Source organism: Platichthys flesus, chromosome 10 (assembly GCF_949316205.1).
Source record: "Platichthys flesus chromosome 10, fPlaFle2.1, whole genome shotgun sequence".
NCBI lineage: Eukaryota > Metazoa > Chordata > Actinopteri > Pleuronectiformes > Pleuronectidae > Platichthys > Platichthys flesus.
Window position 1 is genome coordinate 9,539,690 of NC_084954.1, and position 122,515 is coordinate 9,662,204.

General features: G+C 43.9%; 5 protein-coding genes across 9 annotated transcripts; 3 read left to right on the forward strand and 2 right to left on the reverse strand.

Annotated features, from left to right (window-relative positions):
- Positions 1–4,755: 4,755 nt before the first annotated feature.
- Positions 4,756–6,739, forward strand: id3 (inhibitor of DNA binding 3). The gene is made up of 3 exons (XM_062397372.1): positions 4,756–5,149; positions 5,494–5,567; positions 5,948–6,739. Exons 1-2 carry the CDS (start codon positions 4,850–4,852, stop codon positions 5,545–5,547), a joined length of 354 nt encoding a protein of 117 aa, XP_062253356.1. The 5' UTR covers positions 4,756–4,849; the 3' UTR covers positions 5,548–5,567; positions 5,948–6,739.
- Positions 6,740–10,883: 4,144 nt separating this feature from the next.
- On the forward strand, positions 10,884–23,664 carry e2f2 (E2F transcription factor 2). Its single transcript, XM_062396488.1, has 7 exons — positions 10,884–11,633; positions 18,746–18,845; positions 19,253–19,472; positions 19,994–20,155; positions 20,285–20,399; positions 20,985–21,183; positions 21,699–23,664. The coding sequence occupies exons 1-7, from the start codon at positions 11,352–11,354 to the stop codon at positions 21,974–21,976; spliced, it is 1,356 nt and encodes a 451-aa protein (XP_062252472.1). The 5' UTR covers positions 10,884–11,351; the 3' UTR covers positions 21,977–23,664.
- A 4,972-nt stretch (positions 23,665–28,636) lies between these two features.
- Positions 28,637–54,655, forward strand: asap3 (ArfGAP with SH3 domain, ankyrin repeat and PH domain 3). Of its 3 annotated transcripts, none has more exons than XM_062397165.1 (27): positions 28,637–29,556; positions 30,082–30,239; positions 33,710–33,782; positions 36,363–36,508; positions 37,884–37,958; positions 39,223–39,272; positions 40,138–40,261; positions 41,429–41,514; positions 41,872–41,947; positions 42,915–43,001; positions 43,587–43,696; positions 44,608–44,677; positions 44,793–44,880; positions 45,216–45,264; positions 46,460–46,626; positions 47,172–47,305; positions 47,460–47,551; positions 47,648–47,828; positions 49,077–49,162; positions 49,297–49,412; positions 49,971–50,038; positions 50,821–50,928; positions 51,524–51,728; positions 52,219–52,498; positions 52,613–52,841; positions 52,981–53,108; positions 53,258–54,655. In XM_062397165.1, exons 1-27 carry the CDS (start codon positions 29,493–29,495, stop codon positions 53,268–53,270), a joined length of 3,063 nt encoding a protein of 1,020 aa, XP_062253149.1. In that variant the 5' UTR covers positions 28,637–29,492; the 3' UTR covers positions 53,271–54,655. The 3 variants fall into 3 exon arrangements, with proteins under 3 accessions (XP_062253149.1, XP_062253148.1, XP_062253150.1); XM_062397164.1 differs by having other exon boundaries at positions 28,648–29,556; positions 52,981–53,112; XM_062397166.1 differs by lacking the exon at positions 28,637–29,556 and having other exon boundaries at positions 29,686–30,239; positions 52,981–53,112.
- Positions 54,656–57,529: 2,874 nt separating this feature from the next.
- LOC133961473 (TMF-regulated nuclear protein 1-like) lies at positions 57,530–62,046 on the reverse strand. The gene has a single exon (XM_062396589.1). The coding sequence runs from the start codon at positions 61,889–61,891 to the stop codon at positions 61,256–61,258; it is 636 nt and encodes a 211-aa protein (XP_062252573.1). The 5' UTR covers positions 61,892–62,046; the 3' UTR covers positions 57,530–61,255.
- A 5,285-nt stretch (positions 62,047–67,331) lies between these two features.
- On the reverse strand, positions 67,332–115,397 carry rps6ka1 (ribosomal protein S6 kinase a, polypeptide 1). Of its 3 annotated transcripts, XM_062398137.1 has the most exons (22): positions 114,696–115,397; positions 106,004–106,048; positions 78,917–79,033; positions 78,633–78,714; positions 77,182–77,262; positions 76,981–77,060; positions 76,721–76,827; positions 75,226–75,263; positions 73,875–74,017; positions 73,709–73,779; positions 73,502–73,590; positions 72,801–72,865; positions 72,588–72,690; positions 72,173–72,303; positions 71,680–71,805; positions 71,436–71,525; positions 71,179–71,337; positions 70,361–70,522; positions 70,148–70,224; positions 69,940–70,057; positions 69,702–69,839; positions 67,332–69,221 (listed from the first exon to the last, which is right to left on the reverse strand). In XM_062398137.1, the coding sequence occupies exons 1-22, from the start codon at positions 114,756–114,758 to the stop codon at positions 69,099–69,101; spliced, it is 2,208 nt and encodes a 735-aa protein (XP_062254121.1). In that variant the 5' UTR covers positions 114,759–115,397; the 3' UTR covers positions 67,332–69,098. The 3 variants fall into 3 exon arrangements, with proteins under 3 accessions (XP_062254121.1, XP_062254122.1, XP_062254119.1); XM_062398138.1 differs by lacking the exons at positions 106,004–106,048; positions 114,696–115,397 and adding an exon at positions 81,959–81,978; XM_062398135.1 differs by lacking the exons at positions 106,004–106,048; positions 114,696–115,397 and adding an exon at positions 80,254–80,764.
- Between the last annotated feature and the right edge of the window lie 7,118 nt (positions 115,398–122,515).

Here is a 122,515-nt window from a genome sequence, read left to right on the forward strand (position 1 = left end):
ACACGAGCGGGGCCACCAGACAACACGATAGTGACAGCAGCACAGTTCCCACAATGTGCAGCCTCGGTATTGTGAAACTATAACCTAACTGTTACTGACCTCTGCACAGTATTAATGAACATGACCATATACTTCCTTCAAAGTACGTTCGTGAAGTAATCTACTTTGCTGTTGTTTTTATTTTATATTCCTCCTTTTATCCAGAAATGAAGCGTAAATATCCCGGATGCACCGACCACCCTCTTGTGCATTTTGCACAGTCGCAATCGGGGGTGGGGCCGCTGCAGCGTGGTCCCATCAGTTCACACCTGACATAAGAAAACATTTTAAATGGACACTCCATTGCTTTTAAATGCAAATTGGAGTCCCGGGGCAATTTTATAAATAATTATCTTTAAAAATAATGCAGCAGAGATTCCCTCCCTCTTATAGGTCAGCTCCACTATTCGTCTTTTCCCATTATAAAACTTTGGTAAAAAGAAAATGTATGTACAGTACATTTTCCTCCTCGCGCCTTTCAAAGTCCTCACTCTCAGTTTGCAATAAAGACCAAAACTAAGCTCAAGTTCAAACTAGAAGAACTGTTGACATCATTATCATATCATCAGATATGTCCTCAGACTTGACAGAGCTCCCCCACAGCCACAGAAGACATTATGCAACATTTACCAACTCTGCAGCAGCAGGCTCTTTGGGATGAGTAACTCAGACTCGGTGTATCACTGTTGAGAACGTACCATGGGGATTTTTCTTTCTGCTGCAATGAATGTGCGTCTTTGCTCGAACTTACAGAGAAAGAGCACATGTGTATGGTTACTTTTTAAAAGACCACACAGCCGAAAACCATATCCAGATTGGTTCGCTTTGGCAGATTAACTGTACCCAGCAAAGGCCTCATCTACACTACACTGCAGATATTTTGTGTGTGGATATTTCCCCCTCCGTCCACACAACTATCTTGGTTGTGACAAGAACACAAAAGACAAACAAGCAGGCCGGCCCAGTAGTGTCAACCTTTCCCGACGGCCTTTAAACCTACACACAGATACAAAGAAACAGGAGAGAGAATCTGCACTTGGGTCATTTTTGTAACTTAAAACGTTGTCTGTTAGTTTTGCACAATATCCACTCTAGTGCGGACACATGACTGTAGCTAGGGAGGTACTGTGTGTTTTGCACCACCAGATCTTTCATAGCCTGATAAGTGTGTAACACCTGTGTTTAAAACTGTCTCCTTGTGATATGGTCGACCGCGGCACAGCATATTTTAGTATTTACACCCACAGCAGAGGTGAAGCAACAATCCTTATCCTGTCCTGTAGAGTTTACGTTTCCGCCCCCCACCATGCAACCATCATTTCTGAATCAGCTAATAGAGTATGTGGGCAGGTTTCTGCCTCGGATAAAGAGGCTCCTTTGACAACTCAAAATCCAGCAATACGTATGAATGAATGAACGATGCACGGTTTCGAACAACAGCCTCTACCATGAATGACGAGTGACCGGCACAAATGAACAATGTGCATAAAATGTCATGTCACAGCCTGGGTCACTGCAGGGACAGAGGCACGGGGATCTGTGGGCCGTTCAAAGCCCATGGAGAAGACTGAAGCGTCTTTGATGAAGAACAGAGTGAAAACAGGGAGCAGAGGAGGAGGAATCCTGCACGACACACACACACACACACACACGACTCAAAGGTTACGAGGAATTAAGTTTCACTGTTTATTGACACTTAAAGTCGTGCCTCAAAGATGGGCCTGCACTTGTGTACCCTTCTGTATTCAGCACATCCGCTCCACATGACAATATGGCAGTTCAGCTCCTCTGCGTCTGTCTCGTCTCACAGGACGACCCTCATGACTTCACACCCTGTGACACTTTGTTTATGTTGAGAGAAGGAGAAGAGGAGTGGAGGGGGGGGGGTGGAGATTCAGATCCATCAGGTACAGATACGGGAAAAACAGACTGAGTCGCAGGAGTGGAGCAGATGTTTACAAGCTGTTCTCTCTATTCTCTGGGAGTATTTAACTGCTAATAAAATATGGTGGGATTGAAATTTAATTGAGAGAGAGAGTGAGAGGGAGAGAAGGAAAGAGGAGGAGAAGAGGGGTGGGGGCGCTGCTAATTATGCATGGCGATTGTTGATGGCTTGATTGTCTGCGTCCAGCTGCACGGAGGAGCGGGGAGAGGGAGAGAGGGAGCGAGGGAAGGCGGGGAGAGAGGCAGACTCACTGACGCCAGGCTCGGAATTCTCCCATCCATTGAAAGAGAGACCCGATTGTGTCCGGGGCCTTTCCGACAAGCACCTGATCCCTGCCTGCCCAGCGCGTGTGCGTGTGCGTGTGTGTGTGTGTGTGTGTGTGTGTGTGTGCTTGCGTGTGTGCGTGTGTGTGCGTGTGTGTACGCGCCACAGTTTTACGCACCGGAAACTCTGGAATCTGCAGACAAGCACTGTCATGGACATCACGAAAAAAACATAGTTGGCAATTTTTTTATTTCCTAGAAATAGCTCCACGGCTCCTTAAAATGACAAGGGACTTCGGAGGCAGTTGGCGCTCTGTGTGGATCATCGCACTCAAGATGATGGTTTGGACGATTGTGTTTATTTTTATTTTCACAATCGCCTGATCTATTTTCAGCCGAGCGAACACAAACAGTTATTTTCCCACCAGACCTCGGGAATTCTGGGGGAATATTCGTCCTCCCATTCGACATATTCAAGACAGATATTTGAGGTCAAAGTCTTGTTTGGACACTCCGCGCCACTGACCCAATATATATATCTCTAAAATAGCACCTGGACCAAAGTCCCGTGTCACGGTTCAATAACGCGCTTTGCTCTGCAGTGAGGTCGCTGAGTGGCGTGTCACGCAGGGTCAACGGTTGTGGGGAGGATGAGGATGGCCTGTGATTGCCAGGAGGAAGATTTGAACATCTGTTAAACCTCTGCGTCATGGAGGGGATAACTGCAGCCTTGCCCTTTTACGCACAAATGTGTCCAGATTGAAGATAAGACTGCTCGTGCTTACGCATCATCTGGAAATGCTGTGTTATGTATTGCCCACTCTTCCTTTTATACACTGTCAAATTTCCCGACAGCCATAATTAATAAACAATGTAACCGTACATGGACAGTCCCACCCCTCAGTTCCTCTGCGTGAGACGCTCAATGACTGTGAACACCTACAGGCTGAATGTTGAGAAACCACTTTACTACTGTACGAAAATGAAATTACTTGACAGAATGGAGTCAGATTTGGTTTCCCCTTTGCTTCTACAATACTCCTTCTACCAGTGGATTGTCCTTTCTTGCCACATTTCATGAACATTTTCGTCCATGGGCCATTTTCAGCTTGTTCATCATTACACAAGTTATGGAGTATTTGGAAAAAGGTTCCTCTCTTTAATTTCTTTGGAGTTCAACTGCAGACTGGAGCAGGGAGGCGTTGCCAGGGAGGAGGAGGAGCGTTTAGAGCCACGTGCGCTGAGTGACAGCACCGGACAGCCAATCGGATCTCCGAGCGCCTCTGCTCCACTCTGCTCCGGCGGTGGACGGGGGAGGGCGGGCCGTCTGCCAAAGACGAGAGTGCGCGTCGGGGTGAATGGATGACGTCGGGAGGCTGGCGCCAGCATGTCTGGGACTGGCGCGTTAGATCAACACAGCTGGGCCGGGATAGGACACACAGCTGGCTCAGGCCTGCATTCCTCCACAAAACAGGATTGTGAGAAAAGGGGAAAATAAGACCCAAATAGGAGCAAGAACGGGACGTGCTTTGATGTAAAGTAAAAGACGGCAACATTTGGAAATGTTGGAATATATATGTCATTAAAGAGAACTATCCCCAACGAGTGGATGTTGGATTCTGGTCGAAAGCGACTTTACAGTTCTCCTCTGGAGATTTTGATTTTTTTTTCAATTCTTATAACGCACAAGTACTGAGGGCACAGAATCAGTGTAAAGGCACAAGCAACCAAAACATAAAGGATTAATCAGGTCCAATGCAGCTAGTGAATCTTCACTGAAAACATGTTTTTGGTAATAAGTTCACAGAGAAATAGAACAGAAATAACAACATCTTCAAATGACCTTTTACCCATATAATAGAATGATCATATTTTTAATATTGAATGTGTGTGTGATTAAGTGTTGGGGTTGTGTCGCCCCCAAAGAAGAACACACACTGTGGTGGAATATATCATTTAAAAACACACAAGTTAAATAGGTAAAATGATATACGTTGTATTTGTGTGCAAGAATTGTATTTTGTTGAAATGTTTTCAAAGGCTTGACAATGACAGATATATATGAGAGTAATCACATTTAATAATAGCATATTTTAACTGTAGATCTTTATCACAGTTATATATTTACTTTGTTATATCTATATGTAAATATACAAATCTGATGTTAAAGATGGTAAAAGTCATCATCTGCCAGTTTATCTTCTTGTAAACTTGAGTTATTCCCTTTTGAAGTTTACCTGAGATTCCCCATAGCTTCCCTTGAGCCTTGTTTTGAAGCTATTTATAAGAAACACTTGAACACTTACATTTATTTCCAAATAGCACCTGGAAAAGGTAACTGATTGACAATCCCCTCCAGGCATCCCCTCCTCATTTCCTCATTCTTTCCAGCCCGACCACAAGGTGATACCAGCCAATGGGAGCGCGCGTGCATCCCTAGACTGGCCAATCGGAGAGCGGTGCGAGGAAGGGGGCGTCGTCGGGCGCTTCGTGTATAAAAACCCTAACGTGCGGGTCGCTGTCACAGTACAGCGGTGTGACTCAGGACAGAGGCAGCGAGGAGATTAACAACGCGTCTCACCCATCCAGTTGTTTGTTGATTATGAAAGCTATCAGTCCCGTCCGCTCGGTGAGGAGCTGCTACAAGGCCGTGTGCTGCATCTCGGAGCAGAGTCTCGCCATCAGCCGGAATAAACACGCGTGCGCGGACGAGCCGGCGGGCGCCCTGTGCGACATGAACGACTGCTACTCCAAGCTGAAGGAGCTGGTGCCCAGCATCCCGCAGAACAAGTCGGTGAGCCAGGTGGAGATCCTGCAGCACGTCATCGACTACATCTTCGACCTGCAGATCGCGCTGGAGGCGGAGGACGCGGCCGCGCCGGAGATGGTGCTGTCAATACAGGTGAGCGGAGGAGAGGTGCGGGGCGGTGCGGTGCGGTGCGGACTCACGCTTGTGCCAACATCAGCTCTCAGCAGATGTCCTGTAGCTTTCGTGCGCAACACACCGTCACCCGCAGGGTGGGAAGTTAAACAGAGTTTTGAATTCCTGTAGAAGTTAATTCCACTCGCGAGTTTGCTTTTGGATCACCTTATGCTCGTGTTTGCATGCCGGTGATGTGGACTGTCGTGATGCAGCAGCAGCAGCAGATGTTCTCTCTCAGTGTGTGTGTTTGTAATCTTGCAGGGTAACATGCTTCAGCCCCTGTTGTTCTAAAACCGCTTCTGTCTTCTTCCCTCTCCGCTCAGACTGCCGATCTTACGCACAAATTCTCCAAAGACGAAGGACGGTTGTGCCACTAGGACGAGGATGACCAATAATGGTACATATAATTCTTTCTCTTCTCACTCCTCACGTCTATAAAGGGGTAATTGTGCTTGGAAACATCCTGTCTTCAGGCAGACTCTTACAGTAGCGTGTTGTTTAGACTTTCAAAATAAGACATTATATTTAAAAAAAAGATGAAGCTTTTAATACCAGTGAGAAAACTGTGAGTTGTGTGTCCACATTCAGCCTGGTTGCCAATTAAGACAGCCCAATGTGAATGTGTAGCGGATTCATTGCTATCTGCCTGGGGTTAATGAAAGTTCCATGCTAGGCGCCAGTCTGTCTGCTCGCCTCTGCAGCGAGGGAGGGGGGAGCAGGCGGGGGGAGAGTGGGGAGAGATCTGACTTCACTTTTCTTCCTTTTCTCTCCATGCAGGTGCGGGGAAACACATGTCTCCACTTCAGTCCCGGGCAAGAGGACAAGAGGGGCAGAGAGAGAGAGAAAGAGAGAGAGGGTGGGATAGGTATTTGGGAGAGAAGGAGAAAAAGAAGAAGGAGGAGGAGGAGGGAGGGGGGGCGAGTTGAAGAAAGAAAAGACAAGAAAAGAAGTGGACTGTTTCCTCGATGAGTGGGAATCAACAGTAGTGCATGAGCAAGAAAACAGAGCTTCATTCTTTGCTCCCCCCCCTCTCCCCTCCCATCGGACAGACAAATCAACACACCAAAGCAGAAGCCAGGATTGGAAAGTAAAAGCTTTGCCCAACTTTGTATGAACCTGGGATTCCCTATAGATAGACCTGGGTACATTGCGCTTTCGATTTCCTTTTTTGTAATTGTGTTGCATTCCAAACTTTTTTTTAATTATTTTTTTTAATCTTTCGGCCCAATCTCAAACCCAACCTGAACCCGTCATCATCTCACATAATTTCCCTTCTGTTGCCCCCCCCCCACGCCCCCACGCCCACCACCTCCTCTGTTTTCTTATGATGTGTGACAGCTTCATACGAATGTGTACATATCTGCTGTCGGGTATGAAAGAGGTGCGAGTCAGTTTGTATAATCAGAACTCTATACTAGAGTCAATTGTAAATGTTTGTAGGGATTGTGTTATTTCTACGGACAACGTGATGCGAGTTTCATAAACTCTTTATTCTAAAAGTTTTTGCTTTGTATGTGTGTATGTATGTTCTTATGTAATGAAATAAAAAGAAAACATGTGAAACATTGATTCCAGCGTGTGTGGGACCATTGATCTGAGCTCTTCGTCGTGAGAGACGAGTGATGCTTCTCTTCGGGCTCTGGATGACAATGACATGCTGATACAACAGGATGTTCTCAGATGAATTTTGAGGTCGAGTGGTTGGAAATCAAACGAAGGGAGTTTCCTCTGAGAGTTTCTATTTTTCCATAGAGTGACTTACCAGCAGTTTAAAGCACTTCAACTTCCTAAACGCTGTAGAGGAGCGGATGTTGGGTGTTCATAAACCGACACGTCAGCCCTTCTGGTCACTGATCGAGCTTGAGAACCCTCGATTATCTTGTTCATTCCAACATTCATGACACCAGATCTTTGCTCTGACCCTTGAAGCAGAAGAGAAACATCTGTTAAGCAGAATTCATGCAACTCTACCCTATTTATCAGACTGGTATTTGTGGCAGGGCACCTAACTGAATCATACATTAATATTGTAATTGTAAATTATCCGTTTTTGGAAATCCATGTTACTGTCCTGAGCTGGTCTCTAAACAAGTGCAAACTATCCCATCTTCTGGATTCATGAGGAATTTCAGGCATGCCACTGTTGCCTCAACTAGTTGATCAAGAACAATGAATAAATATTTTCTGGAATTTTCTTGAGTTTTTCTTGTCTTTTATTTACATACAACAAAGAATAAATCTCCAATGTGTTGAGGCCTTGAGCGGGTTGACCCAGTTCAACCATTCAGCGTACTGGTGATAATGATGTGCCTCCATCTAGTGGTTGATATGAGTTATTGCCTCTTGAAAGTTCTAGGTCGTGTTACATCTGAGATATACTGATGTTCAGAATCAGAATCAGAATGTATTTATTGACAAGTAGGTTTACACCTACCTGGAATTGTTTTGTTTAAAGGTGCATACAATAAACATGAAACATTAAAACACAATAAATACTACAAATAGAAAAAAAAAACAATATATAAAATAAAAATATATAAAAGATAAAAGATATAATAAGTAAACCATGAGGGCGGTGAATTAGGAGGTGAACTATAAGATATGATCATGATAAAGAATCATGATTGAAAAAATGCAAATCTTGTGGAATTCCTAATTTTATAATAATGAGCTATTTTTCAATTAATTCTATTAATATTAATATTAATAGAATTATATTAATATTCTATTATTTATTGTTAATACTTTTTAAGAGGCGTTAAACCTAATAAAAGATCCTGGACATAATTAAATCAATAATTTATGAACTGCTGTACTAAAGATTATCATGCTAATATTAAAATTATAAGTAAATACATTTTACTTTGTATAAATATTAGAAAAAGGGAGTAAATAAGAAGTAAAAAGTGAGTAAATATATATTGTTTATTTTTATTGCTTTTCTTATGTGTGTTGTATTTATTGTGTTTTTATGTTTTTATGTTCATTGTAAGCACCAATAAATAAGAGAAAATTCCTTGTAGGTGTAAGCCTACTTGGCAATAAATACTTTCTGATTCTGATCTGATCTGATTCTGATTCTGATTCTGATTGATTAATGAAATTTGGGGGGGCAATATATATTGTACATCCAAATGTTTAGCATAATACTAATTAAATACTCAAATAAATAATATTGTACCAGACCGCATTAAACATATGTTTAATGCATTTTATTTCATATCCACTTCGTTTTGAGTTTATTTGTAACTTCTTTGTCTTTTCATTAAAAGACACAAGTTTAATCAGTGGTTATGCTTGAGGCTGAACTAATGCAGGGGAGTTACCAGGTTATAACACAAGGTGGCAGTGTTGGATCATAATGCAACAGAGTCTTTCCCCCTGACATCCCAGGAATGTAAGCGCCCTAAAGACAAGATAGGCTTCATGTTGTGGAAGTCAGAGTGAACCTCTGTGGGTCAAGTGCTGCTCTCACATAGCAGAGCAGCACTTTGACCTTGCAGCAAATCCACATTGGTTTAATACCAGACAGTGATTAGTTAACTCAGAGTGAAGAGCAAAGCACCTCAGGCCTAAACCTAATCCAAGGACAGGAGCTTCATACAACCAGCTCGACAACAGTGCAGCGATGGCACCAACAAGTTTTGGCATGTGTCAAACTAGAGGATGTTATTATTATAAACATTAGATACATGCAATGCGACTGCGTGTTTTCTGTTTATGAGCTCACACTTGAGCCTATACTTATAATGAATGCAAACGCACAAGTCAAATTCTTTCCCCTCATTTAATTCCCATGTGAACTTTAGTTTAGAAAACAGAGTTCCACGAATAATAACAATATAAAAATGTGCTTTCACTTCATGATTTACTTTTAATGGGCCCCCGAACCATCATGATGATCAACTAGGGTACGTAATGGGAATTCTTTGAGAAATTATATTGTAACAGACAGAAACATGAAATATACTGTATTTAGATACTAACCCAGTGTATTAATTTAAATTTAAAAAATGATGAGGTTTATATGTACGATTTGGTTTCTTGTTTTTACAGGCGTGTAGGTTTATATAAGTTTATTCAAATGTTTTAAACAGTAAAGTTCTTTAAAATTAAAAACCACTGGCTTCAATTTCTACTGTCACAGGGAAAACAAAAATGGGACAAGTCTCAACTAATTGTGATGCAATGTGTGCAACATGCAGAGGCGTTGCAAAATAAATCTGAATTCCCACAACTGGTCGTGGATTGTGTCAGAGCACTAACTGCATTCTGTTGTGTCGTCTGAAAGAGGAAGAGACAGAAGGCGGAGATGAGCCCAGCTGCATAATGTGAAGATCACTGTGACACTTAACTAAGTGTGACAAGCAGCGCACTGTGTTAGCTTTGTCCCACTCACACTTTTCCCCGTTACACATAGAGTCAATACAGCCACTCGGTACAATCTGGAGCCCAAAAAGTTAAAGTTGTGATAAGTTAAATATCTTTTTAGAGTATGTGTGGACTTCATTTGAAATCGTTTGAGTTATAGCTCAAATTGAGGCGTGACATCAGCTGGCCTTGGCTGGCATTCTCCTCTGCCTTGGCCAATGGGGGTCAAGTCATATGGCTTGGGTCTGGTAGATGTGGATTGGGGGAGGGGTTGTTTTCTTTCAATATCTCCTCTGAGCCAATAAGCAAGAGTGCTACTGAATGAATCCAATTATCATCGACAAACTATCCCCACCAAATATCTCCCACCCACTTGCACCGGGCCACACTACACTTTCATTACAATAGACTATTGATTCTCATGTCAAGGACAAAGGAGCTAATTTCTTATAAAATAACATGGGGATGATCAGAAAGTTACCATAATCACACATTATTTATATTTACGCATATTTGCCCACTTGAATACCATTGTTCCTTACAATTTAACTTCAATTTCTAAGTGTCAAAAAGTTTTTGAAGTGCCTAATTTTTATGACACATTTCTCTCGTATTTCTATTACATGTATTTCTCTATTTACTATAACGAACAAGAGAATTTGATGCAATTCTTTTCTACTATTTATGTTATTCCACTTTTTCAATGACGTTGGATCTAACTTGTTATCAATACCTATTTAGTTAAATGTTCATTCAAGAGCAATTTTGTGCTCTTGCCATTGCATCAAAAAGCATATTCTACATGTAATAAGGTTCTTATGATACCAGGTAGATAGATATATAGATAGATAGATAGATAGATAGATAGATAGATAGATAGATAGATAGATAGATAGATAGATAGATAGATAGAAAGATAGATGGATAGATAGATTTTTACAAAAATGGTGTAAACAGTGCAAGAATACAACTTAAAATATAAAACTAGAGATATGAAATCAGATAAAGACATATAATGTGGGTCAACTCGTGGCTGTGTCCTAGTTATATTAAAGTTTCAACTCTGGAGAAGTCTCTTATTGTCTTATTGTCTCCATGATGCTTACAATAAAGAAACCCGGGCTACTGTCCCTTTAAGAGGACGAGCCTCGTGCCCCGAACAACTGTTTTATGCAAATGTGACAAGCCGAGCGTGCCAACAGCCAATCAGCGGCGAGCCCCAACCGCGGGAGATCTAAATTTCGCGGGACGAACTTTGGCGGTAAAAAAAAAAGCTGCTTGTCTCTCTCCACCTCTTGTCCTCTTGTATGGAGCGAGAGGAGCTGCGAGCCGGACGATCAGAGCTCACACACCGGGTCGGATTCTGCAGCAGAGGCGGGGGCGTCACACTCAGAACCAGAACCACCAGAACTCTCCGTGAGAACCCTCCGGTACCGGACTTTTAAAAGTACTGCCTCCTTAAAACAGGTTGTTTATTTATTGTGAGCACCGTTTTGATTGACTTGCACGGAGAGTTTCTTATGCACTTTGTTGCCGGACAAAGGAGAACAGCACCGAGCAGGTCATTACTGTAGATAGGGTCCGGATCGCATGTTTAAATCGTGCACTTCTGAATTTAACAGGCAGATTTCCGCTGTATGAGTGGCTCTGGGTTTATTTGTTGTTATAGCTGCAGGGGTGCGAGTACATCTCTGTAGAGAACCCACAGCTTGCCCGGAATAGAGAACGATTCCCCGCAGCATCGATCTCAGCCTACTTCTCCCTCAGCTCCACCGATCCGGTTATATTTTTACTTCACTCCGGGGCAAATATGATGCGAACGCCCAAAGGCGTTTCTCCGGCAGCGGCGGGTCGTCCCGCGGTGGGTCTGCCCTGCTCCCAGCACAAGATGAAGGTCTTCTCCAGCGGAGCAGCAGTGAAGGCCGAGTTCTTCAGCACCGGACTGTCCAGCCCGCCGATGAGCACGGTGCCGGTGGGATACTTCACCCAGATCTGCAACACGGCCCTGGCCGAACAAAGAGCCCACAGCCTGTACTCAACCCCCCACGGACCAGAGGCTAAACCCATCAGATCATCCTCCGGGCGGCTGCCGGTGAGGAATCAAACACACACTCCACCACAGCTGTGCATTTACACAAACGCACACTCCACCACTGCTGTGCATTTACACAAACACACACTTCACCACTGAGATGCATTTACACACACTTCACCACTGCGATGCATTTACACACACAAAAACACTCGTTACCACTGCGATGCATTTACACAAACACACAATCTACCACTGGGCTCCATTTACACACTCACACTCTTTATTATGGAATGATCGCTTCAGTGTCATGAGCGTGCGTGTGTGTGGGGGGGTGTTGGAATAATTCTTGATTTCCATTGGTATGCATGCTTTGGCAACATTCAACAATGTGCTGACGCGACAAGACACAGAGATGCCACTGTGGCTGCTGCTGAACGTGTATGATTGTGTCTCAGTGTGTGTGTGTCCCTAGTTCGCCTTTTGCCTGCCATTTAAAGTTGTGTGACATGTTCTCCCGCAGTCCAGCTGTAGCTGCACACAAGACCAGACGCTGTGAGATATGGGGCTTTTTTTGGGAGGGGGGGAGGAGGAGGTGGGGGGGGGGGGGGGGGGGGGTTGTGTAGTGTTTGGCGGCCCTTCTCTAGTGAAAAGGACAGGGCCCCCCTCCACAGCAGGAGAGGCAGCAGGGCCACACAATTAGACAATGCTGCGGTGGGTAGGGGGGGGGGGGGGGGGGGTGAACAAGCTGGTGACACTAATGTAAAGCACAGAACTTTACACTAATTTCTATTCTGTGACTCGTGTGGGCAGCTGGGAATCGCCTGATGTTCCCGAGTCGTCCCTCTCGCTCTTGTTGGGACGGCTTCTTTTTGTCCACTCTTCATGACAGCTGCTGCGACTGCACCTGTCGCTGAGGCAATGCAGCACCTGTGGAACCTGTTTATATTACTGTAGGAGGGAGGTGAAGGTCAGAGGTCACAACTGGACAACTGCCTCTCGAGCACTGATGTGTGTGTGTCTGCTCAGGTGGAAAGAACTCGGCCGCTTTTTAATCACGTCATTATCACTTGTGGCTTTTCCCGTCTCTCCTGTTGTTACTGGTGCAGTTATGACGTATGTGAAGAAAAACACGCTTCTAACCAGTGAGCCTGTTTGGTCACTGTAGGACGGAGGTTATTTACCCTGAGACAGGATGTGTGTGTATGCTCGGGGGGGGAAGAAGACTTAAATATATGTGAGCTGTTTATATTTATATATATATATATATATATATATATATATATATATATATATATTCAAACCTGTCTCTCCTGTTACCGGGGCAATTACGACCTAAGGCGGGGGTGAAATAAGCTGCTACCAATTGTCCTTCCTCATCCATGAGCATGCTTTGCATCTGAGTCACGACAAGTGGATCTTCATGGACCGGTGGGTCGAAGAGAACAGCTCCTAGCAACTGAAGTTATTGTTTGCAATAATTGCCTCATCCACGGTGAAGACAAATTCTACCGTAAAAGTGTGTCCCCCCCACCCCCGTGTTTTGACAGTATGCTTCCTCTTCCTGAGGGATTATTTGAAAAGCTTGATGATCTGAGATGATTGGATCACACCCGGCAAACGCGTTAGTGTCTCCACACCTGCTGTTGTTTGTTGTATCGGGTCTCTCTCTCCTTTCTGACCCGTCCCTGCTGTCTCTAAGATTTACAAGAATCGCAGTGAAGCCAAAGACGTCGGGGGTTAGAGTGGGTGCAGGGTCTCCAAATCTCGTGTTGTTAACCTCCGGCCCTCGGCCCAGCAAGAGGATTAGTTGGATGTAAGTAAAGTGAGAAATAGGCGGCCCCCTGGCTTATCGTGTGCCAAGGTGAACTGAATTACGATTCAGGGGCCTGCAGCCTGAGTATTCGTGGATTTATACGTGACATCCAAATTCTCCCCTTTTAATCCATGTGCTGTCCGACTAATGCAGAGCGTCATGGACGTGGCCTGAGCAGGGTTTATAATGCAGATGAAGATGTTGACAAGTTGCAGATAAGAAGCCAGAGTGCTGAGTGTGTTTTCATACTGATAACTGGGTTGGTCCATTCGTCCCCTCCACCGTGCGTTCAGTAGATACATGAGTGAGTTTGTGGGTTTGTCGTGATCCCTTTATCGGAGGCCTGGTTCAACTAGCGGGTCACTGAAATGAAAGTTTGACTGGGATGAGAACGAGGGAAATTACAAAGCTGGTTTCAAAAGTTTCATAGTTGTGAAACTTCCTCAGAAGATTTCAGTAAATGAGGTTATTTCACTAGTTTTTCAGAGGGAAAATAGTATAAACATTCAATATAGTTAAGACAAATTGTTATGAGTAGATAATCCACTTAAACTTTTTATTCTTCATCAAAATGCCAGCATACAACTAGACCTATGCTATATATTATGTTGACCTACATATATTTTTAAACAATGTTCAAACCAGAGAAATTCCCAGTTTTCTTAAAGCTATCTTTCTGTGTTTGATTATCTCATATCCTCTTTAACTGAGGCTTTAACAAAATTAAAACACACTGCTAGCCAGTTAGCCCTTCTGCTGTTGTTTCCTTCCACTGTTTGTATTGGTCACCCGTAATGGATCAAGATTAATAACTGTCATTTTCCTGCATTAAATTAATAAAACTCTAATACGTGACAACTCCAGTGATCCCATGCTTCTTAACTACTTCATCAACCTAGGTTGTTTTATTATATGATGGAAGAGAAAACAAACTGACTATTGACAGCTAACATGCTAAATAAATTAGATATATAGGATATACACTGATTAGCCAGAGTTGGTTTTAACTTGTGTGTGTGTGGTTGCTGACACAGCAGATTAAGCTCCTGCTCAATCACGGGTCTTATGTTTACAGGAAGTGTTGCCGCTTCATGTGCATCTCACTTCCTTCAGCTTAAACAACATAATAACCACTGTCTTTCAGTTTACACTTTACCACAGGATGCTCGGCTCAAACAAACAACACACGCCTATACAACAGTCATGTGTGTCCCCAGAAGTAATCCTTCCTCTTGCTAAAGGGCATGGGAGGATGTCCTTATGAGACAAATTGTGATTTTAGGACAATATGAATTTTTTTACTATAAAAGCTTCCTCATGGGACACGCTCTTTTGAAAACCCTCAAGAAAAATGTTGGACTTGGGCTGAAGAGATGAAACCTTTCCTTATAACCTTACCTAGCTGTAGTAAAAAAAAGCAATGTAACATTGGTCGCTATGTGAGTATTAACTAGCTTGTGTAAACAGTCGATAGTTGTGATTGTTACCCCTCACCTTGATAGTGATGTAAATGTGTTACAGGCCTCGGGTCTCCCTCCAAAGTCCAGGGAAGCTGCTTCTGTCTCCGATTGGTCCTCCTACATCAAACTATTCCTCAATGCTCGGTGGGACTCCAGCATTCCTATGTAGCGTTTTACGACGGTCAAATACCAGATTTGAAAGCAGATGTCGGCCATCGGCATAATGTCGGCTACCACAAAACAATGTCACACTTATTCCCTGCTCATGTCACATGCATGTTCCCAGATTTTCATGGAATGTCATGGAAACATTCTGCGAAACTGCATTAATATCAGCTTCATGAATTACTCCTTCTTCCCTTTGGTAGTGACACACAACTCTTCTGTGCTGTTTAGTTTACCTCTTTTAAACCAAGATTAGTGGGTAAATGCAGCTTTTTAAAACTCTTATAAAGCCGATTTTATTAATTCCCATTGCAGACAAAAGCCAGAGGTGAGTGGGTTTTTCCACCAGTGGAAAAGAGGCTTTATTCCTTCCAGTGGTCTCTTGAATCCTCATCAATCCAATCTTTTAAATTGTATTTGTATATTAAACATTCGGAAAGCACAATTTGTCTCATAGGGCTTAACAAGGTGTGACATCCTCTGTCCTTAACCCTCAACAAAAGTAAAGAGGAGTGCTTCTGGTTCCATTCCTCTTGGACCACATGTAGTGAGCCTCCATTCAGATTGATGCCACCTGCATGTGACATTGGCCACGTTGCCAACTGTATGCAATCAAACACAACTCTGTCTCTATTCCATGTCATTCCCCCTTTTTTTTCCCCCTGCCTCGGGCCAAAGCATAATGTCCACAGCAGTAGGAGTTTAACATTTCAAAGCAGCCCAACTACCCCCCACCCCACCTCTCTACCATCCACCCAAATGGGCAGATCCGCCCTTCAGTTGTCTCCTCTTGCGGGACACATTGACGATCTCATAGGCAATTCAGCCATTGTTTGTCTTTTGACTAGCCATGGGTGTGGTGGTGAAGGGATTTGTTCACGGAGGAGTGGATACTTGCAGGCGTACTGTAACTTGCCCTCGGCTGGGCTGGAATCTGAGTCCCACGCACCGGCAGCTCAACGGACGAGGTTTGTTGGGTTTGCAGATGGGGCCTGGCGGCAGAGGTCCTCCACGTGACTCGTTGACTTTGTGAAAACCTCCACAGTTGACTTTTCACCACGATGGCAGGAATCAGCCAAAGAATGTGCAACAGACAGGGTGTAGCTGGGAAGGCAGGCAGGGTGAGCTTGTAGCAAGCTCGAGGGGAGTAGCTGGGAGCTTTTGAGATAAAGTTCTGAGTTAGCAGCAGGGCAGTTGACTCTGGCCTTTCCGGTTTTCTTCTCACAGCAGCTGGCCTCAAGAGTGATTTCTGCAACATATCAACTAGGGTTCAGATTGAAATTGAGGAACATGCTACGATATCCAGTTTTCTGACAAAGGCTTCATCCACTACACTCTGCTATGAAGATTTACAGGTCCACACTACTACTACTACGCTTTTGAGCCACCAAAATGGTGAAATTCAGAAATGCTACATTGTTTTAGTCTGGACAGGCAAGTCCACTTGACCTGCGGGTAAAGTCTACATACTTTATACTAGGAGGCCAGGTGGAGATAGTTTCGCTGATAAACCGCAGCCTTGGACATTTGCGTTCAAACATGCACCTCTTCCTCCTCCGAAGGGGAGTTCAGTGCATACCTGAAAGCAGCTTAAGAGACGTGTTTTGTGTAATGAAACCTGCCTGTGTACTCAGCCACATACTACCGATTTTAACTAGGCCAACCCTGTCCCCTTGAATTCGATCATGCTGCATCAAATTTCACACACCATTAGAAATCAGGTCCCTTAATAAGCCAGATTTATTAATTTACCCCTGGGGAAATACTGAAAGTCAATCTCACAAAGTTGAAGAAAGTCCCCCCCCCCCCCCCCCCCCCCCAGCCGACCCAAGCCTTTTGTTAATCCGTCCAGTATTTTTTGCATAATCTTGAATTCAACCAAACAAACCAACAACACAAACTAGATAAAGCAGTGTTTGCCTAACACGGTTGACTCAACGGTGAAATCCCTCATGCAAAAAGGGAGCATCCAAGCCCCCGCCTGAGCCCATACAGCTGCAGGGTGAAACCGTTGGTTCCCTCTTATGACGTGTCAGCGTTGCCTGTGGCCCGTGACTTATAATGCGTAAGACCCAAACAGCCTGAAAACAAAGACACGGATCAGCTCGATCTCTACGTCTTGTGGTTATTTTATGTGAAGTTTGCAGAATTATCGTAAGGGAGGCTTTGAGACACCGAGCAGTGAAGAGAAAACCACACAGATCCTCTCTCTGTGTGTCAACGACAGCTGTCACTGCTTGCAGACCCTCCAACCAGTATCTGATTCCTCTGTTTTTTGACAGCCAAGACCCTGGCCAACAAAGACACAACTTTTTCTAATCCCACAAAAAACCTGAACAAGCGCTTACAGCTGCCATTTGGTTACAGGTAGGGGTCCATGTCCTTGAAGTGTCTGTGTATATGGCTGCCTGAATGCATTGGTCATTAAAAGCCTCCCCGCCAACAGCACGTGCTGTGTTGCTCCAGATGTCGCCAGTCAACAGGTGGACGTGTCAGCGAGCAAGCTGGGACAATGGCGGCCTTTCTTACCCCCCCACCCTCGCACAGGCACATCCACACATGTTGCGCTCAATTTGCCACTTTTCCCTTCTCTGTAGAATAGCCCTAAACCTGTTAGCCAAAGCGGCTCACTGGCGTCTTACGGCACGGCACAGTGACACAAAAAAAAAGGGATTAATGTTGTGTTTGCCAAGAGACACGGAGGAGAAGGTAAGGTCCCCGAGCCAGATGCTGCACATTACCCGAAATTAGGTTTTGTGTGGGCGCCCTGCATAAAGAGGGGAATGACCACTGATGAACCGAAACCTCTGTTACGCACACCGTGAGCCTGTGCTGCCATTACTTGGGTCTCTGGCAGGAATTCGGCACGTCAGGAGGTCGTGACTCTGCACAAGAAGTCACATTTCAGACAGTTGGTCATTTCGTCATTCTGTCAGGGGGCCTGTGTTCTTGTGACTTTCACTTTTGCCATGAAGAAGAATGGCCGCAGGAAGATATATAGTTTATTATGGGGCCCAAAGTTCATGTGGATATTTGTCAGATTGAAACTGAATGCATGATGCATTAAAGAATTTGTGTGGTTGTGTGTGTGCGGCTGCTTGTGTAGATGTGGAGAGCTTGTGTGTGTTTAGTCGTAGGAGAAAGGGGACGTGGGGAGGCTTTGAAGGGGGAGGAGAGGTCATTGAGTGATTCCAGGGATTTCCTGGCGTTTTGCAGGCAGTGAGTCGAGAGAGCGAGCTGATCCCCCCCACCCTCCTTCCCCGTCTACAACACACACGCACCCAACCACCCACACACACACACACACACACACAGGAGATCGGGCCCTCTTGAAGTGCTTGGGAAAGTGTGAGGGGGGGTGCTTTGTTTCTGCACTTGAGGGCCATTGTCACATTTACGACATAGCACTTTTCAGCAACCCCCCCCCCCCCCCCTATTTAGAATTTTTCACCAACATTGATGGCCTGGACTTGCCCTGCGCATTTTTTAGCAACTTAACTTTGATCTGCCATTGTGTAAAGTCTGTGACATTTGTTAAGTCGCTAGGACGACAGATCGTTCCAGTAAACCTCAGACCGGGAAGGAAGTCAAATGAGGAACATTATTCACACTTTGCATGTTTTGTTTTTGGGTTTACTAAATGGTAACATCTTAGTAAGAACATAAACCATCTTTGCTTTTAAATGCTCCAGTTCTTTATAATTAATAAAGTAAGTTTTTCTGCTCTCTAGGCTAAAAGGAAGCTGGATCTCGAGGACCCTCTTTACCTCCCAGAGTTCCGCACGCCAAAAGGCAAAGGCAGCATCACAGCCAGGATACCAAGTCCAAGAAGTGAGTACACAAGGGAGGAGTGGTGTCTCATTTGTGTCTCATTGGATCAGTTATACACAAAGAACTGTCCAACTTCTCTCGATCCACATATTGAAACAGTATCCAAATGCATAAAATATGGCATATTGCAAGTTACTAACTAGTATTGCTGACAATGGCCAACCTGGCTCTGGTTAATATATGTTTAACTTAGGGTATCTTAAAAAGTCTTTACTCCAAAATCCAATTTTTGGGACAAAAAAAGTCCGAAATGCATTTTGACAAGTCTTAAACATTAATTGGATTATTAATTAGGAAGTTATTAAGTTATTAGCCTGTAAATACCCTCTGAAAAACAGAGCACCTTCACTACAGGCTTAATATCTCTACTGGTTCGTCTCCTAATGTGCCTTTTGTTTGCGTCTCAGCTCCAAAGTCTCCAGGGGAGCGGACAAGGTACGACACCTCCCTGGGCCTGCTCACCAAGAAGTTTGTGGGTCTGATCGCGGAGTCTCCTGATGGAGTTCTTGACCTGAACTGGGCCACCGAGGTTCTGGAGGTCCAGAAGAGACGCATCTATGACATCACCAACGTCCTGGAGGGAGTGCAGCTGATCAGAAAGAAATCAAAGAATAACATCCAGTGGCTGTGAGTAGAAATAAATCAGCAGAGATTTAGTGTTCGCAGTCGGGTAAACATCTGGAGTTGAAGCTGATAAGAGACATGTAGAGATAATGGACAGAAATTAAAATGCATTTACTTTCTGTATTCTGATTGGTTCTATTAATATTTCAGTCAATGTCAACATTTTATAAATATTTTAAATAGTTGAATCAACAACTCTGAAAAATAAAACTACAGTTCACAGTTGTATGTATTCCTGCTCACACGTAGCTTACCAGCCCCCTGGTGGCTTTAACTAGACACTGCAACATAGAGTCTCCACCATGTGGAATACTTACTGCCCATTACACTGTCTGGCCCTTGTTTTCGAGATGATATGACAGCGACGTCACTTATTTTAATGCAATCACATCCTCACTGGTTTCAGTTTTTTTGTCTCTTTATATGCCGTATGCTGGGATTGACTCTGTCTCTCCCCCCCCCCCATGTTCCTACAAAGAATAAGCAGTATAGATAATGTGGATGTGAACTGTGTGATGTTTCAGGGTTGGAGACGTGTTTGAAGGCGGTGCAGGCGGAGGAGAGAAGGCGTGTGCCCTGAGGAAAGAGCTGGGCGACCTGGAGAGGGCGGAGCGGTCTCTGGACGAGCTCATCCAGTCCAGCACCACGCAGCTCAAACAGCTCACTGAATACAAAGAGAATCAAAGATATCCTTCACATGCATTTTTGTGTTTTACTATATTGATATTGCAACTCGTCTGTGTTTGCGTATACATGCAAATATCCACTTGATACCTGCTGCTGCTACTGTTGATACCCTTGACCCCACGCGGCACGCTAGGCTACGTGACGTACCAGGACATCCGCTCCATCGGCAGTCTCCGAGACCAGACGGTCATCGCTGTCAAGGCCCCGGCCGAGACCAAGCTGGAGGTGCCAGACGCAGCAGGGGTGAGAGAGCGTCTTTGTTTGAATTTGACACTGTGTTCCTGTTTCCTCCGTCTCGCCTGTTTAAGGCTACAGCCACACTTTTAAAGTCTTAGTCTTAATATAGAAACGATCTCTGTCAAGACAGGCGTTCTAGTCCAGTATCGGAATTAATCGCTGCCCATACTGAAACATGAAGACTCATGCATTCATGGCGTGTGCGTGCCGGTGTAAAACGGGAAGCAGTTGGTTGCTTATGTACAGATAATGCAACAAATAAGAAACATAAGCAGGGCAGGGTTTTCTATTTTTGGACCTACAGAAAGGTTAGTTTATGCCCGTCAGCACCACAGATAGAGAACAGCTTCATGTTCTCCAATCCTCTGGAGAAGTCTGGACACCAGTTGATGACGTAGCATCAGTGATTTAAAAATGAAATGTAGTTGTGTGAATGGAGCCTTTATAGACCACTGCTCTCCCATGTACATTTTTATCATGTGTCAATATTGCTTTCAGACGGAGGTTAAATCTTTCGACAAATTAGTTTGTCAAAGAAACAGTAACTAGTGACTGACAGTACTCTGTGTCTGTGTCCCTCTCTCCCCACAGCAGGAGTCATTACAGATCTACTTAAAGAGTAAAAACGGCCCCATCGAAGTCTACCTGTGTCCGGAGGAGGGTCTCGAAGATGCCAGCCCCGTTAAGAGCCTTGTCACGCCCAAGGAGGAGTTTCCCCCCCCGCTCGGTCCTCCAGCTGCCACACCGATGGCACAAACATGTTACAGCATCAAGGAGGAGCCTGTTGAATGTAAGATTACATTGATTGTTAGATACATGCTGTGCTGTGGATTCAGACTTAACAACAAACTGCTTTATTTTAGGTGTACATTTATAAGCGCGTGCTTTAAAGATTCAAATAAAATGTTATCATCTTGCCAAATGCACTTATTTAATTTATTGCAGAGGATATAAAGATCAATGTCAATGCATTAGCCAAAGTTCAAATATATACTGTGCAGAATCTTTAACACACTTTTTTTTATCTGTACATAAGCAGAAATAGCAAAGTTACTAAGAACTATTCCATTCAGTCAAACCCTTATTTATATAGCAAAATAAAAAATATTAAAAAAGATCAGGGTAAATCAACAAAATAAACGAAAAAAGATAAAAAGCTATAGTTAGAAATAAAAAATGAAATCGCAAGGGGGAAGTTTTGAAAAGTTTTGAACTAGTGGTGGAAGTTAAAGCAACAATCCGGAGGTTTATGTTGTGTTTCTTAAACTGGAATCTCTCCTCTTCTCTGCCCTCTCCTGAAAACAGCCCACCTGTCGACAGCTGCAGTTCCCGCCGCCCTCTCGGCTTCAGCCTCCACATCCGCTCTGCTGGACGTGGAGAGGCTGTTGGGTTTGCCCCCCAGCCTGCTGCAGATCACAGAGGACCAGCTCCCCGGCACCTCGTTCGCCCCAGATCCCAACACGCCCTTTGTCAGCTTCTCGCCCCCCTTGGACCACGACGATTACCTCTGGAGCCTGGACGATGGCGAGGGAGTGTCTGATTTCTTTGACACCTACGACCTCGGGGATCTGCTGAAGAGCTGAGGTATCACTGAAGGAAGGGGGTGAAAGTAATGTAGGCAGAGGAGGGGGGGGGGGGGGATATTTAATCGAAAATGCCTTCTCAAAGTAGGAAATATTACACTATGAAGCCATCTCTCTTTTTTGCCATGCCTGTTTTAATGTCAGTGATTCCAAAGGGTGATATAAACCCTATGTTAATGTTAATTAAGTAAAAATCCCAATTGTACATATTGTTGTAAAAAATCTCTCAGTCGGGGAGACTGAGATTGGCACTGATGTGTGTGCGTGTGTGCGTGAGTGTGGGTGTTTGTGTGTGTCATCTCCGACTTAAAGAAACACTGTTTAAAAAGCAGGGACTTTTTCACATTGTGCTGCAAAGATAAAACATTTGTAGTCTCACACAAATCTGTGAGTTACTATGCATCTTACCAGCAAAAGATCTGGTAGAGGTTTGGGTGCCAAGCCGGTGTTTACAGTGTGACAACTCAGGAAAATGTGCTTTTTCTTCCTTGTTTCCAAAGTCTAATGATTGTGCCACTCTTTGGCCCATAGGGGGCAGCCTTGTATAAAGTCAGCTTTAACCGCCGTGCAGCTTTTTCACAGGATTCAATCAAAGTGGATGAGAGTAAGCTAAAGCCACCAGGAAACCTCACACAGGGTCCTCGGTCAACGTGAATCACATAAAACTGTGAATGACATGATCCACCGGGCGTCTACAGCTCCAATGCACTGTCACGTGAAATCTGAGCGTAGATATTAGACGAGCAGCTGATTTGAAATGTAGGCTCTTCGACGGCCTCTAGGTTTTTGGCAGGCCTTGTTACCTGTTTGGTGTTCGCATCGTGTGCCAAACCACACAGGCTGTGGAGGCCAGCTCTGGACTCGGAGCCAGAGATTGTGAGCGATGAATCGGTGCTAATCACGCTCTCACATCGTAGGTTCGGCAGCATTGTTTAAAATCCAGTTGCTCCTGTGAAAATATTTTAACCGATGCGTGTTTTTTTATGAAGTGGTGTCAAACTACTGTTGTATTTCTGAGGAAATATCCCAAAAGAATGAAATGCAGCATCTGTGTTGCAGATGTGATGGAAAGTTCGTTAATTTATGTAATTAAGGTTGAATTAGATTCGTCTCCATTTGTTCTGAAATGGAGTTAGTTGATTGAATAGAAGCAGAGACCATGAGGAATTTAACTGTTTGGATTTCAGGCCTTCACCCCCCCCCCCCCCCCATGTGTTTTGGTGCAGCCCCCTTTTAAATAGCGCACCAGAACTCAAGAGCAGCTGTGACTTTTACCTGTTAAAGAAATTTGAATTGATGCATTTTTGGCTTTCCCTCTATGTCGCAGAGATAAGCTAACTGTCCTGTCCTAACGAAACTTGAAAAACGTGTGCGTGTGTATTTGATGGTTTGGGAAGCGGGTGTTTACAGTGTGTTTCGTGTGTGTGGTTTTACAAATGTAGCTTAGAGAATGTAAATTCAGAATTTGTAGGTTTCTTTTCAATGAAGATTATTTTTCTGGTATTTGTACATAAGTTCTTTTTGTATTTATACCTATTTTTTTCCTGAATTTGTATTTGGGTGTTGATACTGGCCTTTCTGCAGAGGCCACGACTGTTTTTGTGAGACATGCAGCACTTAATATTTTTGTAATATTGTGTGGTCTGTTTGAAATAATTAAAAATTGAAGCCATGGTTTACACCTTGAATTGTGCCCTGTTTTTATTTCGATCACTTCTTAAGTCAAGAACCAGTAAGTTTCTGTTGTAATTTAGCAAAAAACAAAACTGTAGTGGTTCTATCCTCACATCAATAAATGGCAGAAATATTTATCTTCCAATCCAGTTTGACCTTACCCTAAAAATCAATATTAATCAATATTAAGGCCTAAGTGAATCACACTGGCCCAGATGAAAATATGTTTCTGTGTAAAAGCAGCGAGGGAACGACCACTGAAGACACTGATCTAATAAGAATTGACTTTCCCTCAGGAGGGAGAATGCGTTGACACGAAGAGCGACAAGGACACGGAGAGAGTCATTAACTCGTTCGGACAAGTGGACAAAAGACCGCTATCATTCTTTGTGAGTCGGTTGCTTTGGAAGCAAGCTCACAAAGGGCAGCGGTCACACACAGGGTCAAGGTTCAGGGGGTCGCCGGGGGAGTGGGTGTCAACGGAGGACATGTTGAAGGAAATAAAGCACCGGTCAATATAAAGAAAATGTGTGAGTAGGTTTGCATGTCTGCTTTTAAATGATTTAAATCGGTTTCATGAAATACAAGGTGAAGGTGAAGGTGTCGGGTTTGATGACCTTTGGTAATAATAATAAAACATTTGATTTATATCGCCATTTGAACAATGCTCAAAGACATAGTTTAAAAAGAAAAGAAATGAAATGTAAATATCCTTAAAATATAAAATACACAAGTCACACAAAATTATAAAGTATGTCATAACACATTATATAAAATGTCAGAGATTAAATTATAAAAATTACAAATAGTATTCCATCTAAGAAATTCTACAACACACTTCATATTCACATATTCAAATATAAAATACACCTAGTAATATCCCATGCTTTCATAGTACTGCCATACAAGCCAGTAGCCAATCAGATTTGCCTTTAGCTTCCCCACACCCTCAAGATCGTCCTGTATCATTGATTACAAAAGACAGTACGGACGAGATGCATTTTTTCATAATTTCTTGGAGCTGATTTCTCTTTACTGTTTGGTAAGTCCTTCATTCAAATATTTTAAACGTTCAGCCCTGATTTCAAATATTGTCAATGGGCTGTTTAGTGAGAAAAAGAGACACTTCAGCTTTTTCTGGTGAAATAAACTCCTCCTGGTCCTCTGCACCAGTTCTACATGCAAACTCTGAACAACATCAGGTGTGTATTAGCCTTAAGTGTCTATAAACAGTTGTTGCGCACAACGGCTCATGTGTTGAACATGATGTTGTAAAACTGGAATACCAGACGTGCACACACACGCGGACACACACACACACGCAGCCTGTGACTGGGTGCTTTTTTAAGTCTGTCTAAACAACAGAGCACCTCAGTCCTGTTTCATCACACCTTCAGACCAACTGCTGTGACAACAACAAACTGAGGTCAGAACATTGCATGTCACCGCAGCACACAGAGAGCTCCTACAGCTTTTAATAAGGGTGGAAACGATTTGGTGACAATAGCTGGTGTGTTTAAGGCCACACGCAGACTCGTTAACAAGCACAGAATGTCTTAAGCTGATGAGCATAATATTTTCTTATTGATGTCTGAACAGACAGTGTTTGCACAAATCGATGCACTTCTTTTATTCGTCTAGGAGGTTCAGAAGCTTCTTTTATGTGCTGTCAGTAGATATTGATAGATTCAGCAAGAAGGAGGATTAGTTCCAGGAAAATATGACTTTAAACTGACTGTGACTCCTGAGTAATGTCGCATTTATTATGGACGATGAATCACAAACAAGTTTGACTGTCCCCAGTCTGGAAAAGGTTTAGTTGCTATACCAACCGTGTTGACGCGCTGTGGGAGATGTCTGTCTCGGGGTGGGGTTGATGGGCAGGTATGTTGTCAGCTCAGAACAAGCAAGCAGCCAAATGTGCTTACGCAGCAGTTTTGGGATGTAACAAAGTACATTCACTGAAATTACTGTACTCAAGAACATCTTTCATGTATTTGTACTTTACTCTTATAGACTTATTTGGGGTATTTTTTACTTTAACGCCTGGATTTACATGTAACATTCTGCTTTAACATTTACACTACTACATTAAATATAGGTTTTGAAATTGATAATAAATATTAAATTAAAAACGTTAACATTACAGACTACTTTTTAAAGTGTTTTGGAGCTTAATGTGGTTGCAGCTTTAACATAGACGCCTACATACGACACGTATCAGCGAATATCTGTACTTTCTGCTCCTCTTCTTTGCTTACTTTACAAGGTGTTGTGGCACAAGTTCACATTGTTTTTTTATGTCTGTTAATAACATATCAACAGGGGGAAGGGATTTGTTCCAATGAGAGCAGGTGGGTAACTTTAGAGCCCGCCTCCAGCAGCACAGGTGAAGAAGAAACATAAAAACATCATCTGCAGCATTATTTTATTATAATGTCAGAGTCTGGATTATTCCAGTATTAAACAGAACGTATAGTAGGTAAATATGATGTAGTAAGCAAATAGGCTAAACTCAGCAAGTACTTCTCTTTTAATAATTTAAATATATTTAAAGGCAGCAATTTACTTACTTTTACTCAATTTGAAAAGTTGATGTGGTACTTGTACCTTTACCTGAGTACATGCCTGACTGTCTATTTGTACTTGTATTAGAGTCAAAGTAGGATGTACCTCCTCGACCACTGCATGCAGGACACAGGTCTGACTCTGCTCTGTCAACGAGTCAGGGTTGAAGTATTTTTCTAAAGCACAAGCTGTCAATAAAATGTCATAGTTCCTTTTGACATCACAGGTGTTTCCCAGGAAGTATCCTTGGTGCAGTGGTGCAGGCTCCTGGGGTCACTGGTTTCCTATAGAGGCTCTAACCTGAGACACTTCATATGCCTATTCCAGTGGGAACAATAAATCAAACCCCCTCTCTCTATCTCTTCTTCTCCCTCCAGTCCTCCCATTTTCAGTCATCCATGTCGACCAGGAGAGGGGGGGGGGGGGGGGCTGTTACGGTAAGCCAGGGCCTCATGGCTTGACAAGGGTAGTAAATTGATAGGAGAACTAGTGGAGCTGAGTCAACATGCAGAGTGGCGAGGGAGAGGAGGGAAGCATTTTTTTTGAGAGCGGACCCCGTGCTACTGGTCTGTGCTGCTGGGAAGCAGCAAGGAAATCCTGGCAGCCTAATCTTTACTGGAAGCTGTCGGTGTGTGCGTCAGAAGAGAGACGGTGCATTCGGTGCAAACCTCATTTCTACCGAGAGCCAAAAAACTTCATAGGCCGAGCAGGGGCTCAGAGGCGAGAGAGAGAGCGTGTGTTGATGTAAGCGACGGTGAAAAGGTGCAGCGTGTGGTGCTTAGGAAGGAAAAGGGTGGAGGCGAGCAGGGAAGACATTAAGTGAGTCACTCCAGTGTGTTTGAGACAATAAAGTGTCTATCTCTTTCTCCTCTCTCTCTCTCTCTCTCTGTGTCCTTCCACCTTTGTCCTCTCCACCCTCCCACCCTCCCCTCCACCTTCCAAAACTATTTTCCTCTGTCAGGTCGCCCATTCCTCCCCACCCTCCCTCCCTCCTCTCCACCCACCCTCCCTCCCTCCCTCCCTCCCTCGGACGTGTGCTCTCCACTATATGTTTAGTTCACTGCTCGAGCAGACCGGTTTGCTCAGTTTTACAGCAGGGCCCGAGCCAGCAGGCTGGCAGACGCACAAAGGCTCTGCTTCTTTAACTAGGGGGCTGCAAAGGAAACTGAAGGAGGGTATTGTTGGGACATGGCGAGCTTCTGCATTACATCAGCTCTGACATGCAGGCCCACAAAAAAAAAAATAATGCATGTGTGCAAAATGAGTGCACATATGTTGCACAGACAAAACCTGTCTTCACTTTTCTCCTCCTCTCACTGACGTTCTTTTATATACAGGCGGACAACAGAAACAATAAGGAGTGAGGCCCTGGTAAACTGGGTCACCGAGCCTATTGACGTGGCTCTGCACTGTTTGGAGTTTGACGCGTGCTCCTCACTTCCTTAAGGCTGGAGAGAACTTTTCTTAATGATTAATAGGGGAGAGAGTTTGTTATCCTCTGCAGGGAGTTCTGCATTACATGCGGAATATTTGCAGTCGTGAGAGGCCTTTTGTTTCATCCCCAGGGAGTTTTACACTCTGTGCTTGCAGAGGGTCACATTTGGAGCCTTTTCAGTGGGTCTGGAGTTATTTGCTAAGTGTGGCACACAAAAAGGAGTTTGTCCGTCCCTGTGAACGTAAACACAGCAGCAGTGTGAGCCGTGCACAGAGTTCAGACGCGACGTCCATTCGGCTCTATTCACTGAGTGGCAGTAATAAGCAGTTTTCAGAGAACAGAAAAAAAAAACGTTCACCACAAAGTGCAGTTTTATGTTTTTGGGCTGAATGTGTTTGAAATGACCTCAAGTTGTCTGAAGAGCTGGGACTAATTTCTCCCTTTATGCAGCTAATGCAGCTTTGGTTTTGTGGTGCACGACCAAAGGGAGCCAGTGTATTTGATGCTGCTTGTGAAAACCACCCATCTGCACTTCATAGTGGATCGTATCGCCGCTCCCCCCCCCCCTGAGGCTAAGTTCAGTGATACTCTTCTCTCTGCATTGTCACAGCCTTGACAATGCTCGGCATGCAGGAGTTATGTCCTATATGCATTTCTCGTAGGTTTGTCCCCCCCCCCCCCTCTTTGCTTTCACTTTGTCAGATGATGTCTGGAGAAGGTCGGCGAGGAGGAGGGACCCGACGAAATCCTCGCTGAATGAAAAATTCCTTTTCATGAGATGAAAAGGAAGCAGAAGGAGCTTTTGGAGCCTCAGCCAAGAAGAGTTTACAAAACTAATGATACCTTAGGTTTACACTTGTGTTTTGTGCAAAAGCCCAATATCAGTCTTAGAAACGGGTGTTTTCATCTCTCACACAAGTTTTTGCTTATCGAGTGACGAGCCTCACAGCAGTTCTCAGCCTTGACAACATCACCTCATCCATTCAAATTCCTCTCCTTCAGTTCAGTCTGTGAATGAGGCTTTCTGCATTCCCATGGCGACCACACTGCAGATTCTCTGGAGTCTGCATAGAAATGAGTAGTGACAATGAAAGAGAGGAGGGCACAGACACACACACACAAACACACACACACACACACACATGCATTGTTGTACTTCTATCTTAGTGAGGACAGCTTTTGGCATAATGCATTCCCCAGCCCCTCATCCTAACTTTAACCATCGCAATGAAATGTCCAACCTGAACCCTTTCATTTTAATTTTTCACTTTTTAATTCCACATCCTAAATCATTGCCTTGTCCACTAACCAAAAACCCAGTGGTCTCTACGTAACAGGAGGTCAAATATAGATCTTTTCCTGGGCCTACTGAAGACCAGCGGGTATTTGGATGTATCGTCCCCAAACCTTAACCAATACTATTTGAACCCAAACAATAAAAGCAAGCCGTCAGCGTCTTAACCCTCAAACAGCCCGTTCCTCCTTCCTCAACGGATAAAATGTCTTCACATGCCAGAATGTCCACACAAACACGCACACACAGACCCATTCCCTAGCTCCTTATCCTTATCCTAACCTCAACCATCACAAATCAATGCCTGACCCTAGCCCTGCACACTGAACAAACCTAATTCTTACTCCAAAATCAAGTCTTCAAGCAGCCCATTGAAAGTCGGTCAGATAGTGAGGACCGACCAAGAATGTCCTCACTTTCCCAAAATGTGCAAAACTATTTGTATTAGAACTTTGCATCAACTTCCACATATTGTGGACGGTCTTACCCAAAGCTTATCCATAACCTTAACTTTTTACGTTTTTTTGCCTCATTAGGACCAGGCTATGGTCCTGACAAGGTGTCAGGCTATATCCTGGAGAAGGTCCTGCAGAAGTAATGAATACACAGGTTTGTGCAGCCATCATTATCAGGGCTTTGCATTGACGTCCATTCATTGAGGACAGCCTACACAAAACATTGTCCCTAACCTAAACCATGACCAATTCATAACTAACCGCAAACTTAATCTGATCCCTATTAACCCGAAGAGGAAACTAAAATGAGAACACACACACACACGCACACGCACACACACACAAACACAGACACACACACACACACACACACACACACACAGAGCACAAACATTCCCACGTGATGCTGGAGTTTGCTCCCTCCCTCCCTGGGCGCACAATAGCGCGCTGATTCACCTCCACGCTCTCAGATTGGCTGAGCTCTCTCACAACTCAGGTCTGTTCTTTAGGAAACTTTCCCCCTCGAATCCACTTTAGAGACGTCACCCACCGAGAGGACCGGACCCCAGCCTCTCTCCAGTGCCCGCTCCGTGCCCCATGGAGGATTAAACTGTCCCTGCTTCTTCAAATGGGGATTTACTGGCGCGCGTAAAACTTCGCCTCACTTTTTCTCGCAAAGGGATTCTCTGGATCCGTCCACGCACAGACAACATGCCGGAGCGGATCAGCATTTCCGACTTTGTGGTTCTGACGAACGAGGATCTGTCTTCACCGGGGACCTCGAGCTTCCAGTCGAAGATGAGCGACTGTCGCAGCACGGTGTCCACCGTGGAGGAGGTGAGGGGGGGTGCAGGCTCGTGCGCCTTTTTCTGTTGTTTACCTGTAGAGCTGCGCTATTTATTCTGCTTCTCACTGCCTCACCGGGCTTCTGTTAGTACACTGCAGAGGAACCTTCTGCTTTGTCCAACTATATGTACACATGCAATGGTGCACTGTCACACTGCTCCTGCAAAAACCTAATAATAATAATATGAACATACTGCTGCAGGACTATTTACAGTGGGAGGAAGTGCACATGCTGGAATGGGCTGCACGATATGGACACATTGACATTTATACAGAAATTAAGCAGTTGATATCGATAATTATCACGATAACTGCCATATTATTATTTATTTTAAGTTTGAAGAGATTTCGACATTTTGCATAGTAATGCATGTCTGTAGGGTTGAAATATAGTGTTATGTGGTTCCGAACAGTGTGTTTAGAACATTTAAAATAACATCTGGCACATAAAAACCCTTTCATGGCTTGTGTGCTGCTTGTCAGTAAAATAATAGGTGTTCTGTTTGTGGGGAGAGCTTCGTTTGTAGTCATTCCAATCATTCAGGCCTGGTTCAGCAGAGAAGTAAAGGTTGCTCAAGGTAATGTTGTAAAGAGTCAAGATGGGACACCCACACAGATCACACACACAACACAGAACACACACACACACAACACAGCCAACATCTTTTGACAGAGTAAGATATTGTTTTTGTGAGTACATACACACACATGTTTGACCATGCTTGCAGGGCCTGTCTGTGAAGGCCAGCTTGTGACTGCCTTGTTTGAAATTGTTCTTTGGCTCAAAGCTTGTTTGAGGTCTCTCCATACGTGTGTTGTGTGTGTGTGTGTGTGTGTGTGTGTGTGTGTGTTTGTGTGCGCACGTTGGCTTGTGTTTGTTTGAAATCTTCTCCCTCTAAGCTCGCACATTAGGAAATGGAGGGAGGCTGCACATGAACTCTGCCATAAAACAAATAATCGGAGTTTGCACACAGGGTTTATCTTCCTTGCACGTCGTCTTGTGACAATACATCACAGCTCGCTGATGTAGCGTGACCCAAGGTGGAGTTTTCCTGCTCTCAGACAGAGGTCACCTTAGTTTGAATCAACAAACCGTGGCTTATTTTTAATTTTATACTGAGATTTTTTTTTTATGTCATATGGTAAAGGGATACAGTTTCCTATGCAAGGGTTTTGACTGCAGTACCTTCAAACATGTGGAGCCTATGAAAGATGAAAGGTTCCTATTAAAAGTTTCCTGGCTTGAATCTGTGACAAGTGATGAGAGATGGACACAGCAGATTTCAGGGTTTACTCACAGACAGCTGTCTGATGTATTCATCTTGGACTAATGTCCCTTTTTTTATGGCTCTGACACACTGGAAAAAATAGCTTGAATAGCTGCCTTGGGGAGGGTCCTGCTGGAATCTTACACATGTACAGATAGACAGGCGGACGCACACACAGAGATGCAATAGCCCCTTTATAGATAGATCTATGGTTATAATGTTTAGGCAGCTCAGCGGGGATAGGCTTGATTAATGGCCAGGGTAATGTGTGGGCATGTGTGTGGGTTATGGCAGCGGCCAGGGAGACAGAGACCCCATTTACACGCACACACACTCAGCTGATTGTTACTTATTACTCCTGATTATAGATGAAGATAAACGAGGAAAGACGGGGGGGTGAGGAACGGTTTAAATTCCTACAGCTGGAAGCTTCAGGGTTTTTCTTCAGAACAGAGCAAACGTCTTCTCCTAGTTCAAGGGAATATGATGAAATCCAATATTGTTGCTTGTTCTGCAGCTGAGTCTGTCATCATGCCTTGTTAATGCGGTAAATGAGGCTCAGGAATCAGTTAGTCATTAAATATCATGCTCTGCTGCCTGCAGACGCACACACACACACACACAGACACACACAGACAGCAGGTGTATGCTGACCTGTTTTCAGTCACAATAACGTGGTGTAAAGACACAGTTGGTTCTCATTATCACTTCACTCAATGGGCGGAGCCACTGAGTGAAGGGATGTGTTCGAGTTCTTAGATGGTTTGGCTAAATATAAAGATGGCCGACATGCCAGCTCCCCAAAAGTGAAGCCACCTTTGTTCAAGTGTTCATGTTTTGATTGCCAGCTTAGACGGGCTCGTGATTGGTCGGGGGCGGGGGGGGGGGGCGTGGCGTATCGGTCGCACATGTACACAGCCGGTTCCATCCCCCGATCAGTAAAGCGCCAAGACATGAGCTGGATCCCGTGGCCCACGAAGGAGGCGGTCTTTGTGATGGCTTTCGAATCTGGATAGTGGCTGGAGGTGGAGACACATTGTCCCTCTTTATATACAGTCTATAATTCCGACTGATGGATGAATTGTTGATGTGCCCTGATGTGATGTGTTTACAAAATTGGATAAACACAACCTGTTTCCATTGACCTGCAGCAGCTTGTTTCCACTGAGAATCTAATTTACTGAGCCGAGGAAACTGCAGCAGCGACTCCCATCTCCAGCCTCCACTAAATCACTTTCCTGTTCACTGTCTGAAAAGCCACATTACACAACACCCACAGCGCCTCTTTAATTAGTGCACTAACACCCAGGGAGTAGACCGGACCAGGAAGGACTGTCAACATCCCAACAGGGCGGAGTGTCTGTTAAGTCTAGATCACTGGCTCATTAAAGCTATTTCTGGTGGCATGAAGGTGGAGTACCCACGTGATTTAACTTCATCAAACAACCGGGCCTGTGTAGGGAGAATAAATAGGATGTAGTTCAAACCTTGTTGGGATCGTCCAAATACAATGGAGCCTGTTGACGATGTGCGTCTGGTGTATATCATGTGTCGTGGAAAGACTTCATTTCCTGCAGAAGAACCCTGGACTGGTTTTGATGTGTCAGTGTTCAGATAGGTGAAGTTAGCGCGGTGACGTCATTCCGTGACGGTGCACGATGGATGATTGTTTTGTGGTGACTCACCTCTTCGTCTCAATCGCTCAGCGTGAGAAAAGCAAGCGTCATTTATCACACGAAAATAGTGACTGTCAAACCTCAAGCAGCTTTCTTTCATGAAATGTTGCAACCTTTAAACTACACATTGGGTAGAGAAGACAGGAGTAGAAATGGATGATAAGATGATGAAACAGCAACTGTCAAAGTTATTATCTCAAATCAATGTGTCAAATTCGGCTGTTTGGGGAAAATCAATCAATACTATATACTTTAGTATGGTAGTATTGGATCTACACGTTTTTTGCATCAATGTACCTTGCTCTAACTCAGTTATTTGGGTCACCAGCTAAAACAACACAAAAACACACAAGTAGAAAACCATAGAAAACTTACGCCACATGTCAATATCACAATATAGATGGAAACAGGATTTTATCTATTTTCCAGAAACATAGGATGTAGACATTGTCAAGTGTTATCAATTTATTTGTATATTTAATTTCACACATCTCTCTGTCTCATTGTCTTGTCGCAGTCTCTGGAGATGGACCACACGACTCTGCAGAAGATGAAGAAGATGATCAAAGCTATTCACACATCTGGACTCTGTAAGTGTCAAATGACGACAGCGCACGAAAAAACCTGCTGAAATTCTGTCTGCCAGCTCTTTTACAGACACATCCATCTTCATCAGTGGACTTGGTTTAAAATGTCAAGGTGATAAATCCGTCGACTTGCAAAGCTCAGTGGCTGTCTTTGAACTCCTGACATTTCCCTGCAATTTTCCTGAGGGTCTGGGTGTGACAAAGCAAATTTCCAAGTCCGGTGCTTCAGGCATTATTCGGAACGTTTCCTCCCCCCCCCCCCCCCCCAGTAAAATGTCCTGAGCATGTCTGAGCGGTGCCGGCCAGGGAACTTGTTGATGACGTTTCTAACACGTGATGAAGACACCGACGTAGATGTGCATTCAGTGCGCGATTCTTTTTCATGTCGAAGTTTGTCTCCTAAACTCAGCAATGAGTTTTTCCAGATTAAGGTCAGTTTCTCTGAGGACAGGATGAGGAGTTCAGTGCAAAGTGGAGCCTCCTGATACTTCACTGTACGAGCCTGGCCCAGATGACATCACCGGGCTCGTGCGTTGTTTATGAGGGAGGCCCCTTGTTGTGGGAATGGGTTCGTAGGATGATGAGTGATTGTGTTTACATCTATGCAGAGAGTAGGCCTTTGCGGTGTGTATCTGTATTAAGGTAAATGGCATGTGCGGTTTCGGCAACAACAGGCCGCTCAGCTCCCCGGTGACTGTGTGTGAGTGTGTGTTGCTGGTGCAATCTAACCATCTCCCAGGACTGGACGTGCAGAGGATGTGAGTGTTCACCTCAAAAAAAAATGCGCCGGAGAAAGCGAGAAACTGCGCGACACATCCTGAAGTTGTTTTTCCTGAGCTCGCTTTCAAGTCTGCTTCCCATTTCGAGGCTTCAACTCTTGGTTTTCAGTAACACGTGAGTCAGAGCCGCAGCTGCCCGGGATTAGGCAACCAGATCCCGTCAGCCGCCCAGAGACCTGCTCCATGATCACTCTGCTTTTCGCCCATTTCTTCCTTCGCTTCTAAGTAGAATCATGTGTGTCCGCTGCGGTTGTTGAACCTCTTAATCAGTCCTGATGGTAATCGCTGATTGACGGTCTGACTCAGCATACATATAAAGACACATCCCCCCATGCTGCGCTCACGGCCTCTCGCTGTGTCGCGCTTGTAAACACACACACACTCACACACACACAAGCACGCAAGATGTTCTCTTCTTCAGTTCTCTGTTCCCATAAACCGCCGAGCACCGTTCCTCTCTGCCAAGATGCCGAGGCCTGTGAGTCCCTGTGTGTTCTGGCAGAGGAGTCAAAGGGTTGAGTTGCTCGGCTGGTGTCTGGTAAAGGTCAGCGGTAAACTCATCCTCTGAGCTCCTCTGTGACTAAGCTGTTTATGGTTTGATAGATGCACGTGTGTTGTTTGTTAGACATGTGACGCTTTGCAGATTTTCTTTCCTCTAGCGTGTTGTGTAATTTTTCGTAAATGCAAAAAGTCTGGAAATCAAACAAAGTCTTTGGTAGAGGAAGCTCCTCTCCCGCAAAGAAAAAAACCCTGACGATCCTGAAACATCTCGTCATAAGAACCGATGCCGACATTTCTTTCACAAGCTGAAAGTGGTGGTCCAACCACAATAGAGCGGGGCCAGCTGGCCAATCAGAGCAGACAGGGCTTTAACCAGACCAATTAAAACCAAGCGTTTCAGACCTAGGCTGAATAGAGGAGCTGCAGCAGCAACGGACAGGATGAGGAAGCTGATGTGTTTTCTTAACATTAGATCATGTAAACCTTTTCAAGGAAGTCTCATTAAAGACCACGCAGCCTCAACGGCTCAGTTTCCCTGCTCCCCTTGATCCAGCCCCCTCCATCCTGCAGTGTCTCATTCTTTGCTTAAATAAATAATTTGGCCGTCCGTTGAATTGTTCCATTTTTGCTTTAAGGCCACTTAGTAAAACTGTGTCTGTCTATTTTATATTTTTCTGGAAAACTGGAGCATGAGCTCTTCTGCCTTGTTTCTGCTTTTGTGTGTTTAGTCTGCTATGGGCACTGATTGCATTTGTTCCTTGACTTCTTTGTTAAATTGTTAGTGTGAAACCGCCAGTGAAGGATTTCCTTTTCCTTGCGCCACATAAGGTATTTCTGTACGACTGCGTCAAACTCCCATTTGTTTATAACCGCTCGTCAGGTGGCCATCTTTGTTGATTGAATATGACGACCTCAGTGGCTTCAATTGTGCCCTGTGTTTATTTGAGGTCGTCGTCTAGGCCTCACGTCCAAATAGCTTTAGGCTAAAAGCTCGTCGAGCACAATGTAAACTGGAGCGGTGCCGGCCAGAGCTCAGATTCTCTTCCTTCAGCCTCTTTCCACAGGCTGAGGTCATGACACTAGGGAAAGTGACCTATAACATTAGACACTGACCTATAATCGGAAGAAAAGCATGTCTGTCTCTGTATATGTGCATCTGTCTCCTGTTCCAGGATGGGTGGAAACCAGGACTAATTTGTCCCACATGTTTGTCTTGTTCAAGAAACTCTCCCTTCTTCAGACTTTCTGCGCATGTCACTTTAGCTTTAACTCATTATGTGTGTGCATGCGTGTTGTTTTTCAGCCCACGTGGAGAACAAAGAGCAGTACACCGAGGTGCTGGAGAACCTGGGCAACAGCCACCTGACCCAGGACAACAACGAGGTCTCCACAGGCTTCCTCAACCTGGCTGTGTTCACCAGAGAGGTCACCGCCCTCTTCAAAAACCTGGTGAGGAAGGAGGAGGGGAAGAAAGAGGGTGGAAGAATGGGGAAATGGGGGATGTTCCTTCAAACAAGCTGTCTCTACCAGAGGGTTCAAGCAAAAGAGGAAAGAGGCGGAAAATGAAAAGAGGAAAGAGAAGCTGCTCTCACATGGGTCCAAATCCAAAGAATGATGAGATAAAATAAAGTAAATCAGCCAAATTTGTAAATTACTTCAATGTTAAGCAGCAATAAATGGCAGAATCCCAAATCTGAGACTAAAGATGCACAGTATGTTTGTGTTCATTGTGTGTGTGTGTGTTTATATGTGTGTAACTGAATGCATGGGACAAAACAGTTTTCACCAGCTGCCGGCTTCTTAACGCTCAAGACTTCTAAAATATGGGGCAGTCCGGAACCCTCCCACTGAGTTTCTATGACTCGGATAATTCATCCCAGACCTCCATGTGTGAGGGCACACACACACATACACACAAGCACACGCACACACGCACACACACATACACACACACCCTGTCTGACACAATCCCTCCCATGTGTCAATCAAACCCTCACAGGGGAAACTGGGCCTTACAGATGTTAAAAGTAAGTGGGTCCAAAAAACTAACAAGAGGATGATATACTACACAATCCACTCAGCGCGTCCCTTGATGCCTCGTGTGAGGGATCACTGCACGTCCCCCTGTCTGCGTGCACACGGGCGCGCGTGCATCGATCCATCCGTCACACGCTGATGCATGTGTTGACTCTGGGAGCTGGTATTTCCCTCTGTCAGGATGCCATTTATTACCTATTAGTTACCTCAGCCTCCTGGATGCCAACCAAAACAATCTGCAGCGCCTTGTGTCAATATGTGGAGGTCATCCCATGGAGGCGTTTCAGCTCGGGGAAGAGTTAGGACACTGTTTTGTCAGGAGAATGGTTGTAGTCCACCAGGAGCCATGAAAGAGCAGGAGGAACATTTATCCACCGGACTTGAAGAGTGGTGGACAGGAGCTGACATATAAATGTAGCCCTGTTGCATATTCATGGGGGAATTGTGTAGTTTAAACTGAGTTGTGCTGTAACATGCAACCTGTCGAGCTTTCACTGTTTGTTTTGTGACTCATTCTCACCAGGAACATGATGGAAGAGAGTTAAAAGTGTAATCTTGAATCAAATTAAACTCAGCTTCACCAAGTTGGAGATATGCGCTTCTAGTTTGTTAGCTTTTGATGAGTCACCAGTTCAAAATGACCAAAACACCATGTTTCCTTCTCACTCAGAAGTTAGTCCGTAGGGAGATAACGTAAGTGTGATTGCTCATATTGAAGGATACGTGATCCGTCTGTTTTGTATTTTGGACTTTCTTTACTCATTTCCTGTTCTCTTGTGTTTTTCAGGTTCAAAACCTCAACAACATCATGGCTTTTCCTCTGGAGAACGTTCTGAAGTCCGAGCTCCGCGACAGCAGAATAGTGAGTCCGAGAAGTTCTTTCAAATTCAATAATATATCATACTTGTGCCGGCTGAGCTGATGCACACACGCCATGACGATTTCCTTTCATTTCCTTGTTCTAACACAGAGAGATGATTCCTGATTCAATGGAAAACGTAACCCTCTAAAGTTTACTGAATTATTTTCAGAATATTGTCCAAATCTTAAACATTATACACTTCAGCTTTAACTTTTTAATTTACTCAGCCTGTAGTTGTGCTTGTTTCTAAAGAGAACTCAATTGGACGAGGTGATATTTTACTGTTAGTGTGAGACAATTGTTTATTTAGTGCCATCAAGCGTCACTAGTGCACGAGTGACCGACTTATTGCTGTGCACGAGAATAAGCGCGTTAGTTACACAAAGTTATATTATATTGTAACCCTGTGGGAAATATAAATCTTTTTATAAATATCTGTACTTAAATAAACAACAATTTGAACATACCAAGTCACAGATACATTTTTTAACCAGGCCCTTGTTGATGTGGTGGGAGCCAGCAAACAGAGCCCTGTGAGGACATGTGCTCAAGATGAAGTGATTTGCAGCTGAGGAGGACGGAGATCTGTGTTTATACGTGTTGGCTTTACACTGCAAAATTAATCAAATATTGGATCATATGGATTTCCTCTTGGAGCAGACAATACCGTCTGTCTGTCTGTGCTGCAGACGCTGAGTCTACTAATATGTTACGGTGGATGAGATAAGGCTGTTTATGCAGATTAATGAGTAAGACAGATCCACACTCCCCACCCTGAACCAGTCTGTCCCGGGCAGCGCTCGACCTTTTTTTTTTTTCACGATTTGCCAGTGCAGCCGACAGACGTGTGAGTAATAACAGGCGAATGCTTCTGTAAGCTGCCGTCACTGCCCTGTGTTGTCAAACAGCTGATTCCACAGCTGAGGAATAGAGTCACTGGGACTGTGAAGGAACGCCAGCGCGCTACTGAAATCCTGTTAGGTCAGATTGCAAACCAGTTCGCTTCGTGTGAGTAATCGTGTGTCTGTGGATCAACTGTCTAGGTCTATCCCCTCGGATTATCACCAGTAAACCCACACCTTCAAATATTGCACCGATTCTGTGTGTGCTGCCGGGGAATAATTTACGGGGGGGGGGGTGTTGCAAAACCGACATATAAGATGTTTAAGAGTATTTAATTGATCATTTAAACTTCATTCTATGGCTAACGGAACATATACAGTGACATAAACAGTGACAGCACTCTTCTTCTTCTCTTCTGCAGGAGCTCAAGAAGCAGATGGAGAAGAGCTGGAAGGACTACGACATCAAAATGTAAGAACCAGTGTTTGATCTCAGTGTCGCTCTTCATCTTCAAGCCTCTTCGCTTTCCAGAGAGAAGAGAAACTGAAGGGTAGACGTTATAGCCTGAGGAGAATCATGTCACACGTTAACATTTCTAGTTCTTTTTCTAGTGGTGGGTTAGAGAGGTACATGCAGCAGCAGAGGTAAATGTGATAAACACTTCATTCCCCCATGGTCATTCTCCATTACATTACCATGGGGGCTTAAATTGATTTATAATGTCGTTGAGAGATTCCACATCTCCGCTTTCATCCAATTTGCCGATATCTCTCTCACTAGAGCTGCTGTATTTGAGAACACAACTTGTCAGCTGCTCCAGAAATGTTCTGGAACACAGGTGAAAAGTAGGTGTCGATTCATGTTGAAGAAACTGACGAAGCAACAAACTAGAAAACACATATCGGATGAGGACAACCTCCTGCTGCGCTCTTTATATATGAAAGGGAAAATATCCAGACCCTGTTTCATCCTGTTCATCATGTCTGAAAATTACTCATGGGGAAAGTGAAGGCCACTCAACTGGTCCTAGACAGTTGCTCCAGATATTTTCTCAAAAACAAACATCTCAGGGTTAAAATGAGGTGTCAACTGGAAAAGACAACGAGATTCAATAGCTGTCAATCTGCTGCAAACCCCAAACTCTGAATTTTTGCCTCATGGGGAAAGTGAAGGCCACTCAGTTTGTGACGGAAAAAGAAGCAGTATAAAATGTTCCAATAGTTAATCATTACAGAGAGAGAATTGATTAGACTGTCAGTTAAAAACTGGGACACCCACTGTGGTTATAAATGGCACAGGGATAACATTCTTTCTTCCTTTCCCCTCACACTACCAGAGGGAAGTTGGAGAAGGAGCGCAAGGAGAAGACCAGGCAGCTGGGGCTGATCAGGACGGAGGGATCAGACGGCGGGGAGGACATGGAGAGAGAGAGGAGGTCCTTTCAGCTGCAAATGTGTGAGGTGGGGGGATGCGTGCCAGTCAAAACACCAGACACCTTTCACATACCTGGGGCCGGGCTTGATTTAGCACATACGGGTGGTCTGCCTCGTGGATTCCATATTCCGTGCATGGTCAACTGGATGGCCGCGGTTGATCCCCCGCCTGTGTCTCCTCAGTATATAAAATACGCTTCAGCAAGTAAAACAACAGCTTCAGTTGGTTGAGTTGCAGTAGAGCCGCGTCGTAAACATTAGAGGCTGCAGTTCAAAGAGAGATTAAACAGCTTTATGGCCCACACCTGAGAGCTAAATTGGGGGGAATTATTGTGAAAGAAACTGGCGGTGCTGCTACAGGCAGGAGGTGTGGTCCCGGCTCCTAGTGCACATGGAGCAGGAGAAAAACCCTGAGGAGAAAGAAAAGGTCCAACTCCTGACTGAGACCAGCTGTTGAGACAAAGAGGAGAGGCAGGGACAATGGAATTTCCACTTGTTGCAGCCTCTCCACCGCCCTGCGTCTCTCTGTCTGCTCTTCTTTCCCCTCCACGCAGACAAAGAGTCTTAAAAACCCTGTAGTTTAATGTGAATGCCCTTTTAAAACCAAGAATAGTCTAATAATATCAGTAATAAAGCCTAAACTAAAGTACGCCTGTGTTTTAAATGAAGAGTCTTTTTCCAGTTTCTGTCTACAAGGTTCAGTGATTGGCTGCAGTGTTTAAATACAGCGTGTGACCTCAGAGACAATGTGGAGCAAACTTTGTAAAAACCTTCTCAAAGTGGAATATGTGAAAAACATCAGAGGGACGATGCTCGGCCCGGCCACGCTGTACAGACCCCATCACATAATGTTAACTTTTCTATACTACTGCCATTTCTGATGATGTCATTGCGTGTTTTTCCATCCCTGCTTGGATGTTTATTTATTTGTTTTTCATTGGGAGGCATTTTTCCAAATTTTTCCAATTTTACAAGCGAATAATTCATGGATCTTGATGAAAATGAGCTTTTCAGACCATATTTTGTTGACCTGGATCTATCACAGATTAACCCCAAAAGTGAATCATCTTGAGATGCTCTCCCAAGCTCAACTATTATTCCCTCAAAGTTAAATGAGTGTACTTTTTGGAGCTTTTCCGTTGACAGCTGCTGTTTCTGGATCTGTTTTTGAACTTCCTGTGTTTGTGCTTCTAGTATCTTCTGAAGATCCAGGAGCTGAAGGTGCGTCAGGGTCCTGATCTGCTCCAGAGCCTCGTCAAATATTTCCAGGCGCAGCTCAGGTCGGTCCCGGCACTTCCCCACCCTTTTTTTGGGACTTGTCCATTTTGTTTCTAGGTGTGAAATAAGAACAAGATTATGTTTTTCTTCTTAAAAGAAGTTGGATTGAATTTCTGCCCCTGGGTGCAGGCAGGGCTTTTGAATAGCAGCGGAGGTTCTTTGGTCTTTCTCTTCCTTCTGCAAGCTATTATTACTGGTGTTAGCCATTTACCCATTTAAATCATACCAAGGGTTTCATGTGGGAACGGACTTGCTTATACAGCTTCAGCATGCAATGTTTTGGTTGGTATGAACCGGGATGTTTGGACTTCAGGACCATCATGACTCAGCGTTTGCTCTTCTTTTCTTTCTGATCTCAGTTTCTTTCAGGATGGCCTGAAAGCTGCCGAGAATCTCGCTCCCTTCATCGAGAAGCTCGCCGCCTCCGTGCACACGGTAATCACAGAAACTGCAGCCGGTTTGTCTGAGCCTGCAGCGCATCAGTCAGTGTTTATAGGGGTTAAAAAACCCGTTTTGATGTTATCATACCCCAAAACCACCCACACACACATTTGTCATCCATTGCTCATTGACAACGTCAGGCAAGACCGTGTCCGAGGAGACGCTCGCAGTAAACCGGTGGCTGTAAATCACTTGGTGCTTTTAGTGCCTCCTGCAGCACTATTTCATTCTCTCACAACGGCCAAAACTCTCCTCTGAAACCCCCCCCCGGCTGAACCCACAGGCAGCAGATTGTTATTGGCATAGATTCCCAGAAATCCCCCCCCCCTCCCCCCCCCCCCCCCCACGTTCCCACAGATGAAACCGAAAGCATCCCTTCATTTTCATTCTTTCCCCCGCTGCACACCTTTTCCTCCAACCACTCCGACTGGTTTCCAGGCTGCACAACGTTTGCCTTCTTTCCCCTTTTTATTCCCCCCCCCGCCTTCCTTTCGGAGCACTGGAAACAGGCTGTTAACTGTGGTGCTGGAACGTTAGAGGTTTTTCTGGTTCTTCAGGGGCAGATCGCGGACCCGCTCAGACATGCCAGACCTCGAGAAGGCTCTTCCAGATTGAATCATGCGTTTCGGTTCCCAGGAAGGAAATGCTTGAATATTTTATTTAAATTAAGTTGTGCTGGATACAAGACTGGTCACTCTGCTTATAGAAATAAAAACACAACTTCTTGGGAGTGCACACACCCCAGTACAGAGCTCTGTTCTGCATTATTCATACTATCGCACACAAAGCTCTCATGTGTTGTCATTCCGCACCCAACCATCGGAACAAATGACATGGAAAAAACATTGTAAATGAGCCGAGGGAAAACAAACATCAGCTGTTCTTCCAAATAGTTACATTTCATCACTTAAATAAACTGACTGTGTGTCTGTGTGTGTGTGTATATGTGTGTGTATTGTAGGTGCGTCTGGACCAGGACGAGGAAGTAAAACAACTCACACAGTTGAGGGATTCTCTCAGATTACTTCTCCAAGTGGAGGGGAAAGAGGTAAACTTCCTCATAATATATCATTCTCATTTCATATAGCCTAAGTACATTGAGCTGACGTTTTTTCTACAACTGCACTCTAGAGCTGTTTTCAGATATGAACTCTGGGAAATGTGGGTCAAGACTTTTTTCCAGACTTGGCCTCTCACATATAAACAAAGCAGCAGGAGTTTTTCCGGGTCAGACACGTTCACAACAACTGGAGAGTGTCCAGGAGATCCACAGCAGTGTTTTTGTTTTTAGCAGATCAACAGCAGCATCAGTTATTATCACCAAAAATCTCTAGAATCTTATCGTCTTTCCAGGTTGACGGCTACTCCTTCATCCTGAGATAGTTGTAATCTTTGTGATATGTTCGTTTTTGGGGTTTTGTGTCCGTGGCATTTTGGAATCGTCATCACTTGCTGTGAATTCTCAAAACCCCAAGATTTCCGTGCCCAATGTCTAAGAGCAGCTTTACCGTGTCGATGCCTCCAGCAATACTTGTGCTCTAAGTTTGATAAGACCTGATTTCTTGCGTTTCATATTGTTTTAAATGTCATTAAACGTTCGAAGTGAATTCTTAAATCCCTGCTTGTGTCGCAGGAGTATCTGAACAGGAAGAACTCTGGCAACGGATACAGCATCCACCAGCCACAGGGCAACAAAACCTACGGGACGGAGAAATCGGGTTTTCTGCTCAAGAAGAGTGACGGGTGTGTAAAAGCATTTGCTACTGTCTGTATCTCTGATTAGATTACAAGCATCCTGTCGTAGAAATTCAAAATACTGTGCATGTTTAAATGTTTTATATATATATATATATAATTATATAGATTTTGCCCTGGCTCATTGACAAACTTGTGCAGAACCTGTAAAGTATTTCAGCTGTTCATACATCCATTATCTATACCGCTTATCATTTGAGGTTCGCAGGGGGAGCTGGAGTGTCTCCAGTTAACCTAACCCTGTCTTTGGAGTGTGGGTGGAAGCCGGAGTAGCTGGAGAAAACTCATGCAGACACGGGGAGAGCATGCAAACTCCATGTAGAAAGACCCAGGCCACGTTTTTAGTGTTTCAAATTATAGTCAATTTTATTTTTAAAGTGAAAAACACAGCTTATTAAAACTCTCCACTGCGGTAAGAGGTCAGAGAGAGAAAGAGAGGGGGAACTCAAACTTTGTCGACCCCAGCTGGTCTTCATTATCCTGAGATGAAGATTCAGGCAGGGGCCCCTCATGTGGAACTTCTTGGCAGACTCGCTCAGTGAGCAGATCCAACTTTTGAGTCATGCACACACACACGCGCACACACACACTACTAGATCGCTGTGATAAGGACAGGGGATGTGGTTCAGTAGGGCGAATGTGAGACGGGAGTAAACTCTCCTCAGGCCACGGACACACAACGGAAGGTTCTCAGCCGTTTCACCTGATTCAATCCAGATAATGAAGATTCAAACGCCGTGAACAGGAGTAAGCTGAGCGGGCACAGCGTGTTCCATCATCACTATTCACACCCAGGGCTCGAGTTGATGACCTGCACTGAACCCGTCCCTGATTTAAATTAATAGTATCATGTGCACAAAGTGTAACTGGGCCTTTTGTGTTGACATTCGAACATGCAGGATCAGGAAGGTCTGGCAGAAGAGAAAGTGCGGCGTCAAATTCGGCTGCCTGACGATTTCCCACAGCACGGTGAGGACACACAACGAAGTGTCAGTTGAAATCTCTCCAATATTTTAACGCACACTGACATAAGTGTGTGTGTGTGTCTGTGTCTGTGTTTGTGTGTGTGTTTTTATGCCGTCAGATCAATCGCCCTCCCGCCAAGCTGAACCTCCTGACCTGTCAGGTGCGGCCCAACCCAGAGGACAGGAGGACCTTTGACCTGGTCACTCGTAGGTTCCCTCCTAAGCTTTGACCTTTACAGCTTTACCCTCGACATATTATCTCTGCAGCCGTCTGCCGTGCAGCTGTGTGAACATATTTCTATTCGCTCCCCCACGATATATAAATTGAGAACAGAGCTCATTTGACTCGGGGTAGAAACCAGAGGGACACAGTTGCGATGTGGAACAGATGATTTTGTGCATCGGGTTTTGTTTTATGCCAATTCTGGAAATGCAGACTTTGTTTCCACATTTGAACCCCCCCCCCCCCCCCCCGCACCTCAACTTATATTCAATATGTTTTCAAGAGCAGCTATCTAACTCTCATTTCCCCTTCTCTGCAGATAACCGCACGTACCATTTCCAGGCAGAAGACGAGCAGGAATGTCTAATGTAAGCATCGAAGCTGCATGTTAGCTTTAGGTTTTCGTTTTTGATTTGTCTGTCAGGATTACGCAAAAAAAAAAAGATCGGATTACCATGAAAATGATGCAGTATATATATACGCCAGGAAAGAAACATTTCGGTGAGCAGATCCAGGAATGTTGTTTCACTTTGTCTGGAAGAAAGTTTGGGTATTGAGCCAGGGCAAATTAAATTAAGGCCACAGTCTGGATAATTAATGTCGCTGCTTTGTCATGGCGAGAAAGGGCATTAACCTTGGCTGACATATGGGCTCTCAAGCCCCTTGTCCATTGTTTCAATAACACACTCACACCTGCTAACATCTGGCTTTTGTCAGCAATGGGAATGGATACGAGCAGCATTCACTCCCGGGTCAAAGGACTCTAGAATAGACACAGGTTTTTCTCGGCGCTGGCTCCAATCGGTAATGATGGAAACATGACACCTGGCTGAAAGCGCTAATTTGGTAAGACACTGAGGTCAGAAGGATTCGGTGGTCGAGACGTCGAAAAGAACACAAAGGCAAACTCCTGTGCTGAGTTTATCAGCGGTGTCAGAGTGCCCTTCTAGTTCGCTGTGTAAGTTTTGACATATCAAACGCCTTTTATGTGAGCTTAGGCCCGTAATGGAAAGATAATTCCACTTGAAAGAGAGCTGTACAAAGGTAGGAGTTAACTAGAAAGACAAAGGTTGTGTAGTGAGGTGGTGTAAAGCGTTCTGATCCCGACGGAGGTGAAGGAGCAAGCAGAGCAGATTAAGGACAAGAAAAGGGAGAGAAACTGAAGAAAAGCTGCCCTCCAGCAGACCCCAGCCCAGCTGCTGCGGGGTGGGACCGAGCGAGTGAACTCAGTGTGTTATTTTGTGTTGTGATGTGGTTGTGTGTGGAGGCTTTCTGTCCCCTGCCCTGCCCTTGGGTGTGTGGGCCTCCTGGCAGGCTTTTTGATGTGAGGGACGGAATAGAAGAGGTTTGGAGGAAGAAGTACCAAAGCTTCAGATATGAAAGAATTGAGACTCCGTTTGAATCACATGAAAGCCGAAAAAGTGAGAGTGATGATGGCAAAAAAAACAAAAAAACATGCAACACTGTGGTTCTCTCAATCTTCAGGAGATGAGAGAGAAGAGATTCCCTTGATGCGGCGAACTCTGTGTGAAGACTGTCTTTTTGTGTGTGTCTGTACTGAAGCTGGGTGTCGGTGCTGCAGAACAGTAAGGAGGAGGCCCTGAACACGGCGCTCGGAGGAGACCAGCTCCACCTCCAGGACAGCGGGCTGCAGGACCTGTCCCGAGCCATCATCGCCGAGCTGCGGCACATGCCTGGCAATGAGGGCTGTGCCGACTGCGGAGCTCCAGGTCAGTCCCCTCTCGGCTGGTGAAGATATTTGCAGAAGTGGAATGTGGAAATCTATGTTCATAAGCTGCTTTAAGACATGCACTGAAGTCTGGACACTCCTGACAGTTTTCCAGAGGGGCGGTAAGCGAGGACGCAAATGTCCGAATCATTTGCTCCGGACATTTTCCGAGTGACAATACAGCAAAATTCACCGCGTGATGAAGATGTTTCCAACCAACGGAGAAAAAATAAACCAGAGTAGAATTAAACAAATATAGCAGGAGGACAAAGAGGTGTCATACATGTAGAAGACACAAACAAAGATGTCAATTCGGAAAGATTGAAGAGATTTTGCCGATAAGGACCCGTGCAGGTATCGATGAGCTCTATATGCAAACATGTGATCTAGACGAAGAACTTTTTACGTCATCTTCTCCCTCCTGCTAGGATCTATCTAGACGCCAACTCTCGTCTCTGTCTCCAACTCTTGTCTGAAAGTGGCTGTAACCATCAATTCGAGTTATGCCTTCCTCACAGTCTTCTCTTTTCGCCCGGTGTATCTTAGATCCAACATGGCTGTCCACGAATCTGGGCATCCTGACCTGTATCGAGTGCTCCGGGATCCACAGAGAGCTGGGTGTCCACTACTCCAGGATCCAGTCTCTCACTCTGGACCTGCTGAGCACCTCTGAGCTCCTGGTACTAACTGCACACATGGAAACACACACAACCACACAAAAAGATGGATTATCTGCTGTCATGATTTCCTAATTACACACATAATGTAACCATCTGCCTGTCATTGAGATTCCTTTCTGTCACGTCTTCGTGGCTGCGGTGTGTTTCTCTCCAGTTGGCCGTCAGTATTGGCAACACCAGATTCAACGACATCATGGAGGCGGGCCTTCCTAACGACTCCGTCAAACCGCTGCCAATAAGTGACATGTGAGTCCCTGATTTCATTTAAACCCAAAAATCAGATTCTTCACAAGGCACGTGCTCTACTTTATTTTTTAACCAATCCGTGTATTAACCAAACAGGAACGCCAGAAAGGAGTACATCGTGTCGAAATACGCCGAGCGGCGGTACGTCCTGCGCCGGGAGGAAGCCGACCCCGGCCGGCTGCACGACGCCGTGAAGGCTCGTGACCTCACCACTCTCCTTCAGCTCTACGCCGAGGGAGCGGACCTGGCCAAACCGCACACGCCCCCCGACGGACAGGTCAGGACCATTCACAGTCGCACATGGAGTCCCACATTATTGAGCGCACGCTATTTCTTCATGAAATGTGTCCTGTCAGGGAGGGAGCGCGAGTCATGAACCTGAATTCAAACTCTTTAAGATTCTCACTTATGTCGTGGATTAAGTGTGAATGACAGCAACTTCCTGACAGGGCCGCCCGCCCTGCTCGCTTAAAGCATCACACACACACACACACACACACATTTATGAGATGCCGTACAAAACTTGCCACTGACACTGAAGGAGTGTGACTAAAAATAGCAATCCCCACAGTGTTAAACAATGACATTCAGTGTGTAGGTGGTGTGTTGATAGTTACAGTATGTGAAGCATGTGTTAATTGTCGTCCTGTGCGCATGGATCATGTGGGTGGGTAGTCCGAGGCCGCTCCATTTCTTTTGGCCTCTCATTCCGTCTTTTCCTCCCTTTTCCTCTCATCTTCAGCTGCGTCTCGCCAACCCCTCGCTTTCTTCTTTAATCACATCCTAGCCTCTTGTCACAGACTTCCTGTTCAGCATAAGTGCGTAACACCACCGTCATCTGTGTGTCTGTGTGTGTGCGTTCATGATTGTATATTTTGGTTGGTCCTCATTTATTGTTTCAGCTCTCAGGTCAGAGCTCATGTCCCAAGTGAGACAGGCTCATTGAATTACACATGCACTCCTCTGTCTTTCTTATGCACTTCCTTTTTCACTTCACATAGACAAATCATCCTTAAATTTTTTTAACACACAAACCAGAATGGCTCTCAGTGGACCGGACCCCCCCCCCCCCCCCCCCCCCTCTGCCAAGGCCCAAAAGTCCTTTAAAACTCAATCAAGCTGCACCAAATTGTACATTCTCACAAAAAAATCGGTCCAGAAAAACACACACATTTTTTTGTTTTATTAGAGATCAGTGAATTGTTCCTTGGAAAAATGGTGTTTATGTAAAAAAGGCCTTGCTGACCCATTCTGAATCCTTTCCACCGAGGTTTCTGGGAATCTGTTCGGTGGTTGTTGTGTGATGTTTGTCACGAACAAACAAAATCAACAAACAAAATGCACATGGGTGACACTAGTAATAAATACTTGTTATTCTGCCAGGATGTCAGTAGACCTGATCATCAATAACTTGATACAATTGACTGATAGTGACCTTGACAAAATACATATGCTGCACAGATGGATAATCTCTGGAGGGTAAACAACGTGATCTTATTTGTTTGTCTTCTTCTTCCTGTTGAAGGGGATCAAAGAGACGGCCCTTCATCTGGCCGTGCGCCTGGAGGAGAGGACCTCTCTGTCGCTGGTGGATTTCCTTTGTCAGAACAGGTCAGACCCTGATGAACATTAAAGTATGATTTGTGGATCCCTAGTACAAAGAGGACTATGTTTTATTAGACCCACATAGAAAAAGCTGGGGATGTACAGTAGCATCTGTACTGAACTGGATGTTCACTTTACAGCACCTGTCTGGAGAAGAGGACAGCAGAAGGGAACACGGCTCTGCATTACAGCGTCCTGCACCACAAGCCCGAGTCCCTCAAGTTGCTGCTCAAAGCAAAGGCAGCTCTACACACAGGTACATTACACCGTGCACTTAAACCTCTTTCTGTTTTATATAAAAACGCCGGTGCACTCACAAACTATTTCAACAACTTCTCTTTTTACTCGCACAATTTATTCATATAAATATACCTATTTCTTTTGTAGCATTTCCATATTACTATCTATACTCTGTGCAATGATTCAGTTTTTATCTACATATTTACATTAAATAAAAAGAGAAATTATACAAACAAGTGAAAAAAAAATTGAATTATTATCTTGTACCTAACTAGCTTCCCATATATCTTTAAATAGGTTGTTAAGCTGTGCTATATATTGTATATAATGTACAAAAAAGATGTAGTTATAGATACAATATAAATAATGAAAATAAGGCTATATATATTTATATACAAACTCATACACCTTCAAACCCCAAATCTAATATAAACAAATCTGCATTGTTTTTTATTGCAAAAAGAGAGGAAGATAAACATTGTGTTTTATTTGTGAGTGCACCATGATTTGCTACAAATTTCGTTGTTAGAATCATCAATTTATCAAATGCTATAACAATTTATTTTTCCTGCAGTGAATTCAGCAGGAGAGACGGCCCTCGATATCGCTCGGAGGCTGCAGCACCTACAATGTGTCGACCTGGTGAGAACTCACTGCTCTTTTAATTCCAATTCATATTTTCAAAGAGTACACACAACCGAGAAATCAGAGCTGCAACGTTAAGAAACCCAAACCACAAAGTCAACTCCAGAAACCAAACCAAGACGATCTCCACGGATCGAGACACGAGCTTGAAATAACTCCCGGTGCAGCCGAGCTCAGGACTCGGGTCTCGCTCCCAGGACGAGGAACCTTATCCTCATCTGGTCCCAGTGTGCATCATTCATAAACTGGTTTTATTTTCTTACCGGCCATCTGCCCTGCTGACTCAGACCTGCTTTGTGTAATATCCTGTTTGATTGTGCACATCCTTGTCTCGCAGGCCTTCTGTTTAACAGTAAAAGGTTACGCCAGGAAAGTGCCTCCTTTCTGCTCATCGGCCGTATTGAGTTCAAGTTGCTTTCAATTTTTTTTTGATCTGGAGCCAGGAGAGTTTTATTTCAGTTATTTCATTTAACCCTCTCAGCTCCTAGCTCTTCTGTAAAGATTTGTCCCTCAACTGATTTCCCCAAAATAGTTTTTATGTCATTAATACTCCCCTTCATTCTTTTATAATAATCTCAGAAACTCTGAGTACCTCAATAGAGACATTCAAATATTTGTGCTCCTTAACCTCCCTACAGCCAAGGAAATGAAACTAAACCAGAAAAGAGAAGAAATATAAATTCTGTGGATTGAGGCAAATACCCAGTACGCTGCATCGTTTCTGTTTTCCTTGATTCCTGCATCGGTATTCAGAGTGTTTGTGACTGTGTGTGTTTTAGTTGGAGCTGGCCCAGAGTGGGAAGTTCAACTCTCAGATCCATGTGGAGTTCATGTGGGAGACTCAGTCTCAGGAGCTGTATGACAGTGAGGATGACCTGGATGAGAGGGTAAACAACACACACACACACACACACACACACACACACACACACACACACACTGGCCGGACACCCTCCCCCCTCCCTGCCAAAAAGTCATTACAGGGAATTGAGAAAAACATTACAGGGGTTTTCCACATCACTCTGCTCAAGTGGAAAAGGATAAAAAAAAAATATCTCTCGGTGTGACGATTCTCTTAAACCACAGTTCGGTTCAGACCTTGGTTTTTAAGCCACAGTTTAGTTTCGTACCTGGACCAACCAGCATCTTACCACGCTGCTGACGTGAAGGAACCTGTGGGGTCTAAGATCTAAGGGGTATTATCATCTTGTGCCAATTAATGTAGCCTAGATTATGTGTCACGTGAAACAATTACAAAATTTACAGCTTGCCCTAACTTAGATCAAATTAAACATATCAACATGTGTAAGTCTCTAGTGCCAAAGTAAAATGGGTTGCAGCTGTGTTGGCAGGTTGGGGTGTCCCAGTTCACGACATCCTGTATCATGACGTTTCTAGACATTTATAGCACAGCCTCTGTTTCAGAATCCCTCACACCTAGAGTTAACCAAAGACACCACATGAATTTCCTCTTTCCTCCAGGTGAGCCCGTTGCCCAAAAATCGATCTCCGAATGGAGGCGGTGGAACCTCCTTCTCCCGCTGGAGTCTGGCCTACACGAGTACAGGCAGCCGGCCTTGTCAGACCTACGAGAATCTCGACTTCCTGTACAAAAATCCACCTGCCAACAGTGCCCCCTCTGGAGCATCAGGGCCCCCACCGCTGCCAGCGAAGTCCATCCAGAGAGGTGAGCTACTGTCTTTAAAAAACTGATGTAAATACTCCTGTCAGGACTTTAAACTACATATTTATTCATCAAGAATGATGAGTTACTTTGAGTCATAAGAGATCAGGTCTCAACAATGTAAATCTGACAGTAAAGCAACGTTTAGGTAAAGCTCGCTTTGTACCAAAGGGCTGGAATGCTCCCATTTTGTTAAATAGCTGTTAGTCACTGTAGATCACTGCCACCAAGTCAGAGCTATTTTCCAAATGAAGCTTCACAACAGCTGGTGTTGAACAGTTTGGTGACTCTTTTGGAGCCTGTAATAAAAGCACTGCCAGTAGTTACTGGCTTGTTTGCATCATCTGAATGGATGAAGTTGGTTTCTTTATTAGTTCAAATAAGAGATTCATTATATATCCTGGCAACTCATTTTTGATAACTCAATGAATTATTTAATGTTGCTTTTATGAACAGATCCAAATCTCCTCCTTGACCTCTTCTCCCTCCGCAGGTCGCTCAGACCCCCAGATCTCGGTCACAACACAGGAGGGAAACGGCATCCTGAGACGCTGCTCTAATCCGGTTTACCAATCCACAAGTCCCCAGATGCAGGCGAGACACAGCACTGCTTCACCCAACGCGGAGACCCCAGTCCAAGGTGGGAGGCTGTCTAAGTCCGGAGGCCTGCTCCGGGGGCAGAGGCAGACATCGGAGGGCCAACCTGGGGCCGGCTCTGGGTCTCAGAGCAGTGTCGCGTCGACGTCCTCTCAGAACCACATAGGGCCTGTCAGGTAATACGACATTTCATTTAACACACTTCTGTCAGGTGTGAAGAGGGACACTAGAAGCATCCAATCCAAGCTAACACTGTGTCTTAATGTTGTAATGTCTTGATCCTTCTCCAGCTCAGAGAAGACCACGTCGTATCGCCGGACCAGCAGTGGAGGAGGCAGCCAGGGGAAATGTGGCGTGTCGTCTCCGAGCTGCGTGGGCAGCCAGGAGGACCTGTACTGCAGCTTGGTGGGCCTCACCCCGGCTCCTGCTCCGGCTCCAGCCCCTTCGTCGTCCTCATCATCTTCATCCTCATCATCACCAACCGTGACCTCTGCCCCTCGACGCCGCAGGAACGCTATGGTAACAGCCACACGCGCAGAAACCCCTAGCTGTCGTATTCAGGCCCCGTGTCGCTGCCTTCACTTTCCTCTCTCCGGAGAATCAGAAAAAAGGCCGGTGAGATTTCTCAGCCGATATGAATGTGCCGTGTCTCCTGCAGGTCTCAGGCAGCCGGCCGCATCACAAGCGTGTCACGGCTTTAGTGGACTGTCGAGCAGTCAGCGCCGAGCAGCTCGCCTTCTTCAAAGATGAGGTCATTGTGGTGACGGCCACCAATGACCCCCACTGGTGGGTAAGTGCAAGTACAGCTTTTTCAGTCTGTCAGTTTTAGCTGCGAATCAAAAGGATTTAGTTTGAGCTTGTGAAGTGAATTATGAACTTTATATTGTGAATTTTCAATTAGATTATAAATGTGTTTTTTTCCCCTATTCTAACAGGTCGGTCACATAGAGGGGGAACCAGCCAGGGCCGGGACCTTTCCTGTCAACTACGTACACAAACTGAAAGACTGAGGGACGTGGAAGCTTAAAAACATTGTATAGTAACTTACTAGAAGAACTGAACCAGAATAGGATGCTCGCCAGAACCCACAGTGGATTTAATCCACAGGAGAGGACAGTGTCATTCTCCTGGATCCAACTCCAACCAAGGGACACTTGAGGATTTAAAGGACTGTTTAAGGGATTATAAATTTTAACATGTTCTCATTCTGGGAACTAAAAAGGGAACATCAGGGTTTTACAGCCCCATTAAGCCTTTTATTCCAATGACTTGCAGAAGTGCTCCCCCCCCTGTTGGTCTATGTGTTTCTACAGTCGTCTAAACCATGAGCCACTACTAATAGGTACAAACTCATTTGTGGCTAGGGAAACTGCTCTAATATCCATTTAACCTTTAATTACACAGTATACTGCAAGTGTTTTAAGATGTCTAGGATCGGTACCTACAGGCAAAACTTAAATATAGGGCACAACACTTTCAGGCACTTTAAACCCAGGGAGAAGAAATCTTCTGAAGAGCTGTAAGTGTTCACCAAGTCGGCTACTGAGCACGGATAAACCTGCTCTTTTGTTCTGAGCGGAAACTCGTCTCATCCTCCACATCACAGGATACTGAGAGCTTGGACGTGCGGTTCAGACCTGCCCGGTGTGTGTTGCAGCCTGTCTGCCCCGGGACTCTAAAAGTGGCCTCGCCAGCCAGGCTCCATACAGAACGCCAGCCGTCTGGGCAGCCCGGAGGAGAGATCTGAAACTTTAGCTCGGCCATCTTGACTGCACCGGGGCACGGCTCGCAGCCTGTGCGTGGAGGAGGAGGAGAGGGAGAAGGAGAGGGAGAAGGAGGAGGAGGAGGAGGAGGAGTAGGAGGAGGAGGAGGAGGAGGATCCAGTTTCTTCTGGCTCCAGCCATCTGTCTCTCTGAAGGACCTGGGATAACGTTGGTGTGTTAGGGGGGGGAAAGGAAAAAGGGAAAGACTCTGTGCTCTTCCAGGAGATGGCACTTAGAGACGGCTTGTTAGTAACTGCATGTCCACTGAACACACAGTTACTTACTGTAGGCATCACACCAGCCACACAAGCTCACTTGCACTTACTGTACACACACATGAGCGTTGTTAGTTAGAGACCTTAAGGGAAGTAAGAAAAAGAAAAGGAGACGTGTAACGTGTATCATTTTCTTTTTTTAACCAGTGACATATATCCACATGTAACATTTCACTGCAGATCTACACATTGTGTTTGTACATATTTGTCTAAAACCTTAACTGACGTGTACAGTGTATAGCACATGTTTTCTAAAATGTTGTGCATCATAAACAGTTGTATCATCACAGTGTTACTTCGTGTGGCCGTCTCCTGATTTGATGCCATGTGTCTTCTGTTGTATTTGTCAGAGGGAGGAGGAGGAGGAGGAGAAGAAGAAGAAGAAGGGAAGCGACACAGTTGCATAATTGGTTTTCAGAAAGGTCCCCGTCCCTCTTGCTTTGGAACAAACACTGACAGGGATGAGTAAAGGACGGGCAGGCGGCAGGCGCTCACTTCCGTTTGAATTATTCCTGAGATTTAGCAAAGTGGCCTGCACACTGCTGACGTCGTCCTGTCCCAGTATAGATGATGAGGCAAACCAATAATGAGAGAGACGTGTCAGCTGACTGGTCATTTAGAATCACTAGATCCCTGCACCAAATGGCACACACCCGTAAATATTAGTTCCCCAAATTCAAAAACCTCTGCTTGTAACACAGCACATTAACACTTCAATACAATATGACAAGATCAAAGTTTCTCCAGCACCGCCACAAACTGCATATGAAGATGGACAACACGTTATCACATTGAACAAAAATGACAAAATATCCCAAAAAACGTTTGCTTTTGATGTCATTTTAAGCCCCATATGTGCATTAGTGATAGTGGAGTGGTGTTTGGTATTAAGGTTTTATAGCATAAAATAACCCGACAGTCCCCTTAAAGACAACCCAGCATCAGAAGCCTTCAATATGATATTTTCCATCCGGATCCATGAATTACTTATTCTCTGGGAAATCAGTTGCAAAACACCCTCATCTCACAATGTTCAAGTAAAAACCATCTTTCATCCGCCGCCTGATCTGAAACTGCAACTTAATTAAATGTGTAATTTCCTGAGGCGTATCGCATCCTCCCATCCACTTTCCTGAACATCTGTTCAGTTGTTTTGTGACATGCTGCTGGGGTGAAAACATTATAAGTCAACTTTACTTAGTAAATTTCCAACATGTCTGATAAAGTTCAGTCTTTAGAAGTGTGGACGAGGCGTGAGTCCAGTGGACTGATGTAGTGTGGTTGGATAATAGCCAGGAGGCTAATGCAGACCAACGGTACCGAGCTCTTTATGCGCAGTGCAACCACACATTGTTTAAATTATTTAGTTAGTGTGGGTCCATGCACCACTTCCTATGCCAGGGCTTTAATGGCCATCACTTCCTCCTGCACTTACTATAGCACAATATGTTGAAAAGTACACTTGGCTGAATATTGTTCAGTTTTTGTTGCCAATCGATTGATTGCACTTTAGCATCTAATACCTGGAAATTATAGACCCACACTAGTTTAGTTACACAAAGGTAGAAGGTAAGATGAGTAGAAAAAAATCACAAGACTAGAAAAATGTAAGTCTATACTTAGAGACTTTTATATATATACTTATACTTTAAACGGAAAATATTCTCAGTACGTATTCTCCCTCTCTGATGTTGAACAACTGCCTCTTCAGAAGATGATGTTTTAAATTGTGGTTCTTTTACGGCAAAACATCTGAAAAGATTTCCATGAAACTTGGTGAAAAGACAGGACATGGGCCAAGAATGGACTCTTTTTAGGGCGAATCTAAACAAAGGGATCCCAGAAATCTTTTTTCCCTTTCTTCAACATTGCAAGATAGGACATTGTTTTCTTTTTTTACCAATTTATAAGGATCTTGTTGAAAATAATGACATATTAAGGGAACTGATTGTGTGTGGTTTCATGCAGCTTGAATGCATTTAAGGGGTCTGTTGTAAGCCCTTAGTGGAGGTTTGTCCTCCACAAGTTTTGGTCTACAATAAAATACATTTTCAATCAAGTTCCAAAACACGAGTTTGAGAAGGACGTTTCTGAAAGAGACCACTGATGTACTTCAACGTTTTCTGGCTTAATAATCTGTCTATACAACTAAATGTTATCCCGCCATTGTCTGCCATCCTCATAGCTGCCTCCCAAAGCCAAAATGTCTCCATCCATCCATTCATCTCTCTCTTGGCAGTTTTCCCTGCACCTCTCCACCCGTCTAGTCTCATTTCGCCTCCATCCGGATGTTACTTAGTCCCCCCCCGTCCCAAAGCCTGGATGATGAAATTCCAACCTGTCACTTACATAACGGGCCACCTCTAACAGCCAGGATAATGATGCTGCCTGCCGCAGCTTACTCTCCTGTGTCCACTCAGTAGCCCCCCCCCCCAACACGCACGTGTTCTACCATTAGGCCGGCCTGCTTGTACTATTGCACACAATACGATGTATGCACTCTTTGAACGTTTAATACGCATACTGTGTGGTAAATGTATTTATTCACTAATCTGTTTTATATGTACTAATACACAAACACTACACTCAAAAAGAATTTAATACATGCAGTGGAATATAATATTAATCCATGAAATGCAGCGTAAAGCCGCCACTAATCTCCAGGTTTCTATCTTTCCTGGGGGGGAAGAGAAGTGTGGCTCGGTTCCATTATTAACTTTCTTTGAATAAGTTTATATGCATCAGAGTCTGTAATCTCTAGAAATAATAGAGGATGTTCAAATGTACTAATACCCCATACACTGAGATGTGCCCACTTAAAAGCCATCTACGTGGGTGCAGCCCTTTCATTAAGAGAGCAGCAGCAAAAACCATCGGCTTAGTGCAACTTCACAAATCCTGGCTCGCAGTAATGAGCACTTGGAAGTGGGATATATACATTTCCAGTAATTCTGGCCTTTTAATGTGAGTGAGGGGTTATCTAACATCCATTTAAGTGTATCATCAACCGAGGGAAAAAGGCTCTAATCGACCAGCAAATGACAGAATGCAGAAATAATGCATGTTTAATGTATGTGCACCAAAGCACCTCTGTCACAATCTGTTCTTCTCCGGCCTGCGGCGTCCTACTTTACGTCAAAGAGCCGTTTCCTGCTGAGCAGGCGCTCGCTGTGCTGCTGCAAGGTGACCCAACAGCTCCCAGACCTCCCACATGACTGCAAAAGATGTAATATTTAGAGATCCCACCTTTAGAAATTAATATTTTATACAGGCGATTTGCAGCAGGAGAGTCTGCAGCCTGTTTAGAGGAAAGAATCACTTCTCTGCAACATTTCAGTCATTTATTCATTTTTATTCTAATAATTCAGCCTTTCTTACAAAATCTGATGATCCTGCAAATTAAATCTATCTTTAAACATTTACCAGTCTTGTACATTGTAGCTCTGTGCTCAAGTAAATGAGATAAAGTGGTCGCAAACGCACACGTAAAACAGCAGAACTTACATTCATGTACATTCATTCACTGCAGGAAGCAAATGCCCTTTACAGACACACTGCTGAAACATGAGGGAGGTTTGGGGACAAATTACTTTCCATCCAGCTGCTTCTAAAATACATTTGAAGATTACTATAACCATTCATTGTCAAATGAATGATTCTACATTAAGGCTACGTAATTACACACATAACTTTTTCAGTTAACATTTGGAAATGAAAGTAAATTGACTCCAAACCTGTTTTTACAATTAAGCGTATGACATTTTTACATTCATTCTGAAGTAGAATATAATTTTTCAGTTATAGTGTGATTAAAAGCTAAGAAACACCTGATTTAAGGAAACATTAAAAGTTCTGTGCTTAGTTCACCAGAGCGATAAATTCAAAACACATCACAGAAACAAACACAAAATATTAAAACATTCAGAAAAGAATAAATACATATTAGAAAAGTGATTTTGATGTGGTTGGTCAGTGTTTACTCGCTGATCATTGAAACTTATGTTAAATTCCATTTATCCACCACAGGTTCAAACAGTTGGATATTTAGTCTTTAGGAAGAAAAAAAACGAAACACTTGAGTAACATATTACATTCTTTCTGCAAGTGGGCCCAGAGGTCTTTGGGAAACGTAGTTTTCATTCATAGAAAAAACACAAAAGGTGCAGTGCCACAACAGTGCATGACTTGTTTGTTTTTCTTTCTTTTAATGGTTTTTTCTTCCGACCAGATAATGAGTGAGTTCACCTCTTTACCATCACACTCATCACTGGCTCCTTCCAAAGTGTAGACAGACATCTGATAAGGCATATTAAAAAGCAATATATAGGCCCGCTGTATATTCAGTTGTAGCTCTAGCTGTACACATACATTAGGATAATGAAGACATGTTTTAAGGCCTAAAAGAACTTTTTATTCTGCACTTGCTTGACCTCAGCTGAATATTGTTTGGTATAGATGTGCACAAGGACAGAAAGCAGTAGTTCCCTTGGTCGTGTATATGTGTGGAATGTTTCAAGTGAGTCAACATTCAATAATAAGTCAGCATGGTGATCAGAAATCTGAACGTCAGAAACACTGCACCACTTAAAGGGGGAACTCAGGGGCGAGATGCCCAACAACAGGTTCCCTGAATATGTGAGTCCATTTTTTAAGTCAAGCTATAGATCAACAGGAAACTATATTCCCCATGATGCACTAGAATTTCATACATGTGTCTCCAATGACCAATTTTGTAGAGGTACTGTTTAAAATGTCCTTGAGCTTATATAACCATAGATTATTTGTATTTATTATTATTGTTATTATCACTGAGATCTTTGTTAAAAAATTGGTTGAGTAACCCTTTAAATGTGCTTTAAAAAAAAACTATAAGTAGTTGAAGCCCTTATAGTCAAATTAGAAAATAACCAAAATTAACCTGTGGCCTTGTTCTGATTGATTTGGATCAACTTACTGTACATGACTAAACTAAATGTGTTGTTTAGATATTTTCTGTTTTTATTCTCACTTTGCCTCAGAACAAGCGATCTGGTCTTAAAGCAATACATCACTTTCTTCTTTTGCCCTTGTCTTTTTTACATGATTCTCTAATGCGTCTCACATGACGCAGTAGCGTATGCCCATCCTGCCCGTCTTTCCATCCAGGGAACAATTAAAACCGGAATATATAATTGCACGGAAATCTACAGTGAGCAATTATACAGTCTGAGCATACGCCTGTCTTGTAAACAGCCTTCCGCCTTTGTTCTTTCAGGGGTCATTTATAAAGAAGAACAAACAGCGCAAAGAAGAAGAAGAAGAAGAAGAAGAAGAAGAATCTTGGATTCATGCTCTGCAGAAATCCCTTTTTCATGATTTTGGAAAGTAGCCCACACATAAAGATGGATGCTAAATTGCTCCCACATTGCTGCACCAAGATTGAATGCCTGCCTCTGTGCAATAACCTTTGAACGCCCAAAATAGATATCTCTGGTGTACCGGCTGTGATTTCTACACACACACAGACACGCACACACACACACAAAGCTGAAGCGAAAAAGGATTGGTGGAATAGATACGCAGTCATCCCCTAATCCAAACACAAGAGGAATGGTGGGAAGGAAAAGAAGAATTAGGCCAAAAAAACAGAGTGATCTATAAGTAGAAATTAGGTCATCCACTGCACATGGGACAATGATACGTCTGTGTGTGAACAAGTGCAACACAATTATCAACCGATCTATTAAAGTGACCTAACAAAATAAAAAGTATCATCTAGCTTCCAAAACTGTGCCTAAACAAACAGATTAAATTGACGTCATGGTGGTGAAGCTGTTCCCGTGCAACCTACAAAACGGGTGACGTTCGGGGGTGCCAACCACCTGACATTGTCACATTCAACACCAACACACAACCAGTGATGGTTAGCTCTCCTTGCTAACGGATGCATGGCTTAACTTAAGTGCAACCCGAGGTAAAAGATCAGGTCCAACAAGCTTGAATCAGAAATATCCGGCATAACATTCTAATTTATGTAAATAAACGCAGCAGAAACCTGTAGATCCTAAATCCTGCAGCGGTGGAGGAGTGTTGTGGTTACGGTGCTCTGCCGGATACGGTTGGTAGGTTTTGTGGAAGTGGATCTAGGGTCGAGAGACGAGCGGTTTCTAGGTGACTGGGTAAAAAAAAAGAGGCCACGGGTGGAATCGTCCAAGTGTGAACACCTCTCTTGCTCTCCCAGTTGTTCAATGCCGCCTAAAAAAACGGTGTGTGCGACCGGTGGTGGACGAGTGGTCGCAGAGAAGCCAAGGCACGATTAATTGAAACGTCTCTACCCTCCACTAAGTACAAACTGCATTATTTTCCTAGCTCCTTCCTGGGTCCTTGGTTTTATAACAATGCAGCAATCCCTACCAAGCCTCATCTCTTGTCCACGTCCACTGCCACTGCCCTTCTCCTCTGTTTTAATGCTTCCCTCGTTCTCATCCCTTTTTCTCGACGGTTGACGTCCTCATTGGCCTTTTGTCCGTTGCTGCCGAGATGCACAGCAAAGCTCCTGTTACCTCACCTGGACATGACTCATCCACACACCATGGTTTCTATATCAATGTCCGATCCATCCTATTCAAGTCAATGCAAGCAGCAAAGTATCGGTGGTAAACAAGAAAAGCAAAATGACATGCTGTTCACGTAGCACTGGTTGAAGTTGGTCAGAAACGCACCTAACAGGAAGCTCCTTACTAGCATTTGTGATAGGCACTCTAAAGACCTGATGGACCAGCCTCAGGATATAATAGCAGAAAGGTGGAAACTGTAGAGCAGCCGTGACAATGTGTGATCTCTAAAGAATGGAAGTTGGTCTTCCTGTTTATGTAAAGCACATTTCGAAAGCAAAAGTTGAAAAAGGTGGAAAGTCCTATTTGAGCTTCACAGGCCAGGGCAGGCACGTGCGGAGTCCAAGCATGGAGGAGAAGACGATGGTGGGTCGATGCTTCTTGAACCTCAGGCCTTTCTTCAGCCGCTGGCTGTTCTCCGCCACATACAGCTCCCCCTGCTGGGCCCCGCTAGATATCCTCGACACCACCTCCCCGTGAACCACCACCTCCTCCTCCGAGCGCACAAACACCTCCCTGAGCTCCTCCAGCCGTCGCTCCATCTCTCTGATGACCCGCTGGCGCTCCTCAACCTCCAGGAGGCGCCGACGAGCCGCCTCGAACTCCATGCTGGAGCTGGGGGTGACGTGCTTGGACGAGGGGGCCGTGGCTGAGGTGGACGGGGGGTCGGACCTGGTTAGGAGAGCCCCTGCCACCCTCCGGAAGTCCCCCATGGAAATGGAGCGCCTGGTGGCCGGAGAGGCCAGAGCCAGGAGAGCGGAGGCAGATGTGGACGGTGGCAGGGCCAGTGGGAGGAGAGGAGGAGAAGATGATGATGATGGAGAAGGTGAACCCGGCGGTTGAAGATCTGGATGTGGGTCCTTGTTTTTAATAGCTGCTGCCATGTTCCCGGTGGTGTCCTCATCGTGGGAGTCTGTGTTTCTTTGTCGTCGCTTCATGGCCGGTGTTCAGCTCCTGCTGTGCTGCTGCCGTCTGTGTTTTCCGTCTGTCCTCCTGTGTCGGAGCGGTGAGCAGCCGAGCAGACGGAGCGGAGATGTGCAGTGATGCAGCCGGGCGACTGCTCAATTCATTAATAAGAGATCCGAGGCAGGCTTGTGCTGTCTCTGCATCTGAGTGGTTGTGCTGGGGAGGAGCCTGCTGACAGCTCATTGGCTGCTGAGATCCTGGCTACGTCAGCCGATGATTGGGCAGCTTCGCCTCTGTGCTGCTGATGCTGGCAGACGGTCGTGTCCTCTGCTTGACTGTTTTGCCTCGTCGTCGTGCGGAGCTGTGCTTTGATCAGCTCTGCTCAGTCACGCGAGGCAGAGTGAGGCGAGAGATGCAGGAGTATCAGGTTTTTCTCCCCTTTGCTGAGGCCATTTTGGCTCAGTTTCTGTTCTCCCAGCCTCTCTGCCGCCATCCCTCCTACCGGCTGCTCTCTCCATCTCCCTCTCTATAGTTGCCCCTAGCAACACAGCCTCAACATCAGATGGCAAAAGCGGTGTGTGTGTGTGTGTGTGTGTGTGTGTGTGTTTGTGTGTATCACTCTCCTGCTTAGCATTATCACCATTTCCCTGTTTTCATTCTTTTCCACATTTCCCTCTTTTGACCTCTGTGGCAGTTCAAAGATTTAAGTCACATGTAACAAGCAGACAGACAAACACGTGTCCACAAACATGCACACACACATGCACAATTGAATAAACTAGACTTTTCTCTACTGAAAAACAACATAGACTCCCAGTTGCCAAGAAAATCTGTTTGGCTACAAGAAAATAATGGGGACTTTATAATTCAAATATTGTTTATCTCAGTATTGACAAATTAAATGAATATTATGTGAACACGATATCTCAAGAAGGCCTTGAGGGGAATGTTCAGTTAGACTCAAGGAGATTTTGTGCGTCATAGGTCAAAGGTCAAGGTCACCGTAATTCTTTGGCAGTTTTAGGCAGCATTTAACAGAATGGAAAAGATCCTCGTGCTCACAGGGTCTGGTGAGTCAGGTGAGTCTGGTAGTCCACTCAGAGCATATCACCCAATTTAAAGCTTTTCTGCTGTGTTCAATCCTCAATCTACCAATTCACCTCGTTTAAAAACTGACACCCAAACTCATATTTCAGATTTGACACTCATCTGATAAGTTACATCAACTTAAAACAGATTTTCATAGTGTTCTTCTTCTCACAGCTGTAGCGTCGCCTCCCCCAACATCTACGCTTATCCTCTCCGTCTAGACATTTATCGACTGGTTCTGCAGCCGCCTGGCAGACGTGATACGATCAGAGAAGTTAACACACTCGACAAGTTCACTCCAATACCCTCAGAAATAATAAGAGAGAAACCCATAAGTGAAAAAATTGCTTGTGGTGCATTTGGAGCACTGAGACGTGATGTTTTAAATATCGGCCTTCAGTGAGAGAGAGTCAAAGCGATGAGGCTTTTAGCAGGTCAGACAGAGGTGTGTGTGTGTGTGTGTGTGTGTGTGTGTGTGTGTGTGTGTGTGTGTGTGTGCCGGCGTATTAAAGTGTTCACTTAGCTCTTTGTTTTCATCACAGCACCGACACTGTACTCTCTCCGTGCTTTTAGCTTTAGTGATCTCCAGAGAGAGAGAGAGAGAGAGAGAGAGAGAGAGAGAGAGAGAGTCACTTACAAAGACAGAGATGGAGAACAAGAAAGGAGAGCTTGTACTCTATGTGCCTATAGGAGGAATAAATTACAGGAAGATGCTCTGCAGGTCTTTAACCTGCTTTTCAAAAAAGCCAGAAAAATAAGAACGACTGTAAAAGCATCATAATCATAAAGAGGATACCAAGACAACTGTGCTGGCAAGATGAGACATTGAGTGAGAGAGATAGGGAGAGATTTGGAGATAGCGAGATACATAAAGAGAGATAAAGAAATAAAGAGAGATATAGAAATAGAAAGAGATAGTAATACAAAAAAAAATCACAATTTATGATCTATGACACCTATGATCACAATCCTGACCTGAACAGCTCATATATTAATATTAGTGCAGGGCTCGGGTCCGTTAGTGCTATTACATAGCCCTAGTTTCCCTTGATATTAAACAATGCAGATTAAACACTGGACATATTGATAATCATTCTTTGTTACATGCATGTGTTTCCCCCATATTTACACATTAGCTCAGTATAAACATCCCGGCTTGAGTAAGTAAAGATATCAGGGATCAAGAGGGCTTCTTTTATTTTCTATTTTTTACATGGTACTTATTGTTGAACCAGACTACTGGTTGTGCAACATGCCACTGTCAAATAGATTATTTTGATATCTTTATTTTAGAGCTCCAGTCTGTCTAGAAAACATTCTATGTCACTACTTATACTTTTGCAACTGTTCTGTCACATTTCCCTGTTAACTTATGATATGAACAGGATGATTTAGACACTCATCTATTAAGGTGGACGTAAAAGAGTCATTACACTTTAAAAGTTTTAAAATGGCCAAGAAGAAAAACATGCCTCTCGTATATAAAGGACTGAAAAATGTAAATCTCACCAGAGCATTGGGATCTTATCGGTCTTATGATAAATTATGTGTCAGATGTGACCTAGATATTTTCACACACGTCTTTCATTATTGTCTTATACTGAGCAGCAGCAGGGCGGTTGCTCCAGGTCTGGTGCTGCTCCTGTTAGATACTGTGCATTGCATGTGTACTGTATATCAGTATCCAGTATCCAGAATGAATTGTGCAGTGTTTGTCGTGTGTAGAAAAGCTGTTATTATGAATTATGTAGGACCTTTTTTTTTCTGTAAAAATTATAAATTACTTTTGGAAACATGTGCCGTGGAGAGAGCAAGAGCGAGATACAGTGTCAGTCGGGTTTTTTGTGCTTGCATATGTAATTAAACAGAACCCCAGGGAATTTTATGAGCATCACATCACAATTGACATCAACTAGAAAAAGACACAAACACATACACACACAAATACAGACCACATCACAAGAGCTCTTAAACTACAGAGGAACGTCTAGTGAAGTATTCAGGCCTGGACAGTATCCTTCTATAGATAAGACAGGGATCTGCCTGCTCTCTCACGTGCACTGTACGTTCAGACACTGTCACTCATCAGAAAACAAAGACGATTCGACCTCAGTTAGAACAGAACAGCTTCAGCTGACAGCTGCAGAGATGGACAACAGACGAGGGAGATGATGCCGGCTCTCTGCTTTTTTGTAATCAATATCAGTTTGCTGGGGGCTGAGTCAGTCCATCTGTGTGTGTGTGTGTGTGTGCGTGTGAGAGAACCTGACCCTTTCCAGCATAAACACTGACCTTGTCAGAACCAGTAGACCTCATTTGGTACAAAGGCCTAATTAGGTAAAACACAATCAGCTCCCGGTTAAGGTAAGTGGTAAGATTGTGAGTTGAGGTTTGGTTAAGGTTAGTGGTAGGTCTGAATCCATCATGGTTCAAGTAAAGGAAAAAACCCTGGATCCAGAGCAAGTAAAGGAAAAAACCCTGGATCCAGAGCAAAAATCTGAGGAGTAGTATTTGTATAATCCTGCTTGAAAACAAATAATAAACAAACATACACAGATGCAACAAAAGCATAACATAAATAAGGGTAGCTGCTAAAAACCTGTGTGTGTGTGTGGAGTCAGTAGATTTTCGGGGGGTGGGGGGGGAGTTAAGCATTGATTTGTGTGAGTACAGCCTGCATGTGCATTCAAGAGCAGGAAGTCATTAATTCCAGTGAATTACTGTTACGACAACATCACAGCACAGTGAGCAAAGCCCTTTGGAAAATGCTGTGTATCTAAATAGTGTGTAAGTGTGTGTCTGTATAAATAAGTTAAGACTTAAGCATTTCTCTCGGACATGGTGGTGCACAGCATGTCAGTGGAATGCAGATGCAGCCCCACAGCAGCAGCAGGAGCAGCGGCAGGAGCAGGAGGAGCAGCAGCAGCAGCAGCAGCAGGAGCAGGAGGAGCAGGAGCAGCTTCTGTGTGGCTGTTATGTAAACAAGTGCTGCTGTGCATACAGTATGTGGTGATTGTACGGGTTGATACTGTAAAGCAGGACATGCTGTGATGTGTTCATGGTGCAGGAGGGAAAGCCCACGAGGGAGAGCAGGAGGAGAAGATGGAGTAAGATGACAGGATCCTACAGGCAGGGAGTCATTTACATGCAGATGTTTCAGGTTTTCAACAGTGTGCATGTTTAACTATTAATTTGCATTTCAAGGACAGACACAGGGTACCTCCTGTCCCTTTTTTCTAGAGGGCTCAAATTGTATTGTGAAGCTGCGATATTTGTTTTCCTGATATATTATGATATTTAAGAGCAATAAGTAAGACCCTGGATAAAGGACTGATTTCAATGAGTCGGCAGCATGTGATGTCATCTTTGACAGCAACACATTCAGCTCTGGGCCTGGATCCATTTGGCGCTTAACATGAAAACTTTCTTACACTTTAACTCCCCCCAGTGCCCGGCAGAGGAAACACACCAGGCTGAGGACCCACAAGAAGGCAGGCGCTGAAGGTCAGATAACCAGGTGCATTATGGGGATGCACCAGTGCACCATTTTCTGTTCCGATATCAGTTTCGATGCAGGGCTCTCTGATGGATCTAGATACACTTACTGTGGGAAGGTAAGGAGCTGCTGTGGTACCAAAGTCTGCAGATCCCCATGACTGAATGTGACCAGGGGACTTTATAATATCTGTTAACCATATTACCTTAAAATCACAAATCAAAAACTGATATGTTTTAGATAGATAGTCTCAGAGCATCAGACTCATTTCAGTCAGGTGAAAAGATAAAACTGCTCCTGTAGTAAAAGTTTGTATGTGATGAACTCAAAAACAATATAAAAGTATGCACGACATTACAGCTCCCAAAACCAAATCATCTGGATCGCCCCCTGGTGGCTGGCTGCAGTATAGATCACCATCACCCCTTCCTCCATGTTTTCAACTGGGACAGGGATCAAACTAACAACTCGAAGTTCACATCCAACACTCTTTCTCAAATACGGCTTCTGAAATTTTAGATTTTTTTTATCACACTGATGTGATTGTTCAAGTGTTTCTTTATCTGGGAAGTTAGGTTTTAATAATTTTTTACCAAGGACTTTATCTTTTCATTTGTTGGTGTGTTTGTTAGTTAGCAGGATAACTAAGTTTTTAAGAAAAAGCCTGTGTTACATACTGAGGTTACTGAATTTAAAAAAAGTTTCACTAATAGGAAGAAAAGCTTGAAAGAAGAGATGTTTGTTGCATGATGGGAAATGTAGGCTCCAGCTCTTCTGGAGCTGAGCAGTGTCTGTTTATTTCTAATCTGTAATCTTTGATTCCCTTAACCTGATAGAAGTGTAATCAAAAACAGTGGAGAACAAATTTTACACAGAACAAGAGACAGTTTGTCGTAGCAACTGAATTTTTAATATTCGTAAGATATAAAAATCTTCATCTTTATCATACAATAACATCTTACCATCAATTTAGTCAAAGGAGGGAGAGTTTTGCCACCAAACAATAATTATAATAGAACTTTGATCCCTTTTGAGGTAAGACAGCTGGTTCATATGTTAATTCAGCCGCAGCACAGGTCTGCCCTGCCACACGTGCACAGTATCTTCTGGCTGCATGACCCGGGGTTCATGTGTTTTCCCATGTAAGACATTCTGCCTCACCTGTAGGCCTAGGCACCGAGCTGAAAGCAGGACCTACGCCCTGAGGCTACTTACAGTGACACATGCTCTTTAGGATTTCTCAAATTCACTGGGAGGAAAAGTCAGATAATTAACAGTCGGGTGAAGATACTCCACACTGAGAGGAGGCCTGTGTGTGATTAACAACCAGTGACTTGACAGAGAATTTAAGGGAGGAGAGCGGCTGCGTCCGAGTGCTCGATTCCGTAAAGACCACAGTCCGCTCGTCCTCCCTACGTTTCCAAAACAGAAGAAGAGACCTGTGACGGCTTTGAGTCCACAGACCGTGGTGTGCTCAGCGTGTCTTTCACTATTTTAAATCAACACTTTCTTTGGACAAAAAGAAGAAAGAAACAACAACAAAAGCAGCCAACACAGGAAAACAGCATCCAATACGCATCATCCGAGAAACGAGATGGAGAAAACGAGAAAAGCAAGATAGCAAATATAGAGTTTTAACATGCCACACAGTTCCTTGGGCAAGTTTTCTTTCACAGAAAGCCACCTATTTTACTAGTTTTTGTAGTAATAAAAAATAACAGACATCTCAAAACAGTTGCCAGCGGGAGGACCAAGCGGAGTATAGGGAGCGGAGAAAACATGAAGCCACACGACGTCATCACATCACATGCACATGACCCTGCAGCGTCCCGCAAGACTGTACACACTCATACACACACAGCAAGTCATGCAACTGACACACACAATCGCTCTCTGTAAAACAAAACAAAAGCATCGATTGACATTAACCAAAACATCAGCGTTTGACATTTCCCAGAATTCCTGCGTTCTGTCTGTACCAAAGCCAAAGAGGCATTTATGGCAGAAATGTTTCATTTTCATATTAATAATGCTCATTGAAAATAAACATTTAACAGCAGCTGGACAGTACTGTGGTGCGTGTGCCGTCGGCACAGGTTTGATTTGGCAGCACGACCGGTAATATAAAGCTCATCAACGTGACGGAACAAAAAAGGACAAGAAGACGATCAACGGAACAGGCGGACGGACAGGCGTGCAGCAAGCTGAATGACAACCAATCACAGCAGCGATGACCAGAGGAAAACTTTCATTGTCGCAATCGAAGAAGTGGCTGCACCACACAAACACACACATACATACATTCACACACACACACACACACACACACACACAGCCACTTGTACGTCTGCCAAAAACCTGCAATCTTTTTTTTGCCCTCATCACCCCCCATCCATCTTTTCTTGTCCAAGGAGACTGACTAGCGGCAGCTGATGAGCCCGAACAAGGAGGATGGTAGCAGGAGCGGGACAACTGAGGTCACAAGGATGGAGGGGTGGGGGGTGGGGGGGCGGGGGATCAGTACCACAGTCGGTGTTCCTTGGCTGGTAAGTGACGTGTGGACAGTGAGTCCCTCCCCCCCCCCCCTGAGCAAGCTGACTGGGTGGTGCGGTTTTTGGTCAGTCTCCAGTGAGATGACTGGTGGTTGGGAGTCTCTACAGGGAGGTAGAGGGAAGCTTCTTGACGCGCCTCTGAGCCAGGAAGGAGCTCTCGATGGGCTTGAGCTCCGGAGTTGGTTGGGAGCTCTTCAGGGCGGAGTAGGTGGCAGCCATGGCTCCCTGTGGATTAAAAACAAGGTGGTATATAAAACTGTTACTATCCAGAATGTGGGTATGACAAAGGGAGCCATTCGGTAATATAAAAACAACAACTTGTCGGGTTCAGGAGACTGGTACCTATGACTTTTTAAATGTATAACTTCATGGACCATTTTAAAAAGTGTTAAATATTTGCAATGTCGGCAAAGGAACATTTGTAACTTTAAGTGCAACATAAATCATGTGGCAGCAATGTAAGCTTATTGAAAAATGTCAGGGGATGGTCACAGTAATTTGTTTCTAAATACATATTAAAAATAAAACATATTGGCCTATAATCCAAACCACTGTGATTAATTAATATATTAAAACTGTCAGACACTATGTAACATTGTATTTAGTAGAACAACAAAATATGTGAAATATCTACTCTGATCAGCCACTATTCTGTTGAAAGGCTCGGACCCCTCTACATTTCCAGAGAATGCTCTCAGCCGTTACCTTGACCAGTTTGGGATCCTGGTGCGGGAGCTGGCTGTTGGGTAGTTTGTCTCTCTGGACGATCCAGGGGTGCTTGAGGACCTGCCTGGCAGTCAGTCTCTGATGAGGGTCCACATGGAGCATCTTGGACACGAGCTCCTACGGGGAAAAGACACTATTAACTGTGGCACTGACGGGCAGACATGCTCCAGTCTGACTGAGGCACAGAAACAATAAAAGAGCCAAGTTGGAGTTTAACCTTTGCAGCGTCAGACACAGTGTCCCAGTTTCCTCCGATCAGGCTGAAGCGGCCGCTGCCTATCCGGCTCAGAATCTCATTGGGGGTGTCCTCAGGTCCGTTGGCAAATGGAGTGAAACTGGAGGAAGATACAGTTAAGACAGATGATAGTATGAGTATGAAGAGCAGTGAACAGAAATCAGTTTCATATGAGAGTTGTTTTATTTACCCAGCCAGCATGGTGTAGAGTAAGACTCCCAGACTCCAGATGTCGCATCCTTCATCGTAGCCCTGACGCTTCAACACCTGTAACGTAGTCAGAGACAGTCACACGTCTTATTTCAGGGTCTAGCACTGTTAACAGTTTAAATCCACATCAAGACCCGGACACAGCCTCGACCCCTACAGGTGAGGAGAGATGGTGTGCATGTGACCCGCTCACCTCGGGGGCCACGAAGTTAGCGGTGTAGCAGGGCGTCATCAGCAGCCCGTTGTTGGCCCGCAGCTGCTTAGCGAAGCCGAAGTCACAGATCCTGATCGACTCTGGATTCCCCGACTCGTCCACGTAGAGGATGTTACTGGGCTTCAGGTCTCTGTGCACCACCTGGAGGACAAGAGGACACAGGACGGGGGACAGGGAGGAGATAATCGGGATTTGTTTTTCTTAAAGAACAAGATTTTATATCCACATTCATACAAAAGCTTTGATTGCACCTACAAGTAAATAAATTATAAATTATGAAAACGAAGAGAATGGAAAATAATATTTTGCAATCGTTGTTTATGATTTTGACTTTTGTATTATTTTCATTTTAAATCAGATGATACTCATTTTCTTAAAAAATGAAACCGCCATTGAATCTAAAATTATATTTTATAATTATTTTTTAAATTATCAAATTAAAAAGAAAAAAAGTCACAAAATATCTCAGAAGCAATAACTTAAATATTTCACTCAGGATATAAATCACTACTAAGTGGTAAATTGAATTTATATAACACTTTTCCAGTCCTAGCCTTTAGGCAAAATTTGGGGTTCAGAATGCAGATTACAAGAGCCGAGAATCGAACCACCGACCTTCTGGTTAATAGACAACCCTCTCTCTCCATTATTTCCCCCAAATAGCCGATTAATAATCATAGTTTTATTCAATTTGATTTGTTGGCCTTGGTATGTTGAGGAATCACAATGTGCCAACTGGATGTGCGGTAAAGAAAGAGTAAAGTGGCACAGGGGTTCAGGGCTGTACTGGTGCTCACCCCCTGTGAGTGCAGGTACTCCGCGGTCTTGGTGATGGTGTGAAGCACAGCGCTGGCCTCTCGCTCTGAGAAGAACTTCTGTTTGAGGATCCGATCGAGCAGCTCGCCACCGCGCATCAGCTCCGTCACCAGGAACACCTGCTTACCGTTATCGTACACCTGGGACGGAAATCAATGAAATCAATGAAATCACCAACTGGGACATTCAGTGCACTCCAGGGAAATAAGACTGTGATGTAAAATGCTTCTGTCCTCACATCCTTCAGGGTTATGATGTTGGGGTGTTGTCCATATCGAAGCAGAATCTCAATCTCCTCAGAGGGGTCTGTGCTGGTCTTGTCAATCATCTGTCAATCACGGGAAAAAAACGCCACATGAAGTCATTATAATCCTTAATTTGCACATATGTTTTTGATTATCCGAAAGAATAATGAAGGCCTAGTATCCGGTACAAAACATCTTTCATGAAGAGTTGTGATCGTTCAGTTTGTGTATTCGTACCTTGACGGCGTATTCTGTGTTGGTGGCTTTGTGAACGCAGCGTTTGCAAACAGAGAAGGAGCCCATGCCGATATCTTCCTTTAGAACGTAGCCATCGCTGAACAGCAGGTTCTTCCCGTGTAGCTGCTGCAGGAGGAAGAGTAGATAGAAGAGCGCTGGTGAGGGGGGGGGGGGGGGGAGGCGTAAGCGACTGACAGAGCTGACAAGGTCGACGGATGTTGATGGGTGTCGGCAAAGGAGCCGGATCTATTTCTGGCAACCCCTCTCTCTCTTTGTAAAAAAAAAAATGGTGTCTGTCAGTCTTACAAAGTTAATCAGTGATCCTGTCGGGCGTGAAACAATCATCTGGAGTCGCTTCACTCCGCCATACCTCCCATCTGCGTCACACGCACCTCACACATTGCATCTGCCCTTTTCTCCCTCCTCCATCATTCACAGAAACTGCTATCTGACACGTTAAACTGTGTCGTTTGTGAAACAGCCGCAGTCTGACCTGGACCACTGGGTGTGGCAGCGGCTGCACTGGCTCCGCCAAACCCTCCTCGTCCAGCAGGGTGGAGGCGATGAAACTGAAGCCTCTGAAGAGCTGGTGAGCTCCGGCACTTGGGGGCACGCCAGGCGAGTCTGTAATACAGTAACGCAACAAGGTCAAGTGTTAGGGAGAAAAGGGGACTTGTTAATGTTCATAAAGTCCGCTGCAGTAAACCACACTTATAGCTCATTTATTCTTTACGAGCGTCGTAATAATTAAGTATTACTGCGTTGTAATGGCGCTGTAAGTGCAAGTGTCTCCTTAAAATGAGGTCCTGTATTGATATGTGTTTTCAGCTGAGGGAGGGAAATTGCTGCCGCTGTCGGGGAGGAAATCCTGATAGGAAATAGACATGGATGGGGCTTTGACCTCTGACCTTTAGGGGTGCGGGAGGTGAACTCGGAGTCAAAGTAGAATGTGTCGTCTGGCCGCGCCACCGCCGGCCTGAATGGAGGCTTGGCTTCTCTCATGAAGAGTTTCTGAAAAGAATAAAAGGACCTTTACTCTCACCATACAACTGAGGAGAGAATATCACTGAAAACCCTCCCATTGTAGTCTTTTCAATGCTCGTATATTAAAATATTCTCACATTCCAGTCTATGGTGGAGTAGAAGCCGTGTCGTTTGATCTCCTCTGCACCGTCAGCACCAGATCCTGGGAAGGAAACATCTACATTTAGCAGCAGGAACCTCATTCGAGGACTATTAACATGTTTCTGAAGAAAGACTAGGACAGTTTTACCCCTTTTCTAAAAAGAAAAAGCATTTACGCTATGTTTTTTTTTCTTCTTCTTCTTCTTCTTTCAATATTCAAGAGCGTTTAGTTTCAGTTCAATTTCAGGTTCTGTAACGCTCTCACTTGAAACCCTGCGCTCACACTCAGATATACCCCGCTTGTGCTCAGATATTCTGCTGGACTCCAGCTCTATGAGGGTATAGTTGTTTATTTTAAAGCACACAGATGAGAAGCCAGTGATAGAAGTGGAGGACTGCCTGCATTAACCCAATTAAAGTACTCACCCGTTCGAAAGACATAAAGACATAAAGCAAGCCAAGCAGGACAATTCCCCCTATATATATATATATATATATATGTTTTTCTCATATATATATATATATATATATGAATATATGAGCTCAAGCGCAGGGTTTTGAGTGAGAGCGTTACAAAATCTAAACGTTAAACTCCCCCTTTAACTTTTAAAGTCCAACGCTCTTGAGTAAAGAAAGGAGAAAAAACTCCTAACATGCTTCCCCTCAGCGATAGTCATGTTCCTGATATGAAACTAACCCAGTCTGTTGCAAGGGTTCCTCTTGAACAAAGACCTTAGCAGCGACTGGGCCTCTGAACTCAGGAACTGAGGCATTCCCAAACGCGCCCTGCAGAGAGAGACAGATGACACACAGCTTATGTTATTACACTTGAAATTGAGCGGAGGCATTTTAAAAAAATCTTCTGGCTTCTGTGTGATGATTCCTCCCTGCAGAGGACGCTCACTTCAGAATGAGGCTCATCGTTTCCTTGCGGTCCTTCCCTTGAAATGGCAGCGCTCCTGTCAACATCTCAAACTGGAGGAGATAATACACAACACACATTTAGGTTCTAGAGCTCTGACTCGCACACAAACACCGAAACACGTTATAGATTGTTTTATTTTTTTTACCATCAGTACTCCGTATGACCACCAGTCGGCGCTGTGGGTGTGCCCCTGCCTGTTCACAACCTCTGGTGCCATGTACTCCACTGTGCCACAGAAGGAATAGGCTTTCTTCTCATGATCGATGGCTTCTTTACACAATCCAAAATCTGGGGGAAATACACAGAACACAGTCAGTCCCCCTCTCCCACTTTCTCTCTTCTTACATCCCCCTTTCAGCCCAGCTCTCCTCTCTCCCCCGTGTCTCTCCTCTCTCCCCTGTCTCTCTCCTCTCTCCCCCTGTCTCTCTCCCCCTGTCTCTCTCTCTCCTCTCCGTCCCCCGTCTCTGCCTGTCTCTCCTCTCTCCCCCGTGTCTCTCCTCTCTCCCCTGTGTCTCTCCTCTCTCTTCCCCTGTGTCTCTCTTCTCTCTCCCCTGTGTCTCTCCTCTCTCTCCCCCTGTCTCTCTTCTCTCTCCTCTCTCCCCTGTGTCTCTCTCCTCTCTCCCCCGTGTCTCTCTCCTCTCTCCCCCGTGTCTCTCTCCTCTCTCCCCCGTGTCTCTCTCCTCTCTCCCCCGTGTCTCTCTCCTCTCTCCCCTGTGTCTCTCTCCTCTCTCCCCTGTGTCACTCTCTACTCTCTCCCCTGTGTCACTCTCTACTCTCTCCCCGTGTCTCTCTCCTCCTGTGTCTCTCCTCTCTCCCCCGTGTCTCTCTCCTCTCTCCCCCATCTCGCTCCTCTCATTCCAACCGGTTGTGGCAGATATCCGCCCATCATGGGTCTGGTTTTGCTCGTGGCTTCTCCCCTTGAAAAGTGTTTTTCTCCACAGTCGTGTGGGAACTGGGTTTCTCGATAATATTGTACTGTACAGTCCAGACCTTAATCTCTAAAGTGAGATACCTTGAGATAGTGTATGTTGGGATTTAGAGCTAAAGAAATTAAGTTCTTTAGCCATTCTGAATATGCTATAGCTTTCTTTTGTGTCTGATTTAACATCACTTTCCCCCCAACAATATTTTAACTACCAATAAACTGAAAATGTAATCTTCAATGTAAAAGCAGGAGGATCTTTCTTCCGACAACACTTTCTACTTTTCTTCTGAACCTTGTTGTATTGCTCCTCTAAAACCGCCCAAGTTCACCTTTGGATCAATGGCAGATAAATAAACGGCTGCGATTATGGTCGAGAGTGAGATAACGTGTAATAATTAACTCGGGTATAAAGGCCCATGTGCAGGAATCATGAGTCACTGTGATAAAGCTGCCAGCACACTGTGAGTAATGGAGGTCAACGAGTCGGACCAGGGAGGTAGAGAGTGTGTGTGTGTGTGTGCGCGCGTGTGTCAGTGTGTATGTGTGTGTGTGAGTGTGGGAGGAGACTCACCTGTGAGTTTGATATGTCCCTCCTCATCCAGGAGAATACTAGAAGAAAATATTGTTAAATGTTAGAAAATGAATATCTGAGAAGCTGTGAAAGTTTCTCTTCTTGTGAAATGACACGCTGCAGACACTGGTATCAATTTAGTCTAAATTCATCCAGCCTCGTTTTAATGTAATCATGGACAAAATGTTATAAACACCAACTTAATATATAGTGCACTTTTCAACATAAAGTACAAAGTTCTGCACAAAAAGAAAAGAAAACAATAAATATAGAAAGATGTAAATAAATAATGGTAATCATGATATTATAGGTAAAGAGAGATAATAACCAGGTAAATGAAGGAATATGGCTTATGAAAAAGAAGACACTGTCTCAGACAGCCTTATTTCCTCAGGCAGTTCATTCCAGAGCCCTCAGGCCCTGATGGCAAGTGCTCTGTCGCCCCTTTAGTTTCAGCCTAGAATCAGAAAATGACAGCAGACTACCCAGCAGACGGCCCTAGATTGAAAGCTGCGCAGGAGTAAATCAGGAATCTAAAGATCAGAGATCCAGATCATGAAGAGCCAAAAAGATGTCCGTATCAATCCGATAACCCAGTGTGATGTGATGAGTCTTACTGTAGAGAACTGTTAGATAACTGCGTTTTTATCCTGTTCTATTGCAGACATGAGGGTGTGCATACAGGCTACAAGCTGCAGAGGTTGGGGAGTGAATATCCGCAGCTGGCGGATCTAATGTGCCATAAAGAACAGCAATTAAAATGTAGAGAAGAAGACAACAAGCTGAGGTAAACAACGCAAGGTCCAAATCATTAAAGGGCTTCACAAGTGTTTAATGAGGTAGGTTTGCATTCATAATGCATGTTAGGGAGGAATGATAATTCCATATGTTCAAAATGCTAATTTCAAAAGCCACCAGGTGGATTTAGAGTAGAATAACAAGAAATATAATTTTGATACAAATTGAAACACTGAATAAAAACCTCATCACGATTTGTCCAGGTTATTGGATTAATTTATTAGATTAATCCAAATAAAAAAGATTTTCCACAAGGATTATAGAATGTATTTGACTTGAGTTGAATAGATGTGGATGTAGTGTCCGGACATTTGACTCTATAAATGACGCCCAATCAGCATTTTAAATCACTAAAATAGAGATTTTTTACAAAAACCTTCCAAAGAGCAGATAAGCTAAATCTTTCTGTGAATCCGTGTGCACATGTAAAACACAGCAGGATGGTGTCACAGCTGACCGTGCACGCCCACGGTTACTTTGTGTAGTGAACATGCACCAGGAACAGTGACGATGGCGGCTGACACAGGTTTCACTACATTTGCTTAGCACTGGTAGGTCATATTACAAGATTGCCGCTTAATTTAGCACCACTGCACCACATCGACTTTCACAGGCGTACAAGAGACTAGAGAAATATGCATCCACTTGTATGTGTGTGTTCATTTCTGTGTTTCCAGTTTGTCTACTTTGTTCTTACTTCTCAGGCTTCAGGTCTCTGTAAATGATGCCCAGGCTGTGGAGATGGTCCAGTCCTAAGGCCAGCTCTGCCAGATAAAACTTCACATCCTCCTCTGTGAACATCACCTGGGAGCCGCGCGGGCACGAAACAAGGACAAAGAATAAAAGCACAAGAGTGAGAGAATGCGGGAATATTCACATGTTTATTATCAAGTGAGTTCAATGCCCGCAGAAAAATAAAAAAGCCTGTAAAAACATCACGATCTAAATCTCTCTCACCTCTTTAGAGAGTCTCGTGAAGAGGTCTCCTCCTCTGAGGAAGTCCAGGATCAAGTACAACTTTCCTTCAGTTTGGAATGCTGCAAATATAAAAAAAGTCTCATTCAGATTTGATTCGACTGTAAATCAGGAAACGTGACAAAACAGAATCAGTAGAACCGTCAAAATGTTTGAGATAAAAGAACCTTCAGGCCGACTCACCATAGTGCAGTTTGACGACAAACGGATGGTTGACGTCTGCCAGAATGTCTCTCTCCATCTTGGTCCTCACTCGGTCTCTCACTGAGGGATAAGAATACTGCTTAGTGTGTGTGTGGTTTTAGTGAGGGCGGGTTCACATTTAACACAAACTTTATTATTTAAAAAAGAGAGCATAACGATCCTCTGGTCATTGTTGTCATAAGAGCCCAACTGATGATTTTGAATAAAATACACTCCGTGTTAAACCTACTCATGTCTATCAACTTAAATAAAGTTACAAAGTTTATTATAAATGAAAAGAAATCACAAATACAACCAAATATAAGAACTTTAATTAAGCAAAGTTTTCATACCAGTAAATCAGTACGGCTCTTGTTGTCATTTTGGAATAAATGGATTTTTTTAATTCAAAGAGTTAGTCGAGCATTTTTCAATGAAGTAAAAGTACAAGTGATTCATTGCTGTGTGAGTCATCTTTGCATTGTCCCAGCAAATTATTGTATTCATCACACTGTGCTCTAGCTAAATGTTGAATAAAGTGGATTCAACACAATAAACTGAATGTTCACATCAACCAAAACTGAGCTTGAGAGATGATGCAAATAAAATGTGTAAATACGCTCAACTGAAACTAACCACATACATTTGGTTGAACTATGTGAACAAATCCTCATGTTTCTCAGGAAGACGACTGAGACCACGCCTCTGTGCAAAGGTGAAGCGGTCACACCGAGCTGTGGTGGTCTACAACATACGCTACACGACAAAGAACTGAGTGTTTGAGTTACAGGAAAAGCACACACCCTCCAATGTGAAACTGAGGGTATCGTCTCCAGAAGAAGAACAATCAGTGAACGCACCAGCAAAAAGAAAGAGCTTTCTGAGATCGCCCCATCTCAGAGACGATTGAATGCAGATCTACAGATGAAATAAATGCACAACTCTAACTAATGATTATCTGGACTACGTATCCATCTATTTATGAGATCACGATATCAGAAATTTGTTTTAAATGCGCATCGCAATTTCTTTCAACTGACCCAAATCCCAAAAAATTGTAATCGCGAAGATTTAAGAATGAGAAATTAGCAAATTGTGACACTGACAAACCTACAACCTGTGAATTATTTGGTTCAGAATCCTTTTTTTGACATTCAATTGTCTCGCAACACAAAATAAAAGACACACAAGGGGCTTTAATCAGAGCAATTATAATGAAATGTTTGTTATTTCATCTGCTCCCCTCTAAACGGAGATGTTTCCCATCCACCTTCTGCACACGATGACGGGTTCAGACTGGTTTACAAGGGTCGTGAGCTGACGTCAGGAAAATCCCCCTTCTGGGTAATGTCGTGACTACTAAGCCAGCATCTCATACTGCCCCCCCCCCCCAGCATTGCATACTGCCCCCTCGACATGACACCATTCAGTCGCCTCCCACGCTGCAGTACCTTTGAGTGTGGCCTTCTTCAGGACCTTCATGGCATAGAGCTGGTTGTCATCTGGAGGGGTCACCTTTCGCACCAGGAACACCTGCAGCATGCACCAAAAAACAAACCCCCGCCCCGGTTATATCACATTCAGGATTAAGAGGCCGAGAAAACAAAGGGAGCCGCAGAAAGAGCAGGACAGGATCACTTGAATGGTCATTTTTATACACGTATATAAAAACTAAGGAGACGTTACAGTTAATAGTAAATAAATAAGTACAAGATAATGAATGCTTGTGTGTTACCTTGCCAAAAGACCCCTGTCCCAGCACTTTGAGCAGTTCAAACTGAGAGGCGTCGGCCTTCTCCGATCCCTCTTTGACCACATGCGTGATGTTGATCTCCTTGATGTCTCCATCTTCCTGAAGAGTGAAGAGTGAACAAGAACAGTCGGAACATAAAACAGTCAGCGACCACAGATCTAATGACTAAGATACTGTATGTGTTTGTCAGTGTGTGTGGAGGAGCTGTAAATAGTGGTTTATCAAAATAAAACGCGTCAGAAAGAGGAAGCACGGTGATGTGTTGAATGCACCCCGTGGGTAAAGTGTGACTTTTCTTCTAAAGAGCTTACTGGAAATAAATTTGACTGCACAATAAAATAGAAGTATATAAATGCTGAACTCTATAAAAAGGAGCAATGCAAAAGGCCTCCAGTGGTTAATGTTTGCGTTTGCGGACACAGGCTGTTTAGAGCCAACCTCGTGGGAACTTTTCAGGTTCTTGCACTGGGGTGGAGCAGCTGATCTGAGACTCACAAGTCATCAGCCACACCCAACCGAAACGCAGCAAAACATCAGCAGCAAACCTCATCAACAACAACAACAACAACGTCAATAACAACGTTGAGTCACTTTCTTGAGACACAGTTCTCAGCATTCATAATCCTGGCACAACATTATTCTTACCCTGCGGACAGCATATTCAATTTTAACAGTGTGGCTAGAGGAGAAACACCCTTGAGTTTTTCCTTTGCAGACATTCGTGTGTGGTTTTATAATAGCAAGGCCATTGCTCAGGAAAAAGGTTAATAGCAGCTGAGAAAAGATTAAAGAAGACTTTAAAATGTTATGTTAAAACAGTGTTGAATAGAAATGCTGCCTTGATGGATAATGTGATAGTCAATGGTCACTCACAGCATTTATCAAGGGAAGGCATCACAGATGTGAAGTTGCAGAACATTTAAAAAAAGGGCAGGGCATTACACAGAGTTTGTAGAATTAAGAAAAATAAATCATCAGATGAATCGCGATGTAATAAAAAAGATGGAGCCGTGTAATTTGAAAGACCGATTCACCGATGATGACACGATAAAAAGTTTTGACAACAAACTGTCAGCAACCAACACTACAGACCACTATTTGACAACAGGAAACCAGAGCGGGTTGAGCTCAGAGGCGTTCAGCTGCAGCAGCTTATTTTTTTCTTTAACAACCACAAAAAGAACAGTAACAGTTTTTTCTGCACTTTGCAGCTTTAATAAATCCCACTTCCCGGCCTCTACCTTTACAAATTACCGTGCTTTAAAAAAGGATAATAAACGGCTCTCTGGAGACGACAGCCTGACAGAGTGTCACTTTACCGTCCAGAGGTTCCCCGGTGCAGGTAAAGTGTCGGTGCTGATGCCGGTTGCTGCTGTTGACGTGGAGTGAGAAGGGCTGCTGGTCAGAGCCTTGTTCCTTTTGGACAGGTAGAGGGTCAGCAGGTTGAACAGGTTGAACTTCCTCTTGTCCTTCTCCATCTCAGGGTTTCCCAGACTGTTTTATCATCCTCACCGTGTCCAAGGCAAACAGCGTCCCTCGCATATAAATCAACCGAAACCTCACCTCATCTCGCCAGGAGCTCACTTTACACTCATGTTAGGGTTAGTTCTGTGGACCGCAGGTAAATAAGGAGGAATCCCTCAGCCTGTGACCTTTCTCTATTCTCTCTGCAGGTCCAGGGGTCTCCTGCGATATCCCTTTATTAACTCTTCATCTTCACTTTATCTCCCACTATCCCTCCTGTCCTCCGTCTGTCTCTCGCTCTCTCTATCTCTCTGTTTGTCGGATGAGCCTGGTTTGCCCTCTCTGACTGAGTGCATCTGTAGTGAACTGGAACCAAAGCATGCAGGAAGGAAGAGCCTGCGCTTATTCTCACAGTCGCACACCCAACAAGGCCCACACACAAACACACATCTGCAGCAGGGAGAGAGAGAGTGAGAGTGAGAGAGAGAGAGAGAGAGAGAGAGAGAGAGAGAGAGAGAGAGAGAGAAACTATAACAACAAAACAGAGGACTAGAAATGAACTTAACGTCGGCCCAACAGTCCCCTTAAATTCAATCGAGCTTCACTGACCCATAATGCAACCTTCCAAAATGTTCGTGGAAATCTGTCAAGTAGTTTTTGCATAATCTTGCTTACACACTTACAACCAGAAAGTGGTGAAAACATAACCAGAGGTAAAGATCGGTTGAAATTGATTATGTCATATTATCTATACCAATTATCATACTTATCTTCATCATATTTGCATATCGTGGAAGACATAATTTGGCCGTGCTCGCACAATGACAATAGAGTTCTAGAATTTGAAGTTGTCTCTGCTCCCATGAGTGGAGATAACACATCATCATCACATCATGTGTTTCTGTGTCATCAAGAACTGCCTCGCCTCCAAAACCCAACTCTGTGTCACTGCCCTTTACCCACAATTCATCAGAGTAAGAGGCTGAAAGGAGGAGGAGGCGTGGAAGGGGGGGATGAGGTGTCCCCTCGCTGTGTCAACACGGTTAAAGACGACTCCATTGGCCGGCGGATGATGGAGATTTTCCTGCCTCTGGTGAGGCACATCCCTCTCGATTCCCTCTCAAAAACAGTCTATTCTGGTCCATCCTGCCTCTTAAAACACTCCTCACCGGTCCTGGAGAGCCCTCTCACTCTTTTGCTTTCCTCCATCTCTCACTTTATTGCTCTTTACAAACACCGTTTTTTAACAAGAGAGAATAGGCCATTGAATAACCAAATAAATACAGAGCACGAGCCCACCTTTCTTTACCAAACAGTGTCACCTTCAAGCTTCCAGCAGACGTCCAGACGTTCAATGCACAGACAACGTTGATTGTAACAGTTTTGCGATGGCAGAATTGAATTTCCAAGGGGCGAAAAGGAAAAAAGTGCATTAGGCTGAAGTGCATAGAGTGCAGACATTGCTCATGTAAGCAACAGAAAGCTAGAGTGTGTTTTTCTGGGCAGGGAGGAGCTGCACATTGGCCTGAAATAAAGCAGCTGCACATGGTCGTGGCTTACCTGGTGTCTAATACTGGCATAATCCTTCTCAATCCAGGTAATACGAGACTCTTTCTATAGGATGGGAGCAGGGGTTGTGTTAGAATGGAGACGTTCCAGAGAAAACATCAGTTTTTCCTCAACACAAATGTACAAGTATCCTTGCAGGTGCACCTCACACACACACACACACACATTCTCACTCACGTACACACACACACACACACACACGTCGTAAGGGGCACGATTCACACTAGTATCTAAAAAACACCTCTTCCCTCCTACTTCTCACTTCCTCTTTTATCAAGCCAATCTCACTTCCTTCCTGCTCGGCGACTCCAACGCGGCAGCAGCGGGGAACTGAGGTTCCCGGCGTAACTGCTGCTAGAGATTCTGACGACTTATCACACACACATAGGAAATATCTAGAATTTAAAGTGTCCAGTTATTAGCTTGTACAGCACATCGCTCTAGACTGTGTCAAACTGAATGGAGTCACTGCCTTGCTTTATAATTCAATGGCCTCAGCATGTTAAGTTGATATGATTGACTATTTGGCGTGACATAAATGGCCTGAGCACTTGCACCTCCATTAGCGACGACTTCAAAATCTGTCGCACTTGTAGATTGAAAGGACAGAAGTTGGAGTTTCAGTGTACCAGCACGTTCCTGTCACTTCACAGCCGAGAAGATGAGAGCTCAGCTTCACGTCCACCCTCGCAGATGAAGCCCCCTCTCCACACACACACAGACACACACACACACACACACACACACACACACCCGCCTGGTTTTTTAGGAAAGTCCCCAGGCCCAATCACATCCATCAGCGCACAAAAAAATGTCCACTCGTCACCATCGGTCCGCATGAGAAAGCAGCCACTTGCCTCGTGCGTGCGCGTTTTGGTTCGGAACAAGAGCCTCCACATGTCTGTGTGCAGTTATTTCCATGTCACTGGTGCTGTCACTGTGTCACCGGTGTAACAGACTCTAACCGTCTTACAAACGCCTCTTTGTCAGAATTAGCAAACACGTTCTGTACGCAACACGATCTGCAAGCGCACACAAATGCAGCAACAAATGGGAAGTGAGGTTATCAACTGGCGGTAACCTTGTTGGGGGATGTAGAGCAGAAGGGACAGGAAGCGGCTGCTACAGACAGGAAGTGGTGGACTGAAAGAAGGAAAAAGTGAAGTCAAACAAGACACAGATTCACTTTGCGAATGTGAACCCTCTGTGCAATGCAACACTTTTTATTTTTTTTGGGCACGGCAGAAGGACGCAGTGGAGATTGGAAAATTGGCGTAATGCTGATGAGCACTTCAGAATCTGAGAGGTTCCTGAGAGAACGAATATCCAGGATGCAATTCCCATTTGGACACACATCGGGCAAAACTCCAACCGAACCTTGAAGTCCTGTACAATAAAACCTTTCATGGCAGGGTACTTGCATCCTGTCGCTGTCAAATCAAAGCTAAAACCAACCAAACAAAAGCACACAGCTCCGCCAAGGCCAACAAGATGCACCTAATAAAACGCTCTCATAGATATCAGTTCCCTAAAGGTGCCTGATTGGATCACGATCCATCAGTGAAATTGTCCAAAAAAATGTCCTATCTCACAACTTTAATGAAAGAGCAAAAAAAATGGTGGTTTCGCCCCGGTTTGGATCCACATGGAATTTTTTGGGATTCTCCCTCTTTATGATAATCCCTCCTGTAGCTTTTGCATAATCGTGCTTACAAATAGGGCTGCAACTACCTGCTAAGTTCATTATCAATTAATCTGTTCATTATCTTTATGATTCATTGATTATTCAATCGGATAAAAAGAAGAAAAAAAAACGACATTTTATACTTTCCAGCAGTTAATTAGAAAAAGCAACACATGAATTGCAGATATCTGCAACATAATTATGACTTTAGTTGTGAATATTTAGAATTTTATGTAAGATATCAATCATCATTCTTTTTTGACTCGTCAGAACTCATTTCAGTCAGACAAATCACGTTCGATCATGTTATATATTTATTAGAGCAGATTTAGTGTTTGTTCTCTAGGCTCCAACTTAATCACTCCTCCATATGATTACACAGGAATGATGGGAGTGATTACAAATACTTGTAAACCCCCGTTACAAGCAAGAACTAGCTCGCTGGCGTCGCCACATTTATGACATCTGTATTTACATTTTGACTTGTATGAACTATTATTGCTATCACATGCGTGTGGGTTTTCATTATAGATCTCTACGATTCCGTTGAATCATCACTATCTTAAAGTCCAGGTTCAGATATCTGTAATTTAATTCTGACTAGTTCAAACCAAGTATAAAGTATTTTGAATTGAGGCCTATTAAAGATATAAATAATCACATTTGGAACTTCTGTCTTCCTGAGAGCCAGAAAGCAGATTCACTGCACCTTCTGTCCGAACACACGCCGTGTAATGCTCTCTGGTAAACACAAGGGGCCAGTGCAAGTCTATACGGCCCAGCTGGTGGTGATGGTGGCGGTGGGGGAGAGTGCACCAGAGAAGTGTGTTCTGAGATGGAGCTTTAGCCAAGTAAGGGCATGTTCACATTTTTTAGCCCGTGCCTCCTCCAAATCTCAGTGTTGCTTCTGACATCCATTACACTGGGGGGGGGGGGGAAGTGGGACAGAGCAGGATCATGAGGGAGATGGCTGAGGCTGAAAAAACTGTCCAATCACAGCAGAGAAGTTCCCACAGGTTGAAGCCCTGCAGCAGTCACGCAGCAAAGTGTCTCAAAGCAATTCACCAAAGCTCGAGGCGGCTCAATGTGAAAGTGTTGGAGAATAGAGTCTGAAGAAAGAAGAGTGGATGTGGTAAATGGAGAGAAAACTGAAATAGAGATAATTAGCAAACGAAAGAGTGAGGAATGTGAAAAAAGCACCCGAGGATCACAGTGGTTGTCTCCGTGTCTCTCACTGAGGCCTCTCCTTTTTTCTGGAAAAAACGTGGGGGGGGGGGGCAGCACCTGCAGGATTTCAAACACATGACAGCTCAGAATGCTCGACCAGAGAGGAGGAGAGAGAGTGTTCAGGGTTGAGAGACAATGTAAATGGCTAGTGGACATGGAGGGACACAGACAGTCTAAACATCCATCCATCCAACCCACCATGGTTCAGTCTCATTACCGGGAAAAACAGCTGTCCTACAGTAGCACTTTGTCTGTGTGAGTGTAAACACACACGCGTTTGTACGACATAACACATTCCCTAGCCGCTAACCCCAAGCCCCAACTCTAAACGTAACCATCCAAACTAAAAGCCTAACCCTAACCTAGTTATGATCCTCAAACAGCCCATTGAAAAAGTGAGGGCCGGTCAAAATGTCCTCACTTTCCGAAAATGTCCTGACTCTATAATGTCTATCCTTAAAATGGTCCTCCCAGACATATATAAGTACAGGAACAAACTCCCACACAGGGATTAGGTGCTGTACTCTGAAGCACTACTATGAGGACTGTGATTATACAATTAGAGTTGAAGAGAAAAATAAACTGATTTGTAAACTTCACATCCATATAGTGAAATGTATGAATAGAGACATGAATAGAGAGAAATAGAGAGAGAGAGTGATTTGTAGATAGAGCAACAGATAGTGAGAGGGATAGAGAGATTTAAATCTTGTGCGTTTTATCCCTCGAGTTCCTCTGAAAGACCACAACGATGGACTCCAGGAAAATAATCCAAACCAAAAGTGCTTTATAAACATTTAGAACTACTTGATGTAAGCACTGGAACTAAATAAAATACCAGTTGAGCTCAATTCAGTGACCTCTGTGTATGGGGTGCACATGTGGCCCACAGGTCCCAGAGATCCTTCCCTTTTGCCATAAAGAAGACCCTCCATTGTGCTTGTTCACACTGAACCAGTCATGTCCGCATAATGTCGCAACGTGTGATTTTAGATAACATGTCAGCGTTGCAGAACGAGAGGCGTGGCATGTGACACGTCAGCCATAGCAGCTCTTCCTTCACACTGACAGCGACGCGGCTCTGTGACAACAAGAAGCTTTTGACTGTATGTGAACTGATGTAGGATAAAAGTTGTGTGCGTTTTTTTGGTGCGTGAAAGTCCAGACACGCCTGCAGGCCGGCGCACAAATCTGTCAGGTGAGAGACAGTAACAGTCTTCATCAGTCTGAGACTCTGTCCTCTCTCCTCCGTCAGAAACGCTGAATACATGAAGTGTGTGCTGCAAGATTTTGAAAGGGGCAGGCCTGACTCATTCATTCAGATTCCCTCTCATTCATCATCGTTCTCTCCCCTAAGGTGAACATCATCCTTCTTTCCTTTCACTTTGACCAACAGCTTCTCCATCTGTCCACGTTCTCTTTCTCCTTTTCCCCCCTGACCCATCCGTTATCTCTCTCTCTTTCACACCTGTGATAGATGTTGCTAAAGTAGTGAGGCGGGAGTTAGAGGAGGCAGAGCTGCAGATGGATATTCACCGGGTCCAGACACTATCCACAGACATCCCATCATGGTGCTTTAATGGAAGATAAGCCTGGGGCAGGCGGAAGAGAGCAGAGTTGAAAAAATATCAAAAGGGCATTTTTCCTTTCTGATATCTGCACTTTGTTTATAAGTCGATACCGAGAAATCTGATATCAGGGCATTTAGAAAATATGCAACTTTTATTATATTTCAACAGCCTAATGCTACTATCTCTGTATAAAGTGATAAATTACCATCAGTGTTGTGTTGTTGGCCTGGCTTAGGCAAAATCCTAAAATACACACAATTACTTCCTTTAAATAGGTCAAAACTGTAGTGTTGCATACTGTAAATGAAAGCTGCAGAGAAGACATGATTTCAATAAAAAGAGAACTGCAGTTTTATCTGGGTGAAACGAACATACTTAAAAGAAGTGGTATTGGATCTGTTCATGGATTTGACATGACATTGCATTTTCGGAAGAATCTGAGGAATTTCTGATGCTTGCATCTGTCTCTCTTAGAAAAAAGAACGAATGGAAAATCACACAAAACGTTTCGGTTCACGCTGGTAGAACAGAACAAAGAACTAGCAGCAGTGCACATACAGTACTTACAGTCCTAATCCCCCACTACTTAACGCGATTATCTCTGTCTTTGCCAGTGCGGCTGCTGTTATCCACGGAAAGATGGAAGACAAGGGCTTTAAGAGAATAAGTCAAGAAAGAACAAAAAACATAATGAGGAACATTACAAACATTAAGAATGTTTTTGCATCAGGCATCAATTACATCTAAATATTTAGTTACAGTGCTCCTTGGTTCATTTCATTTCACTAAAAAGTGTTGATATAAAAAGGTAGATCAACAAAGTAGGTTTCAGGAGTGTCAGTCAAAGGTTGTCTGTCATTGTCGAGAGGCAACACATCTTCTGACTTTTGACCCCTTGGGTGGAGAGCACTGCTGGGGTTAATACCCAGCCTTGAGCAGACTGTGCCATCTGCCCAATCTTGTCATCCAGTTACATCCCTGGTATCCACACTGGAGTAACGCTGGGCCCGCAAGTTTCTGTCTGAACACGCCCGAGCCAGAAGGTTTTGCAGATTACAGGCACGAGCGGTGTAAAGAATGTAGGTGAAGAGCCCAGGCAAGGTTAGCAAGGCCGACCCAAACATCAATATTATTTCAAATCTTGGGCTGAAAGGTTTGAAGGTTTCTTTACAACCAGATGTGTGATTTAAAAGAACCCCCCCCCCCACTGTAGATGTCATAAACAGCAACTGCTACACTGACCCTGCTTCACAATACCCTGCACCAAGAGGCATCATTGGGTGACAACAGAAAACAACTTGGGAAGTCTCCGTCGGCACAGGTGCTGGTTTTATCAAATGCCGCACAAGGGAAGTGGACACTAGAGGAAATGTACCAGAGGTAGCACAGGATTAGCAAAGATGCTACAGGAAATCCTGCGCTGGCCTCTGGATTATTAATAGCAGCAACAAGGATATCGGTAAGATGATAGGCAGTTCAGCGCTGGGTCAGCTGACAAGGAGCCTTAATGGCATCGTGTAATATCTACTGTGTCAGCAATCATCAATAAAAAAAAAACAGAGGGACGGAGGCGGCAGGGAGGAGTAAGGAAAGATGGATCAAAAGTGAGGGACAAAGAGATAAGTGGGAGAGATGGATGAGACGGAGGGAGAGAGGAACGAGTGGATGCTCGTAATACACAATGAGGTCATCGGAGTTAGAGCTAAGCTGGCGGACTGCAGTGGAAATGTGCAGCACAGTCTATAGCACCATGTATGGAGAGCGGAGTAACACACAAAGACACACACACACAGACACAGCACAGCCTATAAAACACACATACAATAACATCGCCTGATCTTTTCATCTCTGATTTCTATGTCAGCACAAAACCACTCTCATGGATCAGACTCTTCACACCAGCCACGAGCAGTCAGAAATAGCAGCTTCCTATCTCAGTGAACACTTCCTCCTTCCTGCCGATCGTGGTTGTCTCCAGTCTCCAAAAATATCAACACTCCCACTTGCCAAAAACACCCCCCCGAAACACACACACACGGACATTAATCACAACACTGTTTGTGTATCCTCAACTTTAACACTATGGTGTGCTGCTCCACAACATGTCAGACTATCCGTCTAGTTCTCATATTAAATCTTTTCACAGCTAATTAATCACAAGAAAATAGAACAAAACTGGAATGAAAAGCAGATGATGGTAAGAAAGTAAGGATCAGATTTATTTTTCTTATTTCGAGGCTACAATCCACATTTAACGTCTGAGCAGGAATAGATATGAAATTTTGTTTGCACATTTCCCACTCAAAATGCGACTCCTTCGGTCACTGAAATCTCATGGGATTTATTCATTTGTATTACATTACGTCCACTGAGGAGGTTATGTTTTCACCCCTGTCAGTTTGCCAGCGGAATTACATTTAAATATGACTGAACTGAACATAAGTGGAAGGATGGGACCTGGACAACTGTGGAGCAGTTCTGGACAAAGAGGTGGATTTGTTGCCATTTTTCAATTTCCCAGAGAATAATGAATGGATCTTCATGAAAGTAAGACATATTGGAGAGAGGGGACTCATGTCTATGATTGTCGGCAATTGTAGTCAGCATGAATTTAAGGGGACTGTTGACGGAGGGATTTGGGCCTTATGAGTGCCAGAGGGGATGCTGCAGTTGTAAATACAAAGCAACTTTGACATATTTTGATAAGGTGAACATTCACACATCCAGAAAGAGGACGATTCATTTGAAATTTATTCGACAATCCAACATTTACAGGAAGCAAACAGAAGCTTGTTGGCCACAGTGAACCGAAACTATAAAATGTCCGTAAATCTGAAAGTGCCACTATACATGGTAAATATCATCCTATGTATATCCTACTGCTGATATAAAAATATGGATTTGTAAAACTTTAAATTGCAAGAAAAATGTGGCAAAGAGATGGTGAAAAGAAAAAGAATTGAATGTTGACAACAAAAGCAGCAGGATATATGACAGATGGAACAGGCACAGCCAAAAATTGACCAACATTTGGTTGGAGGCTGGTGGGAATTTGGAACCCTGCCTCTGGTCTCTGTCAGACTGGCTTCAATCAGGACGAGTGAAATGCATCCTGAAGCCGATTCCTCTATTAAGATTCAGTGATGTTCAGTCGAAATGACTCAGTGCACTGGTACTGACACAAAGCGAGATTTCACTGTTGGAGGTTAAAAAGGAGTCAGTTGAATATGTGGAGTAACCACTGTGAGGCTGCATCCACTGGCGTTTGAACTCATTTGGGAACAGATGGACGGTGTATTTTTGTTAATGCATGCGTTTTCTGTACTGCATGCTCTATGCTGCTATGGCAACTAAGGTCAAAGGTTACATGAACCTGGGGGCGCAATACATAAAAACTGCTGAGAAAGAGAAACAGATGAGAGAGAGAGAGAGAGAGAGAGAGAGAGAGAGACGGAAGAACAAAATACCAAAAAGGAACCAAACAACACACATTTAACACATTAACTTGATAAATAGTTAAATGGAAATACAAAGAAGGATGCGGCCGAGTTACTTGTATAAATCAAGGGAGAGCAATAAATGGCAGAGTGGAGCGAATAAACATATTCCACATCCATATTAATGAGAACCATAAAGGACGAGGGGAACTGGTCGGAACATTTTCCTTAATCAACCCCCGAGAGGGAGACGCGTGAAACTATGGCAACACTTCTTTTTCTCCTCTCTGTCTCCATCTCCAAGCATTCTCTTTGTACAACAAGAGGCGCTACGAGAGGCAAGGCCACACACATACACACACACTCACACACACACACACAGACAGAACACTTTTTAGGCGATGCTTCTAGGTAACATTTGCCGGCCTCCATCTCTACAAACAAGAGCGGTTTTGTGCCTTCACACTCCACTTCAATATGCAATTTGATGCCAGAATCCTCCCTTTCATTCGATCCCTGCTACATGAGCAGGAGATGTATCGTTATTTATTCTGTAAGGTAATATATTATGATGGCCTTTAAAAAAGGTTGGCAGTGTCATTTGTGACTCTAATACCAGAGACCTTTCAGAAAACACAGACTTATCTATAAGACAATGCACATACACACTGGATGAGTAATGGTGCCGAGTCCCTGTCAGAGAAGTCCTGCGTAATCATCAGTGCTGTTATTACTGCATGGGAGTGTATGTGTGTGTGTTTGTTTGTGTGTGTTTGTGAGAGTGTGTGTGCTTTCTAATTCAAACATGAATGAATATTGTGAGTAGAGCACAGAGGATTTATGAGAGGTGTGAATTTGTGTGCATCCGCGTTGTTATAAACCTTTTACCTCGTGTCGGCACAAGTCACAATCAGAGCCTACTGACGCCAAGGACACGGTTACCATGACAACTAGGCCCGCAGCAGTCATAAATGGATGGAGGAGGAGGGGGGTGCGGTGGAATAATGGACGGATCATGAGTTGCATGGTGTTTAAGTCTAGTTTGGTATTTTCTTGTTGTGATCTGTTCTGGGATAAGTTGAAGTATTTCAACTTGAAAAAATACAGACAAGTCGCTGCTGCATCAAGCCACGGAGCCAAAAACACAGCTCAGTGGACACAAACACGTTGGAGGGGCTGTGAGCTGAACTCATACTAATGTTTACTCAGCTTGTTTCCTCGGATAAAACAAAAATCCTTAATTTGGCTAAATTCTAAAGACAAAAAAAACCAGAATGATTTAAAAAGAATATCATTACAATGTTGCTTAAACTGGATACAAAGGCAATGCAACCCCTTCTAGCAGACTGGTTGCAGGCACAGAGGAGATATCACACCGACAGGAGAACAAATGAAACAGACTTGACCTTAATAAAAACGATAGTAGATTATGGTCAAAATTAAAAGTGGGTACACAACTCAACCATTTAAATTCAGATGTAACATCTTCTGAGGATTATTCAGAAGATGGGCACCACTCTCTTTAAATTTGATTCTGGTTTCATACAACCTGGATCTCAGTTTTCATTAGTTGACCATGTTTTTAAGTAATAATGAATTTAACGGCTACACACTATCCGTCCATGCTGCATCTATTCTCGTGACCTCCTGTCACTTCTCAATCATCAGTATGCTGCTTTTGAACTCAAACAGGTCATCAGCACGCAAAGTCATCAGTCTATCATCCCCTGATTATCTACTCGGTCTGGATTTGCTATTAATGTTCAAACAAGCAGAGAATAACGCGAATTAAAAAAAAAAATGTAAGTGAAGGTTTTTGATGTTTGCCAGAGGGGCTATAGAAAAATGTAATCATAGCATCATGCAGCCACGCCAAGGGAAGAGTGCTGACATGAAGACAGTCTTTGACAGTAAGTTTGAAGACTCCCGGTTCAGATAATTAAAAACCATATATTGTAAAAAATGTACTGCCGTTCATAACCTTGTCTGATTTAATGCTGATGTTTTAGCAATGGCACCATAATATATATATCAATATCATGATGGTGAAAGCTTTTCTTTACCGAAATTACAAAAGCAGTAAAAAATATGACCTTGATGAACTTCAATAAACCGGACTCTTTCTTAAATAATCACCTGTTTTTAAAAAAAACTGTTGGAGAGATAAAGAATGGTTGAACAGCGTCGCTGGAAAACAAGGCAGCGAGAGCAACGATACGGCCGAGAGGCAAGAACAGAAACAGAGAGCAGGAGCAACAGAGGTTATATTGAGTACAACAGAATCCAGAGATTTAGAGCTCCCATCTAGCGCAGCAGCAGGCTGGGTAATTGGACTGTAAACCATCTGTGTGTAAGTGAGTGTGTGTGTGTGTGTTTTGGAGAGTGAGTGTGTGTGTGCGCCTGTGTGCCCACCAGCCACCTGGGTGACCTAAACTGCTGCTGCCATTAACAACGTTCCTGCTGATGATAAACTCAGATAAGTGGACGCTCACTTGACAGACACCACAATCGATGCCACCAGCCCCTGTCACACTCACTCACAACCCCCCCCCCCCACACACACACACACACACACACACACACACACTTGTACTTCTATTTTAGTGAAGACACTTATTTCCATAATACATTCCCTAGCCCCTTAATCATTCCATCTAAATGTCTAACCCTAACTTAACCCTAACCCCAAGTCTTTATCCTCAAACAGCCCATTCAAAAAGTGAGGACCGGTCAAAATGTCCTGGCTTTGCAAAAGTGTCCTCACTCTAGGGTGAATGCTTAAAATCAACCTCGCAAAGATATAAGTATATCGGAACTCACACACACAATTTGGAATGTATAAACTGCACCGCAACTTCACTAACAATCACTGATTTACTGCCTTGAAGCAATTGCTCATACACACACACACATACACATTTAAATGTGCACACACAAACCATGGGCATCCAAAGGGAGTCGTAACAAGGTCTGTCAGCTACAGGCAACAAATAAGGACCATTTTTAATTTGTGGTAAACCCATCTGCAGAGGCTCAACTACCTCACTGCATAAACACAACACTGCAGTGTGTGTTTATACACTGTAGTGTGTGTTTATACACTGCAGTGTTGCGATTGTGTCGGAGCTGTCCATCCGGCTTGCGTAATGAAGCCGATTTTCCATTCTTCACTCTTGTTCACTGACTAGCTCGCAGTGTAGCAACACAGAGTTGTTCACACATAACAGATGGAATAAACACAGCCTGCGACTATTCACAGACAGCTATTGATTTGTTAAGTGCCATTCAATCAGAAAGCACAATGTCAAACATCCTTTTTTGAAAGACTTGGTACGACCTTGCTGAAAAGTCGGCATTCAGCACCAGACGAAACCTCACAGAAAGGAAAAGAAGAAGTTCGGCCGAGAATCTTTTTTAGCGGAAATAAAAGCAAGCTAAATAAACGGAGCGGGATAATCAAGGACGCCTGCTTAACTAATCGTCAAACAGCCAGGCTTTATCTGAATTAGAAGACCTAGTGATGAATTGGGCTTTAAAGAGGAGCGCTGAGGAGTAGTGGTGGAAGTTAAGAGGGGTGATGAAGAGAAGGAGGCTGTATTGGAATGTTCGGAGGAGAATGATGGGGGACAGTGAGAGTATGAAGGAGGGCATCTTCAAGCCTCACCGCTTTTTCTCATTTAGGAGGTCTACGAGTGTGTGTGTGTTGTCCAGTACGCACGTTGTGGGGACCTAGAACTGTCTAAACAGTCACATTATGGGGACTTTTCGTTTCTTATGGGGACACAAAGCAAGTCCCTGTGATTTAAATCCTTACATTGAAAGGGGAAGACATGTATTCATTTCACGATACCTTTAGATGAGGGTAAGGGGTCAGGGTTGACCCAGTCCAGATTTTGTATTGACGTCCGTCCTGAGGGGTCTAATCACACGTATAAATGTGTGTGTGGGTGTGTGTGAGTGTGTGCCTCTCCATGTGCGTATGGGTTTGCGTCATCAGGGTTCCCTCCCTGCCGTCATCTGAACTGCTGCAGGAGCACTGCAGGCCGCTCCGCACGCCACCACGACACAGTCCACAGGCCGCTTCCACTCGCTGTTATCGCAGTGATTTCAATCATCTGATCAGACAAGAATTAAAAAGCAGCAACTGGCAGGTCTGGTTGCTCCTAGTCAGCCTTTTCACGTAATAATCAAATGAGTCACACCTTGCTGCCTTTGAAACTGACTCATTCAATCCTATCGCCGTGTGTGATGTGAGGAGACGGAGAGGCTGAGGGGCAGAAAGTCACACCAGAGCAGATTGAGTGTACGGGAAAGAAAAGAGACATGGCGGACACATTCAGGTCAAGTCTCGACGCCCCTCGACGATAGCCTCGAAATGTCACGTCTTCATGATCAGATCTGTTATATGACAATAGGAAATGACAAGGGCTACCAGTGGCTGATGCATTACTCATCAGCCCTGGCAGTTAACATCTCAAAGCATAATAGTTCCAAAATTTTTGCTGCAAAGCTTTGAGATTAATTTCCAGAATGTTGCTAACTTGTCCAGTGTAGACTTTTGCTTAGAGGGCTGGTTGACAACACATCAAAAAGAAAACCACAATAATTTTTTTCACAACCTCTCCTCCTCGGAGACTATGATGTAGTGACTACTAGCGCTCATGACAACTGCTGATGTGCATATCATTAACTTTTCCACAGTTTATTCCCACCTCTCTCAAGCTGAAAGTGAAACACAAGTGTGATTATGAATCCCGTCGCTCTCACAGATATTTTCCTTTGTGACAGTCGCTACATCAGTGGGTGAATAAAAATGAAAAAGATGGTACACAATCCATAGAATTCACTTACTGTCAGAGCCTGAATATATCATCACTTAGTTTACATAGGACAATTTGGGGGAGGGGTGGGGGGTAACCTAAATGTTCCATCATTGCTCACTTGAATTTGGCCACTGATTTTAGACCAAAATATCATGAATACCCATGAATAGTACATATAATTATAAAAGGTACATGTAAAAATAGTACATATGACAATAGGGGGCCTCATATTGGTTCTGTTTTGAAGAGGTGTGATGCAGCTTTACAGGCTGTTTGTTTTTCCGTTGGTCTTTCTCAATTGAATCAATAAGTATGCAGCTTGACAGCGAGTCAAAACATTTTCACAGCAAATAACTCTAACAACTAAATTGAAAACACTTTTTACGTCTTTGTGTTGCATAATAATAATATTTAATTTAACAGCCTTTTTACAATGGCTGCATCAACATATCTGGCTTCCTTGAATAGACACAACAGCACCGTGAATAAATTGTCAATTTATTCAAGTGAAAGCAGAGAGGAATAGATGATGATTTAGCTACAAGAAGAGAAGCTGAATGAGCAGGTACAACAGAGTGTGTTTAATACACACACACCAATATACAGAGAAACTGTGCAACTGTATTACTCACATGTAGACAAAGACATGGGATCAGGTCCAAACAAAGCATGTTTAAACCAAGGACAAATAAAGTACTTCAACCCTTAAACTAGATTTAAAGCATCTGTGTATTGAACATTTCTGACTTTGATACCCCCTGGTGGAAGTATCAAAACCACTGTGGATTTCATTCTACAGACAAAAGCTGTAATCATTACCTGTAAAGGCTCATTTATGCTGACATATAAAACAAATGGTGGCTTCTCTTTGTACTTTGGGCTAACTATTCCTACTAATCCCTATTCGTCCACATCTTCTGAAAGCGGAACTTTGTGAGTTATTAGTTATATGATGTTATGTCACCATTTACAACATGGCTGCTGGGGATTCCTTTCTTACGAGACCAATTATCAAAACCTCCTCCACTGTCGCCAAATTTGTCAGATACTCTCGACTCTGCGCCGCCCTCTAGTGCATGAATTGCTCAACAACCCTGCCGAAGTTGAAGAGCAGTGACAGATACATTGTTTGAAACTAATGAATCTCTTTCCGTAGTCAAAGGCAGCATTAGCGAGTCTTGACTGGTAAATATCTACAGAATAAAAAGAGGCAATAACGTGTGTATTTCCTGCTAGATGAACAATCCTCTCTATGCCAGCTGGCCTGAGAGAGTGATAAAGTAAATTGAATGGGGTATTGGGTAATTTTCCCTACTGCGCTGTATGAAAAAGCAGGCTTGGTCTCAACACGTAGACAGTACAAAAACAACAGCTGCAACCTGCCATTAGGCTTTTCAGATGAACAAGGATCTAGTTTCTGACTTTGCAAAGTGTCTGGACCACTGCATGTTTGAAAAGACTGGGGAGCACGGCTGGTTTTCAGAGAGCTACTAATGACTGAAGGAATCCCACTGCACGGATGATAGACATGTGGCGGAGGGATGAAAAATACACCTCTGTGAGTTCCTTCTTCTCCAACCACCCCAAGGATGTTCTCTCTTTTGAACTCCTACTTCTTTAATCCAACCTTACTCGACCCCAGCACTCCTGTGGCTTTGAGTGTCATTAGAGTCGATTAGCCGGCAATCTTTCCAGCAGCTGTTGTGACAACAAAAAGGCGACTTCTCTGAATCTGGGAAATGACTAACATAAGTGGTTTTCAGTCATGACCTGCGGGTAAAATAGGCTACGGAGTTTACGCAGATTTGGGCTTTCACGAATGCACAACACAGCGGGAGATTCTCTGCAAAGACGTGTCACAACAACAACAACAACAAATCCTCCGCATTACTCAGGCAAGAGGTTGAGCAGCCGGGGGCAGCAGACGGAGACAGGAAGTGACGTATTCACTACGCTGCGGGGATGATGAGATTTTCTTGGACAACACACAGACAGCGACCTCAGCTCTTATCAACACAAACTCTCTTGACATTTCCGTCTGTGTCTTCTACGTGTGTGTCGCCGCTTTTTCACCGGGAAATATATATATATATATATATATATTTTTTATCTTTCGCATCTGTCCCGCGTTGCATCATCAACCCTAACTTGCTATGGGCTAATACTGCGGGGGATCCCCTGCTGTGTCCACAATATATCGACTTCTCCTGGGTTTCTAAGGACATTATACTAAGAGGCCAGCTGGATCTTGATATGAGACACTTTAATGTCAAAAACTAAATTTTAAGGAAGCACAATTCTCCTAATTTGAATATATTATTTTGATTATGAAAATGACAATGACAACAGCATGAAGGATTTGTACAACTGAAAGTATAACTGACAGATTTCGTTCCAGGCACAAAGAGAAAAATCAATATTTCTGAAAAAAAAAAAAGAACCCTGCTCTTTAGTCTGATGTTGTTCTACTACCTGATCGGCTCCTGGCATTCTGCCCATTGGGAGTATCTATAATGAACAGCTAACTAGCAGCTAATCACACACCCAAGAGCTGAAAGGAGGTGCTGAGGTATGAAGGTTAGAAATTTACGTTGCCAAGAAATATCGAGGAGGCAGAAAAAGCACGGGGTGAGAGAGGAACTGCAAAGAGCAACAAGCTCCGTCAGCTCATCTGAACATAATCCTGCTGAAGAGTCATTTCAGGGCCTTGTTAAGTGTGTGAGTCATGTACGACAGGGACGATATTAGCTACACTACAATGCATCCAAGAGCGGGAAAAGATGAGTAGACAGAAACAAATAGAATCAAATGTTCTAGCTTCAGATGCAGACACAGCAAACTGTCTATGTCTGTGCTATATCTGGACCCAGCACATTTATATGTATGTATGTATGTGCCTCCAAGTTGTCCTGTCACATGGTGGCATCCAAGACAATACAAACTCCTGAACTATATAATAATGACAGAGCTGTCAGCTGAACAATGCTATAAAGGCACACACCCTGCTCCCTGTTCTTACTGGTTGTCATGGTTAGTGTGTTTACGCATGTATTTTGTCCCGGAGCCAAATCTGCGACGGGTGGAGCCAATGTCACCTCCGAGTTATTGTCACAGTGCTATTGTCAGCAATCATCCAATTCAAATGTAAAGCTTACATTTTTTTTATAGGTGGGAAATGTTTTTGTGTGCACAAAATACACACATGGACAAACACACAATTTACTTAGTGCACGTCCCCACCTGAATTGGACCAAGGTCCAAACCAATGTTCGTGTCTTTGTTCCATAGTTCACATTTGATCTGGTTAGCTTTGGTTTCACATTGACATTTAGTGAGCACGCCACAGACCGGTTGGTTTATTGAATTGTAGCCGGGAAGCGTTTCACATTTCATGAGTGTGTTATCGATACGCCTGGCATTAGTCTTTCCCGTTGAATGGAGACAAGGAATTAACCAGTTGATCAATCGTTCATTAATCCACTTTAATATCATTATGGCATTACCACCAGCATCACCAACTTCAGACAAAGTACTGGGCACTAGTTTGAATGCATCCAAATGAAAGTCCTCATTATTCATATATTATATCATCAGAGCTCAAATTAATTAGACAGCTATATGTTAGGGTTTATTTGCAACAGGAGGGAAGTACTGGTTCATATCCGTGCTTTTCTTAACAAGTTCAACAAAGTTCAGGACTGAAAACTTCCCACGGGCACCCAGAGACAAATGGACACTGCCACAGACAGACACACGGACAAAAAACACCAATAACATGTTGCACTGACTAGACAATAATTCACTGAGTGCATATTGGTCTACATCCTGAGGCCCAACGTGATATAATCAGTCACAGACAACTCCATTCACTACACCCTCTAACCCCAATGCCATGTTAATAACCACTCCCTCTAACCCTGCACTGGAATGTGAAGTGTTTCGCTCTGCGGAGCTCCAAGGCGTGTCCAAACCTTGTTAAAACAGGCCTATGCTCAGTGGGGATCACAGCCAAGCAGATATGCATTATGCATTACTCCTCTGGCAAGATCTCACCCTCTTTTGCAAGATGATCAGGTTTTTTTTCGCAAAAAACGTTGCAGTTTTGGCGATACTGTTCAGATCACGAAACACAAAAAGACAAGAGGATTAAGCTGAAAGAACAGTCCAACAGCTGTCCTCTGTCTATACAGTCATGTTTAATTGTGTTTATTTTTAACCTTTATTAAGCTCATGAAGTCACACTGAGCATAGATTTCCCTAACCCGCAATATCCTGTTGCACAATCATCGGGATACACAAATCGAATCCAGTGTGTCGGAACTTTACTGGTTTGCACATTCATTTTAAAAGGGTTTGAGCAAGGAAAATGCAAAAACGACATGTTATAATTCATATATTTAGTAAACGGATTCAGTATGACAGGTTCGGGGATATGATCTTCGTTTTATTTGCAAATAATTCTTGGCGTCCGTTGGAGCTTGGCAGACAGGAGCAGCAGATGGTTGAGGGATAGTACCACATTCACATGGTGTCAGGTTATTTATTAAACACAAGGAGAGTGATGTATGAGTTCCATGTTGCAATTTCCAGTTCACTGGTACTCCACAAAAACACCACGATTTGCTGCAACATAACAGCAGTACTTCATCCTGATGGGAACATGAGCTTCAGCAGGCGCCTGGGGCAAATATCACAAGCCACGATCTCCCCACTGCACAAACCCAGTTTCTTCACATAAATCCCAACATTAGTCAGCAAAACCCAAAGGAAAGAAAAGAAGTGGAGCAGTTTACAGAACGTTTTGCATCAAGAGGTAAAATGCAAACAGCCCATGCTGGGATGTGAGCCAATAGAAAAGGAGACTGAAGCAGTAGAAATAGAGAAATAAGAGGAAGACGAGTGGGGATAAACTTTAATAATTACTTAACAACACTAAATATGCTAAAGCTACATCCATAATAGAGTTCTAGGGCCATATCTGAAATCATCTTCATCCACAGTAACACCTGAAAACCCATATCACATGATCATTCACATGCACTGGACATGCATGTACAAGTGTAAACAGGAAGCAGATTGTCAGCTTTGCAGTTGGTTGCCTTTGCCGCAGGAAGTTGAGTCGTGATAAGATCCCAATCAGGAAGCAAATGCAGGTGATCGTTTCCAAAGGTCTTCATTTCGGCCCGAACTCACTACATTGCACCGTTTTGGGGAGCCACCGTCACCTTTGACCACTCAAATCAGTTAATCCGTGGGTCTAAGTAAATATTTGTGAATATTTTAAAGGATTCTCTTGAGGCGTTAATAAGCCTCCCCCATAAAACCTAACCTAAACCCTGAGGTATCATGTTCACAAAAGCATGATGTCCCTATAACCTTGGCCTTTGATCACCAAAATCAAACCAGTTCATCCATAAGTCAGAGTGAATCTTTGTACCACATTTGAAGATAGTCCGTCAAGGCAATCTTGAGATATCTTGTTCACAAAATTGGGACAGATAGAGGGATGACCAGAAAACACAATGCATCGGCCACTGGTTGTTGCAGGGAGACATGGTTACGCCAGGAGTGTTTCTAAACTTCTGTTCTAAGCACTACAAACTCTAGAGTAGAATGGATGCTAGGTGTAAATTTAGCAACAGATATTTGTTTTAAAACAAAAACTTTGTAGTGTGGATGTATCCTAAGGAGAGTGTTCCCCTTAACAGACAGGCATGGCAGGGAATGAGAAGTTAGTCAGCCCCCACATGAGAGGATGTCCCTGAGGGACACAGTCAGTCATTCTGGGAAATCTGACCATGAGTTATCTTGCTGATGAGATGACATAACCCACACTATCCTTTCATATTTCCCAGCAAATATGAATCTACAGCCAGAGGTGCACCGCAAAGCTTTGTCATATTGTTGTAAAAATAAAAAGATGAATGATGGCTTTGTTTCTCTAATCTCTTCTCTTCTTAAATGTTTTTGTCTCCAGCTTCCACGACAATATCCTACTGTCTTAATCAGTGTCACTTAGCAACCACAACTATTCATGAAGAGGCGAGATTATGCATTCTGGTCACTCTCACATGAATCCAACAATAACGCCCAAATGCCATGATAAATGCTTATCAGTGACGCGCAGGGTGGATTCCTCGCCAGCCTGAGTGTCATCTCCAAGTTCATCTTAGAATAGGTTAGTTAATCCCATGAGCTACAATGAAAAGCAAGTGCTGGATGCACGGCGGGTCACTGCAGGGAACAGATTGTGCACAAGAGCCTTCTGTGTGCAATCTTAACTCCATCCAGGATTTAAGATTACACAGTTGATTCTGCAGGAATCGGAGACGGCAGCTTTTTGTGTGCAATATGTATTTGTGTGTTTAACAGTGTCAGTGTGTAGGGGGAGGGAGGCGCCACATAAATCAAGTGCGAGGTCAGGTTTGCGAAAGGAAGAGAGGGCAGTTGCCATGCCTACAACATGCATGTGCAGACAGCGAGGCTATACAGAAACACACACACACACGCCACGAGGCTATGCAGCCTTGACTTTCCCCATTTCCTGACTCGCCAGCCCTGCAGCCATCTACGGAAGCCCAGGGGTCAAAAAGCTCATCATGCAATCCCTACCGAAACACACACAGACACACTCTCTCTCCCTCTCTCTCCACTAGTAAATATTTAATCAGTCCTGGAAACACTCAACACCACGGCTGCCCTGAGCCCCACTTCTGATTAATGCACACATGAACAGCAAGGCGACGACGACCTGCTTGTGCAGTTAGCGTTAAGAGGATAAAGACGGACAAGCCAGAGGGACGTCAGATCGGTCCACAGGGAGATGCATGACGGTGTGTTTGTTTGATTCATAAAAATCCTTCCACATAGAGTCACAGCGGGCCGAGTCATTCTGCCCCCTCCTTGGCTTCCTGCTTCCCGAGTCTCTCTTCAATCACAAGGCTCCAAACTGTATGACTGCGTCTGTGTGCATGACTTGAAGGGGGAACAATGCCGGGGCGGCCGACTGTTTTCTCTCCACTCATCTCCCTGTACTCCAGTCTTCCTCTGTCATTTGCTCCTCCCTCCTTTCCCCTCTCCGCTCCTGCTTTTCGACAGTTCCTCCGCTCCTCTGTTCTCTCCGCTGTGCCCCCTCGTCACTTGGGCAGTGAAGCACAAATACCACTCGCTCAGCACATCGCCATAGTAAAAAGCCTTTATCTACATTAGAGGGACGACAAAAAATGTCACCCCCACCGATGGAAAAGGCATTAGCTCCTTCTGCTTGCTGCCCTCATGCTTGGTATGTGGGAGTTAATATACTGGAATGGGAATCACACACACACACAGTCGTGTCTCCAGGAGTTCAGAGGACAATGGTTACTACTTGCCTAACTTAAACACTAACCCCCCAACCTACGCCAAACTTAAACACACCAGGAAATTGAAACATAATGATAACATTATAGGGATTTGCCTTATCTTCCCTTTTGAAGACAAGAACCCAATTTGTGACGGCATAGACAGAAAATTAAGTCCCCACAACATGAGTAATACCTGGACCACACACACACACCCGAGAAGCAAAACTGCATGCTGTGAATATCATTGACCACATTCTGTGCGTTTCACAACATGAGTTTGTGAATGTTGCATATAAACCGACAAACCAGCATCTATGTTTTTCAGTTTGTGCAGGAGAGATAAGAATATCCAAAGAAACTCTTTAAGCCATTACATAGCTTCCATTTCTATGCACAGTTTGATCCAAACAGTCAGATTTGGGCTACAAAATTACATAGTGGTGAAAATACCCATTCAAGTTTCATGGAGTCCAAGGGGACCTCTCTGTATTATTTGTTTTTTCCAACTTCCAACTTGAACATTTTTGCTTGATATAGTCTTTTTAAAGGCATATTCTGTGACTGGTGCTCAGTTGTTGCTCCAATCTCCCAACTTGTGGTGGATAAAATCAATAAAACAATCTCATTACCCAAAGTTCTATTTGTGATTAATCTGATTGTGTCATTATTGCCAATTAATCGCCTATCAATCAACTAATACTTTTTATTAGCAGCTGAGATGTGAATTAAAATCAATCAGCAGCAATTAGATCATACAAAACTGTTATGAGAAGTCCAAAACTGTCTGGCACCTCCATACCTGAGGCTGTCTTTTCCATTGTTTCAGCTTTTTGCACACATCATCCTCAGATGGAGCGCCAAGGGCAAAGCCGATGATATGATTTGCTGCTAGAAATAGGCCAATTCTCAGGGAGGACATAGGTGAGTGGTATAATTGTTTTGTGACGAGAAGGATCAGTTGAGTGTCCTCTCAGGTGACAGTGAGATCCCGTCAATACAGCTCAACGGATGCCATTTATTGGAACCTTCTTTAAAAAGGGCATAGATTAAAATAAACAAACCTTTGGAGAAATATTAAACAGAAATGGTGGAAGGTTGACTTCCAATTGATACTTTGACTCAGGCTATATTAATTAGAAGACCTTCTCCTAGCCCTCCTCTGGTTAAAGCTAGGGTTGGTAATCCAAAACAAATGAGATTAAAAGGTTTTTAGAAGCAATTTACCAACTCTTCCTTTAATTGACAGAAACAATCAACAATCATTATCCTGATAAATCAATATATTAGGTAATTTATCAAGCAAAATATGTTGGTTGCAGTGTCTCAAACGTAATTTTCTCCAAGCGTAAGACCGACAGCCGGCATCTAACGCAATGGCTGATAGAAATCACTGTGTTGAGCCCTGCATTGTCCGCTGGGAACAATGGGACTAAATAATTAATTGATATTTGTAAAGAAAAACTGACTGAGCTATGATTAGTTGCAGCACTCGTGAGCACCTCACTTCATTATATTTTTATGTATCCCCCTTACTCTGGTACAGATGAGAAAAAAGGCTTTAAAAACCATAAAACCGGGTGTGAAGTGCAACCTGCCAGAAAGCCTCACCTGCTGCCGTCACCTTTACAACCAGGTTAATGGCTCAGAAAAAGCCTGGGACGGACAAAGGCAACAGAAGCAGCACCACAGGCCGAGTGATACGCTGTGGTGGTTTTATTAACTTTTACACCATGTGAGGAGTCGGGGAGAGAAATGTCGGGTAACAGTAGACGGCTCATTAGTTTTCTGCAGGGACAGAGGACTGACTTAACCTTAGCTACCCCTCAGACACACACACACACACACACATTATTACTCAACCATTATAAAACCTTTTTCAGGTTAACATTCACATCAGCCATCCTCTTTGCCTTGGTCTCAGTTGTTACCTTTGTCCCCTCCCCCTCACTCACCCCTTATTCCTCCCATTAGGTCTGCTGGAGCCAGGTAACTCCCATGGCATGAGGAGATAACAGCAGCCATTATCAGATTCCCAGCATTCAAACGGCCGCTCGGCATCGACCATTGCTCTGCCTGCATGGTGCCAGAAGGGTCTGGGGACAAAGTCTACCCACACATGCTCCAACAACCCAGATCTCATGGTGAGATTTATATAGTTTAAAAGGAGAGAGGCAGAGTTATTCTCACCATATACAAGTCAAAATCTAACAGGATAATATCCTTCAGGCTTCTTATTCTTATAGGGTTCGTTATTATCTCGTGCCGTCTCATCTCTTTTGAGAAACACGAGCCACCTCTCCTGCAGACTCCCAGACACAGACTCCATTTGAACAACATCCTGTTTAACTAGATTACACAAATGATCAGATTACAGAAATACTCCACAATCAATTAGCACAATATGCAATGTGCGTAATCACAGTGCTGCCCAGGCCTGAGCAGTAATTAAATATTATCGACTTTCAGCAGAGTCCAGTGCTGGTGATATGATTAGTGTAGAAGTGATCCAACGGCGCCGATACTAACCCTTTACGTGGATCTGGTATTTGCCTTGATGCAACGATCCCGTTTTACGAAAGGTGGGTAGCTTAGTTTATAGCACCTCAACTTTCGGACAAAAATGGCAAAATCGGCTGCCCTTAAATTTAGGGAAAACTGAGTAATGCCAGTCAATTTTAAGGCTAATCTATGCTAAATGTAAGATAGCTTCACAAAAACAGACGGAGCCTTTTGTTTGTACTAGGCATTGATTTTTACTTCTTCTGAAAGCTTACGGATACGGACAACAAACAAAACTGAGCAGTGCCATAGGAAATCATGGGGGGCAGAGTGGGCCACAGTTTTTATTAAACTTTTGCCTCTTTCTTAAGAATTGCTTCATCACAACGTCCTCCACGTCACCATTATTGTTGTAGTCAGACACCGTCGACTTGGTGCTGCCCTCTAGTGGATGTATTATTTAGCACGTACCTTTTTTTGTACAAAATTGCACCATAAATTAGCCTTTACTCCGCATGTAATCACTTTGTTATACTGATTACTTTATATACTCTATAATGTGTGCATCAATAATGCAAAGTATTTCCATTAATATTATAGTAATGGCTTGAGCCATTCTGTCAATTATCCTATTATTATTCAAATCAATTAAAAGGCTTGGGTCTTTTTTTGCTTGCCTTCAAACACTAATGGCCGGCGTGGCCCTTGTGTGCTCGGTGCTTTGACTGAAACCCGGCGCTCTCCCTCAGTCACAGCACATTGTTCTGAATTGAAAGGAAAGGAGACATGCTCTTCAGAGCCTCTCCCCGTTGAGAGTGAGAACAGAAAAAAAAAAAAAAAATGAGAGGCCAAGCGAGAAGGAACATTTCCTTGTCCTCTGCTCCATGGCTGGAGAGTAACAGTCTGCAGGAGGAAACAGGATCCCGTTTCAGGGCTGGACAATAAAGCATAGAGGCCAGGGCCAGGAGGCAAAAAAAGGGCTGACTCAATGATTCTCAGGGAGTGTGCGTGTTTTCGTGTGTGTTTGTCTCCGCACGAGACATCATGCAGCATGTGTAACACCACAGCCTTTTAATATTGACCCAGACACATCACCGTACGCGGCAACACATTAAATTGCAGCCCACTAATGTCCTCTGAGGGCTGTCAATGCAACTGCTGGATGAACAAATCAATGCACAGTCACACATTTGCGAGCACGGACAAAAGAGAGCACGGCGGCTTCCTGTTCTCTACTTGCAAAGATGGCAATGGCTTAAAGTGAAAATTGCACAAATTTGTCTTTCAATAGAACTCCACATAAGAGCTTTTTCCGAGTCCTGTCTCTGTTTCATCCGACGTTGAGCCGCATGGCCAAGTGAATCTGATTTAGGAGCATGTGTGTGCAAGTGTTTGTGTGTGTATATGCTTGTGCATTTTGTGAGTCTGTGTTTCAGAGAAGCCGCGACATACCTTGACAGCAGGTGTGACTCCGTCATCAGTTGTGCTCTGCCCATTCTGTCAAGAAAGCACATGTGAGAACCAGTCAGAGCGGGTAACAGTACACGTATCGCATGTGTCTGTGAGTATGTGTGTGTGAAGGAGAAAAACACAATGAGAGATGCAAGGGAACATTTTCAAGACTGCGTGGGTTGCAGCAGTCCATTGTATCCAGCACTTTGCTCCCCCACTGGCAAACCTAATAATCTGAGGCTGCCACACAAATGCACATCCTTCACCCCCCCCCCCCCCCGTAGGTAAGTAGTGTTGAAAAGGCTAATCATTGTTATTTGTAAAACAATGACTGGCCACAGGCAATTCAGAAAATCAACATGCTATTCTTACGACGTCCAGAAGTGAAGTGGGTGGATAACTTCGAACATTCACTCGGTTAGATTATAGGTTTCCACGTGCTTCTATTGCACGGACAGATGGAGAACAAGGAGAGTGATTAATAGAAGAATGAGGTGATTTTGTGTTTATTTAATGTGAAGGGGTCGTAATGATGTCAAGACAGATTAGAATGACTTGTTATCCCAGATGTTCGGTCTACAGAGGGCAGACACTGGGACACGAATAAATCAGTAACAGTTCCACATTTAGAGTCTCTCACACACACACAGACAAGCATTTTAGTTTAGTTTAGTTCATTATTTGGCAAATCATTCTCCACTAACCTTGATGTTTAACCTCCTGAATGTGAAAAGTTTAATGCAAAAAGGCTGTTTTCATATTTATCTGCTAAAATTTCTCTAAGCTCATCCGAACTTTGGCTAACAAGTAAACGTTTAAGTGTCTGATATAACATCTAGTCTGCAGGACAACAACAAGCTTATTTCAAGAAGACATACTCAGAGACTTGACTTTTACACAGCTCTTTAGTTTGTCATCAGTGATGTAGGAGACGTCATGAGTCCAGCAGGCAAAGTAATATTTACAGATTACTCGATTCCGGACTATTTTTTAAATGAGGGATAAAGAGTAGATGTAATTCTTTGAGTTGTATTGAAAATCCGTTAGAATGATGAAAGGTCTTAAATAGGTTGATGGGGTTTATTTAAATTGGCAAATCTTTTTAAAATCATTTACTGTATGTATTTGCACATTTCCACACTATGGCGCAACTGGTGGTCATCACTTTTGCAACACATAAACGGAACCATTAAGAACATTTGAGGGTTGAGTGTGAAATGAAGTCCTTGATGATAACTGACACCTTAAACTGATCACAGAAACACTCCTGGGCTCAGAGTCAAAGCCTTCTGGATAAATGTGAGAACCTCCGTTAAAACAATTTCCCCCCTTTTTCCACTTCTTTGTTTGTCTTGCCATCACAGAAGGGCGACCCTGAGCTTGTCAACTTCCTTCTTGACCTCTTCCTCCTTCCTCTTCCTTTGCAGACTACACAAAACAAGGCAGGCGGGCAACACAATGACAAGCAGTGGCCTTAACGATCAAACACTTAACCTGAAGGGTTCAGGGCGTAGCGAGGCCCTTCAGGGTGCAGAGGCTGTGGCATCGGTTTTGATTTGATGGGATACTGTACTGACCAGACGTAAAGATCCGACCATAAAAAAAGCAGAGCGTGGATATAATTTACTGCCACTGAAATACCCCACTGCATCTCACAAATTGGATTTGTTTGGCAACTGGTGGTACTTCCTTATATTCTACTTTCACTAATCATCAGCTATTAATTGGCTGGGTGCTACAACCCTGCAATCTTACATAGTCTGTGCCGGAAATAGTAAACAAAGTAAAACCTAACATCTCCACAACACTAACAATCTACAGCATATATATAGTTTAAAGAAAATATTTATTTTAACGTTTCTTGCTCCCTAAAATCGGTAAGGGCCCAAAAAATTCCGTATTGCTTTTCGGCACCAAAGGGTGATATCAAGAGAGTTGTACTTGAACAAAGTGTGCCCTTCATTAAAGCTGCCAGGGGCCTAACGTGAGGTGGAATGGGAGACGTGGAAGCAATTAAGCAACCGAGTGCAGTTTAAAGTCAGGCACAGGCCGATGTATTTTAGGAGAGGGTATTTAAAGAAAACCAAGAGGAAGCATACGTGGCTAAAACAAACTCTGCGGAGGAATCTCGATTTGCTTGTTTACTTCACTTTCTCTTTCGCTCCTTTCATTTATCTTCCCTCGGTGAGGTGTATGTGTTGGGGTTTGTTTAAGCCAGTGTGGTGATGACCAGCAACGGGAATTCTAAGTGATTGAGTGCAAATGCCGGAGTTTGTGCGTGTGTGTGGTCACACATGCCTTCCCTTCTTTGCTGCTCAACACATTTCAGGCTCATTAGCGCTGCATGGCTGATCCAAGTGGCCCATTTAATAGTGCTTTCCCTCCCCTGCACTTCCTCAACGAAAGCACAGGCATGCATGTACACACACACACGCACACACAAACACAGCCACATAAATAAACTCAAAGTCAAATACATGAATACAATGAACAAACGTGACAACCCAAGCATAGCGAGAATGCAGGGGTGAGGGAGCAGACGAATTCCTACCGTGATCAGTCTTGAAGATGTCGACAATCTAGTTTTTTTTTGCAGGGATGTTGTAATTCTATGACATCTACAATCAGTCTATTGCAACAACATGGATCTACGCTACGTCCACCTTCCAACGTAATAACCGTCCGGCCATAGGCTGGGCTGATTTGCCAGTGTACGCCATGTCTCTATCTAAAGCTGGACTCCAGATATTCGCCCAAAATTAACAACAGTTATTACGTTTCTCCTGCTGGCAGAACACAGCAGGATATTGTCCTGAGCACATTTGGAAGGAACAGGACAAATCTGTTCAACCGCCTTTAAAAGGAATCATCTGAAGGAACAAGTCAAATGTCAGGACAACCTCACTCATCTGTAACTCACACAGTCCTGAAACTAAACAATGGAAAGGGGAGATTTTAGCGGGGACACTTTACGTGGCTACAAAGCCGTTCAAAGCTGCAGACCCGGTTCCATTTAAGACACTGATTGGTTTTGAGTCTGGATATTCTCGACAAGTTGTGAGGAAATAATTTAGACTTTGAACCGTCACTGAGTTTTAAAAAACAGATCACGATATGATATTCTGGGAAGGGCAATCACCCGCAGAAGGAAGTAGTTGTGTAAACATGTAGAACAAGCGATTTATGATCCACACAACTTCAGAGGAGGAAATAAAACTGGCCATAAGCAATCAGGAGAACTTTTAATTTCTCACAGGACTCCCGTATGCTCCTGTATAACATCACAAAGTAAACACTCTCAGGGTGCTGGTGCTCGGAGCATTTAGATAAATCTGTGTGATTAGAACAACGCTGCCCGGTAACTAGGCAACGGGCAAACACATTAACCATTCTGTGTTGTCGTCTGTAATTTCTACCGGACTAAACTTGTTGTAATCTAACCTGCCACTGAGTATTGGCAACAGGTCACATTACTAATGTACCCTCTTGGTAAAGGCCTGAAAATGGAAGCCGCTACCGTCAAGTCAGGTCTGTGCTAAAAGGTTTATGTCTGATGTCCGCAGCCATAAAAGTGGAGAGAAAGGAAATTAGGTTTTTCAGACATTAAATCTGCACAACTCCCCACAGGCTGCACTGTGGATGGACACATTAAAGTCAGCTTTACAGGAAGACAAACTTTTAACTCTTGAAGTCCAAAGGAATGAGAACGCACTTTCTCTTGGCACCTTTCGACTAAAGGGTTTTGTTATCACATGCCCACCCAGCCCTGCTACACACACTGTTCCACAGGTCACACCCAGATAAACCAAGCCTACGTGCACACACACACTTACATAAGTACTTGAGTGCACACCGCTGACCACACCTGGCTGACAAACATGGCACTCATTCTTCTCATTAACTCCCCTTTCTCCTCGTCTATACGTCCGATTACGTAATGGAGAAAAAGACTCCACGCTGTAGACAAGTCCATATGTCTGTCTGCCTCAGGCCCTCAGCTCAGACAGTCTGTGCTCTGTATATTCAGGCTTGTGCTGTCCTGTTGTGTAAATACATACAGTACACTTTTGCTTTTTACTTTGCTCTCTTTTCTGAATTATAAAAGGAGAGTATATTAAGTACTTTAAATAAAATGCATAGCATGGAACAATCTGAAGCCTGAATCGACTGATCTGATCAACATTACATTTAAATCCAGACTGGGTGCCAAATTCTAACATTTAACATCATCTCCCCTCATCATCAACATCGTCTTAGGGAAACTAGAAGAGGGAAAATAATCAGCAAACTACCTAAGAAACACTTCAGTGCTTCTCCGACTAATTCTAACTCGATTACACAACAATAAGTGTAAATTCACCCTTTAAAGCGGGAAATATTTTGCATGCGTCTGCGTATCAATTGCAATGATGTTTAATAATTTCTCAATGGCCTGCATGAATCAATGAAACGGGCCAAAGTAGCAGAGTTGCACTTGAGTTTAGAGTTTGGCAGAGGAGGGATTCTTTTTAAATAAGGGATCAAAAGGCCATGGATCCACTTGGCAGCTCTGCAGTGGGACTCTGATCCGTGAATACTAGCAGAGGCATGATTCAGATGTTTCAAAGCAGTGGCCGATGCAGGTGGTGCAGTGACTCAACGGGGACGGGGTTGATTTGTTCAAGAGCCTTTATCAGAAATGATTCATTTAGGATTAGTTAATTCACAATAGAAGTTCAATGACAAATAAATAATTAAATTAATATGTTTGATTCACTTTATTTGCACATTTATTTCTTGCCTGTTTTGCTTAAAGCTCAATAAGACACTCACATTATGAATGATGGCGACACAGTATTTCATCAACCAGTGCTTTGGAGCACATCTCCCTGCGGCTACATCCACACCAGTATCTTATGGTTTTAAAAAAAATCGACCTACATCCAGATGAGCATTTTAGCTAGGCATCAGAAGCAGCCTCTGTCCATACCGACACACCTGAGAACACGTTTCACTTGATCATTCACGTACATACACGTGATGTGCGTGAATGGAAGTACGTTGTCTATTTGCACGTGGGTGCTTAGTTCCAAACTACCACAACGGGGAAAACAGAATGATGAAAGGCAAGAGCAGGGACGACGATGTGGGGCAGAAGTTACGCAAAGCCCAAATGCTAGCATGGCACTAAAGCTTGTAGACAGCTATGGGTGTCCAAAGGATGAAACTGCGATCATCCTTTGGACGATGAGGCCTGCACCAAGCGTCGGGCAAGCACACTGTCAAGCATTAACACAACACATACGTGTGAATTTTGCATTACTGACACTTAGCGTTAGCCACGCTTTGTCACCCCTGGTAGAAGTCGTGACTGATAATGAACCAATCAGGGTTGACTGCGTTATTGTTACTAAACGTACGGACGGACAGAAACGGGAGACAACAATTTTAACGTAAAACGGGTCCAACTGTGTTTATTTTCTTCCTAGTTCCTAGTTTTAAGGTCTTGAAAACTCCTGGGTAGTGTGGACGCAAACGTTGTTTTGAAAAGAAACCATAGCAGTGTGGATGTAGCCGGCGCCGCTTGGTTTTACCTCGTAGATCTAGAGGTTATTTTGTTATGATTCAAGCAAAATTTTCAGCACGAACAACAATGTTCCATATTGGCCAAAAAAGCTTGTCTCTCGAACTGTCCCCATCTGTTAATGTGACTGGTTACACTCGCGTTGCTGTGGCCTCCGCTTTGATCCCTCCCACCATGTTCGCTGGCATGGCCTCCAGACTCGCTCGCTCTCTGTGCGCGATCAATCGGAGCCCCGTGCCGACTCCCGCACGCTGCCATCGGGAAGCAAAGTGTGCAGCTGGCTGGTAGGTTGGTGACAGGGATAAATGGCTCTGATCCCACTCTGACTGGCAGTGACTGGTGCGAGCAAATTAATGACAGACTCTTGTCACAGGCGGATATTGAGATGAGAAGAAAATAAAAGTAATTTCTCCTTTTGATGTATAGGCTGATATTTACACACACACACATGACCTGTATATGAGAATCGCACAAATTGATCAGAGAGTTGTGAGCGTCGCACAAACAAAGGCAGGGTATTTTTACCATATTAAACTTAGCACTATTCGCTGCAAACCATCTGCTCGGCTGCGATACGCTCCTTGGCCAACGCAACGCGCTGCAGGATACTGTAAATACTGGAGACTCCTGAATACATTTTGCCAAGATGACGCCGTTTCAAAATTGCTTCTTTATGCTTAATGTGCATATATTTTCGTTGTGCACCGATACTGATATTTCGCCTTCTCTAAAAAAGGACCACAACAGCTTTCTCTCCCTCAGGCACTAACTTCCAGCATTATGAGCAGTAGTAGCACTTGCAAGATTGATTGCACGGCTTAATGATTATATTATGATTAATTATTATATACCAGCCTACTGTCCATCCCTTTACTGGCAATACTAGCCCCATGCACAGACTTCACCTCTACATATTCTTATATATATTTTTTTTTCTGTTGTTTTTATTTATATACATTTTATTGTACCATCCACTCCAGCAGCACAAGAACACTTTCCTACTGGAAACTGACACAATCACATCAGCATTCCATTCCTGTAAATATGTTCTACGTATGTGATTTATGTATGTATGTCAGTGATGTGTTTAAGTGTATAAGCTACTGGATGATCTAAATTTCCCATGGGATTAATAAAGTATCCATCTATCATCTATCTATGAGTCAAGACGCCTCAACTTTAGTATTTCGTCAATTACGGCGTCAAGTTTAATGAGCGAACTCTGCTGCTGAAAACGACAACAAACATTTTTCACTCACACCTTTTGCAAATCATTTCCTCAGCACTGCTTGCTTATTAGCGCAACATTTATAAAATATCCACTACCAGTTAATCAGGGGAGCGAGAAATGAGCCTCATTCATTATGTCGCTCATCTCTGGTGGAGCGGTCTGAACGCACCTTGTAATTATGTGCACAGAACGATCCATCAGACACGGAAATGTTCTGGTACAGAGAAATCAAATAATCAGCAGATTTATTCAAAATAGCTAATTTATAGATCCAGATTTACGGAAAAAAGAGAGTGATATTTTCAAACCAGTACAGCCAGTTCCACGAGTGGCCTATTTCAGCACATAAGAGCTGTAGTGTGATTGAGGCATACAGTATTCACTAAGCAACCAGTCTGTTCAAGAGCCAATTCATGAATAATTATGCTGCATCAGAATAATAGGGTCTGAGCCCTATTAGCGCAGCTATTCTCTGTCGCTCGTCCTACATTCCATGTGCTCACAACAGAAACTATTCCATCTTTTTGAGAATCCACGCTAAACAAAGACGTCCTCCCGACCTGCAGCAACCGAGGAGTTCAATTAAAAACTCTGCAGCACAAACAGAATGACACAAGTGCAGCTGTCATCATGTTTGAACTGCAAATCATCTCCAAGAAGGAGAAAAGATGAAAAACAAATCAGTCTACTGAAACCGACTGATGATTAAACATTGTTGAATTTTAGACGCGCTGCTCTGACAGCTTATCCTGTTGGCTGATCTGTTAATGATCGCGACACCGGCCCCTAGTTCCTGATTCCTTCATGCATGAGGCAATGGAAACTCAACTGGGTGATATGGCCAAAAACTTGTCATATCATTTGATGTCACAATCTGTCCCCATTCTAATGTCTTGAAAGTTTAAACACTGATATTGGCTCCTGAGTGAAGGTTGTGGCTTTAAACTCTTCTTAAACAAACTTTTATCCGATTGTTTTTTGCCATTACTCATATTGCTTTTATCTGTGCATGGTAACCAAACGTCAAGGTGCATTACCGCCATCTACTGTGTTGGTGCACCGTTTATGGAACAAGTTGCTGCCTTGTGTTTTTCCCCTTTGCTTTTGACATTACTTTTAAATGATGCTGTATTATCTGTTCTGAACTCTTGTTTATATCTGTCCTCATTGTAAAGGCTGTTTTGAAAAGTAGAACGACTTCCTCACTGTGTTTGCGCAATGCATAAGCAATATGTGGATCTATATTGAACTTTTGTTATAATGCTTTTGCTGAAAATCCTATTGAGATAATTATTGAAATTTCTTTAACGCCCAGACCTACTGGTAACAACTCTGCAGGTTTTAGCTGTGAGACTCTGTGATCATGAGCCTGTGTGTGTCCTTCAGATGTGCTGGTATTTGTGTTTGGGAGCTTGGTAAATGGAGCTGCTGGTGACTTCCAGTGAAAGAGGGTTAATTGGAGCCATTTGAAACTTGATGGGGAATCATTTCTTTGTCAAACAGCTTGTAACAGTCCAGCGTCTCAACAAACTTGAAGATGTAAGCAACACACTTATACAGCTAGGGAGACCAGCCAAATTAGTTTTTTACTTATAAAAAAAGCTTTATGTCCACTGGAAAAGTCCATTCATCACATTTTGAGAGAGACCGATAAAGGGGAGACTTTCATTTAAACACAGGAGATACATTACAATCTATAAATGAAGTTGACCTACTCCAAAAGTCTAAAGTAGCCATTTAAGCTCTTTAAGGAAGTGGGGACTCAACACTTTCAATTTGGGGGAAGGTATTCGGTTTATTTCGCCCTGAACTTAAAAAAGCAAGTTGCAAAAAAAAAAAAAAGAAAAAAGAATCTGCTCGTGCACAAACAAACGTGGACACATGCCATTGCTCATTACCTCCGTCTCCAGCTGCACCAGCTCCATGGTGGGCCATGGCTCTGCGATCTGTGCAAGAGGCATTCTCGCAGCAGTCTCACTTCCAACCCCCTTTTCAGCGGCTCAAATCTGGCTCCTCTCTCCCGCGGATTCCTCCTCCTGTCAGGTGCAGATCCCCGGGCAGCTCCTCACTCGGGTCCCGAAGTCCAGGGGTGGGGGGGGGGAAGCAGGTTCCTCAGCACTTTGCTCAGACGAAGATGACGCGCGCTCAGCGGAGAGCTTTACAAACAATTGTAATCCCTGTGATTTGACTCCAGCGTCGCTCGGCCACTTGTGTGTGTGTGTGTGTGTGTGTGTGTGCGTGTTTACCGATGTGTGTGCGTTTGTTTGTATGTGTGTGTTTGTTGAGTGATAATCCAGATGCAGATCCAACAAACACTGACACAGCCTCTGGTCCTCCCAGGTATACGCGCGGTGGCTACTCACGATTTGAGGAGACGGGAGCGCGGTGCCACACTGTGTCGGTGCAGGCGCCTCCACCGGGGCAGTGCAGGACTCTAATGCCGCCTAAAGGAATTAACCACAGTCCGTGTTTGTCTTTGCAGTCGACGCCGTGTTAGATCTCTCTCCCGGGAGGGGAAGACTCCGCTGTGCCCGCCTGCTCCCTCGGTGTGCGATGCGCGCTGAGACCCCAGTGTGGCTCCGTAGTAAGCGCAGCCTCCAACTCGGGCTGTTATTGGCAGACTCCAGCAGGGTCTCATCCGGCCCCCTTTTCTCTCTCTCTCTCTCTCTCTATCTCTCTCTCTCTCTCTCTGTTCCGCCCAGGTCTGATCGCGCCATCCGCTGGCGGAGAGACGAACTGCAAATACGTAATGCCTGGCTGAAGCCCCCCTGCTACTGAATGAAGGGCCTCTACATGCTCCCTTCCAAGTACGCACGGTGCAGCAAGTGCACCCGAGGAACGTTAGGGCTTTTTGGTATCTTTTATTTGTCCTATGAGGAATAAATCGTATTCTTATACATGAATAAACGAAAAGGAAATAAGTAATATTGATTTATTTTAATTTTATTTCAATACCTTGTATATGTATTGGCATTGGCAGGTAAAATGTAAAAACCTCTCTTCTTTCTTTCTGTCTTTCTTTCTTTAGAGGCCATGAAGGGGCCATCATTTACACAGAGGGCCATGTTATACGTCCATCATCCATGCACAGTTCCTGATTGAGTAAGGTGCACATTTAAGTCATTCCTGGTTTTCTGTGAGCTCTATGGCTTTGAGAGAAGACACAAGGACCTCGACGGCAAAGCATTAGACCAAGAAGGCGGCCGACACCGGAGTCTTCGTAGAAAGGCAGGTCAAGTTTTCATCAGTGAAGAGCCACAGCTTTTTCGATCCTCTTTCCAAAGGGGACGAGCCAAGAGACGGGAACAAGCGAGAGGCTTTGGGCACTTGCGACTCGTATACAGCTCCTTCGTTCGAGGAAGGTGAAATATGGGATTAAATTATATTTCAGAGTTATCCCAAAAGTGGAAGCAGCTGGATAATGCAAATAGTCTCTTCAGGTCTGCAGTGGCACTGGTTTTTCATGAAAATACACTCTTTACCTTGAGATCCACTCCACCACGTCCTCTCTAGGCCCAACACAACGAGTACTGTTGCACACAAAGGTTACATAACAGATTACACAATAATTTGAGAGAACAGAATAGCACACACTTAAACACACCAGACTTTGTTTCGTGACCGGAGCTGTTTGATTTCGGTGCGGACATTGCACAGAGGCTGCAGCAGCCTTTCCATTGACAAATGCTATGGTCTTTGTAATCTCCAGCGACATTAAACACCCCCTCCACCCTCATCACCCCGCTGCTTCTTTCACTGCCAAGTGGATTTTTGCTCTTGGCCAGCCTTGGTTACTATTGGCAACTGGAGAGCATCAAACCCACAGCGCCGTAGGATCTGGATCAGATAAAAAATAATAATAATTGAATTCAAAGTAGGATGAAGGAGTCATGGCATTTCCTGGACACTCAAATTTAAGTGGAATGGCAAATGGAGCTCATGATTTGGTGCTTGTCTTTCAAAGGATGTGTTGTCTAAATGCAAAATGCTGCCACTTGCTGCCACACTGGTAAAACCTGTTAATCATATACCAGCCTACCAATGCAAACGGAGCTCTGCTGCCGGTTTAACACCAAGAAATACACTCTGCAGAGGGAAACACCTCCTGTCTTGTGTAATTGCTTATCGTGTTCTTGACACATCTGTGGTTATTGGACTTTGTATCCAAGCGGTTACTATGCAACACGTAGTCCGTGCACTACGGGAAATGTCAATCATTCACATATGGATGCTTTACTACAATTATCTTCCTGCGGAGCACATGTCTGTATTTCCCTTCATGCAGCCCGATGCGTGATTCATAATTGTTGATTTCACGCTAAATGTGCACGAAGCATTTAATCACAAAACAAAAGAAGAAAGTCCAAGCGAGGGGAAAAACTCCCTCTTCCCTTCATACCACCCAATACTGACAGGGGAGGGGGGGGGGGTCGCAGACTAAAGAATGTTCCACCTAGGGGAGGGTCGTGCATCACATTCACCCTGTGGTTATAATATTCAAAGTCACCACCGTCCTAAAGCTCACATCAAACCATCGATCTGTCTCCATGATGGATCAGCAGCTGCTGAAGGGGAAACTCATAATGATTTAGACTGGTGTTTGTTATTTAGTGAAGCAATGACTCCCCCCACCCCCACCCTCCTCTCCTCTCCTCTCCTCTCCCCTTCAATCCCCTCCCCTCCTCTCCCCTCCTCTCCTCTCCTCTCCTCTCATCTCCTCTCCCCTCCCTTCCCCTCCCCTCCCCTCCTCTCCTCTCCTCTCCTCTCCTCTCCTCTCCTCTCCTCTCCTCTCCCCTCCCCTCCTCTCCTCTCCTCTCCTCTCATCTCCTCTCCCCTCCCCTCCTCTCCTCTCCCCTCCCCTCCTCTCCTCTCCTCTCCTCTCCTCTCCTCTCCTCTCCTCTCCTCTCCTCTCCTCTCCTCTCCTCTCATCTCCTCTCCCCTCCCTTCCCCTCCCCTCCTCTCCTCTCCTCTCCTCTCCTCTCCTCTCCCCTCCCCTCCTCTCCTCTCCTCTCCTCTCCTCTCCTCTCCTCTCCTCTCCTCTCCTCTCCTCTCCTCTCCTCTCCTCTCCTCTCCTCTCCTCTCCTCTCCTCTCCTCTCCTCTCCAAGGATGCCAGCAGATTGATGCCAGATATTTTTCTTCGCCGCTAACGGCTCCTCCTGTGCGATATGATGAACCACCGACTTTAAGTTTGATCCTGAGGTAAAAGTCAAAGAGTCTTATAAAAAAAGATTTAGATGGTTGAATTAGAAAAGATGATCCGACAGGATAAAAAGTCCTGTCAAGAGGCTGGAAATCAAAAGCAAAAATCAATACAATCGTAAGAATGAAACTCTGGTAAAAATGGAGGTACGGTGATACCGGTCGACGTTCTCTGTACAGTACATCGCTATTCTGGCTGCAGGGATTCTCCTCTTCTAGTCATGGCGCTCCAGTGACAACACGGATGACAGAGATTACTCAGAGGTGTCTCCCGTCCATGGACTCCAGGGAAACCCCACCCCCACCTTGGACTGGAAGTAAAGCATCATGGGAAATATGACTCATGCACCCTGACTTGTTAGCGTACCGATGCTGAAATTAATCTGTTTGTTGTGGAGCTGTCAGACAGAAACTTTGACTGCGCCGCGACAAATGAGATTGAAGCAGGTTCGGTCGCCAGACGACAGACTGCACATGAGACAAACGGATGCCAGAGATTACACCGCTGTTTGACCTCATTTTGAGTTGGAGCTGAAACCACGGAGCTGAACGAATAAATAACACAATCTAGTTCCCTCCTCTTTAACAGCACACAGCAGGAAAGAGTGCGGTCACAATGCAAAATCCATGCACATTGCAATGGTGAGCTTGCAGCTAGTAAAACAGCAAATCAAAATTCATCTGTTAATTTATTAAGCTTCGTGTTTTCAGGTCGTCCGTTGCTGCCTCCATATCCGTACCATTTTTGTGAACAAGATAAGTGACCTCGCAAACTGTTTCTTAACCTTGTGAACGTAATATCTCAGGAACATCTCTTCATCTCTCAGGGAATCTTTTCAAATTTGGTACAAATGTTAAATTAGATTCACAGAATAACTGATTCTATTTGAGTGGTCAAAGGTCAAGGTCATGCTGTCCTCACAGGACATGGTTTTTGCCTTTAAACGTGATATCTCAACTCCGCCTTTATGGAATTTCTTCAAATTTTGACTAGTTGTCATTAAGACACAAAGATGAACTGATTCGATTTTAGTGGTCAAAGGTCATGGTGACCTCATATGAGTCTAACAAATATAAATAAAGCCTGAAACTTTACTGGTTGGTGGAAGGATACAACGGCAGTGATTATAGTTTTCCTTTATTTTCCTTATGTGAATTGAGTGTTGTTGAGGGTATTTCTTTCCCTAATTATTGGGCCTCTGAAGGACACATAATAAGATAATAGAGAAAACTGGAAGAAATACTTTGTTTCTGTTTGTTGGAATAACCTTTCATATTGCAAGAAAAAGTTACAAATACAAATGTTTATTATTATTATTATTCTGCTTTACCGCATTCTCCAATTACTACCCACCATTGTCAGGATGATCGAAACGCAACAAAGCAGATTAAAAACAGTTTTAATCTGACCTGTGAAGAACAGTTTCTATTTATCTGTCAAGATAAATGTTTAGTTGATCCAAGGGATTACTTTGTTGATGCAACACAGGCACAAGTGACTTGAAAACAAATAGGGCCTCATCCCAGCACTTAAGCAGTACACTGCATGTCGCCGATAAACAGCACAGATAATGAATCTGTTTCCAATGGAAATGCTATTCTCTCTAACAATATGAGCTTTATACAGTAAATTTCACATCAGTCTGTTTTATTTGAGTTCCATATTTAATAGTTTGGGTTGGGTCAGGTTTCAGCAAGAGCACTTTCAGACCTTTAATAGTAATTCTTCCATAGCTGATCTGAACAAGCGCATGTCTGCAGTGCACAGATCAAGCTGTCCGTGGAGCTGCAGCTCAGAACAAATTAATTAGCTGCTCGATCGTGGAGCACGGCTAATTATCCAGCCCCCGCGGACCGACGGCGGCAGGGGGAAGATGATATCATAATGATTCCAAAACGCACTCAGGGTCCGCGCCTTGCCGAGATGAAGAACAAACCGTGTTGTTGTATTTCAAACATCAGTAGAATTATCATTTGTCACCGAAATGGCTGAGGAGACCTTGTGGCTGCAGAGGGTATTATCGATCTATGAGAGACAGAAGAGAGTGAGGAGGTGGAGGAAGGAAGACAGGAGATGTTCCAATACTGTTAAACTCAAGTCTATGTACTGCTCCGATACCATGTCTTCAAGGTATAACAGTGTCACATAGAAGAAGCTCCAACTTCTTCACTAATGTAAAAACAGAGCTTGACAGTGGCAGTGTAAAGCAACGTGCAAGTTGGCAATATTTCACGCTGGAAAGTACCCACAAGTGTGTGTATCATATTCAGGTTCCAGGGGTGGCACTTAACCCAAACCACATTTTATTTGCATAGCCCGTATTGCAATCACAGTTTGCCATAGGGCTAAACAATCTGCAACATCCTCTGTCCTTATAGCCCTCGATAAGGGGCAGGAAAAAGAACAACAAATAGATAGTGTGGTAATCTGGGAAAAAATCCGGAACCTCAGGGATCATAAAAAAGGGATTTTATTTGAATAAACTGGGGCTGCACTTTAACAGCTGTTTAAAGGAAGTAATTTTTGTGTTTTTTTTTATTGATTTATTGATTTGTTTTGCATATCAGCTGCAAACTAATAAAAGAAGTTGCATGACACTAATTCTCTGTGTCTATTTGTTTTTCAAAGGGTTTAACCTGAGCCAGGCCATACAACAAAACAACAGTGATAACAATCATCACTTCCATACAGGGTTAGTAGTCCACAGTATATTATATTGTTGTTGTGTTTTTTAATGCGCTGGTATTGGGTTGTTAGTTGGTATGGGGAAGTGAAATCAAACATCGGAGCATCTCTAGTTTGTTTTTAAATGCAGTATCGTTCTTCTTTATCACAGCAACCGCTCCTAATGCAAACCTGCATCTGCGTACTCCATAAACCTGACTGCAGTGCTAGCAGCAGCAGCGTGTTGTGGCTTGAATCTGTGTCTCTGGTATTTGGGTTGGGCGAAGAGTCAGGCCGAGCACGCGGTCGTTAGAGAAAAACCACCACTGAGATAAAGCTCAGCACAGACGAGCTGTAGCAGCACGTCATCATGGAAATAGATCAAGACGGTGCAAAGTACTGGATCGCTGCAAGTCAATAAGTGTGTCCGGATTCAGACGGGTGGTTTTCTCGGCTTCCTCTCACAGTTTCAGCAGAAAACGTTTGCACTCAGCAGAAAATCAATGGCGATTTCATCAGGGTTCGCTATCACTGAAACTCCTCTCCACTCAACCCCAGTCTTGAGGCTCACAGTAGTATTTATAAACTGCAGTTTTTTCTGTTCAGTGTGCTCTTTTTACTTTGAAACACACATATTTCACGCACGCTTCCTCAATTCTTTTTTATGTGCTGCAACAGGTTTTCTTCAAAACATTTCAAGAAATCGGCATGAAGCATATCCACCACACACATGGGGACACTGTGCCATTTCGCCTGCTGACATACGAATGCGACTTTTCCCTCCCCAGTCTCCTTCTCTGGGTTGAAAGAGAATAACAGCAGGGGGTGCCAGATGAGGGCAGTTCTTTTTATGGCCGCGGCTCTTTCATCGGGCTTTGACCTTTGCCTCTGAGGGGGGGGGGGGGGGGGCTTTCAACATCAGATTTGCAGTGAACTGTATAATATGAGGCACGAACAACGATTGCCAAATAACATCAGATTTGCAGTGAACTGTATAATATGAGGCACGAACAACGATTGCCAAATGAAGCAGAGACTCCACCGTTCATTCACAAAGTTCGCACATCTCAATAATCATAAGCGAGGACGGAGTAACAGACGGATCAGCTGCACACATGAATTCAAAAGTGTTTGAACCTTTGAACCCACAAGCCGATTATCTCTCAGCTTCTCTCTTATGATTTTAAGTGCAAATGGAAAATAAATAACAATGAATTATACAGAAATAGCATCTCCGGCTTGTAATTCCTCCATAGGACCACATACATCACCATCAATATCAAGACAAAATGTAATATTAATACCTTAATGGTATCCCTGTGTTTCCTCTTAATACTCTGTGTAGATATGGATACATTATTTATAAGTAAATTCCAACAGTAGCTTGCAATGGACATAACTATTGATAATTCTGTGTTGTCATTCTGTAAAAAATATTGAGCTTGAGTAAAATTTGGCTAATAAAAGGTTTAAGGCAATGTTTCCTTACACCGGCGCCCACATATAAAAAGCAGGTCAAGGGATAAAAGAGCAAAAACAAGTCCTGGGAGATCAGCTGATAACCAGTGGACTTGGAAAAGAGGATTAAATGTGCTGGTCAGTGCAGGGAGAGCAAGTTATTTTTCCTTTAGGTCTTGTGACAATCCATCAGCTGCAAAGATGAGCAAAATAAAGAGTATTTCGAAGAATGGGGATTGTCATTGTATTTCAATAAAAAGAGCAGAGCATTTATTATATCCTTTATTTATATATATAAATAGTAGTAAAGTTGAAATGCAACCTCGCTGCTCAAGAATGACAGCAGGATTACAGCAGGAGCTTTTTTATAGGTTATTGCACAGTACAGTGCATTG

Coding starts and splice junctions, on each gene's coding strand:
- id3 (XM_062397372.1), top strand. CDS start 4,850: ATGAAAGCTATCAGTCCCGTCCGCTCGGTGAGGAGCTGCTACAAGGCC. Junction 5,150..5,493: donor AGATGGTGCTGTCAATACAG/GTGAGCGGAGGA, acceptor CTCTCCGCTCAG/ACTGCCGATCTTACGCACAA.
- e2f2 (XM_062396488.1), top strand. CDS start 11,352: ATGATGCGAACGCCCAAAGGCGTTTCTCCGGCAGCGGCGGGTCGTCCC. Junction 11,634..18,745: donor CATCCTCCGGGCGGCTGCCG/GTGAGGAATCAA, acceptor TCTGCTCTCTAG/GCTAAAAGGAAGCTGGATCT. Junction 20,400..20,984: donor AGGTGCCAGACGCAGCAGGG/GTGAGAGAGCGT, acceptor CTCTCCCCACAG/CAGGAGTCATTACAGATCTA.
- asap3 (XM_062397164.1), top strand. CDS start 29,493: ATGGTCCTGACAAGGTGTCAGGCTATATCCTGGAGAAGGTCCTGCAGA. Junction 44,678..44,792: donor TGACGATTTCCCACAGCACG/GTGAGGACACAC, acceptor TTATGCCGTCAG/ATCAATCGCCCTCCCGCCAA. Junction 49,413..49,970: donor AAAGGCAGCTCTACACACAG/GTACATTACACC, acceptor TTTTTCCTGCAG/TGAATTCAGCAGGAGAGACG.
- LOC133961473 (XM_062396589.1), bottom strand. CDS start 61,891: ATGAAGCGACGACAAAGAAACACAGACTCCCACGATGAGGACACCACC.
- rps6ka1 (XM_062398135.1), bottom strand. CDS start 80,412: ATGGAGAAGGACAAGAGGAAGTTCAACCTGTTCAACCTGCTGACCCTC. Junction 75,264..76,720: donor AGAGACCTGAAGCCTGAGAA/GTAAGAACAAAG, acceptor ATTTTCTTCTAG/TATTCTCCTGGATGAGGAGG. Junction 70,225..70,360: donor CTAACTTCGTGGCCCCCGAG/GTGAGCGGGTCA, acceptor ACTACGTTACAG/GTGTTGAAGCGTCAGGGCTA.